The 144,179-nt window shown below is 46.0% G+C and overlaps 2 protein-coding genes across 3 annotated transcripts; one reads left to right on the forward strand and one right to left on the reverse strand.

Moving 5' to 3' along the window:
• Positions 1–6,676: 6,676 nt before the first annotated feature.
• Positions 6,677–21,867, reverse strand: LOC136620072 (calpain-14-like). The gene is made up of 11 exons (XM_066594798.1): positions 21,385–21,867; positions 15,753–15,822; positions 15,334–15,452; positions 14,935–15,071; positions 12,734–12,905; positions 10,260–10,307; positions 10,067–10,152; positions 9,711–9,785; positions 9,266–9,426; positions 9,006–9,169; positions 6,677–8,183 (listed from the first exon to the last, which is right to left on the reverse strand). The coding sequence occupies exons 1-11, from the start codon at positions 21,574–21,576 to the stop codon at positions 8,133–8,135; spliced, it is 1,275 nt and encodes a 424-aa protein (XP_066450895.1). The 5' UTR covers positions 21,577–21,867; the 3' UTR covers positions 6,677–8,132.
• EHD3 (EH domain containing 3) lies at positions 13,381–111,958 on the forward strand. 2 transcript variants are annotated; one of them, XM_066595124.1, is made up of 8 exons: positions 13,381–13,568; positions 33,068–33,137; positions 50,316–50,559; positions 64,106–64,282; positions 72,215–72,312; positions 99,441–99,853; positions 107,619–107,783; positions 108,632–111,958. In XM_066595124.1, exons 3-8 carry the CDS (start codon positions 50,333–50,335, stop codon positions 109,157–109,159), a joined length of 1,608 nt encoding a protein of 535 aa, XP_066451221.1. In that variant the 5' UTR covers positions 13,381–13,568; positions 33,068–33,137; positions 50,316–50,332; the 3' UTR covers positions 109,160–111,958. The 2 variants fall into 2 exon arrangements, with proteins under 2 accessions (XP_066451221.1, XP_066451220.1); XM_066595123.1 differs by lacking the exons at positions 13,381–13,568; positions 33,068–33,137 and having other exon boundaries at positions 49,991–50,559.
• The last annotated feature ends 32,221 nt before the right edge of the window (positions 111,959–144,179 follow it).

Consider the following 144,179-nt stretch of genomic DNA (forward strand, 5'->3'; position numbering starts at 1 on the left):
TTGTCTGAATGCTCTTTAAGCCAAAGACACCGTATCCACAACGCAGAAAGAAGATCAAAAGAGGTTCACTTTGCAAACAGAAAGTCGAAAGACCACTTACCATTACCAATTAGGACACTTTGGTGTACAAAAGACTGAAGCGACTATTCATAGACGTTTCTATTAGATTGGCAAAAGAGCTGACATCGAGAAATGCTGCCAAGATTGTACAGTGTGCGGAACCAGAAGAAGAGTCAAATCAGACCAAAGAGCTCCTCTACATCCAATCGAGCCCACACAACCTCTTGAGATTCTTGCCATTGACCATCTAAAGATTGAGCCCAGCGCAACCGGCTACAGCTATGTTTTCACTGTGATCGATTACTACATGAAATACACTGTTGCTGTCCCCAGGAAAGACTTGACTGTATACAATGTGTACCCTGAAATCATTAAAGGGGTTGTCCCGCGAAAGCAAGTGGGTCTATACACTTCTGTATGGCCATATTAATGCACTTTGTAATGTACATCGTGCACTAAATATGAGCCATACAGAAGTTATTCACTTACCTGTTCCGTTGCTAGCGTCCCCGTCGCCATGGTGCCGTCTAATTTCAGCGTCTAATCGCCCGATTAGACGCTCTTGCGCAGATGGGTCTTTTCCCTTCGGCTCGGTCCGGCTGCAGCGGCGTTCTGGCTCCGCCCTCTTGTACGCGTCATCGCGTAGCTCCGTCCCGTCACATGTGCCGATTCCAGCCAATCAGGAGGCTTTAATGTTTGGCCAGGCAAGGCAAGTTACCCACAGATCTAGCCCTTAGAATACAACCCACAGAGGAAGGTAACCCTTTGCCAACCACAGATCAGGTACAAGAGCCTCAACAGTGACTTCAAGAATCCCAGAAAATTGCTAATGTCCGCATGAAGGAAGTTCATCGGAAGCAGCAAAGTGACTTTGACAAAAATGCTAAAGCTACCCCGTTAAACGTTCATAATCAAGTCTAGCTAAAGAAACTTCCACGGACCAGAAAATTGGACTCTATATGGGAGCTACAGCCTTACAACTTGTTGTCCAGACCCAATGCTGATGAAGTATATTATATTGTACAGAAGAATCAGCAGGCAAAACTCTTCAATCAGGACAGACTTGAACTTTGTTCTTTGCAACCCCAGCCTTCAGAAAACTCTGACAGTGAACTCAATGTTGCCAGTATAGAACTTGACCTTACTTCGGATACAGACAATCCAGTGTTTTTAGTCTTTGACTCTGATGATCCAAGGACCTGGTATCTGATGCTCGGCTTTATGGTACCACTTCACCATCCTATCCCATTTGCTTCAAGCACACCGCAGACTGACCACAGAGTTCCAAAAATTGTCCAAGTTTCAGTGATTCCAAAGTAGTAGAATTCAGTGTCAGACATTCACAAAGAGCAACTCAGGGACAAATACCTGCCCGCTACAGAGACTAAAGATCAGCTTACCATGTTTAAATTATTGTAACTACCCATACCAACTTGAGTAACGATCCTAAGGTTTACACTCCAAGAATCTACTTAATGATAACGTTTCTAAAGTTTTCACCCCAAGAGACTGCTTGGAGAACTTTTTCAGTTAAATTGTTGATTATCTAATTACCTAATTATCTCTTTCAGGCTACTTAATCACCAGCATTGACACTCATTAATTTCAGTTGTGATTGATGACTTGACTAATTTTCCTTCCTTTCCATGTTGTACAGTAGTCAGTTTGTTTACCTATGTATTGTATTTTATGGTAAAAATGTAATTGCACAATATAGTCTTTGGGGAGAAGTAGCATGTATAGACCCCAGAGCAATTTGAGGCCTAAGGTTCCGCCTTAGCTTATTCTATTGTCCCGAACAAATTCATTCTGTAATATCAAGCTGCTAGATCAATCTGTCAACCCAAACCAACCTTCAGACGCATAGAGGAAATGCTAAGGATGGCTGTTATTTTAGTAAGGGGGAAGGTGTAGTGACCTAAAGTGTGACACTACATTAAAGGACGTAAACTGCAAGTCAAAAACAACTGCCCTCACTACAGATCCTTTAGCAAAGGGTAGTGATGCCGGAATTCATTTGATAAGAAGATGGAGTCAGGATAGGGAACTAAATAGTTAGCTTGGTTATTTCACTGTAAAAAAAATTGCTCAAGGACCTTGGGAAAGACTTCCTGTGTTTAGCAAAATAGGACATGCTATGACACACGAGATCATCTGGCGCAACAAGAAAAAGAAGCTTCCTAATTGGTTGAGGGGCGGGGCTAACCACAGCCTAGTTGTAATCAGAGCTCTGAAAGGCTGCCCAGTTTCCTGTTTCCTGGATCAGTGTTGCAGTACCTAAATATAAAAGAGTTGAGAGGCATAGACAAGCAGAGCAGTCAGTGAGTTCAGGCAGAGTGGAAAAAGATGGAGAGGCAAAATCAGTGGGGGGGGGGGGGATAATGACTGCAGCCAGGCTCTCCCCACCCCTGTCCTGCAACTAGAGATGCTTAATGACAATGTCAAGTAATACAGTGTGCAGCTAATATATCACCCACTATGCTCAGCCAATTACAGATAGTGTTTAGCTATTCATTCATGAATAGCTAAGATAGTGCTATTCATTATCTGTAACTGGCTGAGTGCTCAGCCAATAGCTAAGCACTAGCTGCTATTGGCTGAGCCCTCAGCCAATCAGCACAGCCCTTTCAGGAGGTAGGGATTTTTAAATTTCCGCCTGCTGAAAGTGCTGGACAGCAGTGTGGGGGAGCCAGCCGGAGGACACGTCTGAGCGGCGGAGAGGTGAGTAATTTAAAAAAAAATAATTTTACCACTTATTGATGATTATCGGGGAAGGATTATATTTCAAGCCCTTCCCTGATAATCATACTGCGGGGCTTGCCAGAAAGCACTGCTTTCAATGGGATCGGTAGCAGGGGGTGAGATAACCAGAAATCCCCCTCCTTGAAGTGTCAGCTTCTTAGAATCAGTAAACCACGTCTTCACCGCATCAACTAAAGAGATTCCAAGTTGGGGTGGACGGTACAAGAGTGGGCAATGTCTTTCTGTGCTCAGCGGCACCTTTATTAGCAGTATTACTGACTCTATGTACAAGAATATAACTACTATAATACTGCCCTCTATGTACAAGAATATAACTACTATAATACTGCCTCCTATCTAAAAGAATATAACTACTATAATACTGCCCCCTATGTACAAGAATATAACTACTATAATACTGCCCCCTATGTACAAGAATATAACTACTATAATACTGCCCCCTATGTACAAGAATATAACTACTATAATACTGCCCCTATGTACAAGAATATAACTACTATAATACTGCTCCTATGTACAAGAATATAACTACTGTAATACTGCTCCTATGTACAAGAATATAACTACTATAATACTGCCCCAATGTACAAGAGTATTACTACTATAATACTGCCCCCTATGTACAAGAATATAACTACTATAATACTGCTCCCAATGTACAAGAATCTAACTACTATAATACTGCCCCCTATGTACAAGAATATAACTACTATAATACTGCTCCTATATACAGTAATATAACTACTATAATACTGCCCCCTATGTACAAGAATATAACTACTATAATACTGCCCTCTATGTACAAGAATATAACTACTATAATACTGCCCCCTGTGTACAAGAATATAACTACTATAATACTGCTCCCTATGTACAAGAATATAACTACTATAATACTGCCCCTTATGTACAAGAATATAACTACTATAATACTGCTCCTATATACAGTAATATAACTACTATAATACTGCCCCCTGTGTACAAGAATATAACTACTATAATACTGCACCTTGTGTACAAGAATAGAACTACTATAATACTGCCCCGTATGTACAAGAATATAACTACTATAATACTGCCCCTATGTACAAGAATATAACTACTATAATACTGCTCACTATGTACAATAATATAACTACTATAATACTGCCTCCTATGTACAAGAATATAACTACTATAATACTGCCCCCTATGTACAAGAATATAACAACTATAATACTGCCCCCTATGTACAAGAATATAACTACTATAATACTGCTCCTATATACAGTAATATAACTACTATAATACTGCCCCCTGTGTACAAGAATATAACTACTATAATACTGCACCCTATGTACAAGAATATAACTACTATAATACTGCCCTCTATGTACAAGAATGTAACTACTATAATACTGCCCCCTATGTACAAGAATAGAACTACTATAATACCACAAATGACGACACTCTGTTTCCTAGTGTAATCAAGTAAGTTCTTACTTTTATTATCAGTATATACTATTATATAGGGTAAAAGCAGAATAGAAAATTATTTCAGCATGTGCAGGAAGCTTCTCAAAGCAAAATGTTCAAAATGTATAAGCAATAAGATAATAGCAACAGTAATAAAATCGTGGCGACGACACCAACTCTTGGTCTAGTCTTCTTATCTTTAGGTACTGAATGTATATCTGCAAAAGGTCTTGTAAAAGGAAGAACAGAAATATTATATCACAGGCTAAAAGCATACAAAATGAACAAGAGTATAAAAAAATGAATACTGTCCCCTATGCACAAGAGTATAACTACTATAATACTGCTCCCTATGTACAAGAATATAACTACTATAATACTGCTCCCATGTACAAGAATATAACTACTATAATACTGCCCCCTATGTACAAGAATATAACTACTATAATACTGCCTCCTATGTACAAGAATATAACTTCTATAATACTGCCCCCTATGTACAAGAATAGAAATACTATAATACTGCCTCCTATGTACAAGAATATAACTACTATAATACTGCCCCCTATGTACAAGAATATAACTACTATAATACTGCCTCCTTTGTACAAGAATATAACTACTATAATACTGTCCCCTATGTACAAGAATATAACTACTATAATACTACCACTATGTACAAGAATATAACTACTATAATACTGCCCCCTATGTACAAGAATATAACTACTATAATACTGCTCCTATGTACAAGAATATAACTTCTATAATACTGCCCCCTATGTACAAGAATAGAAATACTATAATACTGCCTCCTATGTACAAGAATATAACTACTATAATACTGCCCCCTATGTACAAGAATATAACTACTATAATACTGCCCCCTATGTACAAGAATATAACTACCATAATACTTCCCCCAATGTACAAGAATATAACTACCATAATACTGCCCCCTATGTACAAGAATATAACTACTATAATACTGCCCTCTATGTACTAGAATATAACTACCATAATCCTGCCCCCAATGTACAAGAATATAACTACCATAATACTGCCTCCTATGTACAAGAATATAACTACTATAATACTGCCCCCTATGTACAAGAATATGACTACTATAATACTGCCCCCTATGTACAAGAATATAACTACCATAATACTGCCCCCAATGTACAAGAATATAACTACTATAATACTGCCCCCTATGTACAAGAATATAACTACCATAATACTGCCCCCTATGTACAAGAATATAACTACTATAATACTGCCCCCTATGTACAAGAATATAACTACCATAATACTGCCCCAATGTACAAGAATATAACTACTATAATACTGCCCCCTATGTACAAGAATATAACTACTATAATACTGCCCCCTATGTACAAGAATATAACTACCATAATACTGCCCCCAATGTACAAGAATATAACTACTATAATACTGCCCCCTATGTACAAGAATATAACTACTATAATACTGCCCCCTATGTACAAGAATATAACTACTATAATACTGCCTCCTATGTACAAGAATATAACTACTATAATACTGTCCCCTATGTACAAGAATATAACTTCTATAATACTGCCCCCTATGTACAAGAATAGAAATACTATAATACTGCCCCCTATGTACAAGAATATAACTACAATAATACTGCCCCCTATGTACAAGAATATAACTACTATAATACTGCCCCCTATGTACAGGAATATAACTACTATAATACTGCCCCCTATGTACAAGAATATAACTACTATAATACTGACCCCTATGTACAAGAATATAACTACTATAATACTGACCCCTATGTACAAGAATATAACTACTATAATACTGCCTCCTATGTACAAGAACATACCTACTATAATACTGCCCCCTATGTACAAGAATATAACTACTATAATACTGCCTCCTATGTACAAGAATATAACTACTATAATACTGCTCCCTATGTACAAGACTATAACTACTATAATACTGCCCCCTATGTACAAGAATATAACTACTATAATACTGCCTCCTATGTACAAGAATATAACTACTATAATACTGCCCCCTATGTACAAGAATATAACTACTATAATACTGTTCCCTATGTACAAGAATATAACTACTATAATACTGCCTCCTATGTACAAGAATATAACTATTATAATACTGCCCCCTATGTACAAGAATATAACGACTATAATATTGCCCCCTATGTACAAGAATATAACTACTATAATACTGCCCCCTATGTACAAGAATATAACTACTATAATACTGCCCCCTATGTACAAGAATATAACTACTATAATACTGCCTTCTACTATAATATTGAAATGAGTAAATATAAATCATATCAGTATATAGTCGTTGACCGCTCTGGCTGTGGTACATTTGAGATATTAGGAGAAAACATGAAGAATTTACAAATGTCGGAAGTCAGTCAGGAAATTATTGTAGCTTGATGCCACTGGAAGTGGTGGGTGTACCTAAGAGTTAGGCAGCTTGGCAGGCAGGTCAGGCCCCCAGTGGGCAATTGGCTGCACTCACTTACTACTCTGGTGTGCCGCTGTTGCCTGCACTCATCCCTCCAGCGCTGTGTATTCTGGTGTCATGCACGGAATTGTCCCCGGCGGCAGCGGTGAGTAAAGGCTGCTCTGTGGATTGTCATCGCCTCCTGCTCTCTCTGCTTAAGGCATGCAGGGCCTCCCGGTTGCAGTGACTCACCCCCCTTTCTGGCTCAGTAGCTGATGGCGTGCCGGCTGTGTCAACAGCAGTGTGTGAGGGGCGGCATTAGTCCCATGCCGAGGACATTAGCTCACACACTGGGCAAGGTGCTGCAGGGAAAGGTCCGAGGAGCGTGCACTGACTTTTGCCATCGGATAGAGGGTTAGGGTTAGGGGTAGTTTCACAGTTAGGCTTACATTATTAGGTGTCAATGCTTCCATGTGAATGCCGGGCGGCACTGATATGGAACCATTTATAGCTAATAATGTAACCATAACATCGAAACTACCCCTAACCCCCCCATCCTATGGCAAAACCTCTTCCACGCTGCTGTCAGCCCTCTGACCTGTGCTGGGTCGCAAACCCATCAGAAGCTAGGAGTGTGACAGTGGCGTTCCTCCATCCAAATCTTGTTAAACCCCTTGCTTCCGGTGGCGTCAAGATGCAATAATACCGTCAGTCAGTAAGAGTAGGTAGGAGTGATGTTGGCCCTTACTCTAGAAGGTGTTTTCTAGAGAAGACACGAAGGATGAAATCGCATTGTTGTCCAGGTCTTGGAGTGGAAGGGACGATGACGTAGCAGCCGGGCTGCAGGTGGAAGACTTGCGTCACCTCCCGCATATTGATATACACATAGATGTCGTTGACGGGACGGTTGGTCAGGAAGAATTCTTGTGGCAGCCTCCCTACTCCTTGGTACTGTAGGGAAAGAAAAACGTACAACTTAATAACTCTGTCTATTTATCTTACATCTACAACCTGCAGCGTTGATCCTTCCAGTCATTAAAACCTGCGCTCAACCTCCTCGCTTCCAGTCATTTCTATTGTTCCAGTCATTGGGTCCCAGACGCCTTCCTTTTAGCCAACATACCATTATAGATCATACCTGTTCTTAATAAATGTTGTCAAAGCATTAAATCCATTCTGTATTATCAGCTGCTTTCTACCAACCTTCCACTCAGAATCAGTTTACAATGGAGGCTCAAGCCTTCAATTTTTGGGCATTTTAAAAAGTGTAATTTGAAGGATAGTCTTAAAGGGACGGCGTTTTAGTAAGAGGCAGAATTTATGACCCGTTCTAGACCTATTGTCAGAATACCGTCTCATTGTGCTACATTGTATCAACAATCAGTTCCTGTTGAAATCTTGCTGAAACTCACTTCAGGTGGCACCTAGAAGATAGAAAGGACACAATGAGTTGCAGAACGCTGTAAGGCTATGCTATAGAGTGAATGGTATGATAGGAGCTGATATAAAGTGGATCTCTCAGCTCAGTGTTACAGAGGTTGTACCAAGATTTGACGTTATCTATAATCTCATAATTTCCTAATCAGTGGGGGTCCAGTGGTCTTTCCCCAACGGTCAGATCGTTGTCCCTGTCCTTTGAATAATCTTGGCACAACCCTTTTATACAGTATTTAATCTGTTTATTACATTTTAAGTCTAAAACATAATAAAGATATACAATGACAGACATATGAAGCATTGCAGCATTGTTCACTCCAGGGAAAAATTGGGTTATGGAAGAGGGGCTAGAGAGCCTAATCGAATTGGATTGTCGTCCTTGATAGTAAGTCTGTCCCAAGTATCTAGGCAGGGAGCTGACAAAGCACAACACTTTTAAAAGATACTTACCGCGTTTCCCCAAAAATAAGACAGTGTCTTATATTAATTTTTGTTCATAAAGGTTTAACTTTTTTACATGTATAGCTTCCTGGACACTATTTTAATTGACTTTTTTAACTAACTGTTAGCAGGGCTTAAGATTGGAGTAAGGCTTTTATTTCAAGCATCCTCAAAAAGCCTGAAAAATCATTCTGCATCCTCAAAAATTCTGGAAAATCATGCTATGTCTTATTTTCAGGGAAACAGGGTGGTGGCCGCAAGGAGAATTTTCAACGCAGTTTTAATTGTAACTGGAGTATAACACACATGAACAAAAATGATGAAACAGACACGATGGCAACATGATGAAACGGTCATCAAGTCCTCACCTTGAAGATGGAGATCCCGATGTAGAGCGGAGGGGACTTGTTCCTGTGTTTATGGTTCGGCTTTTGAAGAAGTGACACCAGAACATTGCAGGAATTCGCGTATTTCTTCACGTTGTCTCCCAGTAGGATCTTCAGCCGATACTGCGGATTCTTCCAGTAGGACTCTGTGTGTATATAAGGATATAATGTATCAATGAATGGTGACAGATGAACTTTCCCAATTACAGATTAGTGCTGCCAGTGAAGATGACGGACAATACCTGTATAGTTTATCCTGCCGCCTGCCATGCTGCAGACTACCTTTTTTCCTATTTGCATTGATACTGTGTGTTCCTTGACATTTTTCTGAAACATCAGAGCGGGGGTGAGCCTGCAGATAACCAATTCTTCGATCTGAGCCCTAAAGTCTTCAATGGACATCCTATGCCAAAAAAAAATTATAATCCTTGGTAGCTGCCAATATGGTCCATCTGAATATGTATAGGGAAATAATAACCTTATCTGACAACAATAAAGTGTTACTGTATACAATGTGTACCCTGAAATCATTAACACTGTATACAGCAAGCTCCTGAGCTCCCCCTAGTGGTGTTTGCAAATATCCGGAATATTATTATATAACTTTATGTCTATTCATTGGGATTTAGAGCTCTGTATCAGAACATCTGAGCTGTGGGCATTCAGTCTTTGTAAGTCTTTACATACCAAAATTCTCCATCCTTCTGTTCCTTCTGCACTAATCGTCTTTCCTTTTCACTAAGTTCATCCCATTTAGAGGAACTGGAAAAGGGAAAAAAACAAGTAACTGCATATAAATAAAATGACAGACACAGAAATCTACCACACAGATTGCACCAGTGATCGGCATGATGAATGGATACCGCGATCCGCTGACCTCAAATTAGTATCATACTGTGATTTTGTTTGAGAGGCGTAAAAAAATAGGAAGAGATGATTTTTGTGTTTTAGCTGCAGAAGATGATGGAATAAATCTGCAGTGTTACATCTGACCACTAGCAGGCAGTATAAAACTGTAATGCAGATCGCTTTCTTTTGCTTACCTGTCACTCCAGTCTCCTTTCCACTCAGTCTTCCCCCATGGGTTTCTCAGCCGGACTAAATTTGCGGTTCCCGATTTGCAGGTCACCTGGACAGAAGTGATGGGAGAATTTACTCATTTATGCAACAAAAACAGAGAAAGTCGCTTTATAGAGAAGAGAGGGACAGGGAGAAGCGAGTAATAGCAGATCTTACCATTCTGACTTCGGTCACGGTGTACGCGTGTCCGGGCACTAATCCGTTCTGTAGGACCAAATCAAGTTAAAACACAACATAACTAGAGATGAGCGAGCGCACTCGTTCAAGCATTAGGGCATTCGAGATGCTCGTTACTCGAGACGAGCACCACGCGGCACTCGAGTCAACTACATTTCCTTCCCTGAGAAATTTGCACCCTTTTCTGGCCAATAGATACACAGGGAAGGCATTACAACTTCCTCCTGTGACGTTCCAGCCCTATCCCACCCCCCTGCAGTGAGTGGCTGGCGAGATCAAGTGACACCCGAGTATTTAAATCAGCCCGCCCGCAGCTCACCACAGACACACGCTAAGAGAGATCAGGGAAAGTGGTGCTGCTATAGGGACAGTGTTAGCATCTTCAAGAACCACAACGGTCCTTCTTAGGGCCACAGCTCACCTAGTGCACTACTGTTGTGGCTGCTGTGAGCAGTTTTGCACTTTTTTTTTTTATGTATATCGGGCGTGCAGGCTATAGCGTTCTCAAGCTGCAGTCTGTACTTGAGTATAGGGGCAGTATTGGTCAGACAGGGACAGTGGTAGTGTAGAATCCTGTCTACAAGAACCCCAACGGTTCTTCTTAGGGCTACCTGTGACCGTGTGCATTGAACTCCGTGGTTGCTGGGAGTTGTAGTACCTCAGTATTGCACAGCAGAGCCTGCATGCAGCCTTCATGTAAATATTTTTCGATCCGCAGTTAGTGTAACGTCAGCGCTGTCTGCCTCTAAGTCTACGCCAAGAAACCACACATTTTTTACAACGCTCTGTGTTATACGTGTGCTGTCTCAGAAGTGCACGGTGTGTCAGACGCCCATAGATTGAAAGTGCAATACACACTGCATAGCCTCAGCCTGCATTGCATAGAAAAATAAGGAGATTTAAAAAAGAAATCCTTTTTACGGCTACCGGTGACCCAGTGCATTTGCCTGCGTGGCCTGTGGGACTTCACGTCCATCCAAACTGCATAGTTCACAGCACGGCCTAAGTGCAGCCTTCCTTATAATTTATCTCTGGCTTCATTTTGCGTTATATTACCGCTGGCAGCCACCAACTGCGCGGCAATAATTCACAAACATTTTTACACCGCTCTGTCTCTGCTCGATTCTTAATCCACCATGCTGAGGGGTAGGGGTAGGGGCAGAGGTCGTGGACGCAGGCGAGGACGCGTCTCAATACAGCGCTGATGAGACGTGCACATCTACGCTAGCATTGGAGTCCGCTGTAGGCACGCGATTGCTGAGGGTTTGTGCAGAGGCCTATGTCCTGGCTGCAGTGAAAGTCCGCTTCCTGCCTAGCATTGCTGAAGCTGTGGGCCGAGGCCTATGTCGTGGGCGCGGTGCAAGTCTGCCATGTTTGGCCGCTCAGATCAATTTTTTGTTCATGTCTTGGGTTTCCTAGGACCCACCTATGCTGTTGGTGCCCACTTAGTTCCCATCGCGGTGTTTGACCTGTCTGGCACAAAGGCACTGACTGACTTGCGTATGGGGGCAGAGCACTGATGGCTTTCCCCTTGCAGTGTGGATTGAGCTATGCGAAACCTTGACAGAATGAATACTGTGTGGCACATGGATTCCCCATTGCTATGCCCACGTTTGCAGCTCCTGACGGAGGTGGCACAGGATTGGATTTCTCATTGCTTCTGTACAGCATTGTGGGCTATCGCCCCGCCCCTTTTAAAGAGGGTCGCTGCTTGGCCCTGCCAACCCTCTGCAGTGTGTGCCTCCGGTTGCTCCTCATGGCAGACGCACTCATAAATAGAGATGAGGGTAGTGTGGCTATGAGGCCAGCGTGTGGCATGAGGGCAGCTGAAGGCTGCGCAGGGACACTTTGGTGTGCGCTGTGGACGCTGGGTCGTGCGGTGGGGTTGGGCAGCATGTAACCCAGGAGAAGAGGCAGCGGTGTGTCCCACAGGCAGTGCTTGTGCTTAGTTGGAGGTAGTGTGGTGCTTAGCTAAGGTGTGCCTTGCTAATGAGGGTTTGTCCGAAGTAAAAATTGTTAGGGGGGGGGAGGGGCACTCTTGCCGCTATTGTGGCTTAATAGTGGGACCTGGGAACCTGAAATGCAGCCCAGCATGTTGCCCCTCGCCTGCCCTATCCGTTTCTGTGTCGTTTCCATCACTTTCTTGGGTTTTGCAGATTTTCACAAATGAAAACCTTAGCGAGCATCGGCGATATACAAAAATGCTCGGGTCGCATATTGACTTCAATGGGGTTCGTTACTTGAAACGAACCCTCGAGCGTCGCGAAAAGTTCGACGACTCGAGCAACGAGCACCCGAGCATTTTGGTGCTCGCTCATCTCTAAACATAACATAATAAGACACATAAAATATCTTCCAAAATTAAATAATGGAATTCCACTGCTAATGACTCTCTGTTAATATTGGTCAGGCATTGTGCGATACGGTACCACAATGGAACAGGTTGGACTTACCCCTGACCGGGTCTGACATCCCATCAGACAGCTGTTTGCTGCTCTTAACATAATCTGCCATAGATCAGGAGGCTCCTGCCGTAATCCAATGGTCATGCTGATACCGCCAGTGAAATCAACCAGCGCTTCAGACACTAAGCCAATCTCCAAGTCTTCATAAGAACCACAAAGCCTGAGAGATAAGAACGTCATGAGTTAATCCAGCCATCAGCGGTCACCAGAAAACTTTGAGTCTCTTCCTTCACCCGCTACTTAAATGTAGCATTAAAATGTTAAAATATAACACCCAGCCCATAGGATACATGCTCAGGGCTTAGAAGTGTAGTGATCCGGTGGGTCCCACAGGGTAGACATAGGGTTAATAGGTACTAGGGACCTCGCTATGAGCCCTTAGGGGGACATAGGAGGCACCTTTCAGGGAAAAACAATGTTTTCCCTGCATAACGGGTTAAAGGTGATCTGTCCAGTAACAGTGCGCCTTCTGATTGGCTGCCTGCAGTTAATTATCTGATTGGTCAGCTGCTCTATCTTGGAGGGTTTATGTAATTGGAGAAAACTGGCCATGCAACCTAGGAGAGAGAGCTCTGTTGATTGGTGGAGTAGGAGGAGTCAAGTGGAGCTCGAAAAAGTGAGCTAGTTGGGGAAGTGGAATGAGTCAGCAGAAGGAGAGCGCGGAAAGACTGAGAGGAGCAAAGATGTGAGGAAAGGAGCAATCAAGTGCTGGGAGGAGTACAGGAGCTGGGAGACTTGATCAGACAGAGCTACGTCAGGAGAGGAGTCTTTTTCAACCCTGCCAGAAGTCACCTATGCCGGAAGGAAACCAGAGATTGCGACTGTGAGTTTAACTTGTCCCTGCACTGTTTCCCTCATTCCTCCACAAATTACTTCATAGTTCAGCAACCACTTAACGTAGCCTGGCAGCCTCATCTCATTCTTCAGGAGAGGGTCAAGAAATTACTGCATGTAATTTAATGTGTTGAAGAAATTGCTGAAGACTTCACTGTTTGCTATAAGAAAAGTCTGAACATTGTAAGCAGTCCTCAAGAATTAAGTAAACTGTGTGCCTTCGGTTTTACTGATACTTCTATGGACTTGTTTCTGCATTTCTTTATCGCAGGGCATTCATTCAAAGACACTGGCGTCATACTGGACTTACACAAATTACTAACTGTTATCGCCAAGGGTCTGTCACGACTCTGTGGCAAATGAGCACAATGCTGAGCACGGACGCAGGGTGACGTTCACACTACTGCAGTTGTAACACTCTGCGCTGTAGAACAATGAGCGGCACACAAGAAATCTGAAAGCCAGTGTGTAAAGACCGTGCGGCACAAAGGCAGGGCAACACTATGCAGATCAGTAGCACCACTCCAAGGGGGAAGGAAGCCTGGCCCTAACCTAGCAGAGAGGTGACGGGTCCCTGCCTAAAGCAGAGTTATCGCCTTGATAAAAGACGGCCCCATTGTCTTCTTTCTGGGCCCTGATTGTCCCTATAGGAACCCCTAGAGAGATGAACTGATACCACAAAGCAACAATAATAATGGAAACCAAAATACAACTGATAGCAAGCAACAGCACTTATCTGAACATGTAGCAATTCACCAAGCCTAGAGGAACACCAGACTCCAGCCTTTCCTCTAGAGAACTGAATAAGCAGCATTTAGCCAAGGGAGAGATGAGAATATAAAGCTACTCTAAACCTGAAGACTAGCAATAAACCTTAAGTAATTAGGGAAGCACACCTCCAACCTTCTTCCAGGCATGACAAATCAAGCATGCAGCATGCAGCAAAGACAGACAGCAGCAGCAGTCTCAACACATGGTGCATTAACCTTTGTTCTGCATAACAAGGCGACAGTTCTTGACCTGTGTCAAGGCCACCATGCCACGACGCTGTCGCAACCGACAAGCCTCGACAGAGTCCCTCTGCAATCCCATCTGCCATACGAGCTGCCATTTTAGGCAGAGTAGCCACCACCGTGACTAGGCCAGAGTTGGCGCACCCAATCAAGCTACTCCTGCCCGCTGCAGGAGCAGCAACCGTCTTCCCTCTGCAATGTTCTGGGTGCAGAAGTGCTATACGAATCCACTCCACCTGCATCTTTGCTGAATACTGAAATTAAGTAATGTTACCCACTGGTGTAAAATATGAAAAAAGTGACACACTGGGCTCTGCTATATCTTAATAATATTATACTCACTTGGCATAGGCTTTCTCCAGAAGAGCTGCCCAAAACAGATTCTTGCTTGCAGATGAGAGGAACAGGAGCTTCCCATCTTTATCCACAGGGAGGCGATCGTCCACGACCACATCCACCCACTCTCCGAAGCGCCAGAACTGGAGGAGAGAACCGGGTTCATTATCAGATCCATCACATATAATAATTTCCATCTATTCAAAGAACCTCAGACATCTAAAGACAAGTGTACTGATAGAATTCTACACTTATCTAACAGAAAGCTTAAAAGAACACTCCAGAAATCTAATCCAGCGCCTGAGGAGGAGGGGCATGACCTCTTATCTGAGAATCCCTGAGTCATGCCCCGCCCCCTCCGGCCCTCGAGGCCTTGATTAGTGCAGCGATCAGTGTGATTCTCACTTGGAAGTGGAAGATTCCTGCATAGTTCTTCTTAAAGCTCTGATTACGAGGAACCACAATGTTCAGTAAGTTTTTGTGGAAAGTGATGGAGGTGAGCGCGGCCAAGAACCAGCAATTGTCTAGAAGAAAGAGAAAATGATAAGATGACCAACAGCTCTGGACCATGGTGCATGATAAGTGGCTGTTCATCCATTCTGCCATGGTCACACCCCAAACATATGCCAAGTGTAACGTCAACCCCAATGGGCAAGAATAAAGCAATACTCCAAATACACTGGGAAGACAACTAAGACCACGTAGATTGTTATCACCTCCGCAGGTCATCGACCTCTTATGCCAGAGCACCAGCTCCACCGAAAAGTAAGTCATAATTGATACTTAATGGCCCTGGATAACACATAGGATTACTGTCTCTGTACCTGCAAGTCCCTGTTGAAAATCAAAGCGGCTGGCATCGTCAGCGAAGAGCTGCGGGTTCTTCACCAGGTCCTGCGAATAGGAGGAGATTACAGCTCAGTGTTTCATGTTTCTCATCCCTTTGCGCTATAGTTTTACAGTCTGACCTACTAGCAGCAAAAAGTAAAGCTATTCTCATCCCTTAATTAAGTGCAAAGGTAAATGAAGCAATAAAATAAATAAATTAAAGCCATAGATTTTACACAAAGGGCCGACAACAATTTATCCCCAACATGTAGCCCGAGAATTTATGGGGAATAGTTCATTATAAGCCAAATAAAAAAGTTGTTTTCAACTTTCTTTGAAATGCGCAAAAATGAAGCAAATCGCTGAAGTTACGATTCCGCAAGTTGATGAGCCTGCATTTAGTGAGAATTGCTTAACCCCTTAGTGACCAAGCCTGTTTGTACCTTAATGACTTACTGGTAGAGATGAGCGAGCACCAAAATGCTCGAGGGCTCGTTACTCCAGTCGAACTTTCAGTGATGCTCGAGAGTTCGTTTCGAGTAACGAACCCCATTGAAGTCAATGGGCGACTCGAGCATTTTTGTATATGACTGGTGCTCCGCTAAGGTTTTCATTTGTGAAAATCTTAGCAAATCACCAAAGTCATGTAAAAAACACAGAAATGGATAGGGCAGGCGAGGAGCAACATGCAGGGCTGCATTTCGGGCTCCGAGGTCTCACTATTAGGCCACAATAGTGGCAAGAGTGAGACCCCCCTCCCCCGCACTGTCAGCATAATGATCGTTCTCCTCTGCCACAGCTGTAACAGCTGTGGCAGAGAAGAACGATGTTAGCCCATTGAATTCAATGGAGCCGGCAATACAGCCGGCTCCATTGAAAGCAATGGGCTGCGGGCGAGCGCGGGATGAATTTCCGGGAAGGGCTTAAAAATATAAGCCCTTACCTGAAAATCATCCTAAAATGTGTACAAATAAAAAAAAAAATGTATACTCACCTTTCCGCTGCAGCCGGAGTTCAGCCACGTCTGGCCGTCAGTTCTCCTGAACTGCTCTGTGTAGTATTCAGCAGCCGGGGATTTAAAATCCCCGCTTGCTGAATGAGCTGCCTCTGATTGGTCACAGCCTCACCAATCAGAGGCAGCTCTCACTCACACCCATTCATGAATTCATGAATGGGTGAGTGAGTGCTGCCTCTGATTGACTCAGCGCAGGGACCAATCAGAGGCAGCACTCACCCATTCATGAATTCATGAATGGGTGTGAGTGAGAGCTGCCTCTGATTGGTGAGGCTGTGACCAATCAGAGGCAGCTCATTCAGCGGGCGGGGATTTTAAATCCCCGGCTGGTGATAGATCAGCAGTTCAGCACCATAGTGCAGGGGACAGCAGGAGAAGACGTGGCTGTGCCCCGGCAGCTGAAGGGAGGTGAGTATTTTTTTTCTTTGTTTTTTAAATCACTTTTAATTCATTTCCAGGGAATGGCTTATATGTAAATCCCTTTCCTGAAAAAGAATTCAGGTGTGCCAGCGGACCATTGTCTTCAATGGAGTCGCCGGCAGCAGCAGCGGCTCCATTGAAGAGAATGGCTGCATTTTTATTCTTTTTTACACTAAAATCTTTCTTTTTCAGGGAACGGCTTATATGTAAAGTCCTTCCCTGAAAAGGAATGCAGGGAGCCAGCAGGCCATTGTTTTCAATGGAGCCGCCGGCAGCAGCCGCGGCTCCATTGAAAACAATGCGTGCATTCCCTATGGTGCACGCATGTCCTATCTTTGCAGGCACGCACCTGCAAGGTACGGACATGTGCACACACCATAGGGAATGCAGTGTTGTAAATACAAGCGTGTTTTTGTGCGTGCATATGCACGCACCAAAACACGCTCGTCTGAACGCACCCTTAAGGATGATTTTCAGGTAAGGGCCTATATTTTTAAGCCCTTCCCGAAAATTCATCCCGCGCTCGCTGGCAGCCCATTGCTTTCAATGGAGCTGGCTGTATTGCCGGCTCCATTGAATTCAATGGTCAGTGCTTGTTTAATCGAGACGAGTATCGCGTGGTGCTTGTCTCGAGTAATGAGCATCTCGAGCACCCTAATACTCAAACGAGCATCAAGCTCGGACGAGTCTGCTCGCTCATCTCTACTTACTGGTGTTTCCTCCTTCCACTAACCGACCTCATCCTGACATCTCCATCTCAGTGTGTGGCACCATAACTCCCAAACAACATGCCCGCCGCCTTGGGGTCATATTCGACTCCGATCTCTCCTTTACCCCCTACATCCAATCTCTGGCCCGAACATGTCAGCTGCACCTCAAGAACATCGCAAGAATCCGCTCTTTTCTCACCTTAGACACGCTGAAAACACTTACTGTCGCCCTCATCCACTCTCGGCTCAATTATTGCAACTCGTTGCTGATTGTCCTCCCCTGCACCAGACTCTACCCTCTCCAATCCATCCTGAATGCGGCAGCCAGGCTCATCTTCCTGTCCAGCCGCTACTCGGATGCCTCTGCCCTGTGCCAGTCACTGCACTGGCTGCCCGTTAAATACAGAATTCAATTTAAACTTACTACCTTCATCCACAAAGCCCTCCACAGCGCAGCGCCCCCCTATATCGCCTCCCTCATCTCAATCCATAACCCAGCCCGGGCTCTCCGCTCGGCAAACGAAACTAGACTGCACACCCTTCTAATTCGAACCTCTCATTCCCGCCTCCAAGACTTCTCCAGAGCAGCATCGGTCCTCTGGAATGCACTACCAAAGGCTACCCAGGCAATCCAGGACTCGCAGAACTTCAGGCGTGCTCTAAAAACGCACCTCTTCAGGGAGGCATACCGCATTCCCTAAACAAACCCCTCTGTACTCCGCCTGATAACATGCTCCCTGACCTACTGACTGCAACCCCTGCTAGCCATCATAAACCGCTCCTGCAGTCATACTGTTTCTGCCGTCACACGGCTAAATGTCTGACCATTGTCTGTGTATAGCATCCCTCACTCTCCACCTCGCCATACCGGGCACATCTCCAGCCCTTTACCTTCTGTATCACCCCATTACTTGTAGTATGTAAGCTCGTTGGAGCAGGACCCTCACCCCTACTGTTTCCATCAACTGATTACTATGTAACCGTGGTTCTGTAATGTTTGTACTTTTGTCTTCCTGTATCCCCCCTGTCTATGTAAGCGCTGCGGGATATGTTGGCGCTATACAAATACAGATTATTATTAATGACCAACTGATTTTTCCGTTTTTGTCATCGTCACATTCTTAGAGCCATAAGTTTATTATGTTTCCCTTGACGTAGCCACATAAGGGCTTGTGTTTTGCGGAACAGGTTGTATTTTCTAATGGTATGATTTTTGGGTACATGTAATGTATTGTATTGGGTTTCTGTCATTTGTTTTTTGGATTTAATTTTTACGGCATTCAGTATGCAAAATAAATAATGTGATAACTTCCTCCTCTGGATCGGCACGATTCAGGAAACATCGAGTCTATAATGTTTTTTATTTTGTACACAAAACCCCCTTTTTCTAAGAGATTTGGTTTTGTGTCGCCGCATTCCAAGAGCCATAGTATTTTTATTTTTCCTTCGACTGAGCTCTATAAGGGCTTTTTTTTTGTGGGATGAAGGCTTATTCACATGAGCGTATGTCGCCCGGCGGTTTCATGGCCGGCTAGTATACCTTACCATGTGATGCACGGCTCGGTGTATATGCCGTCAGACGGGGGAAGACAGCTTAGTTCTGCTAAGCTGTCACCCCCCTTCCCCGCTGGCTCCTCTCCGGCTGTTTGCAATGGGAGGGGGCGGGGTTGCTAAACTCCCTCCCACCTCCCTTCTCTGGCCGCTATCATTGGCTCCCATAGGAGTCCATGGCAGCGCCATAGTCAGGCCAGTAAGATAGTTCCAAGACTATGCTTCCTGCACCATCCAGGCGCTTATACGCAGCGAGAATACGACTGTGTGATGTGATACATTGGAATCCAATGCATCAGATGGTAGCGTATATCAGCCGTGTAAATGCCGGCCGATATACGCTAGTGTGAATAAGCCCTGAACTCTAGTATTCATTTATCCAATTTTTGGGAAAATATAACATTGTGATTGCTTTTTATTCCAGAGGCAAAACTAACAAAATCTGCAATTCTGGCCTGATTTTTATTGTTATTGTTAACAGCGTTCGCCATGCAGTAAAAAGGATGTTAAACTAATTCTGCAGATCGGTACGATTATGTCATTAGCAAATTTATATAGGTTTTTTTTTTGCAACTTTTTCACACTTTTCTTTAAAATATTTTTTTTGTTTATCGCTGCATTCAAAGACTCCTAACCTTTTTCTTTTCTTGTCACTGGTGTTATGTGAGAGTTTCTTTTTTGGTGGAATGAGTTGTACTTTTTAATGGTATCATCTGTTGATCCATGCAACATTTAGAACACTTTCTATTCTGTTTTTGTAAAGCAAGATAGGTAAAATTAGCTATTTTCACCATTTTTTTTTGTATTTTTTTTTAATGGTGTGCCTGTGCAGATTAAATAACATGCTACCACTTTTCTTTGGGTCGTTATGAATACAGCGATACCACGTGTGTGATTTTTTTTGTTTACATATTTGGCTAATTTTACACGGACGAGTGCGATATTGGGTCATGAAATTCGTCAAAAAAGTCATGCATCACTGGGGAAGTAGGGATCGTGGAGTGTCTCCCATTGTTTACAATGGGGAAACCTAGCATGCGGTGCGATGCTGCAGTCGTCTCCATTGAAAACAATGGATGATGCGAGGGCACGCCAAAAGATAGGACATGCCGCAAAAATTTGCTCATGTGTATGACCCAGCCTAGGGGAGAAACCGGCCTATGGGGGAAAAGTTGGGGTTTTGTCATTTTTATTTTATTCTTTACTATTTTTTTAATACTTTTTTTACTTTTTATTTTCGTCCCACTGGGGGACTTGAATATTTGCATCTTTTTTCAATTTCTAATACACTACTATACATCAGTATAGATGTGTATTAGAAAGCCTATGAGGTCAACCAGAGACTTAGCCTCACAGGCCACCATACCTGGCAGAACTGAAGGCTATAGTCAAGCCTCTGGGTGCCAGAGCAACCCATCGAGACCCAAAATTACATCGCGGGGGTCCAATGGATGACAGAGAGCCCCCTCCCTCTGTCTGCCTTTTACATGCCACAGTCACACTGACTGTGGCGTGTAAAGGGTTAAGTACTAAGAATCAAAGGTCTCTACAGTTTCCCCCTATTAGAGCAAGTGCCCGGCTGTCATCCGACAGCTGGGCTCCCGCTCTCCATGGCACGGGAGACACGCCCTGGGCTTATAATGCAGCACCGCTTTTTAAAGAAGCTGCAGATCAATGCCCCTTTAACATCAAAAGACATATGGGTGGTCATTAAGGGGTTAAATTACAATGTACAATGTAATTGCAGATCTTTTCCCTGTCCTAACAGTCTGTTACAATGTATCAGTGCAGGTAAAATGTATCAGTCTACAGTTCAGGCTGTTTGTCTGCTCTGGATACAAATACAAGGATCCTAAAGGAGAACTACTGAAGTCATGTCAGGATTTGCATCTGCAACGTGCCCATGTAGCCTCAGCATACAATGTCACTCACCCGAGGTCTCCTCCATTCTACATGTGGCGGCAGTTTTTTTAAAAAGCCGATGGAGCTGCTCTTGGCTTGGAAGGTCTCATCCACAAACAACTGCTTGCTCCTCAGACACCTCTCCAGTAGGGTCTGGTAGTCCTGACCCTGATGCGGTTTGGGCTTGTTCTCCTGGGGGATGCTGCAATGATGACCCATCATGAGGGGGTGGATCAAGGTCTTGTGTCTCACTAATCCGACTAGAATTAGAGTCTATCGATAACAAAGGGTTGGAAGATCCCTCAAGTTGATTCTCCAAAACAGTAATCTTCAGGATCCAATAAATAGCAATGCTAGTGTCTTCCCAGACTTTAGGATACTTGGTTCCTTGTGTCTCTTGCAGAGTACTGCTCCATAGTATCCGCATCATCATTTATAAGATGCTCGGCCTGTGACGTATGGCGGCTCCACCTTTGCTGGCAGTCGGTACCAGTGGATTCGAATTCTGCTTTAAATCTGGCATTGATGCCACTAAACACCAACCCCATTCTTGTTGAGCAGATGCCATGTTCTGGAACTTGCTGTACCCAGTAGTCACAGAATCACTTTCACTTTTTTATTAGTAGATACATAATTATACTATACTTCCTTGTAGTATTCAGGAAGTGGGAGAGACGGGTGACGATATATGCAGCTGGAATGTAAATCTGTCATACTGCTACATGACCAGAAACATCTGCATTCAGGAGGCTAGGAAAGCCGAGTGACAAGTTATAATGCAACATTGTGCTGTATAGCGGGTCATGATCTGGCTCTAAAGTGAGGGTCCACTTGTTTCCAACATTCTGCACTGATTCATATCATATATATTTATAATGGTCAGAGCGATATCATGGGAATAATATTATATTCCAAATGAGCTCACTATCTGCTTCAAATTGGTTATAATGACAAGTAGCATGCATGCAATGTAACTGACTGACATGTTGTGGTTAACCATCATACACTTCTACTTTATTAACATCATAACGGTACAGATATAGTGGGAATGACTCATCAATACGCATGTACGCCCCCTGCATCATAACAACTCATGATTGGCTTAGTATGTAATGACTCCAATGATAAACATATCTTAACACCCCAAGTTATATGCCGCTACCAAACACGTAATTCCTAAGAAACTCAAGTAGCATAGACTTTATTAATATCCCTGCCTGGACCAAGGAATGCAAGAGGAGATAAGGAGCAACTCCCTTAGATATGTTTCCTGTGAGAAAGCTGCATAGGGGTGTGCTACAACATGCTGCTTGCACATACCAGTGTATAATATTGAACCAGTTAACCATTTAATTGCTAGCTATTTCCCTATGAGGGTAGATATATGAAATATGTGTGTGTGTGTGTGTGTGTGTATGTATATGTGTGTATATATATATATATATATATATATATATATATATATATATATATATATACACACACGCTTCTGCCTAGGCTGATGTAAGAAACATTATTACTATAACAGTCCCTACTTTTGTTTCTTTAGAGCAGCCAGGAGAACATCTAACCAGGTACTTACAAATGCCCTAGTGACATAAGCCAGAATTCCTACACAACTTCCCCGTATCCCCCAAATGATATTCCCCTAGCACTCACAAACAAAAAGTATCATAGGAAGCCACTGCAAGACGAGAGGGTTGATCGAAAGCAGATTCAGCTTTAGAGTCAGTAGTCAAAGGCAAAGCATCATCATACATAACAGGGACAGCTTTGTCAATAGTCTTTGAGATAGATCCTCGAAGGCACGGAATAATGCAGTCAATAATATAAATAGCAGTAAGAATAGTCATTAAAGTTCCAGAAATGATGAAATCCGGTGGCTCCATCTGCCGAAAGTATCAGTCCACTAGTTACCAAAGGGGTCGGAGATGCCAGAATTTGCTGCTAGTTCTTTAACGAGGCTAGTCAGACCCTTCGGAGCCTTACTTATGAAACCATAGCTGTGAGAAAAATAACAGGGATTAAACAACCTAGGAGAAAAGCATATGTTCATCATGGTGGGACAGACTCTCTGGCAATGAGACACGTGTATCCAATTGCATTTGTCCTTCCATCTGAAGATCTGTAGGTCAGGAACACTTGTTATGGACCATCAAGTCTGGGTTCTAGAGCTTTGCAGATGTGTCTTTTGGTAACCACCCAACCTCCTAGTTTCACAGAATGAGTTCCTTCTAAGCTGCCTGGATCTGGAAGGGAAGCAAACACTCGAGAATATACATTAGTTGGGTGTTTTGTGAGAGCAATAACACAGTTTGTCAAGCTGCCATGCTGCATCTGGAGTTATCGTCGAAAATACAATCCTAACCTTGGGGCCGACCCAAAAAGTACCTTATATGGACCGAGGTATGTACCTTACAGAGAAGTGGGTCGGGGGGGGGGCACCCGGTTCATGGTCTATTAAGCTCTGCCATGGCCTTCTGGATTGTGGTTTTTAAGGTACCATTTAAACTCTCTGCTCTACCACTGCTTTGTGGATGGTATGGAGCATGAAAGGCCTGTTCTAACCCCAACGCTTTCATTACTTTCTGTATCACTTCTACCTCGGTCACTCTCAGTTGTCTCTGGTACACTGTACCTGTATACCACCTCAGATATCAGTTCTTGGCGGTGGTTTGTGAGCGGGTAGGCCAGACTGGATATCCTGAGAACAGGTCTAGGCAGACCAGAAGGAACTCGTACTTGCCTACCATTGACAGTTGGATGTAGTCTACTTGAGGACACTGAAAAGGGTAGTTGGGACGAAGGGTGCACTTCATGGGAGTCTGTACAGACCTACCCAGGTTGTTCTGTGCACAAATCAAGCAGCCCTGTGTGTTTAGCTGTTGTGACGCTAAATCCTGGTGCAGACCAGTGACTAGCAGCCACAACTGTCATAGCTGTGTTTGACAGGTGTGTATTTCCATGGGAGGCCAGAGCCATGATGGCATAGGGGCCTGTGGGAGACAAGGCTTGTTGGATACCATCCATTTATCTCCAGGTCTCTCTCTACCCCTCTTGCTGTTTCCTATTGTTCCTTTCTCCCGCCTTTGGTTGCCTACTTTTGTAACTGAATCAAAAGGTCATAATCTACCAGGGGTGACATCTGAGTAGGTACCTGTACTACCCCAAACCCTGGAGGATCAAGTCTGGGCTTCTGTATGGCTATCTTTGCAGCCTGATGAATCGGGTGATTTATGATTGCCTCTTTTGTGCCATTCTTGGAGTGGTCTTTTGTTGCGTTTTCAGGCTACTCTTTCAAGCAGCAAGAGGGCTTCCATCAGTGCCTGTACACCTTTACTGTTTTTAATAGCTTTTTCATTTGCTTTCAAGAATGACCTCACTCTCCAGATAGATCTGTAGTCATGAGCAATGCCATAGGTGGATGTAGATGTTAGCCGTGTCCTCTTGAACATGCTTGCCTGCTTCTTCCAGGGCTCACAATTCTGCTTCTCGGGCTGATATGCGAGATGGAAGGTGTTCAGACTTGACCACATCATGTAAGGAGAGCACAACATAACCTGTATAGAACCTGCCTTCTTGATCATACCTCGATCCATCCACAAAGAGTGCAAAATCAGGGTCGTTCAATGACTGATCAACAACATGACTGAATCCCCTGTCTCCTGGGCCATTAGGCTGTGCATAGTCATGTGTATCAAACTGAAAGGAAAAAACTATCAGGTGATTATTCCCCCCCTCCCCTCCTTTTCCAGCGGCAGCAAGGTAGTGATATTGAGGGTGTCGCAATGCTGACACATTGAGTGGCACGAGCAGAGCGCACTGTAGGTAAAAGTGACATTCTGTGGACCAACGTTTGAGCGAAACCTATGACAGTGTTGACTGAGACATCATGGGGCCAAATACTGTCAAAGCAAAATTGAAACCTATCTCAGAACTTTTGTCCAGCTGCAGCTAGTGTTTCTAACACAAGAGGGGGCAACACAAGCAACAGGGTGAAGGCGTGTTGAGTAACATGCTATGAGACGTTGTCAACCAGCCTGAGCCAGCATGAGGACAACGCAGTATGTCCAAAGTCCAATACTCCAGGGCTGAGGTCGAAAAAAAAAAACTAGACCTCAAATTACAAGGTATGTAAAATTTAGTGTTTTGTTTGTTTGTTTGTTTTTTCAACCATGTTTTGTCAGCGAAGCAGAAAGATTTACTGCACAGGCATTCATCTACAAAGAAGTGCACTTCAGCACGGTGTTTATTATTGCTTATCCTGAACTGCTGAATTCATGAATATCATGCCAGAACTGTAGGGTACACTGACACGTACATATGCAAAGGCATAGAAATAGGAAAACAAAATGTGGATGAAATTCACATCCGACCCTGAGAGGTCATTAAAGTCTCATGGATAGGGAGAGAGAAATGTTTAACCCCAGTCAATATTTGTATCACACATTTTACATTCATCACAGGCTGAACACTGGTCATTAACTTTCATCCTTACATGCGGTCAATTCTTACTGTTTCATATAAATATTAATAACCATATAATCCTTCACACACAATGTTTACCGCTGTTATGGATTTCAGGAAATTATGGATCCACTGAACCAACCAAACCAAGCTGAGGACAGTCCCTGAGTGGTTGGTAGCTGACTCCTCAAATAGACGGACTGTAGACAGGGAAAGGGGAACTGACCCTTGGCTGCAGGGAGAATGGCAGACCCCTACCTATAAGCAGGGTGATCGCCCTGATAAGAGCGGCCCTGCACTGGAACCTCGGGTCTGACTATCCCTGAAGGTGTGAAACTCAGAACCAGGCAGAACTGGCAAACTACAGAACTAAAAGGAACTGGCAACAGACAGAGGAGCACACAGATGCAGGAATATACAGATATAGAGACATAACTGGTGACCATGCCAGCTCAGAAGGCCTACAGCAGACCCACAAAGACACAGAAGCATGGGAGAGTTCACACAGAACAGAACCTGCACATAATGCATTAAAATGACACTGTTCACACCAGGACATACAGATATGCCTGAAACAGACCAAACACAGAGAGGCTGACAAGAGCCAGATCAGACAGAACGGGTGGTTCCAATTGCGGGGAGACACAGTGGATCCACACACACTATACATAATAGGGGTGCAGAATCTCATCGTCCCTGTTTCCAGTATTTAGTTTTTTTATTCCTCGTACAACTCTTTTTTTGTTGGGTGCGGGGGGCATAAGTTATAAGTACACCTCTGTCCTAAGTTAGAATATAACAACATATATAAATCTTTGCTCATTGTTTACAAGTAACCTGAGATCACTATGGGTGCTGTTAGATGGAGCGATGTATCATTCGCACGTTCAGCCTGTTTATGCAGGCAGATAAATTGTTCACTCATCAAATCATTCAGTGAATGAGAACGAATAAAGAATCGCCATTTAAACTGAACAAAAAGTGAAAAAAACAAAAATGATTTTCATGCTTGAATGACATGAACGATAAACGAACTAATTATCATTTATCATCGGTCGGGTTAACACTGAACGAATATTATCGTTCAAATTTGAACAACCCAGCAATTTTTTTTGAACGATCTGTCTCACAAGCAGAAAAATTTAAAGTTTGAAAATTGCTTCAAACTTTTTTTCAAACTTTTCTGTAAATTTAGGATTTAAAAAAAACACAAAACATATCGACCAAAATTCCCCAATAACATAAAATATAATGTGTCACAAAAAGCACTATCAGAATAACTTGCATAAGTAAAAGCATTTCAGAGTTATTAGCACTTAAAGTGACACGCGAGTATTCAGTGATTATTGGAATATTGGTGGTGGTTCCTACATGAAAGTGGCCCAATGGTTAGCACTGTTGCCTTGCAGTGCTGGGGGTCCTAGGTTCAAATCTAAGCAAGAGCAACCCCCTGTATGAGGTTTTCATGTTATATTACTTTATATCCTTCTCCTCTGGAGGTAAAAGGACAAGTGTGGTGGCTCAGTTGTTAGCACTGTTGCCTTACGGTGCTGGACTTCTATGTTCAGACCTCACTAAGATGATGTCCTTGATGAGATTTGAACCTAAGATCCTAGCACTGCAAAATGTTAATACTAACCACTGAGCCACATTCAAAACGCACATGATTTTATTGCCCAACCAACTGCAAAATGTTAATACTAACCACTGAGCCACATTCAAAACGCACATGATTTTATTGCCCAACCAATCAGCATGAGCAACACTACTTACAACCATTACTTCAATATTGCGCTATATAGTTACTTTTAATGTTGCCTATTAAGCTGTGCCGCAGGCAGGGCTTGATAGTCATCTATGCATGGCAGCCCTAGAAGCTTTCACTCAGAACCCACCCCCCTCCCTCCTGCTGACTGTTTAGACCTGCATCGGGCATGGTGCTGACTTGGCTACTGAGTCGGCTCCATACGCCCTTCACAGTGTATATTTTCATTGTGTAGCCTGGAAGGGCTAAACTCTCTTCCACATCATTCAGCATGGGGGTTAGATAAAGTAGACGGGTGCCATTGACTTTCCTGGCATAATAATAGGAAATGTCCATCCAAATCAAAGATTTAAAAAGTACCTGTACTTCCATGCATTCCTCAGATGCCTCCAAGATGTAGTCACACAGGTGGAAGTGGCCTCTCCCGACTTCCATGGAATAAACTGACATCATCGCTGTTCAGGCTCTCCACCCAGTATGAACTTCAGCGTTTGCATCTTACATGCCTGCTTATTGATCACTCTTGTGAGTACAATAAAAGTTTAAGGCCGCCTGCACAAGGACAGGTCGGACCCCGCATGAGGCATACCCACAGCGGAATTCGACCCGGTGCCTGGCCGATGACCCCTGCGTACCTTTCCGGGGTCTTCTTTAAGCGCTGTGGATGGTCCCGCCTGGTGCTCTGTCACACATGCACAGTAGGCACCGGGGCTCAGTGATGACACATCCCGCGACAGTTTCTGCAGTGCTCACTGCGGAAGTGCCAGGGACGGACGGCTTCCATCGACTTCAATATTGATGTTCCAATAGGAACGTGATGACATCATCATGTATATCATCATTAAAGCTACAGTTATCAGTATCAAGCATGTGGCAACCAGTTGTATCTACGGAACGCCGATGATATAGAATTCTGAAACATTTCCCTAATTATACACTACAATGCATTTTTAGGGAAACCCAATATATATATATATGAAGCAATCACAGAAAACGGCCGTTACTTACTGACTGAGGAGTGCATATAGATGCATCCTCCTCTCACCATGCAGGTCGCTGACTACCAAATGGAGGAGCCAATAACACCTGTGCAGGACACCGATGAGACACCCACTCACACTGCCTCCTGATAATGAGGGGGGTGGATGCTTGGCGTACACTCCCACACATAGTGGATACAGGGTGCCAGACTATTCTGATATATGTAGTTCACCATGCAGACCAGCAACCTATTAATGACGCCATGATAATGTTGGCCAAGATACATGAGCCCACTAACCACTTCACGGTTCCTTGCGTTGCAGTGGGTCCGTGAAGTGGTTAGTGGGCTCATGTATCCTGGCCAACATCCAACCAATGCCTTGCATTTATTATCTATCATTCACATGCAGTGTGGCTTTAAGACTCCAGGGGGAGCCCAGGGTGGCAGTACCAATGTGGTTCACTGATGGATATGCAGGGCAACCCGCCGAATTATCATGGCGTCATTAATAGGTTGCTGGTCTGCATGGTGAACTACATATATCAGAATGGTCTGGCACCCTGTATCCACTATGTGTGGGAGTTTACACCAAGCATCCACCCCCCTCGTTATCAGGAGGCAGTGTGAGTGGCTGTCTCATCGGTGTCCCGCACAGGTGTTATTCGCTCCTCCATTTGGTAGTCAGCTACCTGCATGGTGAGAGGAGGACGCATCTATATGCACTCCTCAGTCAGTAAGTAACGGCCATTTTCTGTGATTGTTTTTAATTTTTTGTTTCCCCTTCTGTGACGCAATATATAGATGCGGTAGTATGATTTTATATATGGATGCATGATATTAATTACCCTCTATTGCAGTTATTAATTCTAATTAGACGTTTATGTCAAATCATGTAAGCCCTATGTATTGTGGAGATTTCCCATCAGGCGGTAATACAACTGGTTGCTGCACGTTTGATACTGCGAAAGCTTTTGCCCCGTAGTTTAAATGATGATATACGCGATGACGTCATCACGTTCCTATTGGAACGCACGTTCCAATAGGTTATGTCATCAGATGACGCTGCTATACCGCAGGACTGGACGGACACCATGGGCGGGTGATGTATGCTTTTTTTTCCCTCTTTGTTTGTATATATAAGAGCTTATTGTATATAGTTTTATGATTGAGAAAGGCTGATATGTGAGGCGAAACGCGTTGGAGGGAATAAAATATCTTAAAGGGGTTGTCCCGCGAAAGCAAGTGGGGTTATACACTTCTGTATGGCCATATTAATGCACTTTGTAATGTACATCGTGCATTAATTATGAGCCATACAGAAGTTATTCACTTACCTGTTCCGTTGCTGGCGTCCTCGTCTCCATGGCTCCGTCTAATTTCAGCGTCTAATCTCCCGATTAGACGCGCTTGCGCAGTCCGGTCTTCTCCCTTCTGAATGGGGCCGCTCGTGCCGGAGAGCTGCTCCTCGTAGCTCCGCCCCGTCACGTGTGCCGATTCCAGCCAATCAGGAGGCTGGAATCGGCAATGGAACGCACAGAGCCCACGGTGCACCATGGGAGAAGATCCCGGCGGCCATCTTCGCAAGGTAAGTAAGAAGTCACCGGAGCGCGGGGATTCGGGTAAGTACTATCCGTTTTTTTTTTTTTAAACCCCTGCATCGGGTTTGTCTCGCGCCGAATGGGGGGGCTATTGAAAAAAAAAAACAACCGTTTTGGCGCGGGAAAACCCCTTTAATGTTACCTTGTGACTTGGAACTGATGTACCTCCCGACGTGGGTCTCCTGTGGTTGTACTGCTCTTCCGGATTAGGGGTGCGCTCAGAGGCACCCCTGTGAAGTAAGTCTTCACATTGTATACTACACATTTACAACCTGCAGCGCTGGGGTTTTAAGGCTTGACCTATGATGTAAGGCTGAGTTCCCACGGGGCGGAATTGCTGCAGAATTTCAGAGTGTTTGGAAATTCCGCCTGCAATTTTAATCCCGAGATTAGGTAGAAAAGTGGATGAGATTTGCAAAAATCGCATCCACATGCTGCAGCCAAGCCGCGCTGAAAGTGACATGCTGAGCAATTTTATCGTAATTCCGCGGGATTTCCGCCCTGTGGGAGCGCAGCCTTGGTGTGACACTTGGTTGGGATTTATTCATACTTTGCAGCCATGTGTGTAATAAGCGCTTGTGCCTAGTGCAGCTCGGAGGAGCCGGAGCAGAACACAAGATATAAACCCTCGAGGGAACATAATACTCCTTGTGGAAACCACCACGTTGGCGCAGGAAGTCTTACAGGTCAGGCGATGCTTCCTGGGAGGATTGGGATATAAATACGGCCTCGTCCAGGAATGAAGCTTCTGGTTTAGAGTAAATCCCATTTTAAAGCCTGTTTAACAGGTCCGCTATTGACTAATAGAGTTGCTCTCCTATAGTTGGCACTAGCGAACCTGCTTTCTTCCTCCTGAATGAGAGCTTATTTGCATACCCTTTAATCCGAGGAGGCAATGCGCTGCCTGTAGAGGCCCATTTACACGCAACAATTATCGCTCAAAATTCGTTCAAACGACCGAATTTGAGCGATAATCGTTACGTGTAAACGCTGGCATCGTGCACTTATCGGTTAAATGATGATTTTAACTAGAGATGAGCAAGTATACTCGCTAAAGGCAATTGCTCGAGCCAGCATTGCCTTTATCGAGTATCTCCCCGCTCGAGACGGAAGGTTCGGGTGCCGGCAGCGGGCACGTAGCTGCGGGGAAGAGCGGGGATGAACGGAGGGGAGATCTCTCTCTCCTTCTCTCCCCCCCCCCCCCCGCTCCCTCCAGCTGACTGCCGCTACTCACCGCTCCCCCGCGCCGGCACCCGAACCTTCCGTCTCGAGCAGGGAGATACTCGCTAAAGGCAATGCTCGCTCGAGCAATTGCTTTTAGCGAGTGTACTCGCTCATCTCTACTTTTAACCCTTTAAGGACACGGCTGTTTTGTACCTTAAGGACCAGACCCTTTTTAGGCATTTTACCCATGTGGTGGTTTAACTGCCCTATTTTTTTCCTTTAGCTATCAAAATTATTTTTACTTCATTTTTCCTCCATGACATATAGGGCGATGGGAACGGGTTCCTCTGTTTGTTTTGGGCTTTTGATATACCATATGTATGGTTTTGGATTACTTATGTATATATTGTTGTTTTAGTCTGTACTTTTGTTTTACTTATGTAATTATGTTTTTTGCTATCTATGTCCCCCATGACATCATATAAGACCTCTGGGGGACATTCACATGTTTTTTTTTATTTGACATTTTTCCACTGTAGCTGGGGCATCCATAGGGGCCGCATCCATAGGAGCCCCAGTTACAGGAGAAAACATCCCCTGTAGAGACATTAGTCACTGGCAGAGATGATCTGGGTCTAGTATGACCCTCCAGCTCTGCTGTAGCAGGAAACCCCGGGAGTCACGTGACCCCTCCGCCTCCCATAGTGGAAGCTACACTTCCGCTTTCACTTTCTAGTACACAGCGCTCATTGAGCGCTATGCACTCGGGGAAGGAAAAGGTAGAAAGGGTTAAAAACCCCTCCTTCCTTCTCCTCCAGGTTATCAGCTATCACTGACAACCCCTCCTGCCTCTCTGATTGATTGCAAAGGCAGGAGGCTTAAGGCGCCGCCGTAATTTTAATATCGGCAGGGCTTTAAGCCCAGGACCAGGTACTGTATATTTACCACGCTTGGTCCTTAATAGGTTAAGGTGAACTTAAAAAAAAATCCTTTGCATTTATCTCCAGTAGACCACAGGCTGTTCTCCCTGCAGTTAGCCAGCAGATTACATTGTATTATGCTGGCAGCCCCAATGAGAACAATGCAGCTCCCCCCACAGCTGGGCATGTGACATTCACACAGTGGACTCTGCAAACAGCTTCTGGAGGCCCATTTACATGCAAATGAAGATGATGAAGTGTTAATGGACATTATTGGCTATTAACACTTTATGCAAAAAGATCGCTTTAAAACTTTCAAAGATTGCACCTTGCTACAGGTGAGCTCCTGTCATTTTAATAATTTGTTAATTGTTGTATCTGGTTGGTGTATGTCTTATATAAAGTCTATGATGCTTGCATCGGTGGTCAGCTTGAAAAAGACTCCATTGGAGATGAAATGTTGCTGCCCCATATTTCATGGATTGAATAAAAACAGCATATTTTGGAGTACTGGCGGAGCTGCTCCTTCTCTCTACGTTGGTCCGACATTGTGGTTCCAGAAGTGGTGACCAGTGGAGCTTGCACACAGTACCCGCACCTCACACCTCATGGTGATCTCTGACTGAGTGCTGCTGCTTCCTTATCTTTTGAGTGCGCTTTAAAACTTTCAGTCTTGGGGAACTATTTTTCTTTCATTTTCTGTTGCATGAGGTTTTAGAACTATTTCTATATATTTCTGCATCGCTGATTCCAAATCTGAAATCCGTTTTTGTGCATGCTCTAATTTTTATGCAATTTTTATTTCTTTTTGTTACAGTTAATGGCACTCATTGGTTTTTAAATTGGAGTTAAAGGGCAACGACGCTTAGATTGACCATAACTACAAGGTAATTAAGGTTTCACAAACATCACTTTTACATAATTGTAGCTATTTTAAATGTAAACAATTAAAAACACTGTTGTTTATTTATTTTTTAGATTGAATGATGGCTTCTTTGAGTTGGCATAAATGTAAGAATAGTCCTGACTAGAGATGAGCGAGTATACTCGCTAAAGGCAATTGCTCGAGCGAGCATTGCCTTTAGCAAGTACCTGCCCACTCGAGACAAATGGTTCGGGTGCCAGCGGAGCTAAGGGGGAGAGTGGGGCGGAATGGAGGGGGGAATCTCTCCGTCTCTCCCCCCCCCCCCCCCGCTCCCCCCTGCTGACAGCCGCTACTCACCGCTCCCCGCGCCGGCACCCGAAGCTTTCGTCTCGAGCTGGCAGTTACTCGCTAAAGGCAATGCTCGCTCAAGCAATCACCTTTAGCGAGTATACTCGCTCATCTCTAGTCCTGACACCTTCTGTTATATATGTGGCTGCTACACATTTCAACGTCAAAGGCGCAACACTTCATCATTTGTGACAGGTGCATGTATTGCCTTTTTTCAAGCTCCCCTTGGCGATCAAGACAAGAATTGGGCTCCTCATATTGTGTGTCATAATTGTGAGGAAAGCGCAAAGGCATGTCTGGTATTCCCATGGTGTGGCGTGAACCCAAGGACCGCAGCAGTGACTGTTATTTCTGCCCGACCAATACAAATGTCATCGGCAAGAAAAAACGGCATCTGATCACATATCCTAATATTCCTTCAGCAATACGGCCCATCCCCCGCTCTGAGACAATCCCGGTTCCAGTTTTCAATGGTTTTGTCTCTTCTATGGACGAAGGAAGTGAACATGGTGACCAAGGGGATTTTGATAAGATGCATGCGGAAATGGATGTGAAATCTGACGGATCTTCTTCTGATGCCAAGCAGTCATTAACCCCTCAGCAGTTTAGCCAACAGGAATTGAATGACTTAGTACGGGATTTGGGCCTTATCAAAGAAAGAGTTACTAGCCTCCAGGCTTCAAGAAAGGAATGTACTTCACCGGTCATAAAGTATCCCATTTCAGGAAGCGTGAACACATTTTTGTAGACTTCTTTTCCGAAGACAAGCACTTTGTTTACTGCCATGATATCAGTCTTCTTCTCCACCGGTTAGGTGTTACCACTTACAGTCCAGCAGAATGGCGGCTGTTTCTTGATGTTCTCTTACACAACGGGAATGTTTATGCAGCGGTTCCAACTGGTCATTCAATTCATCTGCGAGAAGATTATAACGACATAAAGATAGCCCTCGACTTACTGAAGTATCAGGACTATAACTGGATCATTTGTGTGGATCTTAAAAGGGTAAATTTCCCCCTTGGGCAACAGAGAGGTTTCACGAAGTATCCTTGCTTTCTGTGTTTGTGGGACAGCTGAGCTCTGGAGAAACAGTGGACACCGAAGGAGTGGCCGAAACATAAAGATCTGGAAGTAGGGATGCCCAATATTGTGAATGAACCTATAGTTAGTCGAGACAGGATCATCTCCCCCCCTCCACATCAAACTTGGCTTAATGAAGCAGTTTGTCAAGGCTTTGAATAGAGGTAGTGAGTGCTTTCAGCATATTGTTTCTGCTTCTCCTGCCTTGTCTTTCCAGAAGATAAGAGCAGGTGTGTTCAATAGACCTCAAATTCGAACCCTCATATGTGACAAAGAATTTGCCAGGAAGATGAATAAAGAGGAGAAAGCAGCATGGCTGTCTATTGTGGCAGTTACAAAAAACTTACCTGGCAACAAAAAAGCAGAAAACTATGAACTTCTGGTTCAAAGGATGCTGTTGGCTTTCTGCGACATTGGATGTAACATGAGCGTTAAGATTCACTTCCTGAACAGTCACCTTCATAAGTTTCCTGAAAACCTTGGAGCTGTTAGTGATGAGCAGGGAGAACGCGTTCATCAAGATCTGAAGACGATGGAAGAGCGTTATCAGGGGCGATGGGACAGGAATATGATGGCAGACTACTGCTGGAGCATCAAGCGAGATTGTCCTCGGCAAGAACCCAACGCAAGAGCTACAAACACAAATTCTTGCCCAAATAAGATCTAAATGAGTTTTGCGCAAATTTTATGCTTAAAATAAGTGTTTTGAATTTGTTCTATTTCAACATTGTAGACAAATTCTGCTGCAATCACATGTTTTAGTGTATTTACTGTATTATATAAATTATTATATTCTCACCAGGATGAGGCCCAAGAAGACATTCTACTTCATTATGTTAAACTAAATGTTGAAAATTTTACATAAAGATGAAAACCTAAAATCTTGAATTGCAAAAAAAACCAAAACTTAGCTTACAAAGAAAAACTAATTGCAGATTGGAGATCAGCACACTCAAATAAGTAAGAACAAGTGTTTTTATGGATGCAACAAAAAGTTTTGTCTCCAGTGATTATCTTTGCGTGTAAATGGGCCTTTAGACTCCCTACAGCCACTTGGTGGTCTCCACAAGGAGAAAGATCCTCCTAGATCCCCATCAAAGGCCTCTCAACCAGCCATCTTTGTGCTGCACCATTCACTATGCAAAAGATTGTGACTATACTACACTAAAAATCACATGAACGGGTGATTACCAGCTATTAAATCTCGAGCTTAATTAGCAGTGAAATTGCCCATTCACACAATCAGGAGCTGCATGTTCTGTGTTATCCAGCTCCTATAGAAGTCTATGGAAAATCCCACGCATCACGCACCAAAGATAGGTCAGGTCCTATCTTATCACGCATCACGGACCTTAGATGCGAACATTGTAGCCATATGTCCTATCTTTGAAAGGTGTGAGTTTCTTGTGCATCTAAAATTCCTTCATCTGAACGTTTCTATAGGAAACCATTGGTTCTTTTAGAAGCGTTTTTTTTTTCTTTTTTGTGTGTGAATGAGGCCTTGTGGAGAAGGTTCTGGTTTGGTTTATATTCCCATACCCCAATCGTGCTGCCCCTTGGCGTAATCTTTCCAAACATGACTCATTTCCTGCACTACGTAAAAATTGATTTGTAGCCCCTTAGCCCGCTCTCTCACACACACACCGCTTCATACTGCTATTAGCGCGGAGTCCTGAGCGCCATTCTAACCGTGGTACAATGCTCCCATTGATTCTAATAGGGTTACTCAGACCTGCGCTCGAGCGCGGTGTTTCTAACGCCGTGATTTTCGAGTGCCCTCTGTTCTATTTTGTGAGTTTTCTAATGCACCTCCTCACCTATCACAATGATGGGGTGCATTTAAAAGTACAAATAATTGAGATGGAACAATACCTCCACAATGCTACCTTCATGTCTGTGCATGGAGTCTGGTTTTGCTTTCAATTCCCAGCCATTGTTACAAGGCTTGTATAAAGAGTCTAATATTGACTTGAAGGAATGCTGCCTTCCAATACGTGGCACTGTGGAGGTATTGTTCTATCTCCCTTATTTGCATATTACCCAGAGGAGCATGAATGGCCTTTTGATTCTCCTCACTCGCTCACTGTCTAGGTTCTCTCCCTATGGAGAAAAGATAGTGTTTTTGACACCCTTAAAAATCGCTGTAGCATGCACTCAAAATTGCAGTAAAAATGCAACAATTTTGAGCTGCATTTTCTGAATGCATGTGTGAGTAGCCTTAGGGTGTGGTTATGTTTTTTGTTGTACTTTTGAACCACAATAAAGAAAAAACACATTAAAAAACTGCATGCGGTATTCAAAGACCACATACGTATTTAAGAACCTGCATACACTATTAAAAGCTGCCCTTGCTTTTGATGCATTTTTTAATTGTGTGTAAAGTGTGAATGTTACCACCCGGTGGTTGAGGCTCCTCCCGAGGCGGTGGTGTGCTGGGTCCTGCAGTCAGGACGTGTCCCCCTGACTTGTGGTCCGGCTGCCAGGGGCGTGGGTGTCTGGCCGGCGTGGTGCTGGTTGCTCGCTCCTGGGAGTGCAGCTGCCGTGCATGAGCTCCCTTTTGATGTGCTATGGGGAGTTGGCCATCTCCCTCTCTATGCCTCTGGGCGGAGACTTCTGTTTAACCCCTTAACGACCGCCCCATCGGGAAACTACGTCCTCAGAAAGTGGGCTTTAAACCTAGAGGACATAGTTTTATGCATCCTCTTTGGATTGATGCCCACTGGCCTGAGGACGTGACAGCTCCATGCTGTCGGTGCCCGCAGGTAGCCGACAGCATGGAGCTGTCATCCCAGGATGCGGGCAGTCCCCCCCCCCCCCCCCGGCATTGCGATCGGCGCTATAAAATGAATAGCGCCGATCGCAAAAAAGTAAATAAAACAGTGTAAAAAAGTAGTAATTCAGCTGCTATGATGGATCGGATCCATCACGGCAGCTGAAAATACTCACACGGCTTGTCGGCGGTGTTCCCCGGAGATCTGGTCCTCCCGGACCCGCCGGCGGCCTTCTGCGCATGCGCGCCAGACGATGACGTCACGCGGCAAATTTAAAATCTCCTGGCTCCCGGCTCCTGAAGGTAGCCGGGAACCAGGAGGTGTTACCGGGGACCACTGTAAGCGGTCCCCGGGCCCGCGATCACCACTATCCATTGCGATAGCGGTGATCGCGAAAAAGTTGAAAAAGTAAAACAAAAGTAAAGTTTCACCTCCCCTCATGGATCGGATCCATGATGGGAGGTGAAGATACTCACCCCTGGTCCTCTGCGATGTCCTGATGTCCCGGGACCCGAAATCCCCGTCTGCGCATGCGCGCCCGATGATTGACATCGGGCGCGTGCACAGAGGGGCTCGAGCCCCGGGAAATTCAAAATTGCTCTGCTCCTGGCTGCCATGTGTAGCTAAGAGCAGAGGGATGTCACCAGGGACATGATCACTGTCATCCAATGGATGACAGTGATCATGTAAAGTAAAAAAAAAGTGCAAAAAGTTAAAAAAAAAAAATTTAAAAAAGGGGTAAAAGGTAAAAAAAAAAAAGTGCAAAAAGTAAAAGAAAAGTTTTAAAAAGTTAAAAAAAGCTTGTGTTTCATCTCCCCCCATGGATCATATCCGTGAGGGAGGATGAAATGACGTACCTAAGGCCTGCGGATTTATCCGCGGACCTCACCCCAGCTTCTGCGCACGCGCCCGTCGCCAATGTGGCAGGCGCATGCGCAAAAGCCATGGTTTTTAAAAATCTCCCTGCTCCTGGCTACAAAACTTAGCCGAGAGCCTGGAGATTTCACGGAGGGCCGGGGTGAGCGAGCGGTTCCTGATCACGTGTTCGCCGTTATCCAAAGAATAATGGCGATCACGTAAAAGTTAAAAAAAGGGGAAGGTTCATCTCCCCTCACCGATGCGATCGGTGAGAGGAGATAAAACTTTTTACCGGAGGCCTCCATATTTGCACCCCGACGCAATCTTCTTCCGTGAACTTTCCCGTATTCTGCACATGCGACCGCCGGCAAAACACCGGACACATGCGCAGGAGTTGGGGAGCCCAGGAAACTTAATACCTCCTTGCTCTCGGCGACCAACGGTCGCCGAGAGCATGGAGCAGTGACGGGTGGCCTCGTTGAGCGGTCCCCGGTCATGTGAAAAAATGGTAGCGATCTACCTTTGGCCGGTCTCACATGACCGGATAGGAATTACGAATTCCGCATGCGTCTGATCCGCGGTAATACGCAGATCAATCGCATTGGATTACACAATTCCGCTCACATTAGCGGGTTGGAATTGTGTAATCCACTCGCAGAAAAGAGAACGCAGCAGGTTCTATTTTACCGCGGATATCCGCATCATAGAGCCCATTGTGCTCCATGGTCATGGATATACCTGCAGCCCATATGCAACAACATTGTATACGGGCTGCGGGTACCCGGGTCATCGCTAAGCGACGGTGCGGGAAATACAAACAACAAAAAAAAAGTGTACTGCGCATGACCGCCCGTGTAAGTACGCAGTTATGCGCAGTACATTACGCGGCCGTACGCAGGGTCACAGCCGGGCTCACAGCCGGGATCCACCTACGGCCGTGTGAGCCCGGCGTTATTCAGACCGCTACCTGTAATACGCAATTTACAAGAAGCCCCGGGAACGCTCGCCTTCCTGCAGTTCCAGGAGCAGCTTGTTGAGCGTCTTCTGTGTGAGACCGCCGCACCTCATCAAGCTTACGGAGACTCACGGAACGCCACTTTTTACACCCCATACCCACCACTGAGGTCAAGAAATGACCCCCAAAAAGCATGAGAGGAGGGGGGATACCCGATTTTATTGCCCTATGTGCCCATCCCAACCAGCCTCCATAATTACCCGTCTTTGGAAATACTACACAGTTCACATTATTACTTTTATCTAAGATTTGGGGAATGCCGAAAAGGGTGTGGAGGGGGGGGGGGGATTTTAGGGAGTCAATTTTTATTCCGTACAAATGAGCAATGGGGCCTGGAATTTATTCAGTTGTACCCTGAAATCCAACGGGTGTTCCCTCCATTACAGGCCTTGCCATGTTTCCTGTAAGTAGATGAGGGCCACAATGGGTATGTTTCTGAACACAGGACAAACAGGGGGATCCATTTGGGGTGACCGTCTTCATTCCTATGTACACTGTACAAAAAAAAAATTTTTAAATTGACAAAATTGCCAAAAAAATGAAAATCGTAATTTTTTCCTTCTGCTTTGCTGAAATTTATTCAAATACTGTGGGGTCAAAATACGCAGTACACCTCTAGATGAATTCGTTAAGGGGTCTAGTTTTTAAAATGGGGTCATTTGTGGGGGTTCTTTATAGTTTTGGACGCTCAATGGCTCTATAAGTGGGCAATGGGGCCTGGAATTTATTCCGTTGTACCCTAAAATCCAACGGGTGCTCCTTCCATTATAGGCCTAGCCATGTGTCTTTTAAGTAGATTAGGGCCACAAGGGATATGGTTCTGAACACGGGACAAACAGGGGTATCCATTTTGGGGTGAAAGTCTTCATTCCTATATGTGCTGTACAAAAAAAAACAGTTTTTAAATTGATACAACTGCCAAAAAAATGAAAATTGTAATTTTTTTCCTACTGCTTTGCTTAGATTTATTCAAAAATTGTAGGGTAAAAATACACAGTACACCCCTAGATAAATTCGTTAGGGGGTCTAGTTTTCAAAATGGGATCATTTGTGGGGGTTCTCTGTCGTTTTGGCCGCTCAAGGGCTCTACAAGAGGGCAATGGGGCCTAAATCACCTTCATGCTAAATTTCTGTTCTGAAAGCCACCGACTACTCCTTTCATTTTGGGCCCCGTTGTGCATCCAGACAAAAGATTAGGGCCACAATGGGTATGTCTCTGAACACGGGAGAAACAGGGGTATCCACTTTGGGGTGCAAGTCTTCATTCATGTGTGTGCTGTACCAAAAAAGCAGTTTTTAAAACGACAGAATTGCCAAAAAAACAAAAATCACAATTTTTCCTTTTGCTTTGCTTCAATTCATTCAAAAACTGTGGGGTCAAAATGGGCAGTACACCCCTATATAAATTCGTTAAGGGGTCTAGTTTTCAATATGGGGTCACTTGTGGGGGTTCTCTTTGGTTTTGGCCACTCAAGAGCTCTACAAAAGTGCTATGGGGCCTAAAACGCCTTCAAGCAAAATTTATGTTCTAAAAGACACCGACTACTCCTTTCATTTTGGCTCCCGTTATGCATCCAGACATAAGATTAGGGCCACAATGGGTATGTCTCTGAACACGGGAGAAACAGGGGTATCCATTTTGGGGTGAAAGGCTTCATTCATGCGTGTGCTGTACAAAAAAAGCTGTTTTTAAAATGACAGAATTGACAAAAAAACGAAAATCACAATTTTTTCCTTTTGCTTGGCTTGAATTCATTAAAAAACTGTGGGGTCAAAATGGTCAGTACACCCCTAGATAAATTCGTTAAGGGGTCTAGTTTTCAAAATGGGGTCACTTGTGGGGGTTCTCTTTGGTTTTGGCCACTCAAGAGCTCTACAAAAGTGCTATGGGGCCTAAAACGCCTTCAAGCAAAATTTATGTTCTGAAAGACACCGACTACTCCTTTCATTTTGGCTCCCGTTATGCATCCAGACATAAGATTAGGGCCACAATGGGTATATTTCTGAACACGGGAGAAACGGGGGTATCCATTTTGGGGTGTAAATCCTCATTTTCATGGGCTCTATAGGAAAAAAATATGTCTTTAAAATGACATATTTGCAAAAATATGACATTTTATTTTTTTCTCCCCTAAATTGAACTAATTCCTGAAAAAAACTGGTGGGGTCAAAATACTCATGACCCCCCTCAGTGAATACACTAAGGGGTGTAGTTTTTAAAATTGGGGCATTTGTGGGTGTATCTATTATTCTGACACTTATGAGCCTTTGCAAACTTGGCTTGGTGCAGGAAAACAAAGTGCTCCTCAAAATGCTGAAGAGTAATGTTAAATTTGTACGTCCTCTAAATGGTTAAAAAAAACACAAGTTTTTCAAGTGTGCATTCAGAATAAAGTAAACAGATGGAAATACATATCTTATCAAAAATTTGTTCAGTATGTTTGGACATATTTGAGATATTACGGTTGAAAATGTGAAAAAATGACAATTTTTTCAAAATTTTTCCAATATTGGTACTTTTAATAAATATACACAAATTATATCGGTCTCTTTTTACAATCTAAATGAAGTACAACATGTGGCGAAAAAACAATGTCAGAATCACTGGGATATGTAAAGCCTTTACGGAGTTATGCCACGTTTAACGACGCATGTCAGATTTCCAAAATTTGGCTCCGTCACTAAGGCGCAAACAGGCTTCGTCACTAAGGGGTTAAAGGTCTGGCAGGGACTTGCAATCACTGCCAGTTATTGGTTTCCCTCAGGTTGCTAGCTAGTCTGCCTCTGTAGGTCTCCTGCCTCTGTCAGCTTGTCTGCTATTTTGTTACCATCTGCCAGGTTGTTCCATCTGCCTCGGTACTATCAGTATTGTTTTGTGTTGTTTTTTTTCATCTGCCTATCCTGTCGGTAGTCTACCCATTTCATCTAGGTACGCCAGCACTCCTTCTCGGTCCCTAGATAACGTAGGGACCGCCGCCCAGTTGCCCGCCAGGGGTTAGCCAGGAGTGGAGGCAAGTAGGCAGGGACAGGGGTTGCGGGTAAGATCCAGGGCAACCCGGGCTGGCGTATCCAGGGTAGATTACTGTAACAGTGCAAGTATATACAGTATAAACGGGGATGTATAATTTATACCAGTGATGGATGGATATGAGGTAGATATGAGAGAGAGATATGAGACTGATATACAGCATCCGAGGAGTGGGCCCACAGCCAAGGACATGGCAGGGTAGATAAAGACCTTGTCATGGTGGCTCTACCATCTCCTCCCCTGACGGTAGTTCAGGACCCATCCAAGTTACTGCTGGCGGAGATCACAGGGAAAAGGGCAACTAGCAGTTAGCTTGCAGTTCCTTGTCACTCATGACGCCACCATTCCGTTCTCTGTGGTGAATCCAGAAGTTTTAATAAATAGTTCACACACAGGGGTAACTTTCTGAGCAAAACCGGGAATGGTTGGTAGAGCGAGTTTACTTGAGTAAAACATCAACAGGCCATAAATGTTAGACCAGCCAGCATAACACCGGTGCAAAACAGAATAGTGGTGTGATAGGAAGGATTCTCAGGATGGCAGAAGAAGCCACAGTCCCAGTTATCTGTGGGGTTCTGTTCCCGGCAACTCAATTCACTCTCTCTCTCTCCAGCTCTCTACCAGTACACACTCACATTTAGACGTTGCGTGGCGGGTTCTCTTCTTCTCTCTCTCTCTGTTTCTCTCTCAGTACTCCGTATTAGCATTGAGGGGACCTGGGTGCATTGGGCCCAGGGCAGACATCAGCCTATTGCTCGGCTTCTTCCATCTTGAGGGTCCTCCTAAGAAGATGCACAATTTCTCCTACTCACTAAATGTTCATCTCCCAAGATTTCTCTCAGAAAAACTCTAAACTCCAGGACTGCTTTTTGCAGGAAAGACCCTTGCACTGCACCTTGCATACACATATATAAAACATGATCACATGACATACAACAAGATACATTTCTCAGACATAACCCAGACATTAACCCATTCAGTGCTGCAGCCGTGCAATACACATCACAAATGCATATTGTACAATCCTTAAGGGTTTTTTGCCACTTTTACACCATAAAAACTATTTTGCGACTTTGTATCGCATTCTAAGAGCCAGAACTTTTTTGATTTTCTCATGGATGGAGCTGTGAGGGGTTACATTCTGTGAGACGAGCTATAGTTGTTATTTATACCATTTTGGGGTACATAAAACTTTTTGGTCACTTTTATTGCCTGTTTTTGAGGGCAAAATGAATAAAACAATTATCTTGGTAATTGACGGGACTAATTATAGCCGGGCCGCACATTATACTGGACTGCTGCAAATGTTGGTAAAACGGTCTGAAACAGGTTTTACTTATCAATAAGTGTTTTTATGGGTTTTAATTGGGTGTAACGCCCACTTTCTGCTTTGATGTTACTCCTCTGGATCGGTGCTTTCACTCAGGTAAGTGCGATATTGGTCGGAGAAACTCGGACTGATGTCGCTCTTGTAAACCGATTTTTGCCAGCGAGTGTGATGGGTTTTTGCTAGAAAAAAGCATTGCTGTATCTGCGATTTACAGATACGGAATCACCGGTTATTTCTACAGTTGTGATTTTCATGGATGTCTTTTCACCAGTGACTCGCACTGACATTATATTTGGGCTATTATAGGAAATAACTGGCGTTTCTTAAGCAAGAATTGCCCAAAAGTAGAGCATGACGTGAATTTTTTATCTCGCGCCATTGGTCTGAGAGAAAAATCTCTCACGTGAATTACACCACTTACACATCCTTTGGCCAGTTGCACACGGGCAGATCGGATTTTGTATGCGGGAGCCCACAGCGGAATCCAGCCCTGTGCCCGTCCGGCATCCGCCCGTACCTATATTACCTTCTTCTTTTCTACACTACGGATGGTCCGCACGGCTCGCCGTCGGATGTGCGCAGTACAGATGTATTTATTTTTTAAAACTCCTGCTTTTCTAATTGCAGACAGGTGGCGGGTCAAACAGCTTGCATTGACTTCAATGGAAGCCGTCCGTGTGGAATCAGCAGGAAAATGGAGCCTGCTGCGATGTTTCATCCGCGAGTGAAAAACGCAATTGGTTTCCACTCGTGTGTATGAAGAATCACTTTTGCATTGCATGCTATGGGCGGCATTTGCTGCAGAATCCGGAGGCGGGCGCCTGCTCTGCACTCCACAATTCAAATCCGCCCGTGTGTATTCACCCTATACCTGATTGTAATGTAATCGGTCAGATATTGCACGTTAAAAAAAAATAAAAAAAAATCGCCCATGTGAATGCACTCTTTTCTTAACCCTTTCCAATACATTGTCCAAGATATTCTGACATAGTGACTGAAGTCTGTACAGCTCCGATGTCGTAAGACGTCAGACAGGGTATATTTACACTATTCTGCCGGCTGCTCCGACGCGTCCTATCATGTAGTAACTGGCTTTAGCCAGCAGATGTCGATGTTGTATACTGGCAGAAACAGAAACCCTCAATCCAAAAATGGATTGGGAAGGGTTAATCCTTCCTGGGATTCTATACTCTTTTCAATATTTCTTTAAGGGACCCTTCACACAGGCAGAATATTTCCACGTTCTGCACCCAAAATTGCATCTAACTCCGCTCTCACACCAGACGCGTTTTACTGCAATTAGTACACCGTTCCGAATGCTGCACTAATCACGGTACAACACTGCCATTGATTTCAATGGGGCCTCGCAGACCTGCGCTTAAATGTGGTGATTTTTAAACACTGTTCTACTTCTGTGCGTTTTTGCGTTTTTTTCACGCACCTCATCATCCATCACAATTATAGAGTGCATTAAAAAAGTACTGTCAGACACTGTGACATGCGTTCAAAAACGCCACTCGAAATTCAGGTAAAATGCTGCGATTTTGAATTCAGCATTTTGTGAACACATAGAATACTAGAATGGTGGAGTTGGAAGGGACCTCCAGGGTCATCGGGTCCAACCCCCTGCTCAGTGCAGGATTCACTACATCATCCCAGACAGATGTATATCCAGCCTTTGCTTGAACACTTCCATTGAAGGAGAACTCCCCACCTCCCGTGGCAACCTGTTCCACTCATTGATCCCCCTCACTGTCTAATATCTAATCTGCATCTCTTCCCTTCAGTTTTATCCCATTGCTTCTAGTCTTTCCTTGTGTAGATGAGAATAGGGCTGATCCCTCTGCACTGTGACAGCCCTTCAGATATTTGTAGACCGCTATTAAGTCTCCTCTCAGCCTTCTCTTCTGCAAGCTAAACATTCCCGGATCCTTTAACCGTTCCTCATAGGACATGATTTGCAGGCCGCTCACCATCTTGGTAACTCTTCTCTGAACTTGCTCCAGTTCGTCTATGTTTTTTTAATTAGGGTGCCCAGAACTGGACACAGTATTCCAGATGAGATCTGACTAAGGAAAAGTAGAGGGGGATAATGACCTCCTGTGATCTAGACTCTATGCTTCTCTTAATACATCCCAGAATTGTGTTTGCCTTTTTGGCTGCTGCATCACATTGTTGACTCATGTTCAGTCTATGATCTATTAGTATGCCCAAGTCTTTTTCACATGTGCTGCTGCTTAGCCCAATTCCTCCTATTCTGTATGAGCTTTTTTCATTTTTCTTGCCCAGATGTAGGACTTTGCATTTCTCCTTGTTAAATACCATTCTGTTAGTTGCCACCCACTGTTCAAGCTTTTCTAGATCTTTTTGAATCCTCTCTCTTCCCTAGTGTTAGCTATCCCTCCTAGCTTTGTGTTGTCAGCAAATTTAATCAGTTTCCCATCAATTCCCTCCCCCAGATCATTTATAAAAATGTTGACCAACACAGAGCCTTGTGGTACCCCACTTGATACATTCTTCCACTTGGATGTGCAGCCATTTATGACCAGTCTTTGAGTACGATCACTCAGCCAGTTGTGAATCCACCTAACAGTTGTCTTGTCAATCCCATATTTTTGTCATTTTTTCAATAATTATGGTATGAGATACTTTGTCAAATGCTTTACTAAAGTCAAGATATACTATATCCACCGCATTTCCCTGATCAACCCAGTCGGTGATTTTGTCATAGAAGGAAATTAGATTCGTCTGGCATGACTTGTTTGTTGCAAACGCATGCTGGCTCTGGCTAGTTACTCCATTTTCATCCAAGTACTTGTTCAAAGGTCTTTCCTGGTAATGAAGTCAGGCTCACCGGCCTGTAGTTTCCTGTATCTACCTTCTTGCCTTTCTTGAAAATAGGGACAACATTTGCCCTTTTCCAATCTTCTGGGACTTCTGTTCTCCTGGAATTTTCAAAGATTATGGCTAGTGGTTCAGCAATTACCTCTGCTGCTTCCTTTAGTATCCTAGGATGTAATTCATCTGGACCTTGAGACTTGAATTCATTTAAGTTAGCTATGTGTTCCTTCATCATCCCTCTGCTTATAGATAGCCTGCATTCTTTTACTCCCCCAATAGCAGAGGGAAAATCAGCTGATGTTCCATCTACTTTCTGAGAGAAAACAGATACAAAATAGGAATTTAACAGTTCTGCCTTCTCAACATCATTCTTAACCAATTTACCATTTTCATCTTGTAAGCATCCAATAGCATATCTGACTTTTCTTTTGACCACCAAAATCCTTTTTTATTGCTTTTGGCCTCTCTTACAAGCCTCAATTCCTTATTAGCTTTATCTTTTCTGACACTCGCACTACAGCTTCTGCAGACCGCATTATATTCTTCTTTAGAGATATCCCCCTCCCCCCTTTCCATTTGATAAACATATTTTTCTTTGCTTTTAACATGTATGCAAGTTCTGTGTTCATCCATCCTGGTCTTTTTAAATGCTTCCCATTCTTCCTTCTTTTATGGATTGTTAACAATTGTGCTTTGAGAATCTCATTTCACAATATTTCCCAACCTTCTTGGACATTTCTGTCCTTAAGATCATCCGGCCATTGGATTCTTCCTACACCCTTTCTGAGTCCATTAAAATCTGCCTTTCTGAAATCCACCCTTGAGGTCTGAGTTTCAGGTTTTCCTCCCCTTTTTATCCAAAATTCAAGGATACCATGATCCCTGCCTCCTAAGGTCCCAGCCACCCTTACTTCCTCAATGATTCCCTCCCTGTTGGTAACAATTAGGTCCAAGATAGCAGATCCCCTTGTTTTCTCTTCTACCTTTTGGAAGATAAAGTTGTCAGTAAGAGCGGATAAGAATTTGTTGGATCCATTACTTTTACCTGGGAGATTCCCAACAAATGTCTGATGGGTAAAATCTCCCATGATCACCATGTTGGGCTTCTTTGAGAGCTTGGCCATCTGATGCAGAAAGAGTTCCTCCATATCTTCTGCTTGTCCCAGCGGCCTATAGTAAATGCCTACAATGGGGTCCTTTCTGTTGTTCTCTCCTTGTATTCTTACCCAAACAGTTCTTACAGAACTCCCAGCTCTACATGCATGAGTGGCCTAAATCTGCGGCTGCACATTTCCAGTCCCATTACCCACGTCTATACATGCGGATTTTGGTAAGCGGAATTACCCGCCTTTGTAGCTCCGGAATGCGTAAGTATTCCCCCCATGTGAAGGGGCCCTAATGGTGGAACGACTCTGTATAGTCCATTCTCCCCAGGATATATGGCTTTATTTTAGACTAGATCCAGGTGCTGCTCATTTTTTCTCTCCCCCCATTTACTTGAATGAGCGAGTCTCGTCCGTAGAACGGATCAGTATAGCACATGCGTTGATTTTTTTTTCATGCAGTCTGTGTCTGTGTGGCAAAAACTTGGTAGTGTGTTACCCCATAGAATAATATGGGTCCATGTGCTGCGGACTACACACGGACGGAAAAAGCTAGTTCGCCAGAGGCCTTATTTTGATAAATGCAATATCAAGAGTTTGGGGAAAAAAAGGCATTTTTGTTCCATTTTCTTATTTTACAGTGTTTGCTGTGAAGGATAGAAGGGGTGTTCAATTTATTGTATAGGTCAATACCAGATGTACTTTTTTTTTTTAGCAAAAAACACTGAAAAGTGCACAGAAGGTTTTTTTTTAATTGGATGTTTTTACCTCTTTCCATGTTCCTGTAGGGGACTTGAACTTACGATTGTATGATAATACAGATAAAACAAATCACAGAAAGGGACATATAAATTCAAACATTCTCAGAAGGTGGCCACACTCACTGGTACACAAGGGGCAGGTATGGACCCCTCACTCCTCAGCAGACCGGCAGATTACTATATGGAGGAGCATTGCGCAGGCGAAAATACTGATGAGCAACCAGTCACACCGACCGCATATTGGGGGAGCGGGTACTTAGTATTACGGTGCGTTCCCACATAATGGGCTCTAGCTTGCAGATGCGATTCCATCCAGTCACGGCCGCCAATGGAAGCGCAATCATGTCGGCAAACTGAGCGAATTTTAGTGCTACTTTGCTTTCTGCGTCATTGGAAGAACAATGCGAATTTACATACAGATCCGCCCTAAAATCCACAATTCAACCGACCCTCGCAGAAACACTTGGGGGTTTGGCTTTCCTATTACCTCTATGTTAAATCATGCTGTGGGAACATGTAGATAAAGCTGCTTATACGCTGCTTTCCGCAACATTAAAATCTGCTCCGCAAGCATAATTACGCAGTGGATAAATTTCGTTCCGTGTAGATGAAAAAAAATCACTAAAACTCACTCATTTAGCTGGGATTTCAAAGCGCTGCAGATTGTACACCGGACATTCCACAGTGTATCGCATGCATTAATATGAGTGGAACGTACTTACATATGAATGAATTTTTAACATGCTCGACCAATCAATTGGCATTCCTAAAGCCAATCACACCGGGCGCTGCAGGAAGCCTGTAAAAAACCGCACTGAAGCGATGGCAAGCACCGATCGGAAGAAATGATCGGAATAGTAATTAATGCCTAATTAGGATGAGCCGTCTTCTCTTCCCAGCGTTGTAGGCAGGGTAACTCCCTCCCCCTCCTTTTTTCCAGCTGCCATAGAAGTCTATGGGAACTTGCTGTGTAACACAGCAAAAGATGGGTCAAGACGTCTCTCTTCACGCCCCGCATAACAGATACGTCTGAGAAAGATGGAGCAGTTTCTATGTTTCTCGCACAAATATTTTGCACAGAAAACCCATGTTTGTCACTTTTTCCCCTCCTAATAAGGCTCACGGCCGTGTTTTCACGCACTGTAATGTCCACGTATCCCACAGACAGCATGAGTCCCCGTTAGAGCAGCGAGGATATTCACAAGTCGAAAGTTATCAACACAAACTAAAGTGATTAAGAAACCTGGAATCATCCTGCAATAAGGCCAGTCTCCACCAGATGGCGCAGTAGAGCTGCAGAATAACTGCTACATTGTAATTCATTGTATCACAGTTCACCATCACATTGCAACGCGCCTCTGAAAAAAAAATAGACCGGCTCCTTTAAATGTCTGAACGATCCCTACAATTACAGGATACAAATACACATTACATGCAGATTTACTGCTATAACACGGGTGTAATTATGTGCGATGTTAATGACTACAGCCCTAATTATTCTTACGGGTGCTGTAAAGAAAATCAGCCATGAAGTCATCGCTTATTTATAGAGCTGAGCTAAATATAGAAACCCAAAAGGTGACCTGCCTTACCGCTCTCCGCCACCAGATGGCGCCGCACTACACACAGATCCCGCACTGGCTTATCCCTGCAGTGCTGAGCCGCACCCACCAGTATGGCCCCGCCCTCTCCGGCTTCACTCATTGCCTTACACTGGGATGACTTGCCCGCAGATGGGAACTTCCGGTGTTCACCAGTTTCCTGGGCTGCTGGCATTTAAATCCAGCTGGAAGGGGCTGCTGTGCATCTGTGGGTACAGCGTGCGGCACTGAGGGGGCTTCCACTAATCTGGTTACCTGTGATCCCCCTTAGTGTATCATTGCATTGACAGCTGATACATTGTTGCAGAGCAGCTCTCAGCAGAAGCTGCAGCTCCCATTTCTGCATCTCGGGATTTTATAGAAATATTTGCAATAAATCCTGAATTTTAATTTTTTTCTTTTGCATTTTTTTTGTTAAATTTTTCCAAAATATTTTCCATCTCCCTGAATTGTCGCGGTTTTAGATCCGCCGCCTCCAGAGATGTTCAGCTGGTTGGGGAACGATGACCGGAGGAAAAAGGATCCTGAAGTTTTCCAGACGGTCAGCGACGGGCTGAAGAAACTGTATAAAACCAAACTGCTGCCGCTGGAGGAATACTACAAATTCCACGAGTTTCATTCGCCGGCTTTGGAAGATGCAGATTTTGATAACAAGCCGATGATCCTGCTGGTGGGGCAGTACTCTACGGGGAAGACCACCTTCATCCGGTATGTGGGGACCAGAGGATGGGGGGCTCAGACATTGGTAGGACTAGGAGGGGATGTGTTCCTATGTGATCGGCGGACTATGGAAATGTTCCGCAGATCAGACTTTTGCGCAAATGGAGGGATAACGGACTTCTGGGAGGTTCTTAATTCTCATTGACCACCTTAACGGTAAGGCTGGGTTCACACAGTGCGGATTTGCTGCGGTTTTGCCGCGCTTTGCCGTTGCATATCCGCACCGCGGTAACCGCTGCGTTTGCAGTGCAATGCAGCACAAATGAGTTTTGGAAAAAAGCTGTTCGCACAGGACGGATTTTTTCCGCACAGCCACAGTGCGGAAATGCAACTGCGGCGCGGTTTTAAAAGAAGCAGCATGTCCATTCTTCTGTCTTTTCCGCAGCGCTTTTTTGTCCGTAGACCTCTATGGACGCAGCAAAATCCGCACCAAAAAACGCTGCAAAAAAACGCTTTGAAGCGGTTTTGCCACAGAAGCAGTTCTTCTGCGGCACAACCGCAGCAAAATCCGCCCTGTGTGAACCCTGCCTAAAGGTGGGGCTCCAGCGATGTAGCCGTCCTCTGCATGTGTCCTAGGGAGTCCAAATTTCTGCACCCCACCCTCCCCCTTCCTAAGTGAACAGATCCTGCATGGCGATTAGCGATTTAGGATGTATTCATGCGGACGAGTGCGATATCAGTGCACAAAACTCCGACCGATATCCCACTCTACAACCTGCGTTTTTTTTGGGGGGGGGGTTTGGAAAAAAAATATCATTGTATCACCGTATAAGCAATTCTTTTTCCCGTACACGAGGGGGGGGGACCAAGCCCGTTCCTATAGAACAAAAAAAGCACTTGCATGCAAACCGCGCGAATGGGATGCGTGTTCTAAGAATATTCTGTAGGCAATAATGGGGATTCTTTGTGAAGAATCGCACTAAAATGGGCCGGGCAGCGATTTTATATATATATATATATATATATATATATATATATATATATATATATATATCTATCTCTATATCTCAGGCTGTCACTCCATGGGGGGGGGGGGGGTTCTCCTATAAATACATTCATTGAAAACAACGGTTCCTTTAAAGCACACAAGATCCTTCCAGATCACAACCCAATGGAGCGCGCAGGTAAAATCGCCCATGTGAATCCAGTCTTGGTGTTTTTTCTTGTGAGTTTTGCGCATTTGCAAGAGGCGCAAAAATAGAACCCGTTATTTTCAGAGGGTCGATTAGCAGGTGACGCGTGGGCCGGCAGTGGCGCAGTATCTGGAGGTGAGAGGAGCGCTAATATGCGGCTGAATTCTGCTGCAATGTGAGTCAGGCCTCCTGTCCATCAGCGATTCTGCGTCACGTTATTCGCACGCCGGTAACGCAGTGAGCGCTGTCCATAGGATAATGGAATGAAAAATTCTGCAACTTTGTGTTTTCATTAAAAATAAAAAAATGAATGACGAAACTGAATGAAACCGAAACCGCGGGCTTTTATTTATTTATTCTATAACAGATCAGCAGACAAATTGGTCAAAAAGCGGACATTCTTTATAAGAGCAGAATCGCGTGATATCGCACTTCCCAACCTGCGTCTTACCTGCGGATGCGAGGTGCTTTTTATTCAAAAATGCCCGGCATCACTTCTGTGTAATTGCGGTGCTCACGCGTGTTACATGTCCGATACAGGATCGCAAGTGTTTGCCATTGATTTCAGTGGGGCACCTCGCCCTCGAGCGCCCGCTGATGTCTTTAAAGATTCCACTGAAAACAACGGCGAGGCGCCAAGAGCGTCAAAATAGAGACTGTGCAGCGATTTAATTTTTTTTTATCATCGCTCATGTGAAGAACTCCAAGCAAAAGTCTCACAACGCACAAAATGTGCGCGAGATCCTCGGCCGTGTGAATGTGGCCCAAGGCCGTAACTGCATGGAGAATTTCCTTGCGCGACTTACAACCAATTGTGATGCGGATGGAACTCCTAAGAAAATAACCCCTTGTTTTCTGTGTTTATACAATTAGCGGGATGCATTTTAATTATTATTGAAACATGCCATCTCGCGTACGTGGAAACCTCACGTGCCGCCATGCGCTCTTCTTGCAAAACTCATTGCAGTCGTAGGTTTAAGAGGATTCTGGTAGAGAGTTGTACGAGAGGAAAAACACGCGTGGAAATAATGGGTTAATACAAGCAAGTATTAACAGTTTTCTCGGCCGCGTGAATACGGTCTTGGTTTCTGCTTGCGCCCGTTCTGTGTTTTTCGTCTCGTCCGCTCGTGATCTTCTGAACGTGGATTGGTTAAACATCGGGACCGTCTCATTATACCAGGATCAAGATTTATAGCCAGCACGGCTCGTTTTAAGCGCTCGTCACGTGATGTCGCTGAGAACCAGATCGGAAAACCGTTAATAATTAACCGCAAGTTTTCAGCCGCACGGTTTTTATAGGTGAGGCGCATGAAGGAAAAATCGGTTTCACTTGTGTGGTTTACAGATTGCTTCATGCGGTTCTCTACTAAAATATGTCGCTCCACCTGAAGGTGTCACCTGTTCCGTCAAACAGTAATGTCCCCGGGACGCTGCACTGCGATCGGCCGGTCTTAAAGGGGAAATCCAGCCTAAGTGCGATTGTGATATGACACGGGTGACAGCTGAGCTCTCAAGCCACCAGTGACATCCTGCAAAGTTTTTGTTTATAACCCCCTCTGGTGTCGTGCAGAGACTTCTATTACTAGAAGGCTGTGTTCACACAGGGTGGATTTGTCACTGATTTTTCCATGTGAACTGTCTGCGCTGCCTGTGATTGGTCACAGCACTTAGCCAATCACAGGCAGCGCTCAGCTGTCATTCAATGAATGGCTGAGCGCTGCCTTGATTGGCTGAGTGCTCAGATAATCAGACACAGCCCTTTAAGCAGTGCAGGGAGACAATCAGCTACTCGCTCTGAGCCCCGGCAGCTGGGGAGAGGTATGTATGTATGTATAGATTTCCTTCTTTTTTTTTTTTTTTTTTTTTTACAGCAGCTAGGGATGATTTTCAAGGAAGGACTTATATTTAAAGCCCTTCCCCCGAAAATCACTGCTACAGGGGTTACCGGCAGCCCATTGCTTTCAATGGGGTCGCCAGCAGCAGTGGTGGCCCCATTGAAAGCAATGGGTATGGAGCTTTCGTTCACGTGTGTTTTAGCACGTCCGTGGATGCGTGGATTTGTGCGAACACACGTGTGAATGAGGCCTCAGGGCTGCAAGTACCGCACAACAATGAAGAAAATGGCATTTTTTTAGCTTTTAATAAATTTGAAACTACGTGATCATAAAAACTACTGATTGGCGCTCCTGCACGACCTTCATGCTACGTTTAATGGTTCCATCGTGACATTCTCTGGTTCCAAAGCTTGACAACTTTGCCTGAAGGATGCCTGAAAATATGTCGTTCTCTGCTGTGGCCTCTTCCCAAAAGGTGATCCAAACCTGATATTTGCACCTTGGGTGGGAGTGAATCCTGAAGACCTTCACAGCAATGCATCAAATACCCGGTTTCTCTGATAATAAGCCCTAACCTGATTTTTAGGTCCCTCTCACTCCTCTCCAGGCGCTCTGGCAATCTTCCGTGAACTTGAATACCCCGCCTCCAGCAAGAGATTGCTGTGATTGGTTCAGGACTGGTTCAATCAAATTCTAGTTTCTCTGAGATCAGTGAGTCTTCATTCTGTGACGCCGCCTGTGTGTGTGTGGGGGGGGGGGGTGTATAATTTCTGTCATATGGGGGGCGGTCTATGCCGCGCAGAGCTTAATGGTATCCCAAATAACACTGCAGGTGGTAACATCATGCCAAGCAGCAGGTCTTAGGACTCGCATCAGACGGTGGGACCAACTGAAGGGACCCCTTGGTAAAACCACCATGGACCGTGTCTTAAGACCTGCTGTTTGACCTGTGATTACTCTCTAGCGCCATAACCTTCTCTGACGTTATTTCACGGATCGCAGTGACGCTCTTCCCCGTGGGAGGTCTGTGCTCAAAGTCTATTTCATTTGCTATGTAGTTTAGATTTGAGCAACTGCTCTCTGTTATCGGCCATTTTCCAGCTGAGGAGAGACTGACTGTATGTTCGGCATCAGTCCTGGCCCTCCGTGAGATGATACAGAGACATTACATGGTATGTGATATCAGCCGCTCCTCTTATAACGCTCCCGCACGATTATAACCTGCTGATTACGGCGCTGCGGGCCGCTTTAAGGTGGTTCATGCCGCCATTAGGAGTCTTGTGAGGCTGCGGTGTGGATTATACATGGTGGTTAATGGGGTCCCGAGTATTGGAGAACAATTCAGCCCCCAAATTACTGATGGCGGCTTAGAAGCGAGGCAGCAGCCCACGGTGGGGGGTGCGAGGGGGAGACGCTGTACAGTGGAGCTTCATCCCTCCTCTCTTGTCCCGCACGGCAGATAATGGCGGCCTCACAAGTCTGACTGTTGTCTGTGGAGGCCGTTTGGTCGGCCATTATGGTTTTGGAGCTACACTTGTCATTGTCTGTGGGGCCTCCTTTATCAGAGCTAACAGGAAGACCAGCCCCGTTGCCCCTAGCAACCAATCAGAGCTCAGCTTTCATCTCTGAAACTGCTGTGAACAAATGAAAGCTGCTCTCTGATTGGTTGCTGGGGGCAACAAGGGCACTTGGACCTCCCGGCTCTCATTTTATAAGCTGCTGTGATTGGTTGCCTTGGGCAACAAGGCCAGTCTTTGAGGGGGCCCTATGAGTGTTTTCTAGGGGGCCCTCTGGACGTTTGCTGTCTATATGGGGCCATTCTGGCATTTATCATAGATTTCATCATCATTTCCACCCCAGAACTGCCCACGTTGGGGTAAACTTGCACAACCCCTTCCTCTATGCAGTTCTGTGGGATAGTTGTCGGCTTACGCATCTTGGGGCCACTTTGGCTGCTTTCTGTCTCCTATCGGCCCCCTATCTGGTTCTGTTGTAATGGGGCCACTTTTTGTGGGCCCTGGCACCTCGATTTCTCCTTTTAAATGGAATGTCAATTTCAGACTTTTTGAAGACTAGTCGCGGGTTAGGGTCATCAATAGTTGTTTGCGGGTCCACTGCCAGTGTGTGCACGGTCGGAAGCTAACAGCTCCATACACACTGCAGTGGCCAAGGTTGGTATTGCAGGTTCTGCTCCCCTTGAATTCAATAGGCGCTGTGCCTGCAATACCAACCCGGGCCACTGCAGTGTGTATGGAGCTGTTGGCTTCCGACTTCATATACCCTGACAGCGGTAGGCGAATAGCTGATGTCTGACTCCGAGTGGCAGGCCCCCGCCGATCAATTATTGATCCTCAGGACAGTTCATCAGTAGCTCAGAAGTGGACGATCCCATTAATTTGAATTAGAGGAATTTGCTAACTAGTTAACAGGGGCTTAACCTGTAGGGGCGCAGAATAATATATATAATGTAGGACCCCTGCAGTCTACTTTGCATCTCGTTAATACCGCCTTTACCACATGGGATGGATTATTGGATGCTGGATTTAAAGGAATTTCTCGACAAGTCCTGGCCGCCTCGGTCATGCCAGGTTTTGCAGGCTACATTCAGTATAGCGGAATGTCACTAACGGATCTGTGCAGACAAGTTCACATAATTGTTCCTTCACTGCGAGGTTAACCCCTTCCAGTCATATCAGACCCGGCTTCCTTGGGATAGGAGCCTCTGCAGTAGTAAGTTTCCCACAGGAGACTTTGGCGCGAGGCCATATTTTCAGGCTGCGTGCGGTCCGTGTATTCTACGGTCCCATGATGGCCTGTGAGGTCATTTGCATATACAGATTGATGGTCTGTGCGAAAAGAATCCCAGTGCGTCCGATCCTCGCCGTTTACACGGACAAGAGTAGCGCTTGTCTGACCGCGAAAAAATAAGACCGCGCAGAGGGTGCTAAAAAAAGGATCTGCTTTGGGTCTTGGAATGTGGCGATGCCGTCAATTGGTTTTCTTTAAAAATCAGTTTTTTTTATTGTGCAAAAGTAGTGAAACCCGACATAGGGGCTCATTCACATCATCCGCCGCCGATTTACACTGGAAAACGGGACTAAACACTGGTGGCTGCGATGTTACATCCCGTAAATCTGGCAAACTGACCGACTGCTGGCTGGAAATCGAACAGAGCCCATCAGACGGAACCGTTTCACCAAGGGGCGCAGTCTTCCTGTTTCCCCTGAACACAGCAGGAAAGTGGAACTCCCCAACACAGATGTGAATGAGCCCTAAACTTGGTATGACAGGAATCGTGCTGCTCCAGATAAGAGTAGTCTCACACGGTCGATGGCGCTATCGCCGCGAGAAAATCGCATCTTTTTTTTTCCCGTGATTTTTGAACGTTGGCGCTGCTTTATCTCGCAAAATATCTGTTAAAAAATGCATCACATGAAAATCGCAAGTTTGTGCTTTGTGAAGTGATAAAAGGAGGCTCCATAGGGAACATGGGAGATACAGAAAGATGGGGCATGCCGTGATCTATGGTAATATCGCATGAGTAAACAAATCACAAATGTGAAGGAAACCATTGAAAATCATTGGTTTCATAGTTCTGCGTTTTTACTCAATCACGCGATTTTATCACCCGTGAAACCGGCTAAGAAAGTTGTTATTTTTGCCAAACAGTAAATGCTGCAAATTCCCCAAAGTGTCATTTCTGTTTTGTTTTTTACTCTCACTCCGCTGCTCGTTGCTGTACATTAACATGTCCTCCTTCTGGTCCGTGATGTGGACAGCAATGGTCTGCGTGAAGAACGGCCATGTGCAGAGCCTCTCGGGCAATAGTGGGGCCATGTGCTGCCCGGGAATTACCAAGACAGGCGCACCTGAATGGAGCAGCGGGGCTCTTGCTTGATCCCTGCTCCGTTCCCTTCTATAGGACAGGCCAAGATCGATGCGCTCGGCAATCTCCTTCCATCCCACAGAAGTGAATGGTGCTCCAGCTGAGCATGCGCACCACTACACGGGGCATTTGGGGTCATTGGGGATCCCAGTGGTATTTAATAAAAACTCCTTTAACTGTTTAGGTTTTTTGTAGTTGCCTCAGTCTCAGTCTTTGTGTACCTCAGTCTGGGAATGTGCAGAATATTCAGGGGGGGGGGGGGGGGTGTCACACTGGCCATGGCAATTTTGATATGAGAAAATCGATTTTTGTCATGAGTATTTTATTTCTTTAAAAGCCGTGAAGGTCAATAGGACTTTCTAATCTTAAAATTGCAAGTTTGTGCTTTGCAAAGCAATTAAAAAGGAGGCTTCATAGGGAAACATGGAAGATTTAAAAGCTCAGACAGATAGGACATAGCGCCATTTATTGTTTCTTTTCTATTCCATGCAACATTGCAGGAGTGAAGACATCACAAATGTAAAGGAAACCACTGAAACGCACAGGTTTCAGAATTTAGTGTTTCCACTCCCTCTCTCCTCACTCGCTTTTATCCTGGGGGTGAAACCAGCCTCAAAATCTCCTATTTCCTGTGTATTTTGGCCCCTCTGGCATATTGTTTGTTTTTCTTTGCGTGTGTAATTGCTATACAGTTAGGCCGCCTGCAGACGGGCAGAAATTCTGCGGCAGAATTTCCGCCCCTGGATGCCTGCATAGGATTGCATTACCATATGCAGACAGTCGTGGTTTGCATGCACATAATCATGCGCAGCAAACAAACCGCGGCACGCTCTAATCCTGTGCGGGGCTCACAGAGCCCCGCCTAGAAACGTCACTCACCGGCTCCGCTCTGCGCATGGGCTGGCTGCCCGTCAGCCGCCACATGAAAGGAGCCGGAGCTGCGGGAGCAGGTGAGTCCGCAGCGCTCTCTGCAGGCGCTCAGGTCGGGCCCCGCTGCGAGAAATCTCGCAGCCGGATCCGACCCAGCCGTCTGCAGGCAGCCATATACCCACAAAAAAACCTCAACCGGCCATTGTTAATGTGCAAATACACCATGAATACGGGCCAAAATGGGACAAACCACATTTTTAATTTTTTTTTAATGTGACTTAAAATCCCCTATAAATCCGCACATGTGAGGAAATGCATTGAAATCAGCGGGTATTATCCACCCTGGATTATGTGCCTAATACGGCGCCTATTTACGCCCATGTGAAGGAGCCCCAATACTGTCATGGAGTTCTATAACCTTCTAATATACGTAGTTTCAATTCCTCCCTAATGCTCTGCTTGCTGTCATTGAATAGTAACGTTGGTTACATCTAAAAGGCTAAAAACGTCTATACAGACCTAATGTATCTCCCAGCGGAGGGTTAATTACATTGTTTCCTGTCTAGACAATCCAGAGTGAAACAGCCTGGACTGATACATTGTAACAAACTATCAGCTCAGGGGAGATGTGTGCTGCTGGTGTGTTTGGCTCACAGATCTAGACTGGATACGGCTGTAGTCATCCGCGGAGTGACTGGTAGCCACTTTACCAGCACTGATACCTTGTATAGTCACACATGACACACTTGGTGCAGAATTGGGTGCAGCAAACCACGTGAATGAGACACGACCTCATTCCACTGAATGGAACGGATCGTCATTCATAGAAAATTCTGCCATAAATCCGTATATATGTAAATCTTCTGTTTCACAGACGGCAAGCAGAAATGTAACTGGTGAGCGGTGGATGCACAGCGTATTGTAGGTTTTCGGTGCTCTGCGGGCCCCTGTTATGTGGTGCTGTCGCTCTACCTGCTTGCAGGATCCTCTTGGGTTAGTTCTCTGTCCACAGACATGTCAGTAATTGCAGGTTGCTGGTATCAGCCGGCTGACATGACGGAACGTCTCACTTCTTCTGATTTCTTGGCGTTTCTTATAATTGCCACAGAACAGATCTGAAAGAATGTGAACCTCCTGAAGACATGTCTGCAGCCTCCTGTAGGAACTATGGGATGTCTGAGGGGTGAGAATGCTCTGCTGCGCCCTTGGTACCTGTGAGATGATCCCATTGCTCTGTGGTCTTGGACTGTAGAGCTTAACGCCCCTTTGGCCCTGCAGAGACCTCTGTTCATCTGACATCGTATCCTAAAGCTGCTCCTACACCATAGAGAACGGTCAGCTGAGCCCACCGATTGTTGGCCAGATCACAGGACTATCTAAAGTATGTCGGGGTCTCCTGGCAGCAGACATTGAGGAAGCAAAGGGTGCCTCAGGGGAGATAATCGGCTCCCCAACACCTCCTGCAGCAGCACATCCCCCTCTCCCCAGTCATTTAAACACGTATTCTCAGCCAAGTGCGCACATTTATGGTGGACTTGGGAAGAATAGCGGACAGCGGTACGCCGGTATAACGCCTATTTTATTTATGGTCAGGTTAAATTGATCTTCAACTTTTAGGACAAAATTCTGTTCCGGGACCGAACGCTTGGACTGGTATACAGTATTATCTGCACGGGTTCTTCTCTGCTGTCCCTCTGATTTCCTGGTTCCAGGCTCTGTTTTCAGCTATTCAAGACGGCGGACACAATCTACAGACCACCTAACCCCCACAGTGCATTGGTAGTGTCAGACTACCTGTTCTCTGATTGGCTGTAGCTGCTCATGTGATCAACCATCTTGAATTACCAAAAACTGGACCTGACACTAGCAAATCAGGGCAGCAGAGAACCGCAGCTGATATATTCCCCTGCCCATCTGTCCCGGAGCAGAAGTCTCCGAGCCGTGCTGAAGGGGCCTTGAGCTTTACATTCACGAAATCCGTCCCAGTGATCTTTGTATCTATGACATACATCAGAATGTAAACTCGCAACTTTAGGATTGGCGCAGAAGAAACGGGGAAGGTTCAGGACATGAGATAACTTGCAACATAACTCAACGAGCTTGGTGATGACAACTCTCTCAATATGGGGGTGCAGATTCTGGTGGTGGTCAGCATGGCTAAGGGTGGCACTCGCTCAGCCCACCTCTTCGGATGGAGAATCCCAATGGGGAAGACCTACTGGTCACAGCACATGCACTAGGGGACCGGGCGGCAGCCATCTCTCTGCAGCATCCTTCCTGGATCACAGCCCACACCTAGTCTTAGTGGCTTAGGAACGTCTCAGCCAAATCCACTACTCCGCTCTCTACACCCCTACCATTGTTATGCAGTGGTGCAGCGTTGTGCTCCTCATCAGGGGTTCCCACTTTGGCTTCAAGCCCTATGCAACATGGCGTCCAGGGTGGTAAATCACCGGCACCATTTTTCATCTAACCTAATTACTGTTAACCGCTGTAACAACCAACCGCCATATCTACAATGTACCATGCTGGAGGATGCTTACAATAATGTCCTATGATATTTGGGCATCTGCACCAGTACCGGTCTGGGGTTAGATGGCGCCCTGTGTGGAATAGTTTTAAATGATTCTCCCTCCCCAATCTGTCATAAAAAAAGTTTAAAAAAAAATTGAACGGATAGGCGGTCTGCCTGTATCCTGCTTGTACAGAAACCAGTAAGATGGCAACATTTCCAGAACACCTCAGGGAATTAATCTGGTACCAGAATCCAAGTCATAACATAATTACAGCCCCAGAACCAAGCTCCATTATATAGATACAGTACCAGAACAGCTTGGTGACTAACTACAGCACCAGAGTGAAGCTCATAAGATAAATACAGTAGCAGAACTAAGTGATTGTGTCGCGGAAGCACTGATAGGCGGACAGCGGTGACAGAGCCAGGAGGAGGATGATTCATGCAGCTACACAAGATGCTGCTGCATGGATGATGATCATCTGGCCAGGTGGACGTAAGTGGGGCTATTGTCTGCAGCCTTCATCTACCTGTTTCCCCTACCCTCTTTTATTATAATCCTGTGGCCGGCTGTAGGTAAAGCCATTCATGGTCGGCATACAACGGAAAATACAAAAGTCACACCTGATAGATAGATGGATGGATATAATCTATTTAGAATTGAGGTGATTAGCAGTCCCTAGCAAGGTCCTGCCAGGGAAATGGATGCTCACCGCTGGAGAAAACCCCACAAGAATCGCTCCCAGAACACTATTAGAGTGCCAGCCCTTAAAGCTAAAGGAGAACTCCTAAAACGTGGGCATCCCCTTCATATTCTGGGGGACGTCGCTCTAGAGCAGAAGAAGGCATGACATGGAAAAGATGCCTGACTCAAACCTCCTGGCATTGAGGGCACCTTTACACAAACCACAGCGGCCGCTGCTCGCGCTTACGGTTTACGTGTTATTGCCTGACTGAACTGGCAAGGGCAGGTGCGGCCCGGTAATTAGCTCTAAATTGCTCGTCTTGGTGGCGCTTGTCTAATAGCACCCTAAGAAAGCCTGGAAGCAGCAAAACCCGGAATCCTGTTATGTAATGATGTGACGCCTCCAACACCTTACAAGACACTTCTCTTAAAGGGTCCTTTTACAGAGCTGGATCTTAACACTGTAATGAGCCCCAATCTACTACATTGGCGCTACTGGTCACACGTGCAGTCCGGCGGGACCTCTTTCTAGATATTCTTAGTACATATCAGTGCTGATCATGGAGGCAGACAGATTTTTGTGCTTTCTGTCACTCATCCCATTGAAGAGTTTGGCAGTCATAGTTTCTCCGCAGCCTGAAATGCGAGAACAATAGATTCTATTCTGCTGCACTGCAAATGGAGAAAGGGAGAATTTAGGTGCACTGGCCCTTTAAGACATTCAGAATTTTGTGTCCATCACTTTGTGAGACGGGTGTATAAGAACTAACAGGGCACTGAGGGCGACGTCACTGCTGAGGCCTTTGTGTATGCCCGGTGTGTGCAGGGGGTTGCATCCCTTAAGATCCACAGATTAGAAGTATTGTGAATCTGTCATTGTGCGACATCTCACCCATACTGTATGAAGGGGTCCGTGTTGCCAAGTGCCATAACTGAGGTTAATAAAATGGCGGCCTGCGCCAAATTTCTAACATATTGGGAGTTGCATTATGATCCTTATGTGGCGCAGAGTGCTGAGCTCACTCATGACCTGAAGGTGGTGAGTTCAATCCCCACATGGTTCAGGTTGCCGGCTGAAGGTCAACTCCGCCTTCCGTCATTCCGAGGTCGGTAAAATGAGCAACCAGCTTGGTGGGGAGTAAAAGATGACTGGGGAAGACAATGGTGGATAGGTCATCAGTAGTAAAGTCCCAGAACACCCCTTTAAGGGCCTTTTACATGACCGTGGTGAATGCCGCTGTGTAAACCTGACCTTAGGCTAACTTCACACGGGTGAGTGCGATATCGAGCCGCCAAAGTCGCCCTGATGTCTCGCTTACCAATGTGCGATTTCCCCGCAGATGCGAGGCGTTGTTTTTGATTTTTAAAAGTGTTGCATCACTCAGGGAAGTAGCGATCCTCCGGTGCGGCTGCCAGCTGCGGCAGCAGATGGGGCGCGGAGGCACGCCTACTGTCTTCAATGGTAAACCTCGCACGTGGTGCGACTTTGTCCGGCCCATTGAAAACAATATGCGATGCGAGGGCACGCCAAAAGATGGCACATACCACTGATATGTATTCAAAAGAACGGGTTCATATTTGTGCGTCGTGCAAGATTCTCGATGGCCTCCTGCACACGATGGCGTCGGATCCGGCATGCGGGATCCCGCAGGAGAATGTGACCCTGTGCCCAGCTGGTGACCCCCACTCACCTCTCCGGATTCTTCTTTTTCTGTACTGCGGGAGCGCCGGCCATCGTGCAAGTGCCATCGCTAGGCAATACCGCAGATCACGCGACCCTTCTGCAGTGCTCGCTGTCATAGGGCCACTGGACGGACTACTTCCATTGACCTCAGTGTAAGCCGTTGGTGCGGAAAACCGCACAGAATGCAGCATGCTGATATATATATATATATATATATATATATATATAATAATATATTAGTGCCACGAGTGGAAATTTCCCCTTGTGTGCGGGAAGCAGCGCGTCTCCATAGGAGGCTATGGGCGGTATTTGCTGCGGAATCCGGAGGCAGCTGCCGGCCCCGGATACCGCAAATCCAATCCATCCGTGTGCAGGAGCCAATGGGGTGTGTTCACAGATGGCGGAAAATAGTGCGGATTCCGACATGGAAATGAAGTGCGTTTTCCACAATCCCCCGCGCCACTCGGCCGCACCCTTGAGATACATTCACACACCAGAATATTCCACACGTCTCTGTGGAACGTCCGCCATCTAAATCTGTCTACGGAATTACTGAAGAATTAAGCCGTTTTGAGCTTTGCCTCCGTGTCCGCAGGTTTGACTGATTTTGGCGCAGACTTTTTTCGCACAACAGAATATTCCGGGACGTATGAAAGCGACTTTGTTCACATTGCGCTAAAGCCTTCCATCAGCGCTGTATGTTGGAGCTGACTGCCTAGACTGGGTGCAGCTGCAACAAACCCTCAGCTGTGAGAAATAGTGTCAGGATGTCCTCAGAATGAGCGATTTCTCTAAATGATGGGCTGCGGACCCCCACTGTTGTGTAGATCCTTAGTGGGCGGGTTCTCCATACTAAAGACCCCTTGACATGTCTCCGATCCATTATGGCGGCCGTTACATTTGTGTCTCCTCTTCTCCCTCCTCAGGTATCTTCTGGAGCAGGACTTCCCTGGAATGAGGATTGGCCCGGAGCCCACCACCGACTCCTTCATTGCGGTGATGCAGGGGGACGTTGAAGGCGTTATTCCCGGCAATGCGCTAGTGGTGGACCCCAAAAAACCTTTCCGAAAACTGAATGCTTTTGGGAATGCCTTTCTAAACAGGTCAGTGGGATTAGTGACTACAGATGTAGCAGAGCTGGATCTGTCATGGCCGTTGTTCTGTGATCACTCATTACAATAGCATATTGGGTTTTATCTAGGATGGGGGATAGCATTGAATGCTGGGGTCTGATGAATCCCGAGAACGGGGGTCCCAACGGTTCCTGCATGAATGAAGTGGACATGGCTGAGCATTCTTGTTCAATGCAGGATAAGCTGCAGCTCTGAATCCTTTGGGACAGACTGAATATTACTCCGTTTTAGGTCTCGTGCTGCGAATCCAGAGTCGGACGCCCGCTCCGGCATTGCGTGGCTATTGTAGCCACATAATGTCGGATATATGCGGCTATTAGTCACAATTCTTTGACAGGACTATCTGAATCGTTAGATTCCAATGTATTCATTCAGATGAACTGTTTTTAGGCGCATTAAAAATTTTTTTTTAAAGTGCCAGAAAAAATAGGACAATGGCGACTGAAAACGGCAACTGATTTTATACGGCGCATGAAAAGCTCGGTCTTGCCCTATCTTTTGCCAAAATACACTGGAAGCTCCCATAGAAGTCTATGGAAGCTGGAAAAAAGGGAGGGGGAGGGAGTTTAGCTGCGTCCAACGCTGAGAAATAAAGACAGCTGCCACTATTTAGGCATTGGTAGTCATTCTGAGGATTTCTGCTCTGCAGCGTATTTTCTTTGCTGATGCACCAACCGTGTGAATGGACAAGAAAATGCGAATTGCGATCGGGACTTGATCGTAGCTATTCTTTTCTTACGATTTTTGTGACGCGCAAAGAAAACCTGCATACGGTCATGTGAAAGAGGCCTAGAGTTTGCTTTCCACAACACGAGCAAACAATAATTGCTTGCTTTTTACTTGTCGATTTCATGCAGCTTAAAAACCCTCGTTGGCTCATTCACTTATTGTTCTGTTTAATAAGAGCTCATTCAGTTGTTCTCACTTATACAGCGAATGTGAAAGACTGAACGATTTCTTGTTTGAACGAGCCAATGATGTGTCTCCCTGTATAAATGGTGTGCTCGAGCAAACGATAATGTCTAAAAGGGCCTTAAGACCAGTCTGCTCCCCCTCCTCTCTCGTAGCATGCAGTCTCAGCGGCACACTCGGGCAGTCTGCAGCACACTCTCTCCCTCCTCTCTCGTAGCACGCAGTCTCAGTAGCACACTTGGGCAGTCTGCAGCACACTCTCTCCCTCCTCTCTTGTAGCATGCAATCTCTGTGGCACACTCCCCCCTCCTCTTTTGTAGTATGCAGTCTCAGCAGCACACTCAGGCAGTCTGCAGCACACTCTCTCCCTCCTCTCTCGTAGCATGCAGTCTCAGCGGCACACTCTCTCCTTCCTCTCTCGTAGCGTGCAGTCTCAGCGGCACACTCGGGCAGTCTGCAGCACACTCTCTCCCTCCTCTCTTGTAACATGCAATCTCTGTGGCACGCTCTCTCTTTCCTCTCTCGTAGCATGCAGTCTCAGCGGCACACTCGGGCAGTCTGCAGCACATTCTCTCCCTCCTCTCTCGTAGCATGCAGTCTCAGCGGCACACTCTCTCCCTCCTCTCTCGTAGCATGCAGTCTCAGCGGCACACTCGGGCAGTCTGCAGCACACTCTCTCCCTCCTCTCTTGTATCATGCAGTCTCAGCAGCACACTCTCTCCCTCCTCTCTCGTAGCATGCAGTCTCAGCGGCACACTCGGGCAGTCTGCAGCACACTCTCTCTCCCTCCTCTCGTAGCATGCAGTCTGCAGCACACTCTCTCTCCCTCCTCTCGTAGCATGCAGTCTCTGCAGCACACTCTCTCTCCCTCCTCTCTCGTAGCATGCAGTCTCAGCAGCACACACTCTCCCTCCTCTCTCGTAGCATGCAGTCTCAGCAGCACACACTCTCCCTCCTCTCTCGTAGCATGCAGTCTCAGCAGCACACACTCTCCCTCCTCTCTCGTAGCATGCAGTCTCAGCAGCACACTCTCTCCCTCCTCTCTCGTAGCATGCAGTCTCAGCAGCACACTCTCTCCCTCCTCTCTCGTAGCATGCAGTCTCAGCAGCACACTCTCTCCCTCCTCTCTCGTAGCATGCAGTCTCAGCAGCACACTCTCTCCCTCCTCTCTCGTAGCATGCAGTCTCAGCAGCACACTCTCTCCCTCCTCTCTCGTAGCATGCAGTCTCAGCAGCACACTCTCTCCCTCCTCTCTCGTAGCATGCAGTCTCAGCAGCACACTCTCTCCCTCCTCTCTCGTAGCATGCAGTCTCAGCAGCACACTCTCTCCCTCCTCTCTCGTAGCATGCAGTCTCAGCAGCACACTCTCTCCCTCCTCTCTCGTAGCATGCAGTCTCAGCAGCACACTCTCTCCCTTCTCTCTCGTAGCATGCAGTCTCAGCAGCACACTCTCTCCCTTCTCTCTCGTAGCATGCAGTCTCAGCGGCACATTCTCCTTCCTCGCTTTCCTTGTCTTTGTGCCATCAGATGCAGTTTTAAATCCCCAAATGGGGATCTATAGATGTAAAGCAGCTACAGATCCGGCCGCCGTTCTCGGGCTGGAAATATTTGCACCCGGAGTTATGGGGATTTCGACGACCGCCAGCATCTGTTCTCTGCATCCAGAAGTGTTTCCATCCTGCAGTAATGCACTGCCAGGAACTCCAGGCTGAGCCCAATGACTAGCTAAAAGCTTAAAAGCAAAATCTGCCTTCCCCAGAGAACACTTGTACTGTAACCGAACCCTCCAAGATATGTTGTACAGCAAGATGGAGGCGACAGGGTGGCAGATAGCTGCCAGAAAGCAAATCCTGCTCTTATCCTGTTTCTCATGGACCAGAATGCAAAGTCTCCTCCAGTGACTTGACCACACTGCAGAACCGCCATGTCTTGCGTATAATCATACGCGTATATCTCCATTTTGATGACCTGCAAATAGTCCTGTTAAGGCCAGTATGCTATGCTGAGCCCCCCTGCAATGAGCTGTACACAAGGCATAGCTACATACTGTATCTGCGGATCAAGCTCCTAAATGTTCAATTGGGACAAAAATAAAAAGTTGTGCAAGAGTTATGTCTATGGGCAGCTTGTATTCTCACTCCATGGAGTTAATGAAAGGGGTGCACAAGGTTTTGGGGGGGGATCTCGCTTATAGCACCAGATTAAATATAAATAGACACAGAAGCACTAAGCAGAGCCAATGCCGTGACTGCTCATGGGTGAGTCCAGTCTGCACTGGTGAGCAGCAGCTACTTGAGTGCACCGCCCCCGAGGAACCAAACATTAGTCAATGTTTCTGCACAGAGCCCTCCAGCAGACTGTGAAGCCTGCCTGATGGTACAAACAGCCCTGATCATAATAATGTAAAATTTAGCACATGGTTTACATGAACTCCAGGCTGCAGTTGTAATTTCCTAACCCTCCCGCCCCTTTATGGTCGAAGGTCCAGCTGGAGGCATAAGGGGCCCTACCTGCTCCTGTGTCTGTTCCTTTGAGTCTAGTCTGTCAGACACGATTTGGCACAATACTGGCTTGGCAGGGTACATCACGGCAACGGCCTCCCTGACCATCTCAAGTAATCAGATTTCTTAAAAGTTTCCCAGAAAACCCTCTCTTCAGGGGAAGTAATAGTAATGTCTTCTGAATGTGCTGTGCATCTGCTGAGTTCTTCAGTCCTCTGCACTTTGGTAGGAATACCAGGAATTTGGGCAGTGTTACTGAGGTGTGAATTGTGGCACTCTGCTCCCAATGATGAGACCTTGAGGTGTGAGGTTGGGTTCACAGGCGGCTGATCTCTCAGGAATGTTTTGTACTAAAAGCTCTAATTAACTGGTCTGAAATGGAAAAAATGTAGAAAACACTTAGAACTTAAAGCGTGTGTATACTTTAGCAACCATTTTCTCCTAATGCATCTAAAATAAAAAGGAAACACCTTTTGTCAACAGTCTTGGTTTAAAAAACAAAAAACGTGTGTGTGTGTGTGTGTGTGTGTGTGTGTGTACAGCTTCTATGCAGAACTATGCATCTCTAAGGTTATAAACTCCTGCAGTCATGTGACAGGGCGGCTTTGATGCTCGAAAGTGAAAATTGTAAATACTGCACTTTGGATTACAAACATTATCCTAGCATTTACATGTAACCCCCCCCCCCCCCCCCCACGGTCCGATTGTCAAAATTAAGAGTGTGAATATTCTCTGCTCCAATAGCATCCCTCAATGGTGCCAATAACAAGCAGAATTGCAATACATATGACTTAGACCCCATTTACAACAGTTTGAGTGACAGTTTTGAGCGATCTTCTTTGCATACTTTATATGAACTAATTGGCTACTATAAAGCTATGCAAGCAGAACAATAGAGCTAATAAAACAATACAGCTGTTTTGCATAAACAAATAGCTGTATTCTTCTCAGTGTTGACTGCTAGTGTCCCCGCTGTGAATTCACAGCAGGACACAGGCGCAGAGAATCTTATCATCACAGCCTGCTGATAACTGCGCCTCGTGCGCGATAACTGCACAATGTCGGTGCATTTAGACAGAATGAGAATGGCTCAAAAGACGGCTTTGAACGATTTTTGAACGATTCTCGTTGTGTCTAAATGGGCCTTTAGACTCCTTGCTGCAAAACTTGTCTTGCATTTCCATCTAAGGCAAATCTGTAAATGATGAGTTGTGATTAGATAACCGGTCTTGTCACCTGAGACCCTCCAACTGGTTCCCCCTTGGCCTATAAGAGGCTCTCGGAGGCTCCTTGTGTGTAGTGACCTCTTCTTCCACTTGTAGACCTTGTTGACCACTAGACGCCTCTACGACGCAGAGAAGAGATTTCACCCCGTTACTCCGTTAAAGTCAGAGAGGGGCGCATTATTGGGATGTGAGAAGCTGGATGGTTGTATCAATGAATTGTCCCTGACCAGACTGGGTGGAGGTGTTGGGACCAGTGGATGTGTGAGGGCACATAAGGCGACCGGGCTCAGTACCCCCCCCCCCCCCCCCTCGACAGACCACCAGTAGAGAGGAGCGTCTGACCACACTAGGAGATGTTGGGACCAGTGGATGGGAGCACACAAGGTGACCAGGCTCAGGACACCCCCTACAGACCACCAGTCTAGAGGAGCGTCTGATTGTCTGACATCTAGAGACGAGGGGTGCTATCGTTACACGCCTGTGTCTGTCAGAACCATTTCCAGGCCTGAATGCCTCCACGTCCGCCAGTATCACATCTTGTAGCCAAGCTAGAGGCAGTACAACAGGGTACTAGAGCCTCCGTATCACATTAGTATCCAAGCTAGAGGTGGTACAACAGAGTACTAGAGCCTTCATGCCTGCCCGTATCACATCTAGTATCCAAGCTAGAGGTGGTACAACAGGGTACTAGAGCCCCCATGCCCACCCGTATCACATCTTGTATGCAAGCTCGAGGCGGTACCACAGGGTACTAGAGCCTCCATGCCCACTTGTATCACATCTTGTATCCAAGCTAGAGGCGGTACAACAGGGTACTAGAGCCTCCATGCCCGCCCGTATCACATCTTGTATCCAAGCTAGAGGTGATACAACAGGGTACTAGAGCCTCCATGCCTGCCCGTATCACATCTTGTATCCAAGCTAGAGGTGGTACAACAGGGTACTGGAGCCTCCATGCTCACCTGTATCCCATCTTGTATCCAAGCTAGAGGTGGTACAACAGGGTACTGGAGCCTCCCTACAAGGGGTTGGTTCTCCACAATAAAAGATGCTTTTGCTCTGATAGTGTCGTGAAGGCGTGGTATGGCCTGCCTGATGTGTCGCGGGTCGTGAAGGCGTGGTATGGCCTGCCTGATGTGTCGCGGGTCGTGAAGGCGTGGTATGGCCTGCCTGATATGTGTCGCGGGTTGTGAAGGCGTGGTATGGCCTGCCTGATATGTGTCGCGGGTCGTGAAGGCGTGGTATGGCCTGCCTGATATGTGTCGCGGGTCGTGAAGGCGTGGTATGGCCTGCCTGATATGTGTCGCGGGTCGTGAAGGCGTGGTATGGCCTGCCTGATATGTGCCGCGGGTCGTGAAGGCGTGGTATGGCGCCGGCGCGGAGGCTCCCTATCCAGCCAGCGGTTTCTTCACAGCTGACAACTGCTGCAGTCGGAGCTCCTGTTTACCTGCAGCTCGCGGGAGGGAAGCCGTCGCCCCCTCTGATTACTGGTGCTGATGGGTTGCCATGGCAGATTCCGGCCTAGTGGAGGCTGCCAGGCCTGCCGTGGATTTGGGTCTATGAAACCTCCCTGTGGCGGGGTGACTGGCGGTATATACCAGACTCCATGCTACAGAGGGGATATAACAACACTGATTATAACTGCAGAGTCTTATTCTGGCTGGCCGTTATCCTTCAGGTTGGGGGTCTTTCTGTCCGTCTCCCCCTTTCCCCTCTGCTCGTACGGCGTTCAAGCTGCGCTATACCCGGCTCCGTGGGTCCAATCGGCTTATAATCTCGTGCTTGGAGCGAACACTGTGCACGGAAATGTTCCACAAACACAACCGCTCTGTGAACACACGTTGTAGTGCGTGCGGAGCAGCTGATGTGCGAGGCGTTGTATGGCAGCCCCTTGTTATGTAATGGGACCGCTCTATTCACGCCGCATCCATAATCCACCGCTAAAATCCTTGTTCGCTGGAGCACCAGAGAACGTGTGCCTCGTTATAGCAAACTAGATACAGCTGCGACATCCCAGGAAGAGTCGGGTACACCCACCTCCATAAGAATAAATTAAAAGCCAGCCGCTCCTGAAACACTCTGTGCTGCGGGACTAGGCCTGCCCCTTCCATTATATAACTGAGGGGCCATGTACACAACCCGCTCCTAAGGCTACCTACACACAGGCGGGTGTGATATTGGGCTGGGATACCCGGCCCTGTATTGTGCCCGCCGGCGTGCGTTTTCATGCTGATGGGAGGTTTTTCTGTCTCCCATCACTTCTGTGAAGGCGCCATCTTCCAGCGCATCTTTGAGGCACGTTAGAGGATCAGCAAGTGTTTCCCATTGTCCGTTTTCAATGGCAAACCTCGTATCGAGCTTGCGTGCACACTGCGCAGCGTGCGATGTGTCTTACCGTCCCTTTGAAAACAATGGGTGATGCGCTCCGAGGAACCAGCAAGAATGGGACGGGCCGCGATTGTTTCCTGCGATGCAGAGTGGAAAAAAACTGCTCGTGTGTATGACCCCGTTCAAAAGAAGGGAGTTCATATTTGTGCGTCTCGCAGGATTTTTGGGGGGCTGCGTAAAACTGGGCCAAACCTGTAATTTTTGCCTGTGACTGCAATGTGTTTGGTGAGAAACACATATCACATCGGAGGTGGGGGGGGGGGTGCCTTTGATAGTTAAAATGGTAAAAATCGCATGGAGCACTCATACAAATCTCGCACTAACCCTGTGCAATGCAACTTTTTTTTTTTTTTTCTTCTTCAGACTCCCTAGGAAATACTATGAATCACTCAAAAAAATCGGACCTGCTGCCATTTTTCTCATAGGTCTGGGAGAAAACTAATTTTAAATTGTGTTCTTCTCAGTGGGCCTTCCATCCATGTCACAATTGGACAGAGCTCGCGCGTGAATACCCCTTTGGTTGCAGCAAGTGTAGCGCACTGCTGCGCTGAAATACTTTGTGCTGCTGCTTCCTAACATTTGTCCTCACTGAGATCACATGGGTGGACAAGACGTCGGCCCCATGAGCCCGGGCACCCAACCCTCTGTGCTGCCATCGCTGCCCTGCTCCTTCCACTATGTAATATCCTGCTTGTCTCCATCCCCTCCTCACATCCTGACGCTAACCTCACATGGGTGGTCTAGCCACTGCCCCCCATACAATTGGTGCATTACTCCTGTAATACTCTGTGCTGCTGTAGCCAATGGTTTTCAGCGCCCGGCGGAGACCTTTCTACATCTCATCTATTTCTCTTGGTCTGTCTCCTGTTCTGCAGATTCGTGTGTGCGCAGCTGCCCAACCCGGTCCTGGAGAGCATCAGCGTCATCGACACCCCTGGGATCCTGTCCGGAGAGAAGCAGAGGATCAGTCGAGGTGAGGGGCTGCGTACCGCTGTCCGGTATAACATGAGCCGGTCAGGCGTGTAGATGATACACTTACAATCAAATCACTTGTATCAGCGCTGAATCGAAAGGACTCACAGGTGGGAGGAGAATGTGAGCACCGACTTAAAGGGCTTGTTTAGTTACTGGACAGCCCCACCACAATAGAGCTAACGTGGCCGCCGGGATCCAGCGCTTCAGCTCTGCTGTGGTCCCAGTGGTGGTTGTCATCACGGACTTCACAGGAACTCAGTTGACCGCTGCAGTGGCACGTTCCTGAACGTCAGGCATCATGGCTCTCAAGATGTGAGTGCTAATGCCAGGAGAAGGAGTAGTGACACTGCAGCTTCTTACCTGAGTCCCTGTAACATTGGCAATCACAACAACCACTGGGACCACAGCGGGGCTGTAGCACTGGATCTCACAGTAACCTACGTATCGTACTGCAACTCCATTGAGTTCCATTGCAGTGTAGTGTTGCTGCGATGCACATTGGTTTTAGTCGCCCATGACAGGTGTGCAAAATTGCCGTGCAGCCCTTGTGTAAAGATGAACTCTTGTTCCGCCGGACCCCGCTGACCGTTCATTCCATTGGCTGCATGTAGTACTGTATCTTGTGTTATCACAGCTGATCGCCATGCCAGCTTGTATTTAAAGGGGTTTTCTGAGATTTGATATAAAAGGGTCAGTTCAACACCGTCCCAGTTTTCTGTATGGGCTATGGGTGAAGATCTGCTGCAATACTAAAGACAGCCTACAGAATACAGTGGCGCTGTCCTAATCTCGACTCGGCCTGTTAAGCGATGTCTTTTTATCCTGAGTGTTCATCTTCTGCACGCTCCCAGTTTGGTACGCGGTCCTCTAAGGCCTTCTGTGCATGTTTGGTTCCGGTAACCGCCGTATTATCCGTGTTTACTAGACTTTGGATGTCGCAGTAATGTCGGCTGCAGCGGGCAGGACTGTTCATTAAACACTGAGTCTGCTGTGATGCTATCCAGGCGGCAGCTGCTGGCACCCAGGCCTGGCAACAATGTCCATCTTGTAGCAAGACTAGGCCAAGGCTTGTTAAAGGTGAGACATTGACTTGTAGGGAAGTTACCTTTCCAATAGGTGGCGCTGCAGAGACATTGCATCTCATTTGCATACCAAATATTCAACTCTGCTCTCCCCAATGAGAATAGCCTGCAGCTGCCTGACGGAAGAGCAGATCTATGCACCCATGTAGAAAGTCTATGACTATGGGCTGGGCACTGCATATAATTGACTAGCAGGGCCTGCGTACCAAGTAGTATATACTGCACTTGGCCTGAACACTACAGTACTACTACTCATTTCACAATGTTCAGATTCCTAGGCAATGGAAACCAAATGTAAGTGCAAGTGGGCACCATATATAGACCCCTGTGCACTGTGGATTGGGCATCATGCATAGATTCCTGACCACCATGGACTGGGCACCATATAGACCCTTGTGCTATATGGGCTGGGCACCATGTATAGATCACTGGGCACCATATAGACCCCTGTCTACTGTGAATTGGACATCATGCATAGATCCCTGACAACCATGAACTGGGCACCATATAGAACCCTGTGGGCTGGGCACCATATGTAGATCGTTGGGCACCATATAGACCCCTGTCTACTGTGAATTGGGCATCATGCATAGATCCCTGACGACCATGGATTGGGCACCATATAGACCCTTCTGTGTTGGGTGTATAGACTTGCTGAGATGTGCGCCTATTCATGTATTGGGACATCGTGCGCTGCGGGAAACGTCAGTCTTGCTACATTTTCCCCCATGTGCTGCCCGTAGAAATCGGCTCTGTGCAAGTGAACAGCAGAACTGCAAGAGTCCTGGCCATTGAAACCCTGCGGCTCTGAGGATAGGCCATGACTTGTTTAAAGCTGGACAACCCCTTTTAAGTGGCATGCCTAACTTACATTTCCTACCATACCACCCGCTTTTGTATGAGGAACGCCCCCCCCCCCCCCCACAACCGAAGACCTTTGACTCACAAGTAGTGCATATGATCCCCTCCATTTTGCACCCAGAGCAGACCCCTCTCCCCGCCCAAAAGACACTTGTAGACTGTAGATCCAGATGGGTACTTAGGCTACCCCCCTCTCCTTGTCTGCTGCGGTGCCCGGGAGGGAAGAGGTGCAAGAACAGAGAGAGGGGCGTATCGGCAGTCAGAACATGGGTCACCGGGGGAATTGCCTGCTATTCTGGAAGTCTGAGTGATCATCCCTTTGTCCGGGAGCTCTCCAGATATTCCAGTAGGCAAATATTGTGTAGCGCCATTCAGAAACCTTGTGGCACATGGGTACAGGCCACTAATCAGGACTAGTGGCTCAGAGGTTCATGCAATGCAGAACTGAGGTTGGCACCCCTTGGGCAGAGGGCGTTGCTGGCATGCCTGGGTAAATAGGTTTAGGTGCCTGTACAGCTGTCTCTTCACAGTAACTTGTAGTGCGGGGATTAATCTTGTGCTCCATGTGAAGTGTGACTTTGTGGATTTAATGAATCCTCCTATTTGTCTTGGAAAGGCCGCACAAGGCGCCGGTCCAACGGCCGATTTATCATGAGCCTAAAAACTACAACTCCCTCCCTTCCTGAAGCCTCGGCTGTCCTGAGCTGCCCCCTGACCTGCCCTGAGGATGCCACGGGCACTTCTAAGGGTCATCAGCATCGAGGCCCGCGGCTTCCTTATAATCAAGCGTGACTAAGAATCCCTGACGCTGCAGGAAAATCACAAGATCATCAGTCGTCGCTTCTGAGAGTCTGTAGAGGGGATGTTTTTGGGAGGCGTCTTTTGAGACCCATTTAAGCAAAAATTTTTAGGGACGTTTTGTATGTTTTTGTTCCCCCCCCCCCCCTCCCCCCTCCTCGTCTTCTGGGTAATAAAATTCCTTTAATCCCAAATCAAAGGGATTTGACAGATACCCGATTATCTTTTGAAATTCAGCATTTCATTGCTGTTCTTTGCTTGATCGTCAAACCTTCCGGATTATCAGGTGCCAGATTAGTGGATTTCCTCCCAACAACAGCACTATAAATACCCCCGGGTAGTGGCATTGTGTACTGTACCTGCCCCTGGGCGCTGTATATACCTCTGGGCAACAGCACTGTGTCCTGAACAATGGGGAACAGCATTCTGGTGAATCTTCTGAACTCCTTGTCAGTACTTCTTTTTGATGGGCCTACATACATAAAAGTACAAATGCACTGAAATTCCTTTAATCCGGCATCCAATAATTAGAAAATCTGATAATCCAGTGTTTGACCGAGCGCTGACCTGCAATGTGATGAAGAATGTTTCCAGACCAGAAGCAGAATATAGACGCATTCAGTAGCTGCGCTGTATGTACTTTTCAATGACTGTCCAGTAATCCAGAATATCTATCAAGTACCCTGGATGCCAGATTAAAGGAATGTTACCTTTTTGGTCCAGCTGGGCGATGGGTTTCTGTTTTTTAATGCTGTTGTCATGTGTTCTCCAGCTGTTACGTACTACAACTCTCAGCATGCTAGGAGTTGTAGTTGTGCGTGAGCCACATGTTGGCGACCTCTGATCTAGAACGGTGTTTCCCAGCTCCAGCACTCATGGCCTCTCTGCAGGTCAGGTTTTCAGGAAATCCTAGAGAGGGAACCCATATGGCAATGTCTGATACACTGACCATAATTACATCACCTCTGCAGTACTGTTGGAAATCCTGTAAACCTGGCCTGTTGGGGGGGGGGGGGGGCGTGGGGACGGACGTTTGGGAAACCCTGATCTAGAGGGGGAAAAAACTAAACTAGTCACCAAATCGTATGTCAGCTGGTAAACTCTGCCCTACAGCACACAGGCACGAAGCACCAGCTGCAGTCCGCTGCCACCATTCATGCGGGAATCGTTGGCCGCTTCGGGCAGCTGCAGATGGGACTCGCATCATCATTACTGTCATCTAAACAGGAACATACAGTATACAGCGCTGCGCTGCCCCCTATGAGGACCGAGCTGCACTGCAGTAAATAGCATTAAAATATATGCTTTACAGCAGGCTCATGGCAATTGGACACAATGGGCAGGAGCTGACTTGTTTACTTCTATGGGAAAGTGTTGTGGGCATGATCTGTGCAGGGAGGGGGAGGAGGTGAACTGTGAGATCACCTATTGTGACTGGTATTGTCTATATATAGGTGTAATAGATGATAAAGAGGACAGCAGAGAAGTTTTCTCTACAGAACGGGAAGTGGGCTAATGTAGAAGTATGTGAGGTTGGCGGCGCACACTTGGACCGCTCAGGGTTGTACAATGGAGGTTGTGTGTGCTTTATGGTAGTGTAGCTACCAAGAAACTTGGCAGGGAAGCTGCCCTATCCAGTTTTCCTCTTCCTCAGGTAAAACCGAGCCAAATTTGTCCATATGCCATCTTTTACCTGCTACTCAATGGTGTAATCCTGCCTATCTAGTCTCCCGCAGCAGTGTCGCTCAGTCAGTATCATAGCCCCCCAGTAATAATGGAACAACATTTTTACTGTTTGTATGGACAGGCACTGAAAACGAGAACCCCATCCAGCGCTGCAGCCCTTTCTAACTTTTTTTTTTTTTTCTTGCACAGCGCCCCTTCTGGCCATCTGAAAAGGCAGGGAACTGCAGCCAGCCCCATCCACTTGCAAGAGAAGCGGTACTAGACCAGCGCTGTGCCACCTTCATTCTCACAATGGGTGGGGGTCCCAGAGGTCAGACTACCACGAACATAAAAGTGATGGCAAATCCTAGCAATAGGTCAACACTTGACAGGTGGGAAATCCCCTTTTATTAAAGGGATTCCCAATGTTCAGAAAAAAAGGGCCCAAAGGTAGGGAATAGCCTAAAAAAAAAAAGCCATTAAGGTACCTTTACACGAGACGACCACTGAGCGCATAAGTGCCTGCCAACCTTCCATGGACTTCTACCTGACTATTACTCTTCTGCTTACATAGCAGCGGTAGTCCAGGGATCGTTCAGGCCCACCCGCCTCCATTCATAGTAAATAAGGGTTTACACAGCTCTGATAAGTTGGCCTCGGTGCCCTGTCAGCGGCTGCGTGCGCACGGGACGGTTATCCCCCACACTGGTTGTTTCCAGTGGGAATTTGGGCAATAATCGCTCCGTGTAAAGGTGCCCTCCATCGTGCCCCCGGTCCACCAGGCCAATAATTCTCCAAGGCTCAAAAAAAAATCTAACTATTTTGTACGTATGGTTTAAAAAAAAGAAAGGTAAATGTACGTTTCTCACGTACGTGAAAATACCATGTGGACCGGCCCTAACTGCAGTTCATGGCACGCTGGACCGGAGGGCGCCATACTTGCCCCGTCCTACATTTGGAGATGTCACTCTGCCACCCATAGAGTGCAACAGATTTCGGCAGTCTGGTGGGTATTATTTACAGCTGCCTGTAATTAGCGCGGCAGTGACATTCGCCATCCAGTTGGCCGCATTACTCTCTACCATGTGCCCCCGTCGTACATACCCCTCAACTCAGTTAGCAAAGCAGTGCGATAGATATTTCCAGGGGTGTGACGTTATTTTAGAGCCTCTGGGCTGGTGACCTGCGCCCGCTGCCCAGTGCCTGCATTCCTTATGTGGGTCAGCTGTAACCAGAACCTGATAGGGGAAAGCGGATTATGCCATTCATTCTCTGCGTGATGTGCTGCTGCGCTGTCTGATAATCGAGAAAATCTGATAATCCAGCACAGAACTGCAATAAATATGAAGTGTTGAGTAGAGAAATTCTTATTAACCCCTCACCTGGAATTACAGTGCCAGCAGCGCATCCTGCTATCACTAGCGGGCATGTAATGTACAGCCGACATGCCCGTGATGACTGAGATCGGGCAGAACTCCTTGCTGCTTACAGTGGTTGGATATATTGGAGGCAGCCTGGCATCACACTCGTCAGCGGGAGTTTTACCTGCGGGAGCTGCGTGGTTTTTCAGGCAAAAACTTCTTGCAATACTTCTGTGAAATTGTGAGCCTCAGGTGCGTGTTTCACGCATGATGGCAGATCAGAAGTGTTTCCCACTGACTTCAATGGGAAACCTGGCATACATAACGCACGGCATGAGCGAGCCATGAGATGGATTTAAGGGCCCATTGAAATCAATGGGTGATCATTCCGAGGACCACAAAAAATAGGACCCGCCACGTTTTTTCCTCGCAGCATCGCTGTGGGGGAAACTATCATTCAGGTGTATGATTCCATCCAGGAGAATGGAGTTCATATTCACGCGTCTCACAACGAACAAAACTCGCGTACGCTTCTTGCCTGCGTGAAACCAGCTTAACAGCGATGTGACCGAACCCGGAGCGCCTCGTTCCCTGCTGGATGTTATGAAATGTTGTGAAAAATTTTCGAAATTACCTTTTATTTTCTATGAATGTCCAGTAATCCAGAACATCCGCTAATCAGTCAGGAGCAGAAAAACTGAGCCCCGCCACAGATATGAAGGCAGCCTAACAAGCCAATCGGTCAGTGCTGGTTGGTTGGTTGCACTTTTACACGTCCCGATTGTGAGGCAAACCCTGTCGCCCAATTACCGGGCTCTGCAGAAGGCCCTTTGCGGTATTCAGGCCCGTGTCACATGAGCGTGTTGGTGCGCACAATACACCGTAAATAGAATCCATTGAATTCAGCGGCTTCGTTCACATAGACGTATTTTGCGCTCATTTCGATTATGCAAAATATTACGCAGCGGTTACCATTTTCCTGCATTTGCCCACAACACTGACCCCTATTAAACTAACTGACTTAATTGCCCGTTTCGATGACCGGGAGCAGGTAGGTAGGTAGGTTGGTTTTGCACAAGGTAAGGCCGCCTGCAGACGAGCGGGTCAGATCCGACAGCGAGAATTCTCGCCACGGGACCTGACCCGAGAGCCTGCAGGGACGAGCGCGTACTCACCCGCGCCTGGCGGCCCCGGCTCTTTCATGTGCCGGCTGCGGCGCAGACCGGAGCCGGCGGCTGGGTGAGTGCGTGCCCCGCACAAAAATAGGACATGCCGCGGTTTGTTTGCCGCACGACATTTCGCGCGGCCAAATCGCGGCCGACTGCATATGAGTGCGTATTGTAATGCACTCCTATGCAAACTTTCAGTGGCAGAAATCCCGCGGGAAATACCGCCGCGGGATTTCCGCCCGTGTGCAGGCGGCCTTAGTGAATGAGATTTTACAAATCTTCGCACGTCGCGGAATTGTTGTTGCAACAAATCTGACAAAGGCTGCGCCGTGTATTGCAGAAATTGCGCACATCTTTACCATAAAGATCAGTGGGAAACATAGAAGCGGCACCAAAGTCTGCAAATAGAGAAATTGCGCTTTTTGCAGCTTTTCCGCTGGGGAAACGCTCTGATTCTGCTTAAAAACCCGCATTTGTGGATGTTTAATAGTTGGCCGCTGTGACCTCAGAATCAGGAAACTCTGCACGTAAAAACGCCATCGCCTATACAACTTCTGCATCAAAAAAGCTTCAAATTCCGCGAAGCTTAACTCCGCCCACTTTCAGATTTTGCACAGCTTGTGTGTGAAGGTACCCTAACCATCAAGCAAATAAACATTCATAGGTCACCCCGCTGCATTGCATCGTGGTAGTTGTGTATACACACACTTTCTCCAGAGGCTGCAGCTACACTAGGGAGTCATCAGATCCGGGTCGTGCAGCCAAAGAGAACGTGACACCAGCAGAATTTTGAATGCAGCTTTGGATGTGACTAGAGCAGAATTCTGGATCCATGGTGAAATACTCTTCTTCGGAACGCCAGTACAAGGTTCTTGATCTTTCCCTTCTGAGCTCGCAGTATCTGGCCGGGCCTCTGTTTTCTCTGGATTGGGCCCTTGGTGCCTTGGCAGCAGTCTGTAACTTTCCGCTGGGTGTCGGTGCCCTCGCTCCTCCCGGTGCTAGAAGGGGAATTGGAACATGATAAATTATGGATGAGCTCCATCAGCTGTGTTTTTCTTTCTCCAGCCGCACCGTGGTGTAACCGGGTCGCCACTTCTGAAGTCCTCGCTCCTGCTGAGCCCACACGCGGTGTGTAAAGGCTAAGTGATGGCGTAGTATAGTGCCCCCTACTGACGGGGCGGTTATAATGTGATGGCATTACTCCTAGAATCACAGAGTCCTAAAATGGGTGCATTAATTTAAGGCAAACCTGTAATTAAAGGGTCGTCTATAAACTACAGACACTTTATACATTCCCTTTAAAGGGGTTGTGCACGGTCCATACTTTAAAGCTACTCTCTGGTCCTGGAAAAACCAAGATGGCCGCACTGCTTCTCCGACTAACTGATGCATAGTGCACACCGGTAGTCCAAAATAACACTCTGCTCTGATTGGCCAGTGCTGTTCTTGTGAGCAGCGCTGGCCAATCAGAGCAGCATGTACTGTCTTAGACTACCAATGCATGCCAGTGCATCAGGTAGTCGGAGAAGCGGTGCGGCCATCTTTTTTTCTCCAGGACTAGAGGGTGGCTTTAATATTTTACATGCCGTTCATACTGGGGGTCTTCAAATTAGACAGCTGCCCCCCATTAGACAGATTTTCTGATGTGTTGCAACATCTCCATTCTACTCCTGTAAAATGTTTGATCGGTGTTGAAACCGAAACCAGAAGGGGTAGAATGCCAATGGTTGATGTTTTCTACCGTTTCTTCATCCTGCCTCGGCGGGGTCCCATTTTCGGGCAGCCAAGATGGCTGCCTCCATTTTCTAACTCTGTGATTGGCCAGTGCTGATCATGTGAGCAGTGCTGGCCAATTGGAGATCAGGTATAATGCGTTGGCATTCTAACACTACCAATACTCTTATGGGTGGGTGAGTAGTTAGTCTAAAGATTGTGTTGGCCATCTTGGACAGCTGAAAATGGGGCCCAAACCTGGAGGGGTGGCAGAGAAGGCCGACTACAGATGATCTACCCTGTCGAGTCTCTGGATTGGAGGGTCACTTTACAGGGGTTTTCAATGGAGAATTCTATTGGTGACCTAATAGTTGATTGGCTGGGTTGTGTCGCTCGGGACCCCGAACGATCAGATGATTGTACACCCATTGACAGCGCCACAAATGCACAAGGGTCTGAGCGGAAGTCTCGGCGCCGACCTCTGTGTAGTGGCCGGCGCTTGTAACTGTAAGTGCAGATCTCATTGAAATCAACGCGAGCCGAGCCACATCACACGGACTTAAATAAATCCGCAGTGTATAACGACCGGACGACTTACCTTACAAATGGAGCCTTGTGGGCGCAGATTGATGCAGAATCGGAGAGGACGCCATACAGATTTTTCATCAGATCTGTGGCAAAATCCACCATGTGAAGAAGGTCTCCGGCTTTATTTTTGCTTCTGCCAAAATTGGGAACCCATTAGGGAAAGAAAATTCCCCCCCAAAAAGTTTACTTTCCTGTCATAGTGTCCACCCACCCCCCCACCCCCACTTGTGGCCAGCTGCCTTTCTGAGCCTTCGTTGTGTATCGCATTACTGTGAAGGCAAGAAGAGCGCATTGATGGGCCGGCTATAGACCATTGGGGTCAACGGTGTCATGGCTTCTCTTCTGGTTTGTAGCCTCCATAGACCTATATATGGCCAATAAAGATTGTCGAAGGCTCAGGCCCTCTTCACCCTGCGGGCTGTTACTCCAGGACTGGTTACTCAGAAAACTGCCTGGTGCCAGGACTGAACCGTCTCCCGTAACTTCCGTCCCGGTCCGTCTTTTACGCTGAGCAGGATGGCGCCATCCTCTGCATTTTTCTATCCAGCAAAAATAACTGTCCAGGACGGAAGGAACATGAGACCAAGGAAGTTTCTGTCGTGCCTATCCTTCCCGTGGTGCCGCCATGTTCTGTCCTGGTTCCATCCCCATGCAGTCTTCACCCATGCGTCCTGCTTTCTATATAAGGTGCGGACGGACCCAGCGCTGGAGTCCCCAAACGTCGTGTGATCTTCCCAGGGTGGTTCGGGGGTCCGTGTTTGCACTTTGCACGCTTCATCTGTTTTTCTCTTGTGTGTTTTATTCTCTCATCCAGCACGAAAGGCGAGTGGTTATAGCGGTCTGCGCAGATGCCTTTACGGAGGTATTGGAACGCACAAGAGCTTTCGCACTAAAATAAAGACTTATCCGGCTTCGTCCTGCATGAAGAATTAATTCTCCTAACTGCTCTTAGTAACATTCACAGTAACCGCTGCTGAGCATTCGCTCCAATGTAGAAGGGCCGCAGTGCGTTTTACATGGACGCCGTAACGCACACGTGTGACGTATAACTTCTGTCTACTCCTTTACATACATCACATCCATTACATACAGTATAGAAGTGTCACAGAGGCTCGTGGACCCCTTTAGTGCTGCTTAGTGTGCCTTTATGGAGACCGCTGGAATCGATTGTCATTAATTTGCGCAAGCGATTTTTGCATGCGCAAAATTGCTTGTGTGAAGAAGCCCGAATACCTAAATTTCCCTAATTTCAAGGAGGGGTCAGTTTTTTTTTTTGTTTTTTTTTTAAATTCCATTGTTTGTCCATAACTATAGTGGGGGCCTGCCTTTGCCATAGTTTTACTGCAACCTCCGTTGCGATTAACACAAAGGACAAGCGGGGATCAATTGGCTTCTATGGGAGAGTGTTGTGGGCATGGTCTGTCACCTGTGCAGGGAGGGGGAAGAGGTGAGCTGTGACCTCAGCTTTTGTGAATGCTGGATCCTGTGTTATGTATAGATAGGTGTCATCTGTAATTTTGGCTGTGATGTCACCTGTCACGTTTTCTCTACAGAACACGAAAACTCAACCTATTATATAAATCAGGTTTTTACATTATTTATTTTCTGATTTATGGATTTCCTTTAAAGTAACCCTCCAGCTTCATGACATCGTTCTGTCCCTTGCCCAGAGGGTGCAGGTGATATATTAGTGGTAGATCATCTTCACCGCCATCTTTCTGTTCCAACTGCTGTTTTCAGGCAGTCAAGGTGGCCAACACCATTTTCTAACTAGACTACGACCTGCTTTGTGATTGGCCAGTGCTGATCACATGAGTAGTGCTTGCCAATCACAGAGCAGGTATAGTACATTAGTAATCGTAACATTGATGCACTATGTGTGATTAGATAGCCCAAAGATGGTGGCGGTCATCTTGGTCCCTCTCCACCCTCCGTCCCAGGATAGAATTTTGCCCTGAAACCGGAGGGTTGCTTCAAAGCTGCTATACAGTGTGAAGACCCTGCATACAGCCCCCATATCTCAGCTTCCTGGCACCCTGTAAGCATAAAGTGCAGCTGAAGGTCTGTGAACTACACTCACAAGTAGAGCCGGCCCTTAGGGTCATTGACCTTATTCTGGGGTAGCACCATAGACGAATCCCCCCGATACCTGGAATAACAAACGCGAATGTAGAGGAGAATCAGGAAGCCCAGCTGCTATTATTGTCGTGAAAGTAAGTAGGAAGGAAATGCCAATTCCACCGTCCCACTTGTGGAGCGGTCACCACCGGGTCGGCTGAAGGGTTTTATCCTCGGGGTTCTGTAGCTTTTTGTCTCTGGATTGTCCTTAGCCAACCTCTAGAACACACAACCATTACTGGAATACTGACCCGCGAATGTAACAAACTAACGCAGAATAACAGCCAGCAATGTGCTACAAATCTGTTTAGATACATTTAGATACATTTCACTACTTTTGAAGTCACCTTTATACACATAATAAAACACAGATCTGCAACTTTCCAAGATGATAGAAATGAAGTCCATAGAGCAGATTTACCCGTTTACATCTACTGCCGTGTGACTTCAATCACAGCATGTAGGTACCCAACATACGTGTGGCTCGTACTGTGCAAGCCGTCATCTGGCACTGGCCTAGCCTGGGATACATGTATGTAAAGCTAGTAGGGATACATGGCTAGTGGAGTCGTATGGTCCCACTACTAAGATCCCTGCATGGTAAGGGTTTACGCAGTTCTGGTCCATGTGTGCCAGTCACAACACACAGACCCAATACAGTCAGCGCGGCTATTCAGGCAGGTTTTTGACACACAGCAATGGTCTATGGGAAAAAAAATTGCAGTATGTCCTATTCTGCTCTGATTTCTCAAACCACAGTTGTTCGCCCACTGGGTGTGCAGAAAAAAAGTGGAGCTCACATGGATGACCTCTGTATGTGCTCCATTTATCATGGATCGATGCTAAGAAACCCTAGGGGGAAAAAAAGGGTCTGCTGTTTTTTTATTTTTGTAGTCGAGACAAACGGATTGCATGCTGAACTTAAGGTACAGACCGCAGCATGCAGAATAAAATGTGTCCGCTTTTCATAAATGAAATTAGGACACGCCAACGATGGCCACTTCTTTGATAGTGTTCAATCCCATAAAAATGACAAGATCGGTTGCAACTATGTCAAACAGTACTTCAACTTCCACCATATACCAAGTCTTTGGGGAAGTCTTCATCTACCCAAAGCAGTGGGTCAAGTCCACAGAAATTCCTTAGATGTGAGGCCAGACAGGTGTCCCTCCCATAGGAATGATCAGAATTATGTAGAGTTACACCCCTTATATAATCCAAAGTTGCATTTTAGAGAGCTTCATGGTGGGACTCGCTCTGAGTTCTCTTAAAGGACAATTCTACGTAATGGGACTTATCTGCTTGTCTTGCTTATATAGTGCCAACATCTTCTGCAGCAATGTACGAGGGGGAGTCAAAAAATCATCTGCCCTCTGGCTGTAGAGTTTATTTTAATTAACTTTCAGAAAAGACAAATACGTTATTTTTCGACCTAATCTCCCTGCTTTTCATTACACTTTGTCCATCTGTCAACTAGCTTTCATATTCCCTCATTAAAAAGTGTTTTAGGCTGAGCTGCGCGCCACGAATGCACCGCTGTCTGCACCTCCTCATCAGACGGGAATCTTCGTCCTCTTAGGGCTACTTTCAGGGGATCACACAGGTGAGAGTCCGATGGGGCGAGATCAGGACAACAGGGAGGATGCTTTAACACTTCAAACTGATCAAAGAAATCAGTTCATGTGCAGTTGTGCATGCTGAATGTTTCATCGGACGTGGATGAGCGTCTAGCTCCTTCTTCATGGCTGACACTTGTGTTATCTTCCTCCTAACTTCTCTATCCATTCATACACACTTCTTCACAACAAAACCCTTGCTCCATACTGTGCACAAATTCTTTGACAAGTATTGGCACCCCCCCCCCCCCCCTCTCTCTTCCTCCAGACCACAAAAAAATAAATCCCTGCATGCTGAAAACCAGCAAAAAGATTAAAAAAGGCAAGTGTTAACCCTTTAAAAATGAGGGACAAATAGTAAAGGATGATGAGGACCAAGCAAATCTGTTAAATAGTTGTTTTGCCAGTGTATTCGTAGTGTCAGGTGAAATGCAGAATGATAAAGTAAACTCTCTATTAAATCTCACCAGTCTAACCCAGGAAGAAGTGCAGAGCTAGTTTAGGCTAATTTCACATGCGCGAGTGTGATACCGGGCCACAAAAGTCAGACCGGTATTGGGCTTGGAAATGTGCGACTTCCCCATGGATGTGAGACGTTTTTGTGTCAAAAACACCTCGCATCACTTCAGGGAAGTGGCGATCCTCTGACGTGGCTTAAAACATCAGCAAGTGTTTCCTATTGTTCTCAATGGGAAACCTCTCGCTTCCTTGCACCTCACAGGCCGTGCAATGTTTTTGTGGCCGCATTGAAAGCAATTGGCAAGGCATTACAAGGGAATGCCCAAAGATGGTGCATGCTGCGTTGTTTTTTTTCCCCGCACCGCGATGCGGGGAAAAAGTTGTTCATGTATATGACACGATCCAAAGGAACGGGGTTCATATTTGTGCGCGCATATCTGGAGCGATTTTTCTCTGCTGTGTGAAAATGGCCTTAGACCAACAAATAGCCAGGTCCCGATGGCATAAACCCCCAGGTTTTAAGGGAATTAAGTAATGTGATAGACACAGTCACTATAGACTCCTTAGATATAAAAAACAACTGTCTCCGTTCCACTGGATTAATGCGTAGCCAATGTGGTGCTGCTACTCAAAAAGAGGTCAAAAAGGGAACCTGGAAACTACAGGCCGGTAAGTCTGACTTCTATTGGGGGAAAATGTTTGAAGGGTTTCTAAGAGATGCCATCCTGGAGGACCTCTAGGAGAATAGCCGTATAACTCTGTATCAGCACGGGTTTATGAGAGATCGCTGCTGTCGAAGCAACCTGGTCAGCTTCTATGAGGAGGTAAGTTCTAGACCACACCGGGGAGTCACTGGATCTTGTGTATCTGGATTTTTCCAAAGCGTTTGATACTGTGCCCCATAATAGGTTGGTATATAAAATGTGAATGCTGGTGCGAATGTGTGTAAGTGGGAAAGTAAATGGTCAGCAATAGGAAGCAGAGGGGGTTTATAAATTGTACACACTCTCATTGGGTCACTGTTACTACTGGGAACCACAGGGGGAAGTATTGGAGGGGTCACTGTTACTGGTAGGGTACCACAGAGGTCAGTATTGGGGGTCACCATTACTAGGGGGGGGGGGTGAAACGGGGCAGTATTGGGGGGGTGCCCATTACTAGTAGGGTACCACAGGGGTCAGTATTGGGGGACACCATTACTGGTGGGGTAACCATTACTAGTGGGGTACCACAGGGGTCAGTATTGGGGTCACCATTACTGGTGGGGTACCACAGGAGGTGGTATTGGGCCTGATTCTTTTCAATATATTTATTATTGATCAGGTAGAGGAATAGCACAGTAAATTATCAATATTTGCAGATGATACAAAACTATGTAAAGAAAGTAACACCAAAGGACAGTGTATGGGTACAAATGGATCTGGTTAAACTGGGGGCAGAAGAGTGTAAATGAGTTTTAACACTGATAAATGTGAGTTTCTGCACATGAGCAGGAAATACATGTCACCAATACACACTAAATGGGAAACCACTGGGGAACACTGACATGGAGAAGGACTTGGGGATTTTGTAAGCTTAACTGAAGCAACCAGTGTCAGGCAGCTGCTGCCAAGGCAAATGGGATCATTGGGTGCCTCAAATAACTATGCATAGCTATAGCAGGGGACAGTACAGAGATCTCTCCCATCATCTATTATACCGAGGACTGTAACAAGAGGGCGCTCTAATAACTATGTATAGATATATCGGGCAGTCAGTACAGAGATCTCTCCCATCATCTATTATACCCAGGACTGTAACAAGGGGGCGCTCTAATAACTATGTATAGATATATCAAGGGTCAGTATAGAGATCTCTCCACTCATCTATTATACCAAGGACTGTAACAAGGGGGCGCTCTAATAACTATGCATAGATATAGCAGGGGACAGTACAGAGATCTCCCCCATCATCTATTATACCTAGAACTGTAACAAGGGGGTGCTCTAATAACTATGTATAACTATATCAGGGGTCAGTACAGAGATCTCTCCCATCATCTATTATACCCAAGGCTGTAACAAGGGGGCGCTCTAATAACTATGTATAGATATATTAGGGATCAGTACAGAGATCTCTCCCATCATCTATTATACCCAGGACTATAACAAGGGGGCGCTCTAATAACTATGTATAGATATATCAAGGGTCAGTACAGAGATCTCTCCACTCATCTATTATACCAAGGACTGTAACAAGGGGGCGCTCTAATAACTATGCATAGATATAGCAGGGGACAGTACAGAGATCTCCCCCATCATCTATTATACCTAGAACTGTAACAAGGGGGTGCTCTAATAACTATGTATAACTATATCAGGGGTCAGTACAGAGATCTCTCTCTCACATCATCTATTATACCGAAGACTGTAACAAGGGGGTTCTCTAATAACTATGTATAACTATATCAGGGGTCAGTACAGAGATCTCTCCCATCATCTATTATACCCAAGGCTGTAACAAGGGGGCGCTCTAATAACTATGTATAGATATATTAGGGATCAGTACAGAGATCTCTCCATCATCTATTATACCCAGGACTATAACAGGGGGGCGCTCTAATAACTATGTACAGATATATCAGGGGTCAGTACAGAGATCTCTCTCTCTTCCATCATCTATTACACCCAGGACTGTAACAAGGGGAGCGCCAATAATTATGTATAACTATATCAGGGTTCAGTACAGAGATCTCTCCATCATCTATTTATACCCAGGACTGTAACAGGGGCGCTCTAATAACTATGTATAATATATCAGGGGTCAGTACAGAGATCTCTCCCATCATCTCTTATACCCAGGACTGTAACAAGGGGGCGCTCTAATAACTATGTATAGATATATCAAGGGTCAGTACAGAGATCTCTCTCTCCCATCATCTATTATACCCAGGACTGTGACTGTAGCAAGAGCACACTCTCTACATCTAGACAAAAGAAGGTTTTTACACATATAGAAGGGGGTTCTTAACTGTAAGAGCAGTGAGACTGTGTAACACTGTGCCTGATGATGTGGTGATGGTGAATTCGGTAAAAGAATTTAAGAGGGGCCTGGACGCCATTCTTCAGCGTTAGAATAGTACATGTTATAGTTACTGATTACTTCAGAAGGGTCGGTGATCCGGGGATTATTCTGATTGCCAAATTGGAGTCGGGAAGGAATAATTTTTCCTCTAAAATGAACAAAATTGGCTTTTACCTCATTGGGGTTTTCTGCCTTCCTCTGGATCAACATTAGGGGTAATAGGCTGAAGGAGATGGACATGTCTTTTTTTTTTTTTTTCTTCACCAGCCTAAAACACCGCAGTTGGTTTCTGCAAGTGTGAAGGAAGAATCTATTTCCCATAACATGCTATGGACTGTATTTGCTGCGAATTTGCGGTGCAGACGCCGACCGCGGATTCCGCAATGCAAATATGTGCAATCTCAAACACATTGACACATGGGCCAGTTTCACCTATCAGTATCTTCTTGGAGTGTGCGGGAAACCCAATGCAACCATGGGGAGAGCAAGCAAGCTCCATGCAGATTTGAACCCAGCGACCTGGTGCTGCGGGATTTCTGGAGCATCACTTCCCAGGAGCCACACATTCTCCTAAATAAAGCGAATCCTAGTGCTTTTGGAAGTGATGATGGAAAATCCTGCAGTATTGTAAGCTACCTTTACTGGCGCTACGGTATAATAATAATAATAATAATAATAATAATAAACTTGTATAGCGCCAACATATTCCGCAGCGCTTACATAGACGGGGGATACAGAAAGACAAAAATTACAGAACCACAATTACATAGTAATCAGTTGATGGAAACAATAGGGGTGAGGGTCCTGCTCCAACGAGCTTACATACTACAAGTAATGGGGGGATACAGAAGGTAAAGGGGGTGGAGAGTGAGGGATGCTATACACATAGACAATGGTCAGATATTTGGCAGGATCGTTATGACTGCAGGGGCGGTTTATGATAGCTAGCAGGGGTTGCAGTCAGTAGGTCAGGGAGCATGTTATCAGGTGGAGTACAGAGGGGTTTGTTTAGGGAATGTGGTATGCCTCCCTGAAGAGGTGCGTTTTTAGAGCATGCCTGAAGTTCTGCGAGTCCTGGATTGCTCGGGTAGCCTTTGGTAGTGCGTTCCAGAGGACCAGTGCTGCTCTGGAGAATTCTTGGAGGCGGGAACGAGAAGTTCCAATTAAAGGGGCGCTCAGTCTGGTTTCATTAGCAGAGCGGAGAGCCCGGGCTGGGTGATGGACTGAGATGAGGGAGGCGATATAGGGGGGCGCTGCGCTGTGGAGGACTTTATGGATGAATGGCGTCTGAGTAGCGGCTGGACAGAAAGATGAGCCTGGCTGCCACATTCAGGATGGATTGGAGGGGGTAGAGTCTGGTGCAGGGGAGGCCGATCGGCTCGATTATTGCAACTCGTTGCTGAGAGTGGATGAGGGCAACAGTAAGCATTTTTAGCGTGTCTACAGTGAGGAAAGAGCGGATTCTTGTGATGTTCTTGAGGTGCAGCTGACATGTTCGGGCCAGAGATTGGATGTAGGGGGTAAATGATAGATCAGAGTCGAATATGACCCCAAGGCAGCGGGCGTGTTGTCTAGGAGTTATGGTGGCGCCACACACTGAGATGGAGATGTCAGGAGGAGGTCGGTTAGTGGAGGGTGGAAACACCAGTAAGTCAGTTTTAGAGACGTTTAGTTTTAGGTAGAGAGAGGACACAGTGTTAGAGACAACGGACAGACAGTCGGTGATGTTTTGGAGTAAAGGTGCAGAGATGTCACGGGCAGAGGTGTATAGCTGGGTGTCGTCAGCGTACAGGTGGTATTGGAGGTCAAATCTCCTGATGGTTTGTCCAATAGGGGCTGTGTAGATAGAGAAAAGGAGGGGGCCGAGGACAGAGCCCTGGGGGACCTCAACAGCAAGGGGAAGAAGAGGAGAGGTAGAGCCAGCAAAGGAGATGCTGAAAGAGCGGTCAGATAGGTAGGAGCAGAACCAGGTGAGGGCAGTGTCCTTTAGGCCGATGGAGCGAAGCATATTGAGGAGGAGTTTGTGGTCAACAGTGTCAAATGCTGCGGAGAGGTCGAGGAGGATCAGTAGGGAGTAATCGCTCCTCAATTTGGCTGTCCGGAGGTTGTTGAATACCCTTGTAAGGGCAGTTTGTCGAGTGTTTAGGTCAGAAACCAGACTGTAGGGGGTCTAGGAGAGAGTGCTCTGATAGATGGCTTACAAGGCGGGAGTAAACCAGGCATTCTAGTAGTTTGGAGATGAAGGGGAGATTAGAGATGGGTCGGTAGTTGGCAGCATCAGTCGCATCCAGAGTCTGCTTCTTTAGCAGTGGGGATATGATAGCGTGTTTGAAAGAAGAGGGAAAGATGCCAGAGGTCAGAGAGAGGTGGAATATAGTGGTGAGATGGCAGATGACCACTGGGGAGAGGGAGCGGAGGAGGTGTGAGGGGAGAGGGTCGCTAGTGCAGGTGGTGGGGCGAGCAGAGAAGAGCAATTTGGAGACTTCTTCCTCTGTCGCTGGACTAAGTACAGACAGTGAGCAGGAGCTAGATGCAGTGCTGACAAGACTAGATAGGCTGCCAGATAACGAGCAGAAGAAATGAGCAGCGGCCGAACCTTCTTCCAACTAAACCAAAAGTTTGTCAGGCCATTGAGATCTGAACCCACAACTAATCGCCGTGGCGGCTCTCTGTGGTCACAATACCTTTTACATGAGGTTAAAAAAAAACTTGAGTTCCTGTTAGAAAAATGGTCTGAACTAGAACTGACCTTTCTTTTTCCTATTTTACTAACAACACCAACCGAATAATTCCATATTTGATAGGATCCAAGCATAGAATGTCCTCAGCAATAGTGATAAATATGTCACCCTGTTCATGCAGTTTTCACGTATTTTCCAGGAATTTGTTCCAGAATCTCTAGCAAGGGTCATTCATGTGAGAAGCGTGCTTGCAAAGCATTGATACGCCTTCTTGGGAACGGTGGCCGCTCCACATAGGATATCATTTACTGCAGAACACACTTCCTAAATGTGATAAATGTGATGTATCGAACTCTGTTCTGGTTCCCCGGAGTGGGGTTAATTGAGTGAGAACACAGTGCAGCAGGAGGCGAGTGCTGCCGGAGAGGAAGTTGTGTCCAGTGACTTGTACATTGTATGGCAAAGGGGCCCAGTGCTGGCGGAACAGTGAGAGTGTGAGGGTGATAATCCTGCTGCGCGTCCTATTGTTATAATAGCAGTGGGATTCCATTACCTCCGATCTGATGTAATAGAGGAAAGGAGGCCTGAGTTTATACAGCTAAATCATAACCTAGAGGACTGCATAACCTAAACCACCTAACCAGCAATATAAATCTAAAATAAATACTGCAGATGCCTCCTATATACAAGCATAAAACTACTATAATACTGCCCCCTATGTACAAGCATGTAACAACTATAATACTGCCGCCTATGTACAAGCATAAAACTACTATAATACTGCCCCCTATGTACAAGCATGTAACAACTATAATACTGCCGCCTATGTACAAGAATATAACTACTATAATACTGCTCCCTATGTACAAGAATATAACTACTATAATACTGCTCCCTATGTACAAGAATAAAACTACTATAATACTGATCCCTATGTACAAGAATATAACTACTATAATACTGCCCCCTATGTACAAGAATATAACTGCTATAATACTGCCCCCTATGTACAAGAATATAACTACTATATTACTGCTCCTATATACAAGAATATAACTACTATAATACTGCCCCTATGTACAAGCATGTAACAACTATAATACTTCCCCCTATGTACAAGAATATAACTACTATAATACTGCCCCCTATGTACAAGAATATAACTACTATAATACTGCCCCCTATGTACAAGCATAAAACTACTATAATACTGCCCCCTATGTACTAGAATATAACTACTATAATACTGCTCCTTATGTACAAGAATATAACTACTATAATACTGCTCCCTATGTACAAGAATATAACTACTATAATACTGTCCCCTATGTACAAGAATATAACTACTATAATACTGCCCCTATGTACAAGAATATAACTACTATAATACTGCCCCCTATATACAAGAATATAACTACTATAATACTGCCCCTATGTACAAGTATATAACTACTATAATACTGCCCCTGTGTAAAAGAATATAACTACTATAATACTGCCCGCTATGTACAAGAATATAACTACTATAATACTGCCTCCTATGTACAAGAATATAACTACTATAATACTGCCCCCTATGTACAAGAATATAACTACTATAATACTGCCCCCTATATACAAGAATATAACTACTATAATACTGCCCCTATGTACAAGTATATAACTACTATAATACTGCCCCTGTGTAAAAGAATATAACTACTATAATACTGCCCGCTATGTACAAGAATATAACTACTATAATACTGCCTCCTATGTACAGGAATATAACTACTATAATACTGCCCCCTATGTACAAGAATATAACTACTATAACACTGCTCCAATGTACAAGAATATAACTACTATAATACTGCCCCCTATGTACAAGAATATAACTACTATAATACTGCCCCCTATATACAAGAATATAACTACTATAATACTGCCCCTGTGTACAAGAATCTAACTACTATAATACTGCCTCCTATGTACAGGAATATGACTACTATAATACTGCTCAAATGTACAAGAATATAACTACTATAATACTGCCCCCTATGTACAAGAATATAACTACTATAATACTGCCTCCTATGTACAGGAATATAACTACTATAATACTGCTCCCTATATACAAGAATATAACTACTATAATACTGCTCCCTATATACAAGAATATAACTACTATAATACTGCCCCCTATGTACAAGCATATAACTACTATAATACTGCCCCCTATGTACAAGTATATAACTACTATAATACTGCCCCCTATGTACAAGAATATAACTACTATAATACTGCCCCTATGTACAAGAATATATCTACTATAATACTGCTCCCCTATGTACAAGAATATAACTACTATAATACTGTCCCCTATGTACAAGAATATAACTACTATAATACTGTCCCCTATGTACAAGAATATAACTACTATAATACTGTCCCCTATGTACAAGAATATAACTACTATAATACTGCCCCTATGTACAAGAATATAACTACTATAATACTGCCCCCTATGTACAAGAATATAACTACTATAATACTGCCCCTATGTACAAGAATATATCTACTATAATACTGCTCCCCTATGTACAAGAATATAACTACTATAATACTGTCCCCTATGTACAAGAATATAACTACTATTATACTGTCCCCTATGTACAAGAATATAACTACTATAATACTGCCCCCTATGTACAAGAATATAACTACCATAATACTGCCCCCAATGTACAAGAATATAACTACCATAATACTGCCCCCAATGTACAAGAATATAACTACTATAATACTGCACCCTATGTACAAGAATATAACTACTATAATACTGTCCCCTATGTACAAGAATATAACTACTATAATACTGCCCCCTATGTACAAGAATATAACTACTATAATACTGCCCCTATGTACAAGAATATAACTACTATAATACTGCTCCCTATATACAAGAATATAACTACTATAATACTGCCCCCTATGTACAAGGATATAACTCCTATAATACTGCCCCCTATGTACAAGAATATAACTACTATAATACTGCCCCCTATGTACAAGAATATAACTACTATAATACTGCCCCCTATGTACAAGAATATAACTACTATAATACTGCCCCCTATGTACAAGAATATAACTACTATAATACTGTCCCCTATGTACAAGAATATAACTACTATAATACTGTCCCCTATATACAAGAATATAACTACTATAATACTGCCCCCTATGTACAAGGATATAACTGCTATAATACTGCCCCCTATGTACAAGAATATAACTACTATAATACTGCCTCCTATGTACAAGAATATAACTACTATAATACTGCCCCCTATGTACAAGAATATAACTACTATAATACTGCCTCCTATGTACAAGAATATAACTACTATAATACTGCCCCCTATGTACAAGAATATAACTACTATAATACTGCCCCCTATGTACAAGAATATAACTACTATAATACTGCTCCTATGTACAAGAATATAACTACTGTAATACTGCCTCCTATGTACAAGAATATAGCTACTATAATACTGCCCCTATGTACAAGAATATAACTACTATAATACTGCCCCCTATGTACAAGAATATAACTACTATAATACTGTCCCCTATGTACAAGAATATAACTACTATAATACTGTCCCCTATATACAAGAATATAACTACTATAATACTGCCCCCTATGTACAAGGATATAACTGCTATAATACTGCCCCCTATGTACAAGAATATAACTACTATAATACTGCCTCCTATGTACAAGAATATAACTACTATAATACTGCCCCCTATGTACAAGAATATAACTACTATAATACTGCCTCCTATGTACAAGAATATAACTACTATAATACTGCCCCCTATGTACAAGAATATAACTACTATAATACTGCCCCCTATGTACAAGAATATAACTACTATAATACTGCTCCCTATGTACAAGAATATAACTACTATAATACTGCCCCCTATGTACAAGAATATAACTACTATAATACTGCCCCCTTTGTACAGAAATTCCTGCAGCTCCTTTAATGTCTCCTATACTGCCCCTGTTGGCAGCCTCCTGGACCAATTTTTTTCTGGTCTTTTCTTACTTTGTGAGGGACGTCCAGTTCTTGGTAATGACACTGTTGTGCCAAATGTAACCCACTTCTTCCTGATGTCTTCTCTGTCCTCCATGGTACATGTAATGCCTTGGACATGTTCTGCTCCCCTTCTCCTGACTGACACCTTCCAACAATCAGACCCCTTTGATGTTCTGTAAGATCCTTACCGACCAACTAAGAAAATGTCAGGAAATCCTCCTGGAAAAGCCGAATGGGGGATCCAGAAGTAATGGCAGCAGAGTGCAGGCTACTATTTATCAGGAGGTTACATGTGATTGGCTAATTCTAAACACAACCCCATCCCCAAATATAAGAGGGTGTGAACACTTACGCAACCACATTATTTTAGTTTTGTTGTTTTTTGACCCTGAGAGATTTCGGTTTGTTTTCTGATGGAATTGTCCAGATAACGGGTCGCATGGACGATGGAAATAAGGCCTCCTGTCCACGGGCGTTTTTGCATTGCGTTCCCTGTGGCGATAATCCGGCCGTGGGGAATGCAATGCAAGCTTTCCATAGTGTTGCTATGGAAAGCGCCGGCCCCGTGTCCACGAGCAGAGAATCAATGCGATTCTCCGCTCGCGGCCGGCAATTCGCAGCATGCCGCGAATTGCCGTGATCCTCCACAGTCAGCCCACCTGTCAGGCTGACGGCAGAGATCCGTCTGCAGGCTCCTGCTCCCGGGTGGCAGCTCTGCGGCGGGATGCCGCAGCGCCCGTGGACAGGCAGCCTAAATCTGAAATGATTCATCTTTATCAGATTTTTTTAACATGACCCCAACCTGGCCCTATAACCGGGTGCAGACGTGTCACATCCACTGTAACTATGATGATACTGTATCGCTCTTGTAGCAGGTTGGTGTTAACCTTCCGCTCTTTCTGATGACCTTCCACTGTAATTAGTTGGCAGCTCACGGGACTCCTAGCCAGAATATGGCCGGGTGTGGAAAACACCTTGAAAATCCCATTATTCACACTTCCTATCCGAGGAACAAAGCTAGCTGGAATTCTAAGTCACCTGAGGAAGTGATGAGCCCCATGATCACATCCACCCCCGGATCCCCTGTGGGCAATCACCGCACTAATGCTGGAAGCCCAGACACAAATAAACCGCGCTCGCAACAATACGGCTTCTGGTATCGGCAGCAAATGACTAAACCTGCCCAGAACGGGCTGATTAATAACATTCTGAGAAAAAGGGTTCTTTTTTTCCTCTTTTATAATAATCACTTTTCACTGAAAGATCTGAAACCAATTCTGTCAGATACAAACTCTGCAAATGATTGGTTTCATAATCTGCTTTTTACTGACTCTCGCATCAGGTGAAATCACCCTTAGAATTAACTCAATAATCACAATGTTTGGGCCTTGAGATGTAAAGTAACCCTAGATCATGACGCTCCCTCCGCCGCGGCCCCAAACCTTGACGCTCCCTCCGCCACGGCCCCAAAGCTTGACGCTACCTCCGCCGCGGCCCCAAACCTTGACGCTCCCTTCGCCGCGGCCCCAAACCTTGACGCTCCCTCCGCCGCGGCCCCAAACCTTGACGCTCCCTCCGGCGCGGCCCCCCTGAATTTCTCCGTCTCTGGATAATTACATTAAGACCCCATTCACATGGATGATTTTCCTATCCTGTCAGTGTTTGTAACCCATGGACCCATTAAAGTAAGATGCACTATTCACACGTACATGTTTTAGGGACAACGGCGGTCTACATAAAAAAAACATTGCAGCATTGCTATATCTGGTCATGGACCAGAATCCTCCTTGAAAGTCTATAGAAGCATTAACTAAATGCAGGAAATGCGACTGTGCATTGCGTTTTTTATGCATGTTGCCTAGAGACAGTGGAAAAGAAGTGACATCAATTGGGCGTGTGTTTGTGTGTTTTTGTTTTTTCTGGTTTCTTATTGTGCATGCATGAAAAACAGATGACATGGATGGCACACAGATGTAAAAAGCTGATATACACAACAGAAACACATGCAACATACACAGTGAAATCGGCCAGTTTTTCATGGACCGAAATTGCATGTGCCCGTGGGAATGAGCCCTAGCAGTGCATTGATGTATAACCAGGTCTTTAGCATCCAGAGTCTTTTCCAGCCTAATGCATCTCTATAACACATCTTCTGAAAGCTGCTTGCATCGAGAGACGATTGGTTCACACTGACCAACTTTTCTTCAGAAAAAAACGATCTGTCGATAACCAGGCTTTGAGTGCCTTTATTTAATGGGTAAAGCACCTGTGAAACCTGCATTTCCACACTTCCAATCTCATCTCCTTAACGGAAACCCCTTATGCCAACTAGTTCTTGGAGAAGTCATTGGCACGAAGATTCAGTTTCTTTTCTTTCCCTCTCTGTGGATGTTATTGAAGATGTTCAACAAACGCCATAAACTGCACAGCTGTCTGTGTTATCAGTTACATTGTGTTGTCCAGTATCGGGGTTACATTGTGTTGTCCAGGATCGGGGTTACATTGTGTTCGTCCAGGATCGGGGTTACATTGTGTTCGTCCAGGATTGGGGTTTAGTTAACCATTCTGCTACATTTTATTTGTAACCAATGCAAAACTCCAGGGAATTCCAAAGGATTTGCTTCCTTTTTGCAGCCGTATACTGTAGGAGATCTTTTAATTAGGTTTTTCTGAACTTTGTGTTCTTTTTTGTTGTTCTTAGGAGTAAAGTTTATAGATCTTTGTTCTTATTAAAATCTACAAAAACAATGAAGCGATTTGGCTTTTGACCAGCTAAACACTCAAGTTATCAAATTCTTAATTCCTGCTGATCAGCTGCATAGGAAACCCACAGTGTGCAGCCTTGGCAAGAGCCCCAAACCGTAGGGGCTTCCAAACATATTAGGGGGACACGTATTATGTACACAACTCTATACATATAATAAAGTGAAGCTCCGCCCCTTCAAATTAATTTCTTTGCCAGACTTTGTATCTCTGCTCTATCTTCATTCTGTGGTCATGCAAGGAGTGGGGGTGGGGACCAAGAAAAGAAGAGCTGTGAAGGAGTCAGCAGGACAGTGGCTACAAAGTAATACAGTTGGCCCCGCTGATCGGAGGACATGACAAGTTCTCTTTAATTGGGGAAAACCCTTTTAATGAGCTAATGGAGCCAACTCTCATTCACAGCAGGACAGAAAAGGAATAACGGGACCATCAACAGCAGCTTGCTGATGGTTTCCAGAAAGTAACATTGTGTTCTTTCAAAACTCTTCTTGAAGCCTGCCTGCACTTTCCTCTGACCTTTCAGAATAGGCTGCAGTGTGTGTATGAGGCGTAACACCATTTTTTGCCAGACTTGTATCCTGATTTTTTCCTCTCCGCAGGCTATGCTCTCTAGCAGCATGTCTGTGTGAATCATTCTTCCACCTTCCTATAGATGTCTATGGGCAGCATGAGTCACCCCCCCTCCCCCCTCCACTTCGGTTATCCATCTTTTCACTTGACAACAGGTAGTGAATAACAAATTAGAAGGAAGGGAGACCCCTAGTGGCTGGCGCTTTAAAGTGATTTCTGAGCACAAAAATATCATTTTAGGTAAATTAAGTGATTTACACTTTTGCTGCCGATCACATTGGCTATCACATTTTCACAAGTTGTCTCAAAATATGGTGACCCTTTAAGGTAAGTTGACAATCAGGTAAGGTGACCTGCAGGAGGATCAGAAATACTCATCCACACTTACCTCTGTCCCATACTACTGCATTTAATCAGATTTAATTTGGGTGGAGGATCCCTTTAAGAGCTAACAGTACAACCTTCTACAGACCTTCGCCATCTTGTATATTCTAACCGTATCATTTACGCTTGTTGTTCCAGGTTATGATTTTGCCGCAGTTTTGGAATGGTTTGCCGAAAGAGTGGACCGCATCATTCTGCTCTTCGACGCCCACAAGCTGGATATTTCCGATGAGTTCTCAGAAGTCATCAAGGCCTTGAAGAACCACGAGGACAAAATGCGTGTGGTCCTCAACAAGGCGGATCAGATAGAGACCCAGCAGTTGATGAGGGTTTACGGCGCCCTCATGTGGTCCTTAGGGAAGATTGTCAACACTCCGGAGGTGATCAGAGTCTACATCGGGTCTTTCTGGTCCCACCCGCTTCTCATTCCTGACAACCGCAAACTGTTCGAGGCGGAAGAGCAGGATCTGTTCAGGGACATTCAGAGCCTTCCACGGAACGCAGCACTTAGAAAACTCAATGACCTGATCAAACGGGCGCGACTGGCGAAGGTGAGATAAAAAGTATACTTTTATTATTCATATTGAATACAAGAGGGTAAAAAACTGCCATCACATGTAGATTTATTTGGAGTTATATCTTGTCTTATACTCTAGTCGCATCCAGAGCTGCAGTAAAAAAAAAAATGTACTGGGCATCTAAGACTTCACTAGTTTTACCTAATATCTTCCACAATATCCACACAGTGAACCAGCAGGCGCTGCCCTGAGATAACGAAGTCATACAGCCTGTGAGCTGACAGGACCTTAGCAGAATATTCCGGTCCACTTAACCCTTTCCAATCCAATTTGTATCCTGGTTTTCCTATGGGGCTTACTCTTTTTCTGCCGTTACACAACGGCTCTATCTGCTGGCTAAAGCCAGTACTGCATGAGGTGACACAGATAGGCTCCGACAGCAGAGAGGCTGGCAATATACAGTAAGAGAACCCCGACGGCCATCTTCCAACATCAGAGCTGTACAACCTTAAATCATAATGTCTTCAGAGGTCAGACAGTGGATTGGAAAGGGTTAAAGGATGTGTATACGTTTACAATCATTATTTTATATCATGGCTCCAGTGCATAAAAAATGATAAAAGCAATGGAGCAACCCTACAAATAATCTAGATTGTAACCCTTTAATTTTTTTTTTATTTAACCTTTTTATTTTTTTTCCTGATTTTTGGTTTCTCCTCCCCACTATCAAAAAATCCTAACCATTTTTATTTAGCAGTGATGTTTTTTTGTGGGACAAGTTGTATTTTCAAAAGTACTGTTTAATGTACCATAGAAGGTAGTGAAAACCTTTCAAAAATTTCTAAGCCATAACCTTTTTTTCATTTTCCTATCAATTCTAGTAGTTTGAGGGCTCCTTTTTTGGCGGGATGTCTTGTAGTTTTCTATTGGTACCATTTTGGAATAGATACGATCTTTTGATCTCTTTATTTTTTTTTTTTTACTTGAGGAAGGGACGACCAAAAAAAGTATAATTCTGGCACTGTTTTTTCCTTTTTTTCTGACTACGTTCACCATACGGGATAGATAATGCATTACTTTGATAGTTCGGACTTTTAGGGACACAGTGATACCAAACGTGTTTTAGATTTAAATTTATTTTTTTTATTAGAGATGTGGGGAAAAAATTTTTTTAGAATGTTTATTACCATTTATTTTTTCTAATAAAACTTTTTTTTAAATTAATTTTTACATTCTTTTTCTTTAGCCCCCCTAGGGGACTTGAACTTGCGATCATACAGTATACATATCATACATACCATAGTATTACATTATACCAAGTTCTGACAGGCAGCATACATATTTAAGGAGTTGTCTAGGGTTAGAAAGGCATGGCTGTTTTCTTCCAGATAAAGTGCTACCCTTGCCTAGGGGTTGTGTCTGGTATTGCAGCTCAGCTTTCATTCATGTCAATGGAGGGGAGCTGCAATACCAATCACAACCCCTCAGACAAAGGTGGTGCTATTTAAAGAAAGCAGACTTGTTTTTCTAATCCTGGACAATCCCTTTAAAAGGTGCCACAAGTAAGTCCTTCAGAAGGACCCAGGCTGCCATGGCATCCAAACAGGAGGGAGTCGGGGTTGGGGGCAATCAGAACCTCCAAACACTGGTTGGGACATTTAAATGCCGCTGTCAGAATTTGCAGCGTCATTCAAAGGGTTAACAGACAGTGTAAACGCTGATTGTGGCTGTTGCGGGTGTCAGTTGTGTATGGAGTGGAATCTGCTTCCAATCCCTCTCCGTGCAAACCCTGCACGCTTGGAACATAAATGGACACCCTGGGTGTGAAGGGGTTAAGAAAAAAAATCCTGTGATTTGGTATATGCAGCCCCTATGCAGACCTATTTGTTTCCATGGTTACAAGCAGACCCTGCGTAGTCTGATCCTGTAGTGGTGTGTTAGTCCAGTTTCTCTGCCTTCTGTTGTCAGGGGTGTAAATAAGGCGGTGGGCAGGGCAGGGCATGTGCCCCGGGTACTACGTTCAGAGGGGGGCACAAGGAAGCCACTCCGCCTCGGACAGGGCTACGGCAGCAAACTGAATTCTTGCCCCAGGTGAAGAGAAGCCTAGCTATAATTCTTGCAAGTCATTGGTCTGTGGACAGAGGGAGGGGAGTAACTCATAGCTGCTGGATCAGACTACACCGGGGTTTATTTGTAGTCTGTAACCAAGATGACACATAGGTCTGCATAGGAGCTGCATACACAAAACTATAGGAGATTTCTAATTAAGACTGTTTGCAAAGTTGTTTGATTTTTCATTATGGAGTAATGCCATGCAAATGTAATTGGTTGCAAAAGTAGTCACAGACTTGAATCATCTAGGCCATATTTATATGAAATCTGATGTTAAGTGCTCACGCTCCCCAATAGTAAACCAGGAAGCAGCCAGAGTCTTTCCAAAGCAAGGTCCGCTGCGAGTCCAACGGCAAACAGTCCAGAAATGAAAAAATCCAGAGGCGGCTTGTAAAAGAATCTCGTTTTTCCTTTTATTTATTTGTTGATACAATGTATCCGCACGTAACTGTATGCCGCGCAGAATACGCATTTCAAAGGCTTCTTGATCACAGCATGGCGGGCAGAAACCTCCCAGTTCCATCAAAAAACCCATTTCAACAAGGCAGAACTGTTCTGCTACTCGTATTTGGTGGATGCCTCCTCTGATTTTTCATTCTGGATTAAAACAATAAAAATGGAATTGGTTAAAAGTATTCACACCCTTCAAACCTTTTTATAAATGATCTGGAGGAGGGAATTGATGGGAAACTGATCCAATTTGCCAATGACACAAAGCTAGGAGGGATAGCTAACACTAGGGAAGAGAGAGAGAGAGAGGATTCAAAAAGATCCAGAAAAGCTTGAATGGTGGGCAGCGACTAATAGAAGGGTATTTAACAAGGAGAAATGCAAAGTCCTACATCTGGGCAAGAAACATGAAAAAACCACACACAGAATAGGAGGAATTGGGCCAAGCAGCAGCACATGTGAAAAAGACTTGGGTATACTAATGGATCATAGACTGAACATGAGTCAACAGTGTGATGCAGCAGCCAAAAAGGCAAACACAATTCTGAGATGTATTAAGAGAAGCATAGAGTCTAGATCACGTGAGGTCATTATCCCCCTCTACTCTTCCTTAGTCAGACCTCATCTGGAATACTGGGTCCAGTTCTGGGCACCCCACTTTAAAAAAGACAGAGACAAACTGGAGCAAGTTCAGAGAAGAGTTACCAAGATGGTGAGCGGTCTGCAAATCATGTCCTATGAGGAACGGTTAAAGGATCTGGGAAGGTTTAGCTTGCAGAAGAGAAGGCTGTGAGGAGACTTAATAGTGGTCTACAAATATCTGAAGGGCTGTCACAGTGCAGAGGGATCTGCCCTATTCTCATCTGCACAAGGAAAGACTAGAAGCAATGGGATGAAACTGAAAGGGAGGAGACACAGATTAGATATTAGACAGTGAGGGGGATCAATGAGTGGAACAGGTTACCACGGGAGGTGGGGAGTTCTACTTCAATGGAAGTCTTCAAACAAAGGCTGGATACACATCTGTCTGAGATGATTTAGTGATCCTGCATTGAGCAGGGGGTTGGAGCCGATGACCGTGGAGGTCTCTTCCAACTCTACCAGTCTAGGATTCTGTGATCATGGCCCTATTTATAATTACATACTTGGATGTCAGAGATGAAGACATGGGGTTTATTTTTTTCCACAGAAGCAGCGCCACCATTGTCTGTGGCTGTGCCTGGCATTGCAGCTCCGAGTCATTCAATTTCATGGCACCGAGCAGGAGTAACGGACACAGCCATAGACAAAAGTGATGCTGATTGTAGGAAAAAGCAGACCCTATTTTGTAATCTCGTACAAACCCAAAATACAAAAGGGGTTAATGTCACTCCATTGTTCTCTTTTCGAGAAAGTGTTTTGCGATTATTTTACAGTTTCATCTTTTAATAGAAGTTGCAGTTTGTGTCCTGGAAGCCGAGTCCGTTGAGATGTAATTTGTGACTGGCATTTCCTGTCCGTGCTATGAATTTCTGCCCTTCGATTGCTGTGACCTCATCCGGGGTTAAAGAGTCAGAGGAAATTGCGCGGAGCCTAATTCTTGTGTGATTAAAAGAAAAAATAATGCTAGTACTGTGAAAATATGGGTTATTGTCAGCATCGTATCTTATCTGCCTTCTGGAAAATAATAGCACTTTTGGACAACAGCGCCTCCCTGCTGGTGGAACTTCAGAAATATCTGTGGTTATGGTCACTGCAGTCTGGCTGGATTGTGAAAGGAATGTCCCAATATAATGGCAGTCTGGCTGTGTAGTCTGCAGCGCCCCCTGTAACAGCAGTCTGGCTGTGTGGTCTGCAGCGCCCCCTATAACAGCAGTCTGGCTGTGTAGTCTGCAGCGCCCCCTGTAACAGCAGTCTGGCTGTGTGGTCTGCAGCGCCCCCAATAACGGCAGTCTGGCTGTGTGGTCTGCAGCGCCCCCTGTAACAGCAGTCTGGCTGTGTGGTCTGCAGCGCCCCCAATAACGGCAGTCTGGCTGTGTGGTCTGCAGCGCCCCCTGTAACAGCAGTCTGGCTGTGTGGTCTGCAGCGCCCCCAATAACGGCAGTCTGGCTGTGTGGTCTGCAGCGCCCCCTGTAACAGCAGTCTGGCTGTGTGGTCTGCAGCGCCCCCTATAACAGCAGTCTGGCTGTGTGGTCTGCAGCGCCCCCTATAACAGCAGTCTGGCTGTGTAGTCTGCAGCGCCCCCTGTAACAGCAGTCTGGCTGTGTGGTCTGCAGCGCCCCCAATAACGGCAGTCTGGCTGTGTGGTCTGCAGCGCCCCCTATAACAGCAGTCTGGCTGTGTGGTCTGCAGCGCCCCCTGTAACAGCAGTCTGGCTGTGTGGTCTGCAGCGCCCCCTATAACAGCAGTCTGGCTGTGTGGTCTGCAGCGCCCCCTATAACAGCAGTCTGGCTGTGTAGTCTGCAGCGCCCCCTATAACGGCAGTCTGGCTGTGTGGTCTGCAGCGCCCCCTATAACAGCAGTCTGGCTGTTAGGTCTGCAGGGCCCCCTATAACGGCAGTCTGGCTGTGTGGTCTGCAGCACCCCCAGTAACAGCAGTCTGGCTGTGGGGTCTGCAGCGCCCCCAGTAACGGCAGTCTGGCTGTGGGGTCTGCAGCGCCCCCAGTAACGGCAGTCTGGCTGTGGGGTCTGCAGCGCCCCCAGTAACGGCAGTCTGGCTGTGGGGTCTGCAGCGCCCCCAGTAACGGCAGTCTGGCTGTGGGGTCTGCAGCGCCCCCAGTAACGGCAGTCTGGCTGTGGGGTCTGCAGCGCCCCCAATAACGGCAGTCTGGCTGTGGGGTCTGCAGCGCCCCCAATAACGGCAGTCTGGCTGTGGGGTCTGCAGCGCCCCCAATAACGGCAGTCTGGCTGTGGGGTCTGCAGCGCCCCCAATAACGGCAGTCTGGCTGTGGGGTCTGCAGCGCCCCCTATAACAGCAGTCTGGCTGTGTAGTCTGCAGCGCCCCCTATAACGGCAGTCTGGCTGTGTGGTCTGCAGCGCCCCCTATAACAGCAGTCTGGCTGTGTAGTCTGCAGCGCCCCCTGTAACAGCAGTCTGGCTGTGTGGTCTGCAGCGCCCCCTATAACAGCAGTCTGGCTGTGTGGTCTGCAGCGCCCCCTATAACAGCAGTCTGTCTGTGTGGTCTGCAGCGCCCCCTATAACAGCAGTCTGGCTGTGTAGTCTGCAGCGCCCCCTATAACGGCAGTCTGGCTGTGTGGTCTGCAGCGCCCCCTATAACAGCAGTCTGGCTGTGTGGTCTGCAGCGCCCCCTATAACAGCAGTCTGGCTGTTAGGTCTGCAGGGCCCCCTATAACGGCAGTCTGGCTGTGTGGTCTGCAGCGCCCCCTGTAACAGCAGTCTGGCTGTGTGGTCTGCAGCGCCCCCTATAACAGCAGTCTGGCTGTGTGGTCTGCAGCGCCCCCTATAACAGCAGTCTGGCTGTGTAGTCTGCAGCGCCCCCTGTAACAGCAGTCTGGCTGTGTGGTCTGCAGCGCCCCCTATAACAGCAGTCTGGCTGTGTAGTCTGCAACGCCCCCTGTAACAGCAGTCTGGCTGTGTGGTCTGCAGCGCCCCCTATAACAGCAGTCTGTCTGTGTGGTCTGCAGCGCCCCCTATAACAGCAGTCTGGCTGTGTAGTCTGCAGCGCCCCCTGTAACAGCAGTCTGGCTGTGTGGTCTGCAGCGCCCCCTATAACAGCAGTCTGGCTGTGTAGTCTGCAACGCCCCCTGTAACAGCAGTCTGGCTGTGTGGTCTGCAGCGCCCCCTATAACAGCAGTCTGTCTGTGTGGTCTGCAGCGCCCCCTATAACAGCAGTCTGGCTGTGTAGTCTGCAGCGCCCCCTATAACGGCAGTCTGGCTGTGTGGTCTGCAGCGCCCCCTATAACAGCAGTCTGGCTGTTAGGTCTGCAGGGCCCCCTATAACGGCAGTCTGGCTGTGTGGTCTGCAGCACCCCCAGTAACAGCAGTCTGGCTGTATAGTCTGCAGCGCCCCCTATAACAGCAGTCTGGCTGTGTGGTCTGCAGCACCCCCAGTAACAGCAGTCTGGCTGTGTGGTCTGCAGCGCCCCCAATAATGGTAGTCTGGCTGTGGGGTCTGCAGCGCCCCCAGTAACAGCAGTCTGGCTGTGTAGTCTGCAGCGCCCCCTATAACAGCAGTCTGGCTGTTAGGTCTGCAGGGCCCCCTATAACGGCAGTCTGACTGTGGGGTCTGCAGGGCCCCCTATAACGGCAGTCTGACTGTGGGGTCTGCAGCGCCCCCTATAACGGCAGTCTGGCTGTATAGTCTGCAGCGCCCCCTATAACAGCAGTCTGGCTGTGTGGTCTGCAGCGCCCCCAGTAACGGCAGTCTGGCTGTGTGGTCTGCAGCGCCCCCAGTAACGGCAGTCTGGCTGTGTGGTCTGCAGCGCCCCCAATAATGGCAGTCTGGCTGTGTGGTCTGCAGCGCCCCCAATAATGGCAGTCTGGCTGTGGGGTCTGCAGCGCCCCCAGTAACGGCAGTCTGGCTGTGGGGTCTGCAGCGCCCCCAGTAACGGCAGTCTGGCTGTGGGGTCTGCAGCGCCCCCAGTAACGGCAGTCTGGCTGTGGGGTCTGCAGCGCCCCCAATAACGGCAGTCTGGCTATGTGGTCTGCAGCGCCCCCAATAACGGCAGTCTGGCTGTGTAGTCTGCAGCGCCCCCTATAACGGCAGTCTGGCTGTGTAGCCTGCAGTGCCCCCTATAACGGCTGTCTGGCTGTGTGGTCTGCAGCGCCCCCTATAACGGCAGTCTGGCTGTGTGGTCTGCAGCGCCCCCTATAACGGCAGTCTGGCTGTGTAGCCTGCAGCGCCCCCTATAACGGCAGTCTGGCTGTGTGGTCTGCAGCGCCCCCTATAACAGCAGTCTGGCTGTGTAGCCTGAGCGCCCCCTATAACGGCAGTCTGGCTGTGAGGTCTGCAGCGCCCCCTATAACGGCAGTCTGGCTGTGTGGTCTGCAGCGCCCCCTATAACGGCAGTCTGGATGTGTAGCCTGCAGCGCCCACTATAACGGCAGTCTGGCTGTGTGGTCTGCAGCGCCCCCTATAACGGCAGTCTGGCTGTGTGGTCTGCAGCGCCCCCTATAACGGCAGTCTGGCTGTGTAGTCTGCAGCGCCCCCTATAACAGCAGTCTGGCTTTGTGGTCTGCAATATGAAAATGATTAATCTTGCCTAACACAACCTTGGTCTTCTGTTACTGCCCGTAGGTCCATGCCTACATCATCAGTTCCCTCAAGAAAGAGATGCCGGCCGTTTTCGGGAAGGACAATAAGAAGAAAGAGTTAATCGCCAGTTTGGGGGAGATTTATGCTCGAATTGAACGAGAACATCAGATCTCTCCTGGAGACTTCCCGAACCTGAAGAAGATGCAGGTACAGTAGACCTCCCTGCCCGGCCATGCAGACCTCTACAGAAGGCAACAAAGCTGAGCACTGAGTCACCATGTGTCTTCTTTCCTTTCCTTCTCATCAATAAATGTGTGTGTCATATATAGAAAAAGGAATAAACCGTCCAAACAGAGGGAGAACATGCAAACTCCATGCAGACGTTGTCCTTGGTCATAAATGAACCTAGGATCTCAGTGCTGCAAGCTAACAGTGCTAACCACTGAGCCACAATGCTTCCTATTACTCCTCTTCCCTTTTTTTTATTTCCTATTCCTTCTTCCTCTTCCTTCCTTCTTCTTTCTTGAGCTTCCGCCTCTCTCCATCATAGTGGCTCAGTAGTTACAATTGTTGCCTTGCAAGCAGGGGTCCGAAATTCAAATCTGACCAAAGGCATCTGCATGGACTTTGGTCCTTCTCCAAAGATAATAGGTGAATGTAGGTTGTAATCTCCAGTGGGGACAAAAAACTCCATGTGATAAGAGCTGTGTAATATGTATGAAGGTCATTATTATGAAACATGGGGAGAACCTACAGACTCCATGCAGATGTTGGCCTTGGTCAAATTTGGAAAGTGTTTTAACAAATTCCAACCTCTGAAGAGCAAATTTGAACCAAGGACTCCAATGTTGCAAGGTAACAGTGTTAACTACTGAGCCACGGGGGGACCACCACCGATGTTCTACACTAATTTCAGGGGTATTGGTGAAGTTCCTGTTCAGTTTGAACGAATTCGGACCAAATTAAACTTTTCAAAAGTTCACTCACCGCTACATTTAGGTATATATTTATCTTTATTTTGTATTTTCATTTTTCATATTTTTTTTGTCCCTCAGGACCTCATGCAATCCCAAGATTTTAACAAATTCCAACCTCTGAAGAACAAGCTCCTGGAGACTGTGGATGAAATGCTGGCTCATGACATTGCCCACTTGATGATACTGGTTAGACAAGAAGAAACTCAGAAACCAGTCCAGATGGTGAAAGGAGGTGCCTTTGAGGGTACCCAGAATGGTCCCTTTGGACATGGTTACGGGGAAGGGGCAGGTGAGGGCATCGACGATGCAGACTGGGTAGTAGCCAGAGATAAACCCATGTACGACGAGATCTTCTACACTCTGTCTCCCGTCAATGGCAAAATCACAGGCGCCAATGCCAAGAGGGAGATGGTAAAGTCCAAGTTGCCTAATACTGTTCTTGGAAAAATTTGGAAGCTTGCCGACATCGATAAAGATGGCTTGCTGGACGATGAGGAATTTGCCTTAGCCAACCACCTAATTAAGGTGAAATTAGAAGGCCACGAGCTTCCCAACGACCTGCCTTGTCATCTAATTCCACCATCCAAGCGAAAGGTGATCGAGTGAAGGTGTTCAAGAGGAAGGGAGGAGACCCAAGCAGTCACCGAGTTTCCTTTGAGTTGATACAATTAATGTGAAGCGAGCCTGCTGTGGCGTTTTGATTTAACGAGATATATCTATATCAAGATGCAATTGACGATTGAGCTTTTATTAACCGCTAACAAGAAGCTAATACTCGTTCCTTTGTGCAGACCTTTTCCTCAACGAAGACGAAAACAAAAAAAATTCCAAAAACAAAGGGAAGAGAGACCTCAAAGGCGTAACATTGTTCTCGGATCTGTGTTGCGTTGTCATCGTGCTTCCTCTACTCCTGATGCTTCCCAGATACCTCATTGTATTGTTCTCTGGCCGTGTGTTGCGCAAATCATTTTGTTGATTTTAATCGTTTTTATGTCTTTGTTGTGTCTGTTTTTACTGGTTGTGATGCGTTGTCGTGAGATCTTTTAATGGAGGTGCTCTACTGTTGACCCAGAAGGTTGGAGTTCCTCATCAGGTCTCCAATGGACATGTCCTATGTAGGTATATTCTTCATGTACAGACCTACCAGATGGTTCCCGTCCACTCTAGACCCTGGGGTTTACTTAGGTGGCCATAGTGGTGGAGCGTAATGATATTTTAGAACCTAGTAGAGCTATTCGGCTGCTTGTACCACCAGCCTTGTTCATACTTCAGGTCACTGGCACTCAATTTGATGTGGTCTTTCTCCCGCAGTAGGCAATTTTGGAGGAGCCCAGTTTTCATTGACTTGCAGGAAAGGTGTGATTCCTTTGGTGGTCACAAGAGTAGAGATCTTGTGGGATTCTTGCCAGTCATTGAATGCCAGTCTTATTTGGCAGGTTGTTTTCGGTGGCGGCTCATGGCAGAAGCAGTCTAATCTTCAGCTTGAGGATGTAGTATTGATACTCTTGTAAGGTTTGGAGTTGGATGTTGAAGGATGAGCAGACACCGCCTTACTGTAGATACATTATGGAGTCTTACTAGGCTGAATTAGAGGACCATGGGTTCGGCATACGTATTGGGACGGTAGATGCAGCCATGCTGTTAGGCTACATCGGGATCCATTCAGGATTAATAGTGACACCTCTGAGGCGTAAGGTACACGGTGCCTCGCGTATCGATGGATTATTGGTTGATGCCATAATGGCCGCCTCCAGTGTGTGTAATGCAAGTGATGGGAACAAATAAGATGCTGTGAGATGAATCTTTGTGTTCACCGAGATAATTAGAAATGGTTGAAGGGGTAAGAAAAGAGTCTTCATCTGCTGAGTATATAACTTATTTTATATATATATGTGTAAAAGCACCAATCTGTGCGTTTTCTTGTAAATCTCGTTATATTGCGCACAACTTCCATTCCGAGCTTGTGTCCTTTTACTTATGATCAATACAAACTATAGAATTGTCACATTTCATCATTTTGAAACTATTTTAAGGGGTTTTACAGGATTAGAAAAAATGTCTGCTCCCCACCAGGAACTACGCCACTCTCGTCCATGGCTGTATTTGGTACTGCAGCTCATTCTCATTCACAGGAATGCAGATGAGCTGCAGTGTCAGACAGGACCACCGATAAGGGGCGTTCTTAGGTGACAAAAAATAGAGAGATTCTTCCAATCCTTTAAAGGGGTTGTCTGGTTGTAATCTACTGATAGCTTATCCTTAGACTATGGGGGGAAGGGTTCATTTGGCAGGCCGCCTTCTGATCAGCTGTTCACTGGGCCAGCGCACTTGTATACTGAACTGCATTCTGCAGAAAGCAGACAGCTCCGTTCTTGCTGTAGTGGGCAGGCTTGGTATTGCCAGCCACGTTCCCATTGAAATGAGTGGGAACTTTGTCTGCAATACCAAGCTTGACCACTGCAGTGGGAACGGGGCTGTATGCTTCCTGCAGATACCAGCTACATGCACAAATACATTGCCTGGCAAACAGCTGATTGGTGGTGGCTTGCTGCAAAGGAACCCCACCGATCTACTATTGATGACTTATCCTTAGCAGTAGTTTGCAAACAGTCAACCCCTTTTAAAGAGGACCGGTCACTTCCTTGGGTCAGCGGGCTGGCTGCATAGCTTTGTAGCTGTGGCGCCACCGACTCTATTGCAGCTTTTCATTTCTCCCTGCTCCCCCATGGTCCTCATAAGAAGTCCCATTAGATGTGGTGCTTTAGGTCTGTGGAGTAGGTGGTCCCCCTTCCCCTTTTCCCCTGGGGGCTCATTGTCAATCAAAACTGATGTCATCTGTTGACAGCAAGTGGAGGAGATCCCATCAGACGGATTCAAAGCTCCAAGAGCCGAATCCAATGAAGGTCGTTGTAGGAAAATTGTGAGGAGTCGAGTGTTTGGTATAAGGAAAAGTTGCAGTAGAGTTAACCGTACCGTGGTGTGGAGCTTTGCAGCTGGCCCTGCCTAACTTGAGGACGTAACAGGTCCTTTTTAAATGGATCGTCCCACTTCTAGCTGTTTTGCTGCAGTAAGCAGACAGCTCTGTACATTGCGTAGTGGCCAGGACTGGTACTGCAGGCTGAGTCCCATTGATTTCAGTAGGACTCATCCTGCAGTAGCAACTAAGGCCACTGCACAATGTACAGAGCTGTCTGCTTCCTACAGCAACACAGCTAGAAGTGGTACATCCCCTTTAAGCTCATTTACCTATTGAAAGTTGGACCCATACTGCTACGTAAATGAACCTAGTTGTCCGCCTGGTGCATTTCATGTTGCACAGTCTCTAAGGCCTTGATAGGGGATGCGTCTACACTTGCAGTTTGTGGGTGCTGTACAAATAAATGAAATAAAATCTATATATCTAAATCTGCTTCTCTCCAACTTCCATTCATTGATCCTAATATAAATCTATACACACATTTCAGGAGGCCTCATTTATGTATACTTAAAGGAACACTCCAGCCAGGACTGATACACGGAGTTATGCCTAGTGCTGGTCTGGAGGGTGGGGCTTGACACTGTACCGCCCCCTCCATCCATGGAGTTATGCCTAGTGCAGGTCTGGAGGGTGGGGCTTGACACTGTACCGCCCCCTCCATCCATGGAGTTATGCCTAGTGCTGGTCTGGAGGGTGGGGCTTGACACTGTACCGCCCCCTCCATCCATGGAGTTATGCCTAGTGCAGGTCTGGAGGGTGGGGCTTGACACTGTACCGCCCCCTCCATCCATGGAGTTATGCCTAGTGCTGGTCTGGAGGGTGGGGCTTGACACTGTACCGCCCCCTCCATCCATGGAGTTATGCCTAGTGCAGGTCTGGAGGGTGGGGCTTGACACTGTACCGCCCCCTCCATCCATGGAGTTATGCCTAGTGCAGGTCTGGAGGGTGGAGCTTGACACTGTACCGCCCCCTCTATCCATGGAGTTATGCCTAGTGCAGGTCTGGAGGGTGAAGCTTGACACTGTACCGCCCCTTCCATCCATGGAGCTATGCCTAGTGCAGGTCTGGAGGGTGGAGCTTGACACTGTACCGCCCCCTCTATCCATGGAGTTATGCCTAGTGCAGGTCTGGAGGGTGGGGCTTGACACTGTACCGCCCCCTCCATCCATAGAGTTATGCCTAGTGCAGGTCTGGAGGGTGGAGCTTGACACTGTACCGCCCCCTCTATCCATGGAGTTATGCCTAGTGCAGGTCTGGAGGGTGAAGCTTGACACTGTACCGCCCCTTCCATCCATGGAGCTATGCCTAGTGCAGGTCTGGAGGGTGGGGCTTGACACTGTACCGCCCCCTCCATCCATGGAGTTATGCCTAGTGCAGGTCTGGAGGGTGGGGCTTGACACTGTACCGCCCCCTTTATCCATGGAGTTATTCCTAGTGCAGGTCTGGAGGGTGGAGCTTGACACTGTACCGCTAACTCCACCCATGTATTATGGTGTCCCAATTCTCTATGCTGGAGGACTGGAGGACCACTGCCTTCCCGTCCAGCAATGCCTTACTGGTTTACTGGAAAGAAATGACCCCTGCAGACTGGTGAGCGCCGAGACCCCCACTGATGGTCACAATGAAACGTTCAGCAACTTTCTAATCTTTGTGTTTCAATTTCTCACCATTTTGAAGATCTCTGCTTGCTTTCATTGGATGGAGCATTCTTTTCAAACTTGCATAGATTTAAAAGGGTTGTATCAAAACAGACTTATCACCTAAACATAGGATGGGAGTTTCGCAGCCGAGACCCTCAGCCATAATAAGCAGGGGTCCCATGCCCCCCCCCCCCCCCCCCCTTGCAGCAACCACCCGCTGGGATGTAGAGATTAAGATGAAGTGGTGAAGACAGACAAGCGCTTGTACTCGGCCATTTCCATCAGCCTAGTTGAAATAAATGGCGCGGCACCGCTAACTGCGAGGGGGTGCAGCGAGGCACCAGTGAGGAGAGGAGGGGATCAGGGGACTTCTTGGGATTTGTGGGCTTCGCAGCAGTGAGACTCCCACCAATCAGATTCTATCATGTAACCTATGAATAGGTGACAGTGTACTTTGGTATAACAACTTTTTTTAAAGGGGTTTTCCGAGGCTAAAAGAAAGAAATCTAATTATTTGAGAATATAATGAAATGGCAAAATAAGCTCCCCCCCCCCCCCCCCCCCCCATAAATCCCCCCGCCGCTCTGATCCCGGACAAAGCTGCAGGGGGCCAATGTAGGGTTAATCTGCCACATGGCATTATCACAGGCCTGTAATTGGCCGAGTGATGAGGGATCTTACACACCTGCCGGATATTTCTAAAGGTAGGTTCACACGGACGATTGCGATTTTGCCGTGCGAAAATCGCGTCTCTTTTTCTGCGCTCTTTGAGTGGCAGCGCTGCTTTTTCAAGCAAAAACATCATAGTGCTCGCAATTTTCTCACACATTTTTTTTTCATTTTTTTTTCATTTCGGCACTATTTGCAATGGGAGGGGTGGGGCGGAGCTAAGTCTTGGAACTTGGCTCCACCCCGCCTCCTTTCATTGCAAATAGTGCCGAGGGGGGGAGAGGAGGCAGAGAGGGGGCGGGAGCTCAGAGCACTGCTCCCGGATCTTCCAGCCTCCTCCCCCTGCAGAGAGGGACGCCATATATCGGCCGGAGTGAATACCCAGCCGATATACGGTCGTCTGAATAAGCCCTAAAGATGCAAAAAATTTTGCATGCAGGTAATGGAGGAAAGATCCACAGCGGCGGAATAAGCTGCGTCTTACCAACATATTCTGCATTGATGAAAGGTCCCTCAGTGGCTCACGAGCGCCATTTCTGGAGGCGCCTGTGGCTTATTATCCTATTGTCTTACAGTCCTAGCCCAGCAAACGAGGGATTGCTACTATTGTATCCAGTCTAGACGATCCTCGGTTGGTTGGCGCTCACACAAGCGCATGCATCCCGCGTATTACATGCAGATTTTATATATATGTGTATTTGCTGCGTAGGTTAAATCCCCATCACCTATATTGGTGCGCCAAAATCGGACACGCCGCGTTTGGTTTTTTTTACACGCAGGTGTGAGCGGCCCAATAGAATTTAATTGGCTTTTAGCACCAAGTATGACGCACGTGACGGGTGGGTGAGCCCTAAAAGAGTCGGCACTCCTGGTTGATACATTGTAACAAACTGCGGAGAGGAGACTTGTACAGCTGATGAAGGCCGCATGGGCACAGCCGAGTGCGACATTGGTCCCAGAAGCTCGGACCGTTATGGCGCTTGTAAGCGTGATTCTTCCCTGCGAGTATGATGCAAAAACGTGTTGTATCGCGGTACGTGGGATTTGATTTTAGTTGTGTAATTTGTATTTTTTCTCCCTAAAAGACTGTTTTCCGATAGAATTCTACAGAACGGGCCGCATCGAAGCGGAGAGAAATCTGGAATGATTCATCTTTGTCCTGGCGGGGGGGGGGGGGGGGGATACAACATGGATGACTTTTCACATGCCAATCGCCAAGGCCTTCGTCACATAACTGTCCCTATCTGTATGTCCATGTGACGTGTCCATTCTTTATGTCTGTGTGTGATTGGTAGGTCATTTTTAGTTTTTATTGCGCGGAAGAAAAAAAATGGCCAAACTTTTTCTCTAGCGTTGATCAGTTAAAAACGGAACGCACATGGATGTCCGCCGAGCACCTCCATTTTTTTAGAACGCTATAAGACTTGAATAGGTGACTGTCATGTGATACTTGGACCACAATAGGACGTGCGACGATTCTTTTACAGTCACCCATCTGCACAGCCCTACTGCCTGCGATGGTCTGTATGCCATCCGTGTGCAGTCAGATGTGGGAATCGCTTGTGTGAATAAGCCCTAAGCAGGAACAATGAGTGCGGATGGGAGTGGAAAGAGATAAAACGTATATTTTAGGATGGGAGCGTGTAGATATGGAACTAGGGGGGCTTTAATCACCCAAATGCCCCCTCATTGCTGAGCAACCCCCAATATTATAAAAAGTAAGTCAGGACCTCTTAAAGATTTTGCCTTGGGTTCCAGAAGTTTCACGTTATGTCGCCGCAGGGATCCCTAAAAATTTCATAAATCAACGTTAAAATCCTGGCGTACCCCTTTAAGTGTGCAGATCATTATGGAGTCGGCCGGGTATGATGTCAAGCTTCATCCACTGTTCTCTTGTATTGGGGGAGATTAAGGGCCACAAATATGAAGTAACCACCGCACCCCTATGGCAGCGCCTGTGGACCGGCACTTGCTGCAGATCATCTCCTTGGCGCAGAGCTCTGGCACCGTATGTTTCTAACGCATTGGCACCGTTCACCTAATTGTGCCCCCCCCCCCCCCCTCCAAATGTGTCACCAAAGAACAAGAGGTTATTTTAAGTCTTTTCCTTTCTTACACAACTCCCCAACCCTTCCCCTGTACAGCGCAGCCCACAGAGCAAGAGTCAGGGAGAACGCAGCCGGTTCAAGGTGAGTTCAGTCCCAAACACAGTGATTACATTCAGTCATGGAAAAACTGGACTAACAGGACACAAAGGCCTGTTCACACACGACTGCAAGTACCTGATAAGGATCAAGGAAACAATGTGCTATAGAGATGGAGATAAGCATATCATTAAAGAATGAAAATACCCGGGTTATACCAGCATGCTCCATAGCACTATATACAGGAGATGTAGAACTTATACCAGCTGTACATATATAATTATATACAGGAGATACCCAGGTTATACCAGCATGCTCCATATCACTATATACAGGGGATGTATAACTTATACCAGCTGTACATATATAATTATATACAGGAGATACCCAGGTTATACCAGCATGCTCCATATCACTATATACAGGAGATGTATAACTTATACCAGCTGTACATATATAATTATATACAGGAGATACCCAGGTTATACCAGCATGCTCCATATCACTATATACAGTAGATGTATAACTGTTACCAGCTGTACATATATAATTATATACAGGAGATAACCAGGTTATACCAGCATCCTCCATATCACTATATACAGGGCATGTATAACTGATAACAGTTGTACATATATAATTATATACAGGAGATACCCAGGATATACCAGCATGCTCCGTATCACTATATACAGGAGATGTATAACTTATACCAGCTGTACATATATAATTATATACAGGAGATACCCAGGTTATACCAGCATGCTCCATATCACTATATACAGGAGATGTATAACTTATACCAGCTGTACATATATAATTATATACAGGAGATACCCAGGTTATACCAGTATGCTCCATATCACTATATACAGGAGGTGTATAACTTATACCAGCTGTACATATATAATTATATACAGGAGATACCCAGGTTATACCAGCATGCTCCATATCCCTATATACAGGAGATGTATAACTTATATCAGTTGTACATATATAATCATATACAGGAGATACCCAGGTCATACCATCATTCATGATCTATAACACTATATACAGAAGATGTATAACTTATACCAGCTGTACATATATAATTATATACAGGAGATACTCAGGTTATACCAGCATGCTCCATATCACTATATACAGGAGATGTATAACTTATACCAGCTGCACATATATAATTATATACAGGAGATACCCAGGTTATACCAGCATGCTCCATATCATTATATACAGGAGATGTATAACTTATACCAGCTGTACATATATAATTATATACAGGAGATACCCAGGTTATACCAGCATGCTCCATATCACTATATACAGTAGATGTATAACTGTTACCAGCTGTACATATATAATTATATACAGGAGATAACCAGGTTATACCAGCATCCTCCATATCACTATATACAGGGCATGTATAACTGATAACAGTTGTACATATATAATTATATACAGGAGATACCCAGGATATACCAGCATGCTCCGTATCACTATATACAGGAGATGTATAACTTATACCAGCTGTACATATATAATTATATACAGGAGATACCCAGGTTATACCAGCATGGTCCATATCACTATATACAGGAGATGTATAACTTATACCAGCTGTACATATATAATTATATACAGGAGATACCCAGGTTATACCAGTATGCTCCATATCACTATATACAGGAGGTGTATAACTTATACCAGCTGTACATATATAATTATATACAGGAGATACCCAGGTTATACCAGCATGCTCCATATCCCTATATACAGGAGATGTATAACTTATATCAGTTGTACATATATAATCATATACAGGAGATACCCAGGTCATACCATCATTCATGATCTATAACACTATATACAGAAGATGTATAACTTATACCAGCTGTACATATATAATTATATACAGGAGATACTCAGGTTATACCAGCATGCTCCATATCACTATATACAGGAGATGTATAACTTATACCAGCTGTACATATATAATCATATAAGGAGATACCCAGGTTATACCATCATGATCTATAACACTATATACAGAAGATGTATAACTTATACCAGCTGTACATATATAATTATATACAGGAGATACTCAGGTTATACCAGCATGCTCCATATCACTAGATACAGGAGATGTATAACTTATACCAGCTGTACATATATAATTACATACAGGAGATACCCAGGTTATACCAGCATGCTCCATATTACTATATACAGGAGATACCCAGGTTATACCAGCATGCTTCATATCACTATATACAGGAGATGTATAACTTATACCAGCTGTACATATATAATTATATACAGGAGATACCCAGGTTATACCAGCATGCTCCATATAACTATATACAGGAGATGTATAACTTATACCAGCTGTACATATATAATTATATACAGGAGATACCAAGGTTATACCAGCATGCTCCATATTACTATCTACAGGAGATACCCAGGTTATACCAGCTGTACATATATAATTATATACAGGGAGATGTATAACTTATACCAGCTGTACATATTGTGAGATGGTGACCAGTAAGGTGCTGGAGGGCAGGTATATTTCGCCTAGGATGCTCTCCTATGCTGCTTTGGGGAGCGCTTGGGCAGATACGTGCCACCGAGCAGCCTGGGCTCGGTGGAGGAAGCCGGCAGTATAGTGTTAGTAGCATTAAGCTACTAACACCTTGTAGTAAGTAAGTGGCTCCAAGCCGCATAATCCGGGCCGGCTTTTCCTGGAGTGACCAAAGTGAAGGGTGGGATGGTCACTCCCACGTACCAGGTGGGGCTGGTACCAGGCCTTATAAAGCCTGGGCCTACAGGGCCAGGGGGAGAGCTGAGACCTTTGCAGGTCTGAGAGTCCTGGCTGGCTGTGTGCAGGAGCCATTTGTGTTACCGGTGTGTAGACAGGGATGCTCCATGTATAGTAAGTGCTCAGACGAGCAGGATTTATGTTATGTTTGCCTGGCGTTAAGGCCTGTATTTTGTTTTTGTTTGCTTGGAAATAAACCCAGGCAAAGCCTGGACTAAAGACTTTATCCTATGTGTCACTGTCTCTGACTGCTTATGCCCAGGTTGCTACCGATCCTAAACGCTAATCCCTCACATATGGTGTTTGGATGTGGGCAGCAGTCTTAAAGAGACATACACCAATTAATGGACATTTTGCTGCAGCAGCTAGAGAACCGTTGCTAAGGGCAACCGCCCAAGAGAGATTGACTGGAGAGTGCTGTAACCCCCATGTCCTGGGTGAAAGCTGCAACGGCACAGCCATCAGATACTGCCAAGATGGAGGAACTGATAAAGCAGCTGGTACAAATGAATGTGCAGCAACAGCAAGCGTTGGCCCAGCAGCAACAAGTGACGGCGACCCAGCAAAAGATCCATGAGGAGGCCATGAGAGCTCAGGCCGAGACTAATGCTCTCCTGGCGCAAGGTGTGCAGAGGTCGTCTGGTTCGCTCCCCACCACCCGTACCACGGTATGGACGGCCTTACAAAAGATGACGGCCACCGATGACATCGAGGCCTATCACGCGGTCTTTGAGGGAGTGGCCGAGAGGGAGAAGTTACCGGCGCCTTAGTGGGCTGAGGTAGTAGCGCCTTTCCTGACGGGAGAACCCCAAAAGGCCTATTTTGACCTCGGTGAGCAGGATGCCAAGGGCTATAATAAGCTGAAAGGTGAGATCCTGGCACGCTTGGGCGTGGACATCCATGTGCGGGCCCGACGCGTACATGCCTGGACTTTTGCTGACCACCTGCCAGCTCGCTCCCAGATGTACGACCTGTTCCACCTGGTGAGAAAGTGGCTGCAGCCGGAGGAGTCGACCCCGGCAGAGATCGTACAGAAAGTGGTTCTGGATAAGTTTATACGCTCGTTTCCCCCCGCAATCCAGCGCTGGGTGGGACAAGGAGGTCCCCAGGACGTGGACCAACTCGTGAGCCTCGTCGAGAGGTATAAAGCCACGGAGGACTTACTGCAAGCCGTGCCTCCTCAACGTTCCAACCCCGGGAACAGCAAGTCGGCCGGAGCACCTGGTAAGACTGTTCCGTATGTAAGGGGTGTCAAAAGTGTCCCAAAGGGAGGCGGCTCAGAGGGGAATCGTTTGGGGCAGAGGAGGAGCCCCAAATGGACATTCGGGTCCCGGGTAGAACCCCAAGGAGACCGGGCCTCCATACGATGTTGGCGCTGTCATGAGCCCGGGCATCTTGCTGCAAACTGTCCACTTACCGTGGAACCCATGGACTGTGACTCTGCCCGGCGGAGGTAGATGTTCGCACGGCCAGTGTGTTCTGCAGAGACTGCGTCAGAGACTGATCGACCATTATGTCACCTAAAGGTGAATGACTTTGCGGTAACAGCTCTACTGGACTCAGGGAGCTTGGTTACGCTGGTGCACTCCAGCCTGGTCGATCCAACAACCTTCACCAGCCGTCGCATGGGGGTTGTTTGTGTGCATGGGGACACCAAGGAGTATCCTATTGCCCTTGTACGACTTGATACTCCGTGTGGACTTGCCACCCATGAGGTGGGCGTAGTAAAATCCTTAATGCACACCGTGATCCTCGGGAGAGACTTTCCCCTATTTTGGGACTTGTGGCGACACCGAGGGTCGTCTGCAAATAAGGTTCATGATAATGCAAATGTGTATGATGTGTGTCCAGAACCGTGTGACCCTGAGGGTACGGTTCCAGCAGTAGGGGTGACCCAAGAGAATGGGGATAACTTTCCCTTAACAGTATTGGCGGGTGAGACGGAGGTACAGGATGAAGTGGTTGCTATGCCTGACTTAGAGGTCTCACGTGCCAATTTTGGAACTGAGCAGCTCCGAGACCCCACCTTAGTAAAAGCCAGGGAAAATGTTAAAGTGATAAATGGGGAGCCTCAATTCCCAGGGGCTGATACTGTGTTTCCACACCTTGCAGTCAACCAAGAATTGTTGTATCAGGTTGACAAGGTCCGTGGGGAGGTTGTGGAACAGCTGGTGGTACCTCAGTCCTATCGTAGGATGGTCTTAGACCTGGCGCACAAGCATGTGCTGGGAGGTCATCTCGGGAACGAAAAGACTAAGGAACGCATCCTTCAGCGTTTTTTCTGGCCGGGGGTACATGGTGATGTAAAACGTTACTGTGAGTCGTGCCCGGAGTGTCAAATAACAGCTCCTATGCCCCATTACCGGAGCCCCTTAGTGCCCTTGCCCATCATAGAGGTGCCGTTTGAGCGGATCGCTATGGACCTAGTTGGGCCCTTGGTAAAGTCTGCCCAGGGTCACCAACATATATTAGTGGTTGTAGACTATGCCACCCGTTACCCCGAAGCCGTTCCTTTACGCAATACATCATCCAAGGGTATTGCAAAGGAACTACTTCACATGTTCTCCCGCACGGGCATACCAAAAGAGATCCTGACGGACCAAGGAACCCCCTTTATGTCAAAGGTCATGAAGGAATTGTGTAAGCTGCTGAATATTAAGCACTTACGGACGTCTGTGTACCACCCACAGACGGATGGTCTGGTTGAAAGATTTAATAAGACCCTAAAAAGCATGCTAAAAAAGGTAGTCAATAAGGATGGGAAGGACTGGGACTGTCTGCTGCCATATTTAAAGGGGTTGTCCCGAGGCAGCAAGTGGGTCTATACACTTCTGCATGGCCATAATAATGCACTTTGTAATGTACATTGTGCATTAATTATGAGCCATACAGAAGTTATAAAAAGTTTTATACTTACCTGCTCCGTTGCTGGCGTCCTCGTCTCCATGGTGCCGACTAATTTTCGCCCTCCGATGGCCAAATTAGCCGCGCTTGCGCAGTCCGGGTCTTCTTCTTTTCTGAATGGGGCTCCGTGTAGCTCCGCCCCGTCACGTGCCGATTCCAGCCAATCAGGAGGCTGGAATCGGCAATGGACCGCACAGAAGCCCTGCGGTCCATGAAGACAGAGGATCCCGGCGGCCATCTTCAGCAGGTGAGTATGAAGACGCCGGACCGCCGGGATTCAGGTAAGCGCTGTGCGGGTGGTTTTTTTAACCCCTGCATCGGGGTTGTCTCGCGCCGAACGGGGGGGGGGTTTAAAAAAAAAAAAAAAAACCGTTTCGGCGCGAGACAACCCCTTTAATGTTCTCAATCCGTGAAGTCCCACAATCCTCCACTGGGTTCTCTCCCTTTGAATTAGTTTATGGTAGACATCCCCGAGGGCTCCTTGATGTAGCTAAGGAGACCTGGGAGCACGAGTCCACCCCCTACAGGAGTGTTATTGAACACATCTCCCTCATGCAAGATCGAATTGCGGCGGTCATGCCCATTGTTAGAGAACATTTACAGCAGGCTCAAGAAGCCCAAAGCCGGGTATATAACCGGTCCGCCAAGGTGAGAACCTTCAACCCTGGGGATCGGGTACTAGTGTTGGTGCCCACCCTAGAAAGTAAATTCCTAGCAAAATGGCAAGGGCCCTATGAAATAATTGAGAAGGTCGGAGAGGTAAATTATAAGGTATACCAGCCAGGTAGGCGGAAACCAGAACAGTTGTACCATGTAAACCTAATTAAGCCATGGAAGGACAGAGAAGCCCTGACTGCAGTGAGCACCCCCCATGGTGAGGTACCAGAGGTGTGTGTATGAGGGTCCCTGTCCAAATCCCAACAACAAGAGTCGAGGGAATTTATACAACGTAACTCAGATGTGTTCTCTGATGTACCAGGGCGTACTGGTGTCATAAAACACGACATTATAACTGAACCAGGGGTAAAGGTTCAGTTGAAACTGTACAGGGTTCCAGAAGCCCGCAGACGAGCCATCTCAGAGGAGGTCAAGAAAATGCTAGACCTCGGAGTAATTGAGGAGTCGAAAAGCGAATGGTCCAGCCTTATCGTGCTGATACCAAAACCTGATGGCTCTCTGCGCTTCTGTAACGACTTCCGGAAGCTAAATGACGTGTCAAAATTTGACGCATACCCAATGCCGAGAGTGGACAAGTTAATTGAGAGACTGGGTCATGCCAGGTACTTTTCCACTCTCGACCTTACTAAAGGCTACTGGCAGGTTCCCCTTACAGAGAGCGCGAAAGAAAAGACTGCGTTTGCCACACCAGAAGGGTTGTTTCAGTACATCTGCCTACCCTTCGGTTTGCATGGAGCCCCAGCAACCTTCCAAAGATTAATGGATATCATACTCAAACCCCATCGGCAATATGCGTCAGCATATTTAGATGATATCATCATCTTTAGCGAAGACTGGGACAGCCATCTACCCAAGGTACAGGCAGTACTGAACTCCCTTAGAAAAGCAGGGCTCACAGCAAACCCAAAGAAGTGCGCCATAGGCCTCGAAGAGGCACGATACCTGAGGTATATAATAGGTAGGGGTATTATAAAACCCCAGGTCAATAAAGTTGAAGCCGTTCAGGACTGGCCACAACCCACAACTAAAAAGCAGGTGAGAGCCTTTTTAGGCATTGTAGGGTACTATAGGCGGTTCGTGCAAAACTTTGCTAGCATAGCAGCACCCCTAACAGACTTGACCAAGAACAGTAAGTCAGTCATGGTCAAGTGGAACCCTGACGCAGAAAAGGCGTTCCAAGAGTTAAAACGGGCCCTCTGTAGACGTCCAGTGTTAGTCACACCCAATTTCAAAAGAGAATTTATTGTCCAAACAGACGCGTCCGATGTGGGACTGGGAGCAGTTCTGTCCCAGGAAGTAGAGGGAGAGGAACATCCCGTGATTTATCTAAGCAGGAAGCTCACGCCACCGGAAAACAATTACAGTATCGTTGAGCGGGAGTGCCTAGCCATCAAGTGGGCTCTGGAATCCCTAAAATACTACCTGCTAGGTCGGCACTTCAGGCTGATCACAGAGCACTCCCCCTTAACCTGGATGTCACAGGCAAAAGAAAGAAATGCCAGAGTCACTAGATGGTTCCTGACCCTTCAAAATTTTAGTTTCTCGGTAGAGCACAGGGCCGGAAAGCTACAGGGCAATGCCGATGCCTTATCAAGGACGCATTGCATGACGGCGAAAGGTGTCCGACCCCACAGGCTCGAACAGAGGGGGAGGGTATGTGAGATGGTGACCGGCAAGGTGCTGGAGGGCAGGTATATCTCACCTAGGATGCTCTCCTATGCTGCTTTGGGGAGCGCTTGGGCAGATACGTGCCACCGAGCAGCCTGGGCTTGGTGGAGGAAGCCGGCAGTATAGTGTTAGTAGCATTAAGCTACTAACACGTTGTAGTGTGCAAGTGGCTCCAAGCCGCATAATCCGGGCCGGCTTTTCCTGGAGTGACCAAAGTGAAGGGTGGGATGGTCACTCCCACGTACCAGGTGGGGCTGGTACCAGGCCTTATAAAGCCTGGACCCACAGGGCCTAGAGAGAGAGCTGAGACCTTTACAGGTCTGAGAGTCCTGGCTGGCTGTGTGCAGGAGCCATTTGTGTTACCAGTGTGTAGACAGGGACGCTCCATGTATAGTAAGTGCTCAGACGAGCAGGATTTACTTTATGTTTGCCTGATGTTAAGGCCTGTATTTTGCTTTTGTTTGCTTGGAAATACACCCAGGCAAAGCCTGGACTAAAGACTTTATCCTATGTGTCACTGTCTCTGACTGCTTATGCCCAGGTTGCTACCGATCCTAAACGCTAATCCCTCACAAGATATAATTATATACAGGAGATACCCAGGTTACACCAGCATGCTCCATATCACTGTATACAGGGGATGTTTAAATGATACCAGCTGTACATATATAATTATATACAGGAGATACCCAGGTTATACCAGCATGGTTCATATTACTATATACAAGAGATGTATAATTTACACCAGCTGTACATAAACAGTTATATACAGGAGATACCCAGGTTATACCAGCACGGTCCATATCACCATATACAGCAGATGTATAACATAATATCTCTAGGATGCTTTAGTTCTAGCATTCTGCAGCACTGACTGTATCATTATATGTCACTCTGTGACTTCCTGCCTCCCGCAGTGACTCCTATATACTTGTGATGGCGTATTTCTCAGGCGGCTCGCTGTAGGATGTAGCGTTTCGGGACCATAACCTGAGGAAGCTCTGCGCTGAGCCCTGCTCTCCCTGTAGCGTCTCTGCTGTCACTTCGAGCTCCAATGACGTCTTCATCCATTATTTATATATACGGAGGAGCGCTTCTGTCCTTGGTTCGCTGCCAGAGCGACACATCTAACAAAAATAGTCTTTTTGTCTAATATAAATAAAGGCCAGGATCCTTCCAGAGATTTCTACAAGATTATACGGGGCTGAAAATAGAGTGGAGTCTCAGAGGGACCTTACTGTACGATGTAAGCCGCAACGCTGGACCTTATAGAGACACCTATGGACCCTCTGGGGTTAGTAATGTAGTCTGCACTGATTTGGGGGCAATACGACTGGCACTGAAAATGGACCTACGTCTGGCACTAATATTGCAGAAATCTTTGTGTTGTGCCAGGGCCGTACACGGAATCATAGGGCCCCATAGCAAAACGCAGAAATTTCCACCCCCCAAAAATTGTACTATAGACAGCATATCTATAACATGGTGGTCTCAGATAAAGCATTTCAGCTCTAGGAAACATCGAAATATTGTGGTCACCAAATAATTGTCAGATACCAACTTTACACAGTGATAGTGATTACAGTGCAGTTACCTTCTGCCGGCAATTCTGCATTGAAATTTGTATTTTGCCATGTGGATATAGGTTAAAATTCCGCAGCGGGAAATTCTACTGTGTGTTGTGGAACAATTCTGTTCCTTCTGAAAGATCCCTTAAGAGGACAATCTAGGTCTGAGGGAACCTCATACTTCTGCACTTTTACTTTATTGGAGGCATAGAGGCAGCGATGTTGCCCTGTGGGGGGCACAACAAAGGCATCTGGGCACTATTACTTTGAAGGGGGTACAAAGGGAGCACTATTTGTGGGAGACACAAAGGGGCCAATATGGCGCACTAAGGGAGCCATATCATCTTGTGGGCATAAAGGCAGATTATCACTGTATATTGTCACCAAGAAGGGCGCTATAACTGTGAGGCATAAAGAGGCACTATTATTTTGTGGTGGGCACAATAGGGAATTCATTACTGTTTGGGGGCACCATTACTTTATGGGGCACAGGCAGAGGCATTAGTACTGTGCATAGAGCATGGAGAGGGCTGATGGTAGCAGAAGGATAGGGAGAGTGTGCAAAGTCAGGTTGTGGCTGGAAAAAGTTGACTTGGTCCAGATAAATAAAATGAAAATAGTTGTCAATGAGAGGAAATATCGCTAGTGATCATTGGAGGTAACTGCACTGTAATCACTACTACTCTGTAGAACTGGCATTTATTATTTGATGACTGCATTATTTAGAGGAACACTAGAGCTGAGCTGCTGTATCTGAGCCTGCCATGCTATCAAAGTTGCCTAATGTTGCTGACCTGTGCGTGTGTTCATATTACATTTGATTGAAGCTTCTACAGCTCCAATGTCAGAAGACGACCGACAGGGTATTCTTACTATCTATTGCCAGCCACTCCACTGTCAGAGCCTCTCTGGCACAGACACACTGGCTTTAGCCAGCAGATGGCACCGTTGTATAACAGCAAAAAGAGAAAACCTTTTAGGAAACCCTGAATCCAAAATTGGATTGGAAAGGGTTAAAAGATCATAACTTATGTGCCCCACGTTGCCTTTTCTATCTCACTCAGCATCGTGTGGTGGTTGGTGGTATCACAGCAAAGAGTCAGGATAAGAAGATGAAAGAGTTACAAATGTTTATTTACAAACAGAAGAATGCAGATAGATACATTTGTAACAACAAATCAGCTGTTAACTCTTCCCACAGAATCCCCTTTTCGTAGTTCTAGCGAAGTGTTCATTCATAAGAGCTTTGGAGATTTTGTTCAGAACTTCCATCACTGTGTTTCGCTACAATGTATTATGTAGCGCTGACAGTATGTGGGACCGCCGGAGACCGCTGAGCTCTTGTACTTGGCTATTTCCGTCAGCCCCATTGAAATGAATGGAGCAGCACCGCACATGTGGACCACCTCCCCATCCCCTCTCCATGTCAAAGCGGGTTAGTGCAGTGAGGAGGAGAGGGGGACACAGGACCTCTGTTCTCGGGATTTGTGAGGGTCTTAGTGGTGAGACCCCTACCGATCCCAAGAAATGAGGATAGGTGATAAAAGTCAATTTTGGTAAAATTCTTTTAACTGTGTGACTCAGTACATGTAAGGCCGGGCTCATACGACCGGGTCGGGTTCCGCATGCTGGAGGACCGCAGCAGCTGTGAGCTCGGCCAGTTACCCTGAGTATGGCGCGTAATTGTATTGCGTATGACCGCATACACATGTAGGTGGTCATGCGCAGTACACCTTTGTTGTTTCTATTTCCCACACCGTCCCTTAGCGATGATGCGGGTATATCGGCGACCATGGAGCACAATGAGCTCTATGGTCGAGGTTTCTGCGGTAAAATAGAACATGCCACATTTTATTTCCCACGAGTGGATAACACAATGCCGATTCGCTAATGTGAGCAGAATTGTGTAATCCAATGTATTTGATTGAACTGCGTATTACCGGATCATACGATTTCGGAATCCGCCATTCACATCCGGTCATGTGAGACCAGCCTAACAGTTTCTGTTGTGTTCCGTGCAGATGTGTGTGCGGTCTCGGATCCAGACACCGTAATAAACCTCCTTGCTGAGTTCCTTTAAAAACTGTGTGCAAGTGCCCCTAGAAGAACCGCTGCTGTTGTGAAGGTAAAAGGCGTCACACCAAATATCGATGGGATTACATTTCTCTTACGTTTAGTTATTTTATATTTTGTTAACTGACAAAAATAAACTATTAACCCTTCCATTTCTGAAAACATTCTTACTTTGTATCATTTTTTCACACCTGCCTAAGGGTGGATTCAGACGACCGTATATCGGCTCGGTTTTCACGCCGAGCCGATATACGGTGTCCTTGTCTGCAGGGGGGGAGGATGGAAGAGCCAGGAGCAGGAACTGAGCTCCCGCCCCTTCCCCGCCCCTCGCCACTATTTGCAATGGGAGGGCCGGGACGTGGGCGAAGCTAAGCGTGGGCACTTAGCTCCACCCCTGTCTTGCCCCCTCCTATTGCAAATAGTGGCAAGGGGCGGGAGCTCAGTTCCTGCTCCTGGCTCTTCCATCCTCCCCCCCTGCAGACAAGGACACCGTATATCGGCTTGGCGTGAAAACCGGTGGAGCTCACTGCAGACAGGTGTATATGGTTCTCACTCTGCAGCTCACTGATAAAGCTCTATACAGTAAGTTCCAGAGCTCCCTCTAGTGGTGATTGCAAGCAGTCAAAATCGCATTGTATATCCGTACAGGGAATTTGGAGCTCTGTATCAGAAAAATGGATCTCCTTTAGGTTGTGAGATGTTGGGGTGGGAATCTCAGGGCGCTTCTTCTTCCCCTTTGCAGAACATGTGTGACTGTCTGAGACTTTACCGGCACTACAATAATCTCATTTGATGGAGTACAGATACAAATGTCTTCTGTACGAGGTTGTTGCAGTTCTGGAGGAGGATGAAAGATATTTCCAGGCACAGAAGATCCATAGAGCTGAAGAAGGTTTATGTTTTGCTGCATTAGGAACTTGGCAGCCATTTGTCCTCACATGTGACGCCGGGGAGATAAGTCGTCAGTATGAAGGACGCAAAAACAGGATTACTAAGACAAATTGTAGGATTTCTATCATTAAAACACAACGGAGGGTATTTATCATCAGGGAATTTTGATGTTACTTTTGTGCTTTTTTTCCACTGTGTTACTTTAAAATGTGACAAGTTTATTAACTCCTTCCTAACATGTGAAGTGTCATTGCATAGAGCAGGCTCGGAAGTCAAACTCGCCTCATATATGGCGGGTCCACAACTGCTAGAATCATAGAAAACTGCAATCACATCAGTTAACCCTTTAGATGTTACTCTCAATTTAAATGGTAGGAAAGAGGAAGGGAGCTTCTAGTGTCACCCAACACAGCTCACCTGTAACAAGACCTCAGACGGCTGTTTGGGTGTCAGTGGAAGTTCCCTCTCTCTATCCGAGTATTTAAATTGACAGCAGCACCTAAAGGGTTAACCGCTGTGATTGGAGTGCCTGTTGAGCCCTGCCTGCAGCCTGTGACAGGGCTTTACCCTTTCCAATCCACTGTCTGACCTCTGAAGACATTATGATTTAAGGCTGTACAGCTCCGATGTTGGAAGACGTCCGTCAGGGTTCTCTTACTGTATATTGCCAGCCTCTCTGCTGTTGGAGTCTATCCAACGTGTCACCTCATGCAGTACTGGCTTTAGCCAGCAGATAGCGCTGTTCTATAACAGCAGAAAAAAAGTAAGCCCCCTAGGAAAACCAGGATACAAATTGGATTGGAAAGGGTTAATAGGATGCCTGCAGAAATGCAATATACAGGGTGATTCAAAAGTCAGGGCAACCCAGAATATCTTCTGAATAAAAAGAGATACAAGTAGGAAACAATGTAGAACACTTAGATGGGTGGGGGAACTTTTTGGCACTATGGTGGTGCCTGTCGGCTATCTTGGATTCAGCCCAAGAAATTGCAATGGAAAGGGGGTAATAGGATTCATGATGTAAAGGGAACTTGTTATAACCTATAAGCCACATACGTCTCAATAGGTGAGTCAAAAGGAGGTCCGGGGAGTGGCGTTTCATACTCACCAGGTTCCCTGTTCCAGTACTGTGTCCCTATGAAGTTGGTGCGCTTAACTCTTTTCAGAAGACTCTGTTCGTGTATTCTTCCACAGAGATGAAGGTGAGAGCACAGAGCTGTCTGAAAAGAGTCCTACTGTGTGAATAGCAGCAGCTAACCTACTTGTTGATGGTTTCCTGGTAGCAGCAGATGTTTTCTACACCATACAAAAATGGGCAGCATAATGTAAAAATCTGTGACAGAGGTGGTGACAACAGAACTGATCACTAAGGTGGGGTCAGTGGCAAATGGATAGGGGACACAGAGCTTGCAGTCATCCTTTGGCCCTGGTGGTGTAAGATTCCTCTGACACATGAGTGGGCACTGGACAACAGTACTAAAACTGGCATCTGATGGGTGAGGGCGGCCCCGACACACACATCCAGGAGCTCCAAGCTATGGATGGAGCTTCACCTTTAAGAGTATCTAAAGGGGTTGTACCAGGATTACAAATTCTGCCCTGTAACTTGCTGATCGGTGGGTCTCACCGCTGAAGTCCTCACCAATCTCAAGAACAGGACTCCCATGTCCACCTCCTCTTCACTACGGGGGTCATTTCCCCACCACGGTAACATCAGAATGAATGGAGCGCTGACCGAACTGACGGAAATACCTGAATGCTTACCACCTGGCTATCTCCGCAGTCCCATTGATTGTGGAGCATGAGTGCTCTTGCACAACCAGCGCTCCATTCGGTGTCCTCCTCACTGTGAGACATGCAGTAACTAGACATAATAATAATAATAATAATAATCTTTATTTGTATAGCGCCAACTTATTCCGCAGCGCTTAGACATGGAGGAGGACGGGGGGTTAATGATGAAACCCCCCATGATCAAAAAGTTATCCCCTATCCTGTTGATATACTGTGGATATGGGATAACTTGTAATCTTCATACAACCCCTTTAACTATGGGGCTCATGGTAGAAAAGGGCCAAACCACTAGGGGGAGCTGACTACATGCAGGTTTATACAGCCTGCATTGAATTCATTACTTGCTGTATACATCCATATGCACTGAGCTCCCCCTAGTGGTGGCTCCAGTCAGAATTATATCATTCAAGTCAGAAGAATGGCGCCCCCTATACAGATGCAGTACGGACCCTGTGATTGTTTGGGGTTTTTTTTGTCTGGACCTGACATAAAGTTGACAAATTATGGAAAATAACTTCTAAAATAGACATGCAGGAACACCTGGATGGTAAATACTCCTCCTATCCCCTCCGGCCTTTTTTTAGCCCATTTGGTAGTAAATTGGTCAGAAAAGGAAAAGCAGAATAATTGAGCACATTGTACACTGAAGTCCTTATCGCAGGGAGGACAGGACAGAGATAGCACTGATTTGGACACCACTTGTTTTTTCCCGTGGCGGTCACCCCTCCCAGAGCCGAGTCCTGGGCCTGACGCCCGACAAGAGCCATGAATTATTCCTGAGCAGCGCTGACAGCATCAGGAACTCTAAACTAACACAACCACTTAGCAATTGGGCTTCCTGAGCAGCTGATAAGCAGTTCCTGTTATTTTATGTACTACAAGCCGGGGCCGCAGCTGTACAACCGATGTGTAAATGTGATCTTCTGGCTGCGGGATCCGTCCATCCTGGGGGGTCCACATTCCCAATCCGCCCGACTAACAAGACCGAACATGGCACTGGCATAGGGGGCACTACATGATGTCTATGTGAAAGAATATTCAGCGCTGATCTAAATGAATAAGTGCAAGACACACAGAGTGACCAGCAATTATACCAGCAGCTTATAATAGTGCAGTAGAATCCTAGAATGGTAGAGTTGGAAGGCACCACCGGGGTCATCGGGTCCAACCCCCTGCTCCGTGCAGGATCACTAAATCATCCCAGACAGATGTCTGTCCAGCCTTTGTTTGAAGACTTCCATTGAAGGAGAACTCCCCACCTCCCGTGGTAACCTGTTCCACTCATTGATCCCCCTCACTGTCTAATATCTAATCTGTGTCTCCTTCCTTTTAGTTTCATCCCATTGCTTCTAGTCTTTCCTTGTACAGATGAGAATAGGGCTGATCCCTCTGCACTGTGACAGCCCTTCAGATATTTGTAGACCGCTATTAAGTCTCCTCTCAGCCTTCTCTTCTGCTAAACATTCCCAGATCCTTTACCCGTTCCTCATAGGACATGATTTGCAGACCGCTCACCATCTTGGTAACTCTTCTCTGAACTTACTCCAGTTTGTGTATGCCTTTTCTTAGGCCACTCTCACTCGCAGTGTTGGCAAAACGCCACAATTTCAACGCTGTTTTCGGACGCAGGTTACTGTGTCCAACAGCAGTTTTTAATGCACCCCATCAGTGTGATGAGGGGCGTTCAAGTGCGGCAAAATAGGGCAACGCTCAAAAATCATGGCATTAGAAAACACAGTGTTCAAACACATGTCTGCAAGACCCCAATGAAATCAATGGCAGTGTTCTACCGCGATTACTGTGGCGTTCAAAACGTGTGAAAGTGGCCTAAATTGGAGTTTCCTGAATTGGACACAATATTCCAGATGTTTATAACAGTGAAGCAGCTTATAATAGTGCAGTAGTTTATAATAATGTAGCAGTTTATAATAGTGCAACAGTTTATAGTAGAGCAGCAGCTTATAATAGTACAGCAGTTTATAGCCTCCTGCAGACGTCTGGGTCGGTTCCCGCTGCAAGAATTCTCACAGTGGGATGCAAGCAGTGCCCCTGCAGCTCACCTCCTCTTGGCGTCTTCTCCGCTCTGCTATATGCCGGCCGCCACCCAGCCGGCACATGCGCAGTGCAAAGCTGGCGCATCAGAGGTGACGTCTCTGCGTGGGCCTCTGCGAGGCTCGCACAGAAATAGGACATGCCGCAATATGTTTACAGCGCGACTTTTCACGCGGTCAAATCGCGTCTGTCTGCATAGGATTGCATTATCTAATGCAATCCTATGGCAGCGGGCACAGGTGGAAATTCTGCGGGAAATCCTGCCGTGAAATTTCTGCCAGTGTGCAGGAGGCCTATAAGAGAGCAGTAGCTTATAATAGTGCAGTAGTTTATAATCATGTAGCAGTTTATAATAGTGCAACAGTTTATAGTAGCCTAGTAATTTTGTAAGAGTGCAGCTGCTTATAATAGTCCAATAGTTTTGTAACACTGCAGTAGTTTATAATAATAGTTATATGATGATTAACCAGTCGTTGCCCACTCTGGGTCACCCTATGGATCGACTCTCGCCATTTTCGTCTATCAGGTACGGCTTCTTTTAACTGGCAGCTAGTCGTGCCGGTGTCTGCCATGATTGTGTCTCACCACCGAGTTCTCTGACCGCCTCTTCTTCGTGAACCGCTGAACATCCCGGCATAACATCCTCTCCAGTCTATTTGCTCGCATGATGTGTCCAAAATCAGATTTTGTTTTGCAATCCTCGCCTGCAGAGATGTTTTTGTCTCGTACAATCTTTATATAGCGCCAACATACTCCGCAGCGCTTTACAGATAAAAACTGGGTCATAACACCCAGGAATAAAGCAATACGCGTCTTGAACAATAGTGGTGAGGGTCCTGCTTACAGGCTACATGGAGCTATACACCCGTATACATATATACATAGTGGTTGTGAATACACAGATAAGAGGTGCGTGGGGGGGCAGTGGGAAAAAGGGGCGCAGGTTTCCAAGAGGGAGTGTAGAGGAAGGGTAGATAGAGAAGAGTTTAGATTAGCGGATATGATCAACCTCTCTCTGACCTCTGGCATCTTTCCCTCTTCTTTCAAACACGCCATCATATCCCCACTGCTACAGAAGCCGACTCTGGAGGCGACTGATGCTGCCAACTACCGACCCATCTCAAACCTCGACTTCATCTCCAAACTACTAGAACCCCTGGTTTACTCCCGCCTTGTAAGCTACCTATCAGAGCACTCTCTCCTAGACCCCCTACAGTCTGGCTTCCGACCCCAACATTCGACAGAAACTGCCCTTACCAGGGTATCCAATGACCTACTGACAGCCGAATCGAGGGGCGATTACTGCCTACTGATCCTCCTCGACCTATCTGCAGCATTTGACATGGTCAACCAAAAACTCCTCCTCAGTATGCTTCGCTCCATCGGCCTAAAGGACACGGCTCTCTCCTGGTTCTCCTCCTACCTATCTGACCGCTCTTTCAGCATCTCCTTTGCTGGCTCTACCTCAACTTCTCTTCCCCTTGCTGTTGGGGTCCCCCAGGGCTCTGTCCTCGGCCCCATTCTTTTCTCTATCTACACAGCCCCTATTGGACAGACCATCAGGAGATTTGGCCTCCAATACCACCTGTATGCTGATGACACCCAGCTATACACCTCTTCCCGTGACATCCCTGCACCTTTTCTCCAAAACATCACTGACTGTCTGTCCGCTGTCTCTAACACCATGTCCTCTCTCTACCTAAAACTGAACCTCTCTAAAACTGACCTCCTTGTGTTTCCACCCTCCACTAACCGACCTCATCCTGACATCTCCATCTCAGTGTGTGGCGCCACCATAACTCCTAGACAACATGCCCGCTGCCTTGGGGTCATATTCGACTCTGATCTCTCTTTTACCCCCTACATCCAATCTCTCGCCCAAACATGTCAGCTGCACCTCAAGAACATCGCAAGAATCCGCTCTTTTCTCACTGCGGAGACGCTAAAAACGCTCACTGTCGCCCTCATCCACTCCCGGCTCGATTATTGCAACTCGTTGCTGATCGGCCTCCCCTGCACCAGACTCTACCCTCTCCAATCCATCCTGAATGCGGCAGTCAGGCTCATCTTCCTGTCCAACCGCTACTCGGATGCCTCTGCCCTGTGCCGGTCACTGCACTGGCTGCCCGGCAAATACAGAATTCAATTTAAACTCGCTACCTTCATCCACAAATCCCTCCACAGCGCAGCGCCCCCCCTATATTGTATTACTTATCCACAGTGCAGCGCCCCCCCTATATTGCCTCCCTCATCTCAATCCATCACCCAGCCCGGGCTCTCTGCTCTGCTAACTAAACCAGATTGAGCGCCCCTCTAATTCAAACTTCTCATTCCCGCCTCCAAGACTTCTCCAGAGCAGCACCGGGCCTCTGGAACGCACTACCAAAGGCTATCCGAGCAATCCAGGACTCGCAGAACTTCAGGCATTCTCTAAAAACGCACCTATTCAGGGAGGCATACCGAATTCCCTAAACAAACCCCTCTGTACTTCGCCTGATAACATGCTCCCTGACCTACTGACTGCAATCCCTGCTAGCCATCATAAACCGCTCCTGCAGTCATACCGATTCAGCCACCACATGACTAAATATCTGACCACTGTCTATGTGTATAACATCCCTCACTCTCCACCTCGCCATACCGCGCACATCTCCACCCGCCATACCGTGCACATCTCCACCCGCCATACAGTGCACATCTCCAGCCCCTTTACCTTCTGTATCCCCTCATTACTTGTAGTATGTAAGCTCGCTGGAGCAGGACCCGCACCCCTATTGTTTCCATCAGCTGATTACTATGTAACCGTGGTTCTGTAATGTTTGTATTTTGTCTTCCTGTATCCCCTGCCTATGTAAGCGCTGCGGGATATGTTGGCGCTATACAAACACAGATTATTATTATCATCAACCACCCTATAGAGATGTGATTTTAGGGTACACTTAAAGCGTTGGGCATTAGCAATTAACCTGAGTTATCGTGGCAGTAGCTAATAACAGTGTAGCAGCTTATAAGAGCCCAGTGGGTTATAATAATGCAACAGTTTATAGTAGTACATCAGTCTATAAGAGTGCAGTCATTTATAATAGCGCAGGGGGTTATATATGTACATCCATACCGTACGGCATACAGGAGCAGCAAATGGATTAGACTTTATAAATCTCTTCCACAGAGACGTTAATCTGCAATGCTAATTTCCGTAGCGGTTCCCCCTTCCTGTAGCCGCGATGAGATACGTATGTGGATTTTGCTCTGGATTCATCCCGGATTTTCAGGCTGCAGCAGTTTATAATAGTGAGGGAGCGTAATAAGGGGAGCGGCTGATATCAGTCACATATAAAGAAGTAAATGTCTCTGGAGCCTCTCAGCAGTGGAGATGTGTGTGATGTGGTGATCGTGGCGGGGAGCACTCCCCTGGTTGGCACGTTGGCGCACTCTATAATGTAAACATTGCTAGATCTGTAGGTGGGCACCGCAGCTGGCACTGTTACCAGGCTCATTACCCGACCTACATTATGAGGTGCCAGATAAGACACCCGGGGGTTCAGCACCTTAATCCGAATGTTCTGTGACTGTACAATAAGCCTGAAATCCCACAACCCTTTATATATAACCCAAAATTAGCCGCAGCGACCTGAAGGGACGATCTGAGCGCTTAATTATAGAAAGAATTCTGCGTATCTTCTGGAATGTTCTGTATAAATAGAACTTCCCGTCCTGCGGGGGACATATTCCTGTTATGGTTTCGGCCTCGCACTCCCACCGCTGGATGATGTTGATGGATGTTGGAGGGTTTTATATTGGGGCAAATTCTTCTCCTTCCAGGATGGATATTTTTGTGTAATCTGACGACATATTTAGAGTCGTTTATTTTCTTTGGACAGAAAACGTCTCAAGGATTCTGGAAATCAGACTTTAAGATAATCTGTATTGTCGCTGCGGGTCTGTACAGAGATGGAGTATTCCTTCCTGGACCTCCTGCCCCCACAATGTACACACAATGATGGACACGGCCGCCAAGGAGCCGATCTCCAGGACATTGTTCCTCTGCCTCTATAGACATCAACAATATAACCCTGAACTGTAATAGCCGTATATTATATACAGCTTGTGATGTCACTGCTTATAACATACGATTATGAGGTCATCATGTTAGTATTCATAAAAAGTTGTGTCAAGAAGGAAAACACAAATTCTAATGTAAACTGTTACATCTATCTAATCCTATTTTATCATCATTATCTATCCATCTATCTATCCCATATCTATCTATCTCTTATCTATCTATCTATCTATCTCCTATCTATCTATCTATCTATCTATCTATCTATCTATCTATCTATCTATCTATCTATCTCCTATCTATCTATCTATCTATCTATCTCTCTCATATCTATCTATCTATCTCTCTCATATCTATCTATCTATCTATCTATCTATCTATCTATCTATGTCATATCTATCTATCTATCTATCTATCTATCTATCTCCTATCTATCCATCTATCTATCTCATATCTATCTATCTATCTCTCTCATATCTATCTATCTCATATCTATCTATCTATCTCCTATCTATCTATCTATCTATCTCATATCTATCTATCTATCTCCTATCTATCTATCTATCTCCTATCTATCTATCCATCTATCTATCATCTATCTATCTATCATCTATCTATCTCATATCTCATATCTATCTATTCCATATCTATCTATCTATCTATCTATCTCATATCTATCTATCTATCTATCTCATATCTATCTATCTATCTATCTATCTATCTATCTATATCTCCTATCTATCTATCTATCTCCTATCTATCTATCTATCTATCTATCTATCTATCTATCTATCTATCTATCTATCTATCATCTATCTATCTATCATCTATCTATCTCATATCTCATATCTATCTATTCCATATCTATCTATCTATCTCATATCTATCTATCTATCTCATATCTATCTATCTATCTATCTATCTATATCTCATATCTATCTCTCATATCTATCTATCTATCCATCTCTCTATCTCACATCTATCTATCTCATATCTATCTATCTATTCCATATCTATCTATCTCCTATCTATCTATCTATCTATCTCATATCTATCTCACATCTATCTATCTCATATCTATCTATCCCCTATCTCATATCTCTCTATCTATCTATCTATCTCATATCTATCTATATATCTCACATCTATCTATCTATCTCCTATCTATCTATCTATCTCATATCTATCTATCTATCTATCTATCTATCTCATATCTATCTATCTATCTATCTCATATCCATCTATCTATCTATCTCATATCTATCTATCTATCTATCTATCTATTTCATATCTATCTATCTATCTATCTCATATCTATCTATCTCCTATCTATCTATCTCATATCTATCTATCTCATATCTATCTATCTATCTATCTATCTATCTATCTATCTATCTATCTCATATCAATCTATCTATCTATCTATCTCATATCTATCTATCTATCTATCTATCTATCTATCTATCTATCTATCTATCTATCTATCTATCTCATATCTATCTATCTATCTCATATCTATCTATCTATCTATCTATCTATCTATCTATCTATCTATCTATTTCATATCTATCTCATATCTATCTATCTGTATAAATTATATCATATTGGATTTTCTCAGTCAGAAACGTATCAACTGTTGGAACAAGTCCGGAATAATCTTGAGGAATAGTTCTAGAATCCTTCTGAGGCCTTGGGTGTATCTGATGACATCACATGCTGATGATTATTGGCTCCATGATACATTATAAACTTGTCAGAGATCCAGAAGTGTAATTTAATTGGAGAATTAGGAATGATTTCCCAAGTCCAGGAAGTGTTATACATCACTGCAGGGTCCTCATACAACCTGATACATATGAAGAATCCTCTGCCATAGTGGGGCCATTCCGGGAATTCATCACAGCAACAACAAAACTCACAAATCCCTGTAGAGTCATGACTAAATAATATTATATTAATTACCCGAGTGGCTCCTTATTAGAGCCCCCAGTCCTTTCATGATTGGCGCTTCCCTGCATGGAAATTCTCCCCGTGACCCCGGAGTGCGGCATAAAATCATATGACAAGTTTTCTCTGGATCAGTTTCAGTGTGAATCAACATACCGAGAATGGTGTGATCGAGGAAAAACATTCATCACCGATAGGGGTCGGAGGAGGATGTCAGGAATCATCCTGACCAACAGGCTGTGCAATCATCCGAATACAATGTTGGAGCTCCAACTAACATGTCCAAATGTACAACTCCATATTTTTTTTTACCACAGATGAATTATAACAGCGGATGACCAGCTTGTGTCTAAGAGAAACAGAAAGACTCCAGCGGGCAAAAGAGCACAAAACTTGTATCACTGAGCAGCGGAAAAACATCTCCTGGTCAGATGGATGCAGATTTTTGCTGCTGATGGGAGGTCAGAATTTGGTGCAGGCAGCATGAATCGCTGACCCCTTCCTGTCAGCCGGTCAGAACATGTCAGCACCGCCATCTAATCCGCAGCGGCTACAAAAAGCTTCCTGTCCGCAGGGGCCGATATTCCTGCAGAACCATTTCATCCCCTAGAGGAATGTACTCCATGATGAATTGATGAGATCTGAAGGTGAAAGGGGGTCCAATGCTCTACTACATGGGGGTCTCTAATAAAGTGTTCAGTATATGTTAGGAAGAGGTGGGGGATGGATGCAAGAGACACAGAAGTCTGGATATGGCCGTCGGAGTTCACGCTCAGTGCTTAACATATTGGAAGAGTTAGAATACACGTCACACAGAAATGGATGTTGGCTTTTACTATGGTGCCCCGCCTCTGACGAATCGTGACAGAAAGTGGAGCTCCGCCCCTTAAAATGAGATGAATCAGTGATTTTCGGTGAATAGCTCTGTGCGCGGTCTGCGGAGTACATTGACAGCAGAGAGACCCGAAATATGCTTGTTCTATGAAATGTCCTAACAGCTGTAGAAAACCCCAACCTTGCCAAGAAATAGTAAGATATTGGGGAATTTATCATCAAGGGAAGTTTTGCCGCCCCTTTTCTGGCAGCTTTTTTTCCTTTCTCCAGTTTAAAATGTGTCAAATGTATCAAATATCACACAATGTTGATACATTTGTTGCATCTTTAACTGTCTAGAGATGTGGGGTCCCTTTATGCACCGCCCGGCTGCCGGAGTGAGATTAGGACACATTTTGCATCTTTATTTCTTTGGAAAGTGACAATTCCTAAAACTTTTCAAACCCTTCAAAAACTCAAGCCCCGCCCCCTTTTGTAGACACGTTTGCACAATGGAGCAAGAAGTGGAACCTCTGTTCTTGGAGCAATCAATCGTAGTTTTATCTAAATTGATTCACATCCAAAAAAAAGTGCAACATACGCCAAAATTCTGCCGCAACACAAGTAATAAACGTGCTGCCATCTCTGCCACTTTGTGATATACTTTGGGGCACATTTATCCGGCAGTCGTCACACGGCGATGTTCCATCTGATTCCGAAATGGACAGAACTCGCACAGTTCATTTGGTTCATTCACATGAGCGATGTTTCTATCACACCGATAGTCCAATCGCAGCAGTCTGATTTCTGAGTGATTTTTTTTCCAAGAACGGCCCATTTAAAAAACATATCCCACTTGGGTGCCATGAATTTGCATACAAGCACAATCCACTTTAAAAGCATTTTCCGATTGCAGCTACATGTAATTTGTTTTGCGTGCATGAAAAAAGAATACAAGGGTGTAAGTTGCAGCGGTAAGCACACGGACATCTCATGCAGGGGATGATACCCCTCCCAACCCAAATCATAGGCCTCTCACTAGCCAAGCCAGAGCCTACTGCCCACTAATGAGGGGCAAAAACCCCGAAACAGCTGTCTGTGTATGGATTCCGGCTTGATCTTCAATTCCCAATTATTGTTATAAAGACTTGTATAAAGGTAAAGGGTTTGACATTGATTTACAGGAATGCTGCCATCCAGTAGGTGGCGCTGTACAGGCATTGTTCTATTTTCCTTATTTGCATATTTCCCAGAGCAGCTTGCATGGCCATATATATCTCCTCACTCACCTTATAGGCACTCTCCCTAAGGAGAGATGATGCCCCTCCAGACCCATTTAATAAATCTGTTGCATTTTAAACTAAAGAAGAGAATGGAAGCTGCCAGAAAAATTGTATCAAAAATCCCCGACACCCCCCCCCCCCTTTGTGTTTCCGTTCCTGCTTGCTGTTAGTCAATGAGCTAATTCATGTTTGAACCAAAAACTAAGGGGTGTATATATATATTGTAGTTTCTACATAAATTTTCAACTGAATAAGAATCACAACTTTTCTGGCCCATCACTTTATCCAAGAGTGGGCGGTGACTAATGCCAGGGGGCGTGGCAATGTGCACCCCATCACATTTACTATAATGTACGCCAGAAACTGACATACATTATTGCATAGACCTACACCAGCTCGAACCTCGCAAAGTTTTCCATCTGGCGCACGAAGGTGCCATCAGATGTGACAAATATGAGGCGCGAGCCTTGTAATGTGTGTTTGCCAGTAACGCTGGTACACAGATGCCCCAGAATACGTCTACAGACCAAATACTTCCCACAGCTGCTACATTTGTATCATCTCTAAGTCCGGACTCCACACTGATACATTGTAGCAAACTATCGGCACAGGAGAGTTTTCACTATACAGTGGATATATGAAGTCCCCGATGTCATGCTGATGCATCATTTTAGATTTATTTCCGTCTTCCATGTGACCCGTTATCGGGACAATTCTGCTGAAAAACAAACTGAAATCTTTTAAGATGGAAAAAAAAAATATATGGTTGCGTAAATATACACCCCCTAGGGCGGCTTCACATGGGCGGTCCGGATTCCGCATGCGGGAGGCCAGCAGAATATTCCAGCTGTAAACCCGGATCTGTGTTGCGGGTGACCGCGGCGGCTCGCCGTCTATTATGCGTGGAACAGTTTGTTTTTAATGTTTCTATTACCTGCACGGTCGCTATGGGCTGCGGGTCGGACGGCTTTCATCGACTTCAATGTAGGCTGTCTGCAACAAAATAGAGCGTGCCGTGGTTTTTCCCCTGCAATTCATATCTGCGAGTGTGAGCAATAACCGATTTTACATGCCTTTCAATGCGTGCGTTTTGCTGCGGATCCCCGGCTCGGACGCCGATGGCCGATTCCGCAGAAGGAATCCGCCCGTGTGAAGCCTGCCTAACGCTTATACTTTGCTGATGCACCCTTTGACTCTGTCAGCTTTCAGTCTTTCTGGATCGGTGTCTATCAGCATGGCACATCCTGACTTGGCAATCTTTGCCCACTCTTTCTTGCAAAAGCGCTCCAAGTCTGTCAGATTGTGAGGGCATCTTGTGTGTAGCGCCCTCTTCAGGTCACCCACAGATCTACAATGGAATTCAAGCCTGGGCTCTAGTTGGGCCATTCCAAAGCTTTGATCCTCTTCTGGTTACGCCATTCTCTTGGTGATTTGTCGGGTTGCTTTGGGTTGTTGTGCTGAAAGGTGAAATTCCTCTTCATCTTCAGCTTTTTAGCCGAGGACTGAAGGTTTTGTGACAAAATAGACTCATATTTGGAACTGTCCATCTTGACTAAAGCCCCAGGTCCAGTGGCAGAAAAGTCCCCCACATAATACTGCCCCCACCATCCTCACTGCGGGTTGGGGGTCTTCTGGTGATGGCACTGTTGGCTTTGTGCCAAACAGACCTTTTCGAATTATGGCCACAAAGTTCCCCCTCGGTCTCATCAGACAGAACACGTTCTCCACAGACTCCTGGCAGACTTGATGGAGGTTTTGGCAAAACATGGCCGGGCTTGGATGTTTTTCTTTGCTAGAAAAGTCTTTCATTTTGCCCCCACCCCCTCATCCACAGCCCAGACATATGAAGAACACGGGAGATGATGTCACATGACTACACAACCAGGACTTGCCAGAAACTCCTGCAGCTCCTTTAATGTTTTTATCAGCCTCTTGGCACCAAACTTCTTCTGGTCTTTTCATCAATTTTTGAGGGAAGTCCAGTTCCTGGTGATGTCACTGTTGTGCCAAAACTAGCTCACTTCTTGCTGACATCTTCACTGTGCTCCATGTTATATGTAATGTTTAGGAGATGTTTTGGTCCTCTTCTCCTGACTGCCACCTTCCAACAACCCCTTTTATGTGCTGTTGTGGTGGCCCAGACCAGGCCGGGGAAGGGGAGCAGTGAAGAAGAAGTTGGTAGTCAAGGTGGCACTGCTGCTTCTCTCCAATGGAAAAATGTGGCCTGGAGTGGTGTTCCACAGTGGTAGATTGGCAGTTATTATTGCGTGCTGCCCATGGAGTCGAGCAGGGTAAGATGGTGATACCACAATGGGGTGCTACCCACGGAGTCGTGTAGGGAAAGATATTGTTTTGCCATGACGCCAGTCGATGTATGGGTAAGGACTCGTTCTGAATTAAATAATAATTATAAAAAGTGGAAAAATCAATGTAACTGGGTAAAACTTCTATTCCCCTGACGCACGTAGTGTGGTACCTCAGTGCCGGTGTTAAGTTGGTGGAAAGAGACTCTAGGAGTCTGGTTGTAAAGTAAACCAAAACAGCTATATTTTACAAGAGCAGATGGGAGATTAACTTGACTTGATTCAAACACATAAAAAGACTTTGAGATGAACAGTTACATTTCTGCAGTTTCTCAGGGGCTTGGTACAAGGGACTACGTTTGTGCTTTTCCTTCCAGTTTTGCACTCTGGCTGTGCCTATGTCTGGCTGACTTTGTTTCTTTCCTCTTCTTAGCTTCTTCTACTTCTTCCTTTTCCATCTTCTGCTCTCATCTAATTAGCTCTTGGGTACCCACACTTAAGATATTCTTCCTTTCCACTGCACTGGCTTTCTCCTTGTTCCTCCCCGGTCTCTCCTAAAGGGGTTGTCTCGCGGCAGCAAGTGGGGTTATACACTTCTGTATGGCCATATTAATGCACTTTGTAATGTACATCGTGCATTAAATATGAGCCATACAGAAGTTTTTCACTTACCTGCTCCGTTGCTGGCGTCCCCGTCTCCATGGATCCGTCTAATTCTGATGTCTTCTTGCTTTTTTAGACGCGCTTGCGCTGTGCGGTCTTCTTCCTAGTGAATGGGGCCGCTCGTGCCGGAGAGCTGGTCCTCGTAGCTCCGCCCCGTCACGTGTGCCGATTCCAGCCAATCAGGAGGCTGGAATCGGCAATGGACCGCACAGAGCCCACTGTGGACCATGGGAGAAGACCCGCGGTGCATCGTGGGTGAAGATCCCGGCGGCCATCTTGGTGAAGGAAGAAGAAGGAAGAAGGAAGACGTCGCAGAGCGGGGATTCGGGTAAGTACTAACATTTTTTTTTTAACACATCCTTTGGGGTTGTCCTGCGCCGAACGGGGGGCCTATGGAAAAAAAAAACGTTTCGGCGCGAGACAACCCCTTTAAGCCTTTACTCTCACTTGGCCATAGAAGATTGACTGCAGCTTCGCCCATTACCTCCTTTTATACTGTCAATCTGATGCAGCCTACAAAGGGGATCTGATCTGCCAATCCGAGGCCCTCTATTTTATTGGCCCTGGCTGAACACTCCCCGGGCTGTTAGCTGACATGTTCTCACCAGTGCACATCCATAAGGTGACATTGTGAACATTAACACAGCATAACTTTATATCATACGAATAATGATT

This window comes from Eleutherodactylus coqui, chromosome 3 (genome assembly GCF_035609145.1).
Source record: "Eleutherodactylus coqui strain aEleCoq1 chromosome 3, aEleCoq1.hap1, whole genome shotgun sequence".
NCBI classification, from domain to species: Eukaryota; Metazoa; Chordata; class Amphibia; order Anura; family Eleutherodactylidae; genus Eleutherodactylus; species Eleutherodactylus coqui.

Bases quoted from the DNA above. Each gene is read 5' to 3' on its own strand.
- LOC136620072 (XM_066594798.1), bottom strand. From the start codon at position 21,576: ATGATGGGTCATCATTGCAGCATCCCCCAGGAGAACAAGCCCAAACCG. The intron at 10,308-12,733 runs GTAAGTCCAACC...TTGGTCCTACAG, and splicing joins GATGTCAGACCCGGTCAGGG to AACGGATTAGTGCCCGGACA. The intron at 9,427-9,710 runs GTATGTAAAGAC...TTTTTGGCATAG, and splicing joins CAGAAGGATGGAGAATTTTG to GATGTCCATTGAAGACTTTA.
- EHD3 (XM_066595124.1), top strand. From the start codon at position 50,333: ATGTTCAGCTGGTTGGGGAACGATGACCGGAGGAAAAAGGATCCTGAA. The intron at 50,560-64,105 runs GTATGTGGGGAC...CTCCCTCCTCAG, and splicing joins GGGAAGACCACCTTCATCCG to GTATCTTCTGGAGCAGGACT. The intron at 72,313-99,440 runs GTGAGGGGCTGC...TTGTTGTTCCAG, and splicing joins GAAGCAGAGGATCAGTCGAG to GTTATGATTTTGCCGCAGTT.